A 118,759-nucleotide genomic window follows, 5' to 3' on the forward strand; every position below is an offset into this window, starting at 1 on the left:
GATCTCTAAAACTTTACAGTACCCTCCCTTGCAAACTTTTGGTTTCTCTGTGTTCTGAAACCTCAGCGGTCAATACAGGAAGGGAGTGGTAACAGTAAGTGCAATGCAGAAGGATAAGAATTGAATGTTACTTTAAATGTGATGCGAGTCATAATGTGATCACCACATGTCTTCAACCATATACAAAGATTTGGTATAGCCTACCCTGCAAAATGTAGTACTTGTACTTAACTTGAAAAATTCCGTTATATACTTTATACCTTTTCTCTACTAGCTATTTGCTCACTTTAACCAATTTCTTTAACTAATCCAAAATATAAAAACTAAGATCAAATGCATGGTTAATCTAACCAGGAATATACAGTATAAAGTGATTTCAATCAGCCCCACCTTTTTCATCTACATTAAAGAAATGTCTCCAAGTATAAAATCATTTTTAATTCAGTGAAATAATGAATAAATCTGAAATGGGCCATTCAGCATAATGTGTTATTTTACTTTTACCACACCAAAATACTGTTTTTAGGATCTTTACTTAAATACTCAATAACAGTAACTCTTTCCTCTTGTACTAAATCTGAGTATGTCTGAGCTACTGCATGTAGCTGCGTATCTGTAAATATCTGCCAATAAAGGTCAGCAATTTGTTCTATCACTGCCATATGATAAACGATTTTGTATATTTAGGCTATACAAATATGATAGTTCCCTAAAAATCAAATCAAAACTAAAGTTGTATTTGTGTCGATGATTCAAGGTTGAACCCCATATTTAGGAAATCTCGTGCCAATGTTCTTGTGATCTCTAAAACTTCACAGGACATGAAACTTCCCCTGCACATGTTTGGTTCTGTTCTGGAAACCTCAGAGGAAAAGCCATTGTGACCTCTCATCCAGTAAAGTTTAAATGTAAACCATATGCCCAAAAGGAATTTGTGATTGTTTTTTGTGATAACAGTCAAAAGCATTGTCTCAGCAGAATGGCAATGAGACAACATGTAATAATTTCAGTTCTTCAGAAGTGCCAGCTAACCAGTGTGGATGACTAGACAGTGTGGATGACTAAAGTTTCCATTGCCCTTTGTGTGATTTGGCAGGAGATCATGATGATGTCAAGCAGTGAATGATATAGGACATGATCATTACTAGAGAAAACCGATGATACATATCTAAAGCCATCCCCTGTCTTCATGGTAAAATGGTCACATCATACCAGCTGAGATTTAAAGAAACTCTGTGAGGCTATAGGTACGCTATGTTAGGATAACAAGATTTGTGGCACCATGGCTAAACAGCATTTTACACAGACTTCCTGCAGTTTATTATTTGCATAAATGTGAAGTTTAATCAGTTAATCTGTACTATTATTCATTACATATAACAATATATATCCATTAAATATGTTACTTAACATTGCTCATAAAAAAAAAAGTGGTCCCTTTCAGAAATAGTTTAGGAACCACTGCTTAGTGCTTGGCTGCTTGAGTTACAGATCGTGCATTCATGAAAGTTAATGTCTTGTATAATCTATTAGAAACAAGAATTTGTGTTATCTACTACTGGAGCTGGAGCACAGCCATCGTAAAAGTTATTAGTTATACCTGTGCTCTTCCTGCTATGACAAGTCAAATTGTCTACAATAAATGTGGACAAACCCCTTCATAAGGAAAATGTATTAAGGTTTCCCCAAGGAATTTTTTTATACATTTTCCACAGTGGTATTTGTAAAAATGACATTTTCTATAAGAATTGCAGTTCACAGCCATGCATTACACTTTTGTCATGACTATTTGTATTTTGAAAAATGCGTACTATTTACCAGTCTTATTGTTCATCTTGGTGCTTTGACACCGGTGTGATTAATGGCACAGACAACCTTTTGCTGCTTCTGCAGAGGAGTGGGCGTGTGAGGAAACACAAAGGTGACCTGGGTTCGCTGACTATCTGAGCATAACAGATGGGCCTGGGTTCTGGCACTTACACTGTACATGGGAAACCAAACAGCAAGTAGCAGGCCAAAGGAAACTTCCTGGCTATGGTAGACATGTTTGGAGAAATGTGTTTTTTGTTTCTAACTTTTTTGTATAGAGAATGGACGAAAAAGTGCCGTTGTTCTTTGTAAGTGGAAATATATGCTCCACTGCACTGCAAACATATACAGCAGGCCCCTGTGTCAAGGAGCGTCAGTGAGAATATTTCTGGTATCCTATTGACACGTCTCTGTTAAATAATAACCAAGTTCCTCTGACCTTTTCTGAACCTAGCACAATCGAAAAATAGCCACAACACACACAACGTAATGATCCTTCGTAGAAATGGCCAGAAAAAAGGAACAAAGACAATTGAATGTCTATATGGTTGAAGGAATAGTTCACTATTTTGCTAAACAAACCTTCTTGACAAGAGTTATGAGAAGATCGATGACATTCTCACGAACCAAAGATACGTGTATTGATAAGATATAGCCAGCCGCTGATTAGCGTAGCTTGACAAAAGTATTGGCAGCAGGAGAAAAAAGCTAGCTTGTACAAAAAAACTAAATTCATATTAAAAGTATAGTCAGGCTTTGTTATAATAGTCTGTGTAATTTGACATGTTACGTGCACAAATTAGATTGATTCTGATAATCTCATCTAATTCTTGTTAGCAAAACTAACAACAAATAAACATAGTTCAACAAGAATAATGAAACCTCTCCCCCTATTTCACAGAAATAAACGATTACATCTTGATAGGCAGCTAAACTACAGGCAGATAAGGATTTGACAACTCTTACGTGTGCTGAAGAATTCCTACAAACTTAAGAATTGCTGAATCCTTTAATGGGAAGATGTAATTTATGTTGTTGATGATTCACCAAGGGTTCAGCCTGTGACATCAAGAGCTGTGTGTGTTTTGCGAGGCTGTGATGAAATGTGTCTGCGCACGTCTCCCAGACTCTTAATCAATTGCAGGTCTCATTCACAGTTTGCCGTGCTGGGGCTGATTCATGCTCTGCAGTTGCTCTGGAGATGAACCCACACAGACCAGGCAAACAGAGCCTCTGCTGTTGATTAAATGATTTATATTTTGCTCTGCCTCTCTGATTTAGACCGCTTCTGCTTTTAAAACAAACACAGAGCATGTCAGGTGTAGTTTCTCCTCTGTTTTAAAGGCAGACGTGTGTTTTCTGAACACATTTTAGATAGGAAATGGAGTGGTGCAGGAATGACTCCTATACCCTGAGATGAGTTAGCATCTTAGCACTTCCGTAGTACCTTGTCTCAAGTCAATAAATATGTTTAATTCGCTTTTGGTTAGATGCCTGAAATAAGACCTATGGTTAATGCTTAAAAGATTTTCACGTTTTATTTCTACAAACTAATATGTGAGTAAATACTCCACTGGTGAATGTCTGAATCTTTAACTTGTCTTAAAAAAGGGGTTTGCTCTTAGTGTTTAAATGAGAAAACTAAACGTCATCACTCCCAACATTAGCCGCCTTTAGCTTAGCGGTGTAACTTGAAGTTTGTTTGTAGCCCAACGTTAGTTATTTTCTTCTGGCGATTGCATTTATGCTTCAACTATTAAAAAAGTGGTGTTAATATGTGGAAATTATCTTAACAAAACGTGTAAGTATCATTAAGTTAGTTTTCTGCACATTTCTAAAATCAAAAGAAAATCTGACTGCTTTTTGTAGAGGGACCCCTTATGATGCTAACTGTTGGGTTGGCCTAAACATCATCACTGCTTGAGTCTATTTATTTGATATGTTTAAGTCTGGACAAAGTAATGGATCAAACAACAGAGTGTAATCGCCGTCTTAGAAAACTTAAAATCCCTGAAGTATACTCTATCTCCATTGTTGTTTGTGATTAGTGTAAATCTCAAAAATATTATTTTTTTCTATATTTCTTCTGCTTTGCAATTTAAATGTGGAAATTTGGGCTTTGACTTGTTTTCCATTCTGTTTAATAATGACAACATTTAAACTTGCCGCACCCCTGATTCATTGAACTAATGCCTAAAGGTATGACTGTATGCCCTTTTAAGAGGAAGTTTAAGGGTGTCATTATGTTCACATAGAGGGCAATTGTGCCATTATTTCGCAAGTCAAGAGCAAGTCAGCAGACTCTTTCCCTTTTGACCTAATTTTACATTTGTTTTGAAATGTCAATAGCAACAGAGCATATACATACTATGTAGTAGCAGAATATCAATACAAGTTTTTTACATTATTGTTTGCGTAGATTATTTAATATTTATTATTTACTTTATGGTAGGGGTATACTCTTTTATATGAAAAGCAACAACATTGTGTTCAACTGAATATTTAACAATAGATGGGCATGTAACCCTTTTAAAATAAAGAGAACAATTATCGAGCACTCTAGTTGACTCCGGGCAAACTAATTTTTTACTGTCATATATCGATTAACCATTATTAAACATGTTTCCATACACTAAGGCTATACCAACACACTGTCATTCAAAATTGCTCTTCTTTTTAACATACTAAATAATATACAATCATTGTCAAATTCAATGCTAATGACCTTCAAATGGTCCTACAAATGTAAAAAATGTCTACTTTCTTTTGAAAATACAGCTGCCCCCCACCAAGGTTCTAGGCTAATTTAAAAGGACTTTCACACATTGGAGAAAGCAACAGAGAAAGTGAATTAGGTGAGCATGTAATCCCTTCATCGAGTAACCATGCTGCCCTCTGGTGGTTAGAGCAAAAAGATCACTTTACATTATGACATTACAAAGATATAGTTTTAGCATGTCTCAAAGCTAATGTGCAGTGAATTGAAAGTTAAGCAACACAAAACATCCAGACTTGTGTTTTTCTTCCCTTTCCCTTATAAAATAAGAACAATAAAAGGAGAGATGTTTGGCTACGTGCCGTCCAAAGCGAGGACTATCAACATTAACAGGGAAAAACGTCATCACGGTTACATTATGATGCTAGTGAGACTAACGGCAATCGTTGTGGTGTGAAATCCTCATCTCTCTCATCATCTGAGAGGTCAAAATCTTAATCTCCCTTAACTATCTGGTACAGAAAATGTCTGCTTCAGTTCCGTCTCCTGCAACTATATTGAGTCATTAAGTCCATGAAGATGGTCCTGACCCTTATAAAAGAGCTGTTATTTGAAAACTTGAATTATTTAATTGCTTTCAGAACTAACTATATAGTTCCTCACATGTTAATAAACAAGAACATATATGATTTTCATGGTAAAAATTACAATTATTCAACAATATTTGACTTCTCCTGCTTCTATACAATTTTGTTTTTGGTATGCCAGCCATTTTGGATGAAAAGAAAGAGGAACTTCCCAGCATGCAATTTTAACCAATGACATATCACTGGAAAGACCAGGATGTCCTCTGTACAGTACATCAGAGTAGCTCAAAAGAGTAAAAGGAGATGCATGTTAACAAAATGTCCACTACAGTGGACATTTTCAATGGGCTGGGTCCCAGGAGGATATAGCCTACTAATGCCTACTCAACTTTACTGTTTTCTAAATGCTGTTTAGCCAAGCTGAGCGCAATTACAGACTATTAAAAAAGTGCAGTAGCAGCTGAGACTAAACTAAGTGATATGAGGAATCTAATTACAGCTTTATCACGTCAACTGTTTGACAAACACTATACTGCACGGGTGAGTTTTAATTAGACACCAGATGTTTCCACAGAGACTGGGTTAGAAGTGTCAGAAATATGAGCATTGTGATGTTGTCAGTGAGGCAGAGGGGTCACGGGACACTAAGGAAGTGTGCTTGCTTATAGAGCAGCAGGCTAAGACAACATATTGTATTCTCCTCAATCCTGTATGAGCCCTGCAAGCAATGATGTTCCGAAAACCAGATCTATGTGTGTGTGTGTGTGTGTGTGCGTGTGCATGTGTGTGTGTGTGTGTGTGTGTGTGTGTGTGTGTGTGCGTGTGTGTGCGTGCGTGTGCGTGTGTGTGTGTGTGTGTGTGTGTGTGTGTGTGTGTGTGTGCGTGTGTGTGCGTGCGTGTGCGTGTGTGTGTGTGTGTGTGTGTGTGTGTGTGTGTGCGTGTGCGTGTGCGTACTTGAAGGAGGCTTCATGAGTTGTCTAGTACTTAGCAAGCGTAAACAGCAGTTTGTCATCATCACACACTCACACACAGACTTCACACAAACTTATTTTATGCCTGAATGTTAATTGATTTTTTAATTGTTCTCATCAGATAATAAAGTACATACTTAATCTTTGCTGCCCTCCACTAAAGTGTAATTGTGTCTGCTCAGTGAATACTGATCATAGATCTCATGGGTATCGTGCCATGTGATTCAATTTGTAATGTTTCACTCAAAAATATATGAACTCACCAATTCAGTGTCAATGGGCCATTTCCCAAAAATGAATTAATTCAGCGTTCGATAAAAAAATCTAGATCCTTATAGAGTTGTACCTGATATTTTCTTCATAACAGACAGCAAAATATTGTATTTTGTAAATAAAAGGGTTGAAGGATAGGCTACCTAAATCTTTTACCTAAGTAAAAGTAGCAACACTACAGTACAATATACTTAGTGACTAGAAAAAGTCCTTAATTCTGAAGTGTTAAAAATACAAAAGTATATAAGTATCAAAATATACTTAAACTACTCATTATGTATGGGACATTTCAGAATCATATCTAATGATTGCATTATAACTATTGATGTATTCATGTGTTAATTACGTCAATGTTCCTCTTAAGGTATGGTTTATTTTGTATAATCAAAATCTAAAAAGTAGCTTGTCCCAATTGCTAATACATTTAGAGGGGTTGAAGAGTACAACATTGACGACACAAACTGACTCTCCCCGTGGGGGCGTTTATGTGCGTTCGTCTAGTTTTCTTATTTCCGACATCACTCAAACGCACCACGACTGTAACCATTTATGACGACGGAGGAAGTGAATGTATCAGCTAACTAGCATTTTGCTCTGAACGACAGCCAAGTTACATAACGTACACGCAGTGAGCAAGGTAATGTTTAAGATTTAAGGTTTGACTATATTTCCGTCCATTTCGGGTCCTTCCTCGTGGTCAAAGCCGCGGCCTGTCTCCAACATTAGTAGTTAATTAAGGTTAAAGCGACACCTGCTGTCGCAGTTAGCATAGCTGATGCTAATTCAGGCACTGCCAATAAATGTAACCGAACGTTACTTAACGGTTAGCTGCTAGCTATGATGTGATTTAAAAGGTATTCCGAGCTTGGTGAGAGGTTATAACCGATGTTAATGCGATGATAAAGATTTCCCTGTCTCTTGTAATGATTATACCATGATGATTGATATGATTTATTTTGTGTAATATTGACTTGGTTAATAACTTACTATCATGTTTACATTTTATATTCAGGACCAACTAACAGATGACGTAATATGATGTAAGATTAGTTGACTACGCAGCAACAAGTCAATTACTTAAGATGTGCTTCATTTTCTAAAGATGCATTTAAGATTTAAATTTTTTTCCTGTTATTTGTACTACTATTCTTTGTGTGTATGTAACATAGCTTGACAGAAAGTTATTTATATTGTCTCATGCTTGAATGGCAGCACTCATACTGTTAGCTTTTTATCTTTCTCAGAGACAGTTTCTTTAAGGAGCCATATGGATTCTCCTCGGCAACCGATGAACCAGAATCGAGAGCCAAAGCGCACCCAGAATCACTCGAGCACTCCTCCACAGAAAGATGCCTACGCCAGGCTTCTCGGCCAGCACAGCAGCAGCAAGTTCAGCCTTTATCTAGAGCAATGTGCAAAGGACACAGTCTTTCAAAGGGAAGGAAATGGGCCGAGCACACAGCTCAAAGCCCAGAGTGACCGACAGAACATACCCCAGCGGAGAAGGGACCAAGTGACCAACGATTTATCCGATTCAAGTGACTTCTCCCCCTCTTCCATGAAAAGTAAAGGCGAGGAGAGTTCACTGTCTTTGTACATGGAAAAACTAAGCACCCGCAGTGCTCAGCAGGACTCTGAGAGGAAGCAGGGTGTGTCTGACAGACAGCGGTGGGGACAGAGAAGAGACACCGCCACCAGCCAAGATGGGGACGTTGAGTCTGGGGAGGAACTTGGTTCTTTACAACCCAATGACATGAAGAAAAACCAGAAGCAGCAGAAGAAAAACAAGGACTCTCACAGAGACGTCACCTCCAAAGAGATTGAGTCCTCTGTTGCATGTCCCCAGTCCCCAAATAAAGCCAGTACAGGTGAACTTGAGCTAGAGAAGACGAAGAAGGCAAAGAAAAAAACCAATACAAGGCACCCAGAAGAGGAGAAAAGCGCAGAGGGGGCATTAACGTCTGGGGTTGACAGTCAAGTGACCAGGCCCAAGTCTCCTCATGGTAGAGACAAAAAAGTGCAGCAAGGTAAATTATAGGTTAGATTTTTCATCTCAATAATAGTGAATTTTGATACATTGGTTCATCATGGAATCAATAATTTTTCAGGGACAGGTGCCAATTCTCCTGCTGACAGGAGTAAGAACAGGGGAGGCAGAGGATCAAGGAAACAGGTCTTTGAATCCTACATGACATTTGAAGAGGTTTCCCATGGCCTTAAAAGAGAGGAACTCCTTCAGGTACAAACCCATAGTTACAGTACTATTCCTAATACTTTGACAACCTTCATGAGTATGGATGACTTTTACTCGATGGTCAAACTACTCACAGTAATCTGGTGGATTTATTCCTAAATTCTCCATGTTTTCTCTGCAGGGGCCGATAAGAATCAACCCAAAGAAGTTCCACGAAGCTTTCATTCCATCTCCTGTAAGTTCATCCCAGATTGAATTCGACACATAATGTTTTGCTACATCAACTAAAAGTACCTATAAAAGCACTGTATAGTTTTACTACTGTCTAAATCACAAAATGGCAGGAGACGAGTAATCACCTTCTTTTTTTCTTTTTTGTGGCAGGATGAGAAACGGGATATATTCCTGGATGGGATCGTATCTCGCAACAGAGCACTGAATGGAGACGTGGTGGTGGTGCAACTCCTTCCTCGGGAGCAGTGGAAGGTAGACTACACTTACCCGTCTATGGATACTTTTGGTGTGAAGGTGCCATGTCTTTGTTCAATCAAAGTTTGATTATTATTTCAGGCTCTATGTTAACTCGGCAGGACATCAAAATAAATGTTTCCTTACAACTTTTCCTTGACCTCATTAGAAAACCTAACATTGTTAAAGCCCCTGTCACACTGTCCCGAAATTGACACCAGATGGACACACGATAAAGGAAATGTTCAAATTCGGCTCTGATCGTAACAACATCGGGCCATTCGTGAGGGCATCTTAAGCCATCGTATGACCGCCGGTGGAGTTTCTCAGGCTACGGCAGCAACTTCGTGAGCGGTGGCAAAATCTTTGGCATGCCAAAAAATTGCCGAAGGACCTTGCGAAGGTTCATTTTCGTGTTGAATTCGTGTGTCCATTTTGCCCTTCGTAAGGCACTCGTGAGGGCATCTTGTCAAATCGTGTCATCTTCGTCTTTACTTCGTGTGACCATCGGTGCCATCGGGCATTTTTCGCCTCACGAAGACAATACGAAGGAAACAAGAAGCTGCCCGATTGTCTTAGGATTGCCTCGCAATGCCGTCGTGTAGCCATCGTATTATAGTACGATGACATCGAGATTGCATTTATTGCGCAACAAAATCATGTAAACATATGATGTAAATAACCCAATTTGTGTTCTGTGAAACTGAAAAGGATATTACATTGTTTTTGTTACTTTCGTTGCAGTTGTATGTCTTAAATGTAATTTAGGTTAACTTCCTGTTTTATTTAGATGCTTTTATTTTGAAGGCGAGTTTACGCTGTTGACAGGAAGTTGTTGTTGCTATGGAAACAACATGACGGAGATAAGTAATATCTTCTAATCTACATATAAAGACGGAGAAAGTAAAGAATAAAGTGTATGTTTAAATGTTAGCACCCCCCGAAGAGCCACAAGCTCTTACGTTGAGTCTGGATACATTCTAAATCATCAGTAAAGTCTACGACCATATTTTCGTGTGTGGTTCGGGTGCCATCGTGTGGCCTTCTGTAGGCATCGCACTTGCTTCGGCTGTTGCTTGGCTGTTGACCAATTTCGTTGCCATCTTCGTGCGAAATTCACAATTCCATATTCGTGTGTCCATCTGGTGTCAATTTCGGGACAGTGACAGGGGCTTAACTAATGTGTGAAGGAGAATTTATAAGAATAGAATCCCACTGCTCTTTCACTATGCTACCAACATTGTTTTAAGCAACTTTATAACAAATTGAAAATATTACAGTGACATACTCAATGGGTTTAAATCCAAGTAGAGATACACACTCAAATTTAAGATTTGTTCACATTATCCATGATAAACAATTACACTGCGACAATATTTGTTATTTCTGTTAATACGTTGTGTTGCCCTCAATGCTGCTGCTGCTGCAGAGAATTGTAGGACAGCATCCTCTCCTTTCCTTTGTCATAAGATGTTGTAATGTACCCTATGTCAAAGGAAATAGGGCTAACTTTCCATAGCATTTAGTACAACACCACCAGCTCTTTTCATGGCTGCCACCTAAATACTTCTGGGTCACTTTCTAAGTGAAAAATACTTTTCTACCGCAGCCCATTTTTGAGTGTCCCCAAATGATTATGAATGTATGTATCTATCTAGGTTGTAAGGTCAGATACTGACTGTGATGGTGCCAGTGAGTCAGACACCCAGAAAGATAACGTGGTTCAAAGAGCACAGAAGAAGACTGAGCGTAAACCCAGGCCCAATGTGAATGTGGAAGACCGGTGTAGCGACCAGGATGAACTCATCCGCAAAGTGGAACCTCTGGAAGAACCCTCAACCCCACGGCCCAATGGGGAAATACTCCAAAAAACTGCTAAAGTGAGCATCCCGCCTTTCAGTTCAACACTTTCCCATACAAAATTAACCAACTCTTCTTTTTCCCAAAAAGAAGCAATAGCAGGGGCTTGTTTTAAAGTTCTGTTTGAGTTGATTGTACAGTATGTGCTGGAAGATTAATATCTATTTACACTCCACTGAAGGAAATATCATTAACATATGAAAACTGCTGATGTTAAAACAATCATTGAAGTGATAGTAACTATTTGACTAATTGCAGATGTATTACTGTTGTAAACCAGCCAAGTCATGCTATAGTTAATCTTGCTATTTCAAAACAAAAGTTAGACCTTTCCAAAATGCTTTTACTTTGAAAAGAAACGTATTGTATCTGCGATACCTTAAGATCGTAACATTTCTGCTTTTTACGCTTGGCCTTCATGAACCAGTTACTCTTTTTCTCAGGATACAGTTTTTGTTATAACATGTCTATTTATTTGTATTTATGAATTATTATTATTTAATCTTTCTTTACTATGTTATCCTTTGATTTATTATAGTTATCATTACCATTATTTGTATGTATTATTAGTATTAACTGTATTCACTTTAATTCAATTAATGTCTATTGATGTTTTTTGTATTTAGATATCCATCTCAGAATTGTTGTCATGGAATACTAATAAAGTATTTTTAGAATACTTAAAATAAAACACTGAAGCCTTAGATTTCAAACACTATGCCTCCCCTATCAATCGTCCTCCAGGTGGTTTACATTGTTGAGAAGAAACACTCGAGGGCGGTGACGGGCTTCCTGAAGTTCCTACCAGATAAGCCTTTTGCCATGTTCTCCCCCGTGGACCACCGGGTGCCACGGATAAACGTTCCCCTCGCTGAATGTCCCGAAAACTTTACTTCCCGCCCGGGCGACTATACCAACACCTTGTTCATATGCCGGATCATCGACTGGCCGGTAGACAGCAACTTTGCAGAAGGGTGAGTCATGAATTCCAAAAACGTTATGTGGGCAACGATTTTAACAGAATAGCCACCAGCCTGACGCTCCTAATGTGTCCTCCAGTCAACTTGCTAAGACCCTGGGTCAGGCAGGAGAAATCGAGCCGGAGACGGAGGGCATCCTGATCGAGTACGAGGTGGATTTTACTGAGTTCTCAACTGAGGTGTTGGACTGCCTGCCGAAGAACCTGCCCTGGACCATCCCACCAGAGGAGATGAGCAAGAGAAAAGACTTAAGGTAAAGACTACTGTTCATGTATTTTTTTATTTTGACTGATATTGTGATAAGATTCACAATATTAGAGGAAATCCTCTTCAGAATACCTTTTGTATGCCGAGACTTCTCTACAGCAACACAATATATCTTTCAGCACTCAGATATTTTCACATATTTTGCAATGACCAAAAAGTGCCCTTACTGCAATTTTTTAAATATTGCACATTCCATATTGTGATTTCGATAAAACACCAATGAATTGTGCAGCCCTAGTGGGAACATGCCAGCCGAAGCACATCCAGCTTTGCACACAAGTAGCATTGTGTTTTCTAACACATGACTGCTGTTGTTGCTGATAACTGGGTTACTGTCTGAGAATTTCAACGACAGAAAACAAGTATTTTAAAGGCATAGACACTAAATACAGACAGGACAAATCTTGAGACAACGGAGCTGTTGCATTAATTTAAGTCTCCTGGATCTTGGTCTTAAAGTCATGTTAAAAACATCTCAAAGTATAGAGCCAACTAGCAAGCATATTCTGTGCTTAAATGAGAGGAAATGACATTTATAACAGCAGGCTTTGGTGGGCCGTATTGCCATTCATAAAGGAAAACCCGAAGACTGTAAATATAATGTCTTTGTTGTTAAAAATTCGGAGATGTAGTTGAAAGCAAGAAGTTCCTCTGTGTACTCCCTCTTGACTTAAGACGTTTGTTGGATTTCTGGAAGTCTGTTTTAGCTGAACAGCCAATCAGAGGGAATATTTTCTTCTTGTGCGAAAAATACATATGATGCGGAACTGCCTGCAAAAACTAGATCCTCATTGACCTCGCCAACATTGTCCGACGGCCGATGATATGCTTAGTGTGTCTGGGCCTTAAGACGTCATTTATATGACTTTACTTATATGACTCACAAAGCCCTTTTTGATCATACAGGAAGGAGTGTATTTTCACCATCGACCCCGCTACTGCCAGAGACCTGGACGATGCTCTCTCCTGTAAACTACTCCCTGATGGTAAATCACCTTAATCAGGCAACATGTACAATTTCATTTTTTCTGTTTTTCGGGAAGTGGTGTCATAAACTGTATTTTTAACCAAGGTAACTTTGAGTTGGGAGTCCACATTGCTGACGTGAGTTACTTTGTGGGTGAGGACAACGCTCTGGATTCTATCGCCAGCCGAAGAGCAACTAGTGTGTACATGGTTCAAAAGGTGAGTGTTTCTTGGCTCTTCAATCAATCTCAGTCCCTTTTTCTCAGTGGTAGTTTAATAAACAAATCCTTTAGACTTCACTAAATGAGTTTGGTCTCTCTCCAGGTGATCCCCATGTTGCCCAGGCTGCTGTGTGAGGAGCTGTGCAGTCTCAATCCTCTCATTGACAGGCTCACTTTCTCCGTCATTTGGAAAATCACACCGGAGGGGAAGGTAAGACCATTTATGACCAAACAATAGAAAGTTAGTTTATTAGGTAAAGATGATTTAAAAAGTCTCACCGCTTTTGATTAAGCTAACGGCATTTAGTCTGGGTGTTTGTCTGTTTTAATGACATTGGTCCTCCACCCCTCCTCCAGATCCTGAGCGAGTGGTTTGGCCGCTCTGTCATCCGCTCCTGCGTGAAGCTGAGCTACGACCACGCTCAGAGCATGATCGACGCCCCCGACAGGATGTTCTCCGCGGAGGAGCTGCCACCCACAGACCCCAAGCACCCCATCGACGAGATCCATCAGGCTGTGCTCCACCTGCACTCCATTGCCAAGAACCTCCGAGCTCAGCGCTTCTCAGGAGGAGCCCTCAGACTGGACCAGGTTAGTCCTCACTTTCTCAGGCTTTACTCTATGGTAGGGTTTCCTTTCATAGTTAAAACGAAAAGACAGGGCGTGGTTAAGTCTGTGTAGCTGCTGATCGTGCTTTCAGCCTTCCTAGTATTATATTAATATACATAATATTACATTTTTTGCAGATTTAACAGGAATATTTGAGCTGGCTAATATGATGTTACCCAACAGTACTTTTATAAAAAGTCTACATAAGGAATGGATGGCAACTAAACCCATATTATTTAATTTGTCATGGCCCCGCCCCTTTTTGGGTGAAAATATCTGCTGTTATTGGACTGGGGGTAAATAAAAGTTCCGAAGTGTTTGCCAATCCGATCACTGATTTAAGGAAACCATGCATTTTGATTTGCTTGGAGCCCAAATATGTTGGTCAGTCAGCAAACAATTACACAATGTCTTTGGGTTGATATATGGTGAAATTAAAGCAATAGGGAATCAATCCTTTAAATCCAACTGTGGATGACTGGCTAACACTGAAACTGGGATTTCTGAGGCTTGTGTTTAATATTTTAATGCAGCTTCTACAATTATTACCTTCACGTTTAAATGTACAACCGTTTACTTGGACGATTGACGTTTTTGCATCTTAATGTAGCTGTGATGAAGTGTTTTCCTCAGACGTACAGTATTGACTGACCTGGTCCCATTGCTTACACTGTTAGTCACACTAACCCTTCAGGCTCTGACATTATTTTCATGTGCATGGCTTGTTTTTTTGTTTCAGTTGAAACTGGCTTTTACCCTGGACAAAGAGACCATGATGCCTCAAGGCTGCTACGTTTACCAGTACAGAGACAGCAACAAGTGAGTATCAAACCCTCGTCAGATGAATCTCTGTTGCCCCTTTCACACCAACGCGGTTCCAGGGCCGGTTCGGAGCTAGAGACTGATAAGCACCGTTTTTTCCTGTTCACACCGCAGCGGAGCCAGCTCTTTTCCCCGAAAACCGGTTCTTACCAAGCTCCAAAGAAATGTCGGTCTAGAAGCAAGAACCGCATACGTCACGCTTACGTCGGAGCGGGGGGCAGGGGCAAGAGCGGGATCAACCTGAGCAATAACAGTTTATGGCGAGTACGGCAATTCAAAGTTGTAACAAGCAGTAGCGCTGAGCAAAGTGACTAGAACGCAACCACACACTTACTGTATTTAAAAAACACACTTTATAAAGTCAGGCAACACTAACGTGTGATTCTGTTTATTTGTAGGCTACCTTACTTTGACCATCCGTTCGCTGTTATTGATCATTGTGGAGAGCAGATAGACGTTTTGTTTGTTATTATAGCAGCTATCGGATGGAATCAATACATGGGCTGCACAGGTTGTCATGTCCGACTATCACAAGTAGAATCATAATGAAAAATACGCCGGTAAAATGTGCCTGTAGAAAACGGCTTATGCCACAATAGGATAGCAACAACAAGTAGTCAAGATAGTCAGTTTAGCTTCGGTTGCTATGCTAACATCACCCATTTTATACCAGAGAAACTTTCATAACAGCGTTGTGATGCCAAACAGCGGCAGCACTGCAGCGGTCGGTAAATGCCGCTGAAACACATTAATAAACAATGAACCACGGCACTCTGGAGAAAAGTATAAGGTTGGAGAAGTAGTTATTTAATTTAATCTGGCTTTGTACGATTAAAAGCAACACGATCATCGACCCGACGCAGTTGGGGAGAAAATCAGCGATGTAAACGGTGACGTCATGACGCAGCAGCGGACAAAACGAACAGCGAACAAAACGGGGGCTGAAAAGAAAATCCGGTTCCGAACCAGAAAAGCTCTAGCACGGAGCGAGAACGGGAATTGCGATGGTGTGAAAGGGGCATGTGTCCTTCTCTTCCAAAAGGAGCCTTTACTTGATGTGACACATGTAAACTTTAGTAAAATACCTTTCTGCATCAGTCTGGAATGCTTAAATATCAGTCCCTCTTTGTTTTGTCTGGTTTTTTTCGACATTCTGGCTGCTCTTCAAGTTTTTTGACATCCTTCTTGATATTTGGATTTTCTATATTGTCATTTTGTTTAGTTTTTTTTATGTACACACAACATGGATTGCACGTTTTCGTCTGTCCTGGCAGAGGGATCCCTCCTTTGTCGATCTCCATGAGTTTTCTCCTTTTCGGATTTCTTTGGAACGTTTCTTCCTTTAAAGACAGTGTACACACTTTAACGCCCCCTGATGCAAATGTGTAATCGTGATATTTAGCTTTTATAAAATAAATAGATTCATTGATTTAACCATCATGCATAACTTTGTTCTCCAGGTTGGTGGAGGAGTTCATGTTGCTGGCTAACATCGCCACAGCCCACCACATCCACTCCAAATTCCCTCAGCTGGCCCTGCTCAGGCGCCACCCCCCACCTAAGGCCAAAATGGCGGAGGAGCTGCAGGAGCTTTGTGACCAGCTGGGAATCGACATAGATCTGTCCTCTGCAGGAGCGCTGCATGTAAGTACTCGCAATACAACGGCCCAGTGTCTAATTTCTCAGAACAATATTTAAAGTTCAATATCTCTGATCAACCTATTCTAACTGACATCACTATTTTTGCAAATCGTGATAGGGTTGCAAATGAAATCGTCAAGAACCAAACTACTGCATTGCCGAAACATGCTTACCTATCTAGTTGTTGTTATATTAAGTCTTATAATCAGACATTTAAAAAAATAACGCCATACTTTGTATTAAATGTCCTAAATCAATCTTTCAAAAGTTCCTTTAGACGTAAAATGTTGTCTTGAATATCTAGATATTGAAATCTCAAAATAATTGTAAAAATAAATGTCATTAAAACTCTTACATTTCCCTTGTCTTAAGCATTAAGATCACCTTCTTTTGGAGTGTTGAGAGGTGTTCATTATTGAAGTAATGCATATAAACAGATGTACTATCATCTCAATATGAATCGCCTACCCGTATTTCCAGCAATACCTTTCTTTTCCATTTCATAATTTTACTTGGATGCTCAATACATGATTGACAAAGCTTTTGAGTCCTCACACCTTCTGTAAATGATGTTGAGTAATAACGGTGTTGATGATTCAATTCTCTTTTCTGCCTTTCCAACCTGCAGAAGAGTCTCCACACCACTCTCGGAGATGATGAGTATACCGCTGCCAGAAAAGAAGTCCTCACCCACATGTGCTCCAGACCCATGCAGGTGAGAGCTCGGCCCCAACCATTGTATTTCTATTGTAGATGTGTTCAGTTTTTCTAAATTGTGTTATTGTGTAATAGTTGTTGGCATCAAAGAAAACGGGTCATCTTAAAATATTACATAAATAATTTCAAGTAATATTTCTGTGAGTTTCTGTATTTATTGTTTGTCTTTTCCCGCAGATGGCGCTGTACTTCTGTTCAGGAACTCTTAAGACGGAGGACCTCTTTAAGCACTACGCCCTGAACGTTCCTCTCTACACCCACTTCACATCCCCCATCAGGCGCTACGCCGACATCATCGTCCACCGGCTGCTGGCCTACTCACTGAGTGCGTACTTCAACTAATTCATAATTATCTATTGAATTATTATTTATTTTATTAAACAAGGGCCATGCGTAAATATACATTAATCTCAAAAAGAGAAGAACATTTTTTGGAACATGTTTGTGGAAAGAGGCCTGAAAAAGGATCTGTGGTAACACAAGCTGACGTCAGTAAATACGTCACGATATACATGTCTTTAACGTTTCTATGTGTCATAAAAACAGCGACTGCCAACAAGTGCTTGTATGAGACTGCTGAATGGCATTAGCCAAACATTAGCAGCCTTTAGCTTAGCTACTGAGACATGCAAGTTGATGTAGTTATTGTACAGCCTGCTGAGGGAGCCCTTGCCTTGATAACTTTCAGGTTGGCCTACAAAACAAATAGGTCATCGGTGCACCACTCTATATCAGTGATGTTGTTTTCTCTTCCATTCTCATTATGCTGGTGTCTGTCTGCTGAATGTTTGGATGCAGAGTGTGGACCCAGTTTGGGGCTCTCGACACAGGATGTGGAAAAGCAGGCGTCCCACTGCAACGAAAGGAAGACTCTGTCCAAGAGAGTCCAGGAGCTCAGCTCTGAGCTCTTCTTCGCAGTGTTTGTAAAGGTGGGTAGCCTAATGGAAAAACACACCTTTTTATTATTGTTCTCTTTGCTACAGTGCCTATAATTATTATTATTATTACTTTTTTGCTATAAATACTTTAAATACAACCATAACATAAAAAACAAATTATTTCATAGTTCTGACATTAGATCTTTCATATAAAGTTTCTCAAAAACGTTATTTTTAATTTGACCTATGTTACAACATTTCCATTCGCATTTCATATATGTAAATATTGTCGTGGTCTCTGGGGGAGGGGCGAGTTTAAGCTTATTTCAGAATCTGTTTAAACCAATGTCTGTCGGTATTAAACTGTGTAAGACCTAGTCGGTGTACTGAAGTCTTTTCTTTGTCCGTGCCCCACAGGATTGTGGCCCTCTGGACTCTGAGGCCATGGTGATGGGGGTCCTGGATCAGTCCTTTGATGTGCTGGTTCTCCGATACGGAGTACAGAAACGCGTCTACTGCAAGGTCAGCTCCAAAACACTCCAGTTACAGAGATCAGTTTTTTTAATATGTTATTATTTACAGCCTTCAATTAAGTCCTTTTGTACACATTTGATTAACATTGTTGGTCAAGTGTTTTTATTTTGTGTTTTTAATTATTACTTTGTATCTTTTAAAACCTCTTTGGTCTTAATTGTTGGTGACATCGGTCTCATATTTAGAGATATTCTATTGACCGTTTATTTGACACTTCCACTGCATGGAACGGCTGTACATTCTACTCGACTCACTTTTTGGATCAATTACTTTCTTTATTTCCGTTTCTAACTCCAGATGTTACCCCCTCGGTGTAGGCGGGATTCTCAGCTGATTGCTGTACCCACGCTATGTGAAACCGCCTGGAATCTCTTTATCAAAAACCAGAGGAGCTTCTTTGTACATTTTTCATTGTGGTTTTTATTTTGAGTAAATCTAATATTCCGCTCGCTATTGACGATATCTTGGCTATACAATATCAGCGGGTTCGTGCAAGATGTCTTGTTCGCGCTAGTGAAGTTTCTCTCTGAAATTGTCTCCAGTTTCTAGCTGTGGCTGACCTCCCTTGAAACATCGACAAAGGTGGTACTGAAAAAGTTACCAGGTAATATCCACAACGTTTCACAAACGGAAAAAAAAGAGTGAACCAAATTCAACAAAGCCGTACCATGCAGTGAAAATGCAGCATATTATTTAGTACTGTAAAAACCTACTCAGGAGTGGAAAATGAGTGTCAGTGTGGTACGAAAACACAAGTCATCATAGGGCTGCTCCATTATGGCAAAAATCATAATCTCGATTATTTGAGTCAATAATTGATATCACGATTGTTAAAAACATCCATTTATTGAAAAAAAAAATGTGAACAGTATGTTTTTAACAGTTGATTACCCTGAACTTTAAGTATAATTCAACTGAAAAACCAATACAAAAAAAATACAAAGATAATCGTTTTATTTCGATTATGTTGTTTTCATAATCGTTGCAAGCCAAAATCGTAATTGCGATTAAAATACGATTAATTGAGCAGCCCTAAGTCATCATCACATGCCCGTTTAATCTGATACTATATGAAACCGTTTGTTTCCACATTCAGTCGATTACGGGCCTGAGCTCTTTCCGCCATCATAAGGTGGGGAAGAAATCCGAGCTGACGCTGCTCTGGATACCAGAGGACCTGAACAAAGCTCCAGTAGAGCAGGTGAGGACCTACCTGTCAATTGAAAAATAGAGGTATTGTTTAATACAAATAGAATGGGGGAGTTTGTGATTGTATTTTTGAAGTGGCTTCGACAGTAATGTGATAGTAATGCGAGACAGAGAAATACCAAACTTCTTTTTGCACATCATATCAGGTATTGTGGTTTTTATGCACATTTCCCAAACAAATTATTGATTTAATTGATTTAATTTGAAATAACCAGGAGAAAACAAGACGACTCACTTGTTCCCTAAAGATTTGGACCAGCCGTAAACATGTTTAAAAAAAGTGTCCTGAGCAAAAACCGAATTGTAAAAATCATAATTTCTTGTTTCCACTTCCAGGTCATTTCAATCTTCACGTTAGTGGAGGTGCAGCTGAAAGCGGACGGTGCGCCCATGAAATACAGTGCAGTGCTGAAGAGGCCCGAGGAGAAGGAAGAGTAAACACCTAAATGTGCTGTAGAGCACACAAACACTTGGATGGAAATTTGGAATTGCACATTTTCTTTTGTTGATTAGAAGAACAAGTAGTATTTTAGGAGCAGTATTAGCAGTAGGCTAGGTGGTTAGCAGGGAAATCACCGTCAATCAGATTTCAATTGAAGTTCCCCATCTTCCCCATCTTCTTAAGTCCCAATCCAGGTGTTTTTCATTTTTAATATTAGCCCACTTACTGCAAATAACCCACAGTTATGTTCTGGATGATTGCCAATTTTCCAAAGTCTGTTATTGTGTTCAATAGTTCTCATTTTGCTATCATAGTTACTTATCTTTCTTTTTTTTGCGTAATACATGGAAGGCCACATTTATAGACATGAAACCGGTTCCCATTCACAAGGCATTAAAGGCTTTCAGTCTTTAAAAGGAACAGAAATAAAAGTAGAATACGTTTTAAACGTCTACCAAGGTATGCATTGGAATAGTGTTGACTCTGTGACGTGTGTGATTTACAGTCATTGGTTTAAAACATGTAAACACTGTTTGTTTTTTTAAGCCTCAGTGATTTACTTTAGGGAACTATTTTATGTAATTCAGTGGATGGACTTCAATTTAAAATGTGACGCAAGTCTGACGGTGAAATAACCTATGCAGCAATTACTTTTATGTTGCTGCGGATTTATTGACCTTTATGAGGACCGTTGTGATATAACTGTTGTACACAGTGTAATGCGCGAAAGCTGATTTTCAGTTTAATATCAATGACTAGTTTTAGATTCTAGATTGAGTTAAGAGCCTTATTTGTGTTTGCAGAGCAAAAGAGTATACCACACTACTGACGTTTACTTGGTTGTCTGTCTATGGTTGTTGTTATATAACTTGTTGTGAAGATACATACATAAAACAGTGAAACATGTAGCAGTAAAAGCAAGTTTATAATCTACATTATAACAACAGAACAGGTGGATTAACGCCTGCTTAGACAAAATAACAGCTTCTGCCATCCATGACTTTTTATATTGTTGTATGTATTTAAAGGTTTTATACTGAAGAGTTTTCAGATTCTTCTGGGGGCCAGAAGGTACAGATCATAGGAGTTTTGGTTTGATTTCAATTCTTAAAGGAGGATGTATCCAACATATTGTTTTAGAATTTCTTGAAATGCTGCCGAAAAAGGTTGGTGGCCTTGAGATCTTATTGAATTCCAATTGTAATTTGTGGGGATTTCATTCTCAGAATTTATTTCTGTAGCACACATTCTAAATGAACCTCATTAATATCAACTGTGAATTTCAGCCTTAATTTAATCAAGAGAAGATAAAAGATCATTTTAGTGAAGCGGCACATTTTTTTAAAGATTGCGGGCCTTCGATTTTGCTTTAATTGAGTCAATGTGCCTCTTTTTTACTCGGTGCCATGTAGTATCATAAAGTCCGCTGCTATGTCTGCACAACTTTCTTTTATTTTTGGATTTCAAGCCTCTTGTTTGATTGTTTGTAGGCTTGTGCCATATGTTTTGAAGAACATTAACTCACTTTAATTTTTAATGTTTTGTTTTTCACAGACTTTAAACATTTTAAAAGTTAAGTTATGGTGCAAAACAACTGTACTGACTCATTGGGATGATCTGCAATTGGTTGAAAAAAAAATCTATTTAATTGGAAACCTTACATACATCTAAGTAAAAAAAAAAAAAAATCAAAAGTACAATTTCTGTGTATTTAGCAATGTTATATTGTAAGATGTTACTTTGAATTATGTCAGTATTTGAAGTGCATTTGTACTGTGCTTAAACCATCCAGAGCAATATATACTGTAGTTGTGCTTGTCTATTGGGAAATAAAAGACCTACATGAATGACTAAAACTGTTTGGTTTTTTCCCTGAACACAAGTTTAAACATAATTACATTCTGGTGTCGATGGTACAGTCAGTGAGGATGAGGAGGAACAGAAATGAGTAAGTGATCCGTGCTGACAGTGACACACTGATGACTCAATGGGCACTGCCCTGCTGTTTATTTTATATTCCAAAAAAACAGAGATAATCTGCGTTCTTTGTTACCAGGGAGTGTTTGCAATGAAACCACATTCTGATCCAGCTGGTAGAAGATTGTTATGGAGATCCAGTACTCACACAACAGGAAAGAATGAAACGGAGAGGAATCAATGAAACACAAACACAGAAATAGTTGAGATTAATCATTATTTAGTTGCGCACCACCAAACAACAATGGGGAAACATTACCTTGCTTCAACAGCAACCAATCGCAGAAATGCTCCCACGAACACAAGAAAACACAGGCCAAATATACGTTTCCTAAATGACACACGAACATGTTCCCTAATCATGTTTAACGCACACACATTGTCAGGTCTCCTAAACTTGGACGCACCAACATCAGAGCAACATGTAAGTTCCAGATGTCACACACCAACATCCTTATCGTTTCTTAGCTAATGCATGCTGGATATGAACCACTAACTAACAAGACTTTAACTGTATTATATCTGAGGAAGACCTCTCTTGGAGTTCCTCTGACCTTTGCCAATTTACTTAACATGGGTACATCTGCTGTTAATTGCAAAGACCATTGATAATTAGCAAAGAGACTCATGGGCCTCTTCCAATATCTGGAAACTGTAATTAAATTATAGTTATATTGAGAAGGTCCCAGACTTGACATAACAAGATAGTAAGTGAAGAGATATGTGTAATGGTTAATAATTTATATTAGGTTATCAGGTTCACCTGACTTCCTGTAAAGGGTCTGATATACAGTAGGCCTACACCTGAACTCCAGCTTTGTACCATAGTTTTAATCATTACCGGCTACTCAACAGTTTATGTTTACTGTTACTGCTGTCGTAGCATCTTTTTGTTGCACTTTGCCATGAACACAACGTTAAACCTGCTGTTCACTACCTGTACAGAACGACAGTAGCCTACCCTAACTTAGTGACTAGCTAGTAAAACAAAAGGAGCATTTAGCTTTTTAACAGGGCAGAGAAAAGTTAATATTTGGTAATTGGTAATTAACAGCTTTAAATATTTTTAAAATATATTTGTTTTGGGTAGTGGGTTATTTTTTAGACAGAGAAAGTTGCATAGCTCATCTCTTTGTAACCTTTGTTAATAGCAAACGCATTAGCCACACTACGTTAAGGAAAAATGCTAAAGGTTTGCTAACATTAGCCACCATTTGCTACCGGTCATAGCACACCATAAGTCAGTAGCAGTCAAACACTTAAATACATTCAGTCAAGCATGTAGTATTTTATTGGTTACTAAACCAATTTATATTTGTGTCTTTCTTATGCTACTTAGTGTCACTTGGAGAAAAAAACGGACTGCTGTTATCGTCTTAAGACGTCATAACGCAGGTTACTGTACGTCATTACAAAGTTAGTGAAAGATAGCTGTTGGGAGAGTCAGAAAGATTATCTTTTTGTATCACAAACAGTCACGTATTATGAAAATGTTATCGTCACCACTTATTTACTTCAAGCAGGGTTGAAATGACTCTCATTCAAAACAGTAGCTTAGCTACTGCAATTGTTTGTTTAAGTTTCAATCTTTCTGCTCCGACTTCCCTCACAGACATTTCCTTATCGAAGATGAACACCCTCCTGACGCCAGTGAGTGCCTCCAATCTCAGGCGAGTGATCCTTTTGACTTTTGAAACCCACATGACCTTATGACATTTTATAGTAGTGCAGATAACTTACTTTTGCCCATTCGAGGGAGGTTTCCCTTAAGGGTTGAAGTCCATGTCTAACATGGGAAATGTTCAGTTTATTGCCATTCATAATGGACAGTGACTAATCAACAACCACAGAGTCCCTACAGTATGTTAGGCAGAATATGAAACATATTAAAGCTGGTCCTCTGTCAATTTAAGATATAGTTTCAATCTCATATTTGAATCTTTATTGCAGGGCGAGTGCGTGAGACGACTACTCTGATCAACACAGATAGAGTCCAAAGGCTGCACATAAATGTTATGACACTGAATGTTTGACCATAGCCAATCGGCATCAAGGCCATTTAAAGGACAAATGAGTTCTTTAATATTGATGAATGAATGTGCTGTTATTGCTATAAAATAGCATTAGAATTGTATGTCATTTTATTTCCATTAATGGACAATAAGAGAAGGGACTGTATAGAAATAGATGAACTGTCAATTACACTTACTTAACAACCAGAACTTACAGTTACATGAGAAAAATAAAAAATCAAGAGATATACACACAAATTCACAATTAACTATGCAAAACAAATTAAATAAAAATATATAATTATTGCTGATACCGTCAGAAAATAAACAATTAAATGGGGTAACGCTGGCCAGGTCATGACAAGACAGATATGATATATCCGTAAGATCAGTTTCTCTTCCCCTTCCTTTTTCAGCAACAGCTGGTTCAAAGTCAAAGTGCCATAAAAATCAGTTCGTCAGTCAAAGGAGAGCCGAGTCACCTCCTACATACTGAGACAGATTCAGCAGGGCTTCGGGACAAACAGCAACTCTACGGCACACTGAAAGGGTGGAAATTAATGAAGATCGCTCCTTAAAGGACTGTTAGGTAGACCTCTTCATATATTTCAGTCATACTGATTTTTTGTTATTACTATTTTGCTGCCTATGTGCATATTAACCGATGGCATTGAGAACAACAGGGGATTTGTAATAAATACTTTTTAAACCCTACCTTGGGTTTTTTGTAATGCATGATGACCTACGGATATCCAAACTAAATTCAAAGGAGACACTTTTCTTTGAAACTGCAACTCATCATATGGATTTCTTTGTGTTTAGGGAGTAGGAACGCTGAAAATCTGTGATGCTGAGAAAGGTAGGACTGAGAAATTCAGAATGGGTTTTATTGCTATGAATGCTACTTACTAGAAATCATGCTTGTTCCTTGATGTAGTGTAAACATTTCCTGCAGTCATTCCTTCAAGGAAATAATGTAAGCTTATAAAGGCGGTCCCATCATAAATGTGGTATTCTTAAGAACATTAAAGGAATGCTTCACCCTTACAGTGATTCTTTGATTATCAATTATTCACCCTGGTACCTTGAATTCTCGATGTATTTTCTCTAATGCCTCCACAGAGATCAAAGAATAAAAAACAGAGCAAAGTGTTAATGAATTAAAATAAATTAGGGCAAGGTTTAACGTCATCGAAACTATAACCCAAGTCTCATTCATCCAGTTGAATGCTCAATACTTCCCAAACACAAAAACCCAGATTCTACTTCATCTCACCAAGAAATGTCTCAGGTTGAATTATTTGTTTGCCATGGAGGTAAGCCAATTAAAAAATGATCATATTGTGGGTGAAGTGTTGCTTTAAACAGAAAATCTGCTGGTGAATATTATCATTGTATGTATCGTGCTGTGTATTTTCAGGGGGAGTGGGTGTGGGTGGACTCCGACATCGGGGTGCCCATTGGAGCTAGGGTCACAGTAACACCATCTGGTCAGCGGTTACTAGTCGACGATGAAGGAAAGGTAAATATCCCCTTGTTTAAATAAAAAGCCAAATCAATATGTTAAAGTGTGTTGGTTTAAATAAAAAGCTAAATCAATATGTTAAAGTGTGTTGGTTTAAATAAAAAGCCAAATCAATATGTTAAAGTGTGTTGGTTTAATTAAAAAGCCAAATCAATATGTTAAAGTGTGTTGGTTTAAATAAAAAGCTAAATCAATACTGTATGTATTGCTTACATAAAGCATCATAAAAAACATTTACAGCCTGCGGTTTGACCTTATTTCTTTCTTTGACCTCTCGCAGCAGCGGAGTCTGTCCCAGGAGCAGGAAGCCTCGCTCAGGATCATGCACCCCACCTCTGTGGAGGGGGTGGATGACATGATCAAGCTGGGAGACATGACGGAGGCCGGCCTCCTCAGGAACCTGCTGCTGCGACACAAACGAGGCCTTATCTATGTAAGGCAAAGTGCTATGCAGCTCAAAGATTTTCAAACAATAAGAAAGTAAAGAATTCCAGACATTTTAATGAGAGTAAATAAACAATTAAACTACACAATAGAAAATGAAATCAAATAGTGCCAATAATGAATAAGAAATCTGAACATTTACAATAATTCCTGATCATTTGACATTTTTCAATGCTTTGTTTATCTCGAATTAAATTGAATGTACCTTCTTTGTATGATTAAATATCACTATAGTGTCATGTATACATAATATGCCCAACCCTTACGGCAATACAAATCTGCAAATATTTAGAAGAATACCAAAAACCAGAGTAGGAACGCACAAATAATATTAAACAATTAGACAATCATGTTTGTTTTCACCATGCTTTAGGAACAATGGTAGCAAATGTATGAGAATAAAATTGAATTAACCATACAGTTCTGCCATCATAAGTGCACTTGAATATTACTCTATCCTAAACATCTCACACAGCACCATTTGTCTTTTACAGACCTACACAGGCTCTGTGCTGGTGGCAGTGAACCCATACAAGGATTTCCCTTTTTATTCAGGTGACCAGGTGAGGCTGGTTTTAAAATTCATCACAGACGTACTACAGTTGCAAATCATTTCCCCTTCATCATCTAACCCCGTTATCCTTCAGGTGGGGTTGTACCACGGTCGAAAGCTGGGGGAACTCCCTCCGCACATCTTCGCCATCGCTGAGTCATGCTACTGTAACATGATGCGGCATCTCAGGAACCAGTGCTGCATCATCAGGTCACCATGAATCATTTGACAGTCTTCAATAGCATACATCTTGTTAGGGTTTGCTTTTTGTTTACACTTCGTCTTCTCTTCTATATTTTCCTCAGTGGGGAATCAGGTGCGGGGAAGACAGAGAGCACAAAGTTGATCCTGCAGTATTTGGCGGCGGTCAGCGGTGAGCTTTCTGAGCAGCAGATCGAGCAGCAGATCCTCGAGTCCAACCCCATCCTCGAAGGTACTACGCCAACAGACTGTCAAAACAATTGACATTCAAAATCGATTCTTGTCTTAGTACATAGGTGACTAATTTCAGGATTAACAGCTGTGACCTGTGAGTTAATGAATGCGGCTTAGCAAAATATTACACGAAAGCAGAGTAAAGTGTGTATAAGGTTATATTTGAACAAGTTATATCGAATGATAGCAATAAGGCTAACACATAAAGACAAACCTTCAACAAATCTTACATTTATTTATGCTTATCATACACAAATGCAAACCTTTTACAACAACTTTTTAGTGACATCCAGAGTAAAAAGTGAAATGTATCCCAAACAATTTATATGCTGCCTGCTACATTAAAATACTGGTTTTAGTTGGCTTCTGAAAACTCTGAAACATGTTCAATTAAAATATAAATTGCACACCAAAAAAAAACTTTAAAAACCCTTTCAAGCTTTTATTTTGTGGGATTTTCTCAACTTGTACAATTCGTGACACAGCTTTGCCATGTGATACAGTACATCAGTAGCAATATATTACTCCTTTTGAGGAAAACACGTTAACAGGTCTTAGGAGATAAGAATCTCCACAAACAACTTCCTGTTGAGACACACCCATACACAGAAAAAGTACAAAAATAATAATAAACCCTCCTTGTTCTGTCCCATGCAGCGTTTGGAAATGCAAAAACGATCCGCAATGACAACTCCAGTCGCTTTGGGAAATATTTGGAGATCTTCTTCAATAAGAACGGAGTGATTGAAGGAGCTCGAGTGGAGCAGTATCTCCTGGAGAAGTCCCGTGTCTGCCATCAGGTGAGTTGTCTCAGTCCAAACACCTGCTCCTTCTTATCATATCCCCAATGAGGGGAGGGGGGGCAATAAAAACAGGGCTGGTTAGATAAACACGGTGTTATCATGGACAGTGAACCCTCAGAGAATTGCACGTTGAAGTCATGGAAAATATTAGCAGGTCATTCACAGCCACAATGAGTGTCCTTTTAAACACCTTTTCTTTTACTGGTACACGTCCTATAATTATAAAGCATTAAAAGCACACTTATTGAGCAATTCCTCTCTTCTTATTTCTTTTTCACTTTTTCTTTCTTATGTTTTCCTGATTTGTGGATTGTTATGTAGTATTTAATGTAATTAACAGTTCATTTTGTTATTCATGCCATTCATTCTCAAAAGGCTTATGGCTCGGTTAAACTCTATTTATAAGCACTTATAAGAATTCCTAATGCTATTTAATAACATTCAGAGTATAATCATTCTAATAATCGTAATACAGTATATATTGCTTTTTTATGCATTATAATCACAGTTATAATGCTTTATAATTTGATATAAAGTTACTTTAAGTGCTTAATGTGAAGTAATTATATACCTGAGGTATATGGAGATAAAATAAATTAAAAGGTGGTTATAAGTCACTTTAAACGGGCATTATTTACATTAAGTTAAGTGAAAAATACATAATTTAATCCAATCAAATCTATGAATAACTAGCAAAAATGTGGTGTTATGACACTTGACCTTAAATGTAATTAAAGGGGCCCTATATTGCTCATTTTATGGTTCATATTTGTATTTTGTCTGGCTCTGTTGTGATTGGTCAACTGCTTTAGAGATATCCCCCGTTCCATTTTACGTACAATGTGTTGCAGCGCCAGCCAATAGAAACACGAGTGTTACATAGTGATGTCACTATGTTTTGGAAGTAAACAAAGGACAACAATAGAGGTGTATCAGACAAGGGAGTGGGGGGGAGTGAGTGGGAGAGAAACCCCCTTGGAGCCAACTTTGAGATTTTAGCCTTTGCAAACCATTTACATGCACACAAACCGTTATAATACACTCCAGGAAAAGGAAAACCCCAAAAAGCATAATAAATGATAATTGTTATATTTTAAAGCATTATAAATAGTACATAGAACTAGTTATACTTCTAAGTAATCAGACTATAATGCATTTTAGACATGGAAAGTGTTACTGTTTATCTTCTTGTAACAATAGTGGTTTCTTTTTGCTCCACACTACCTTTAGGCCCTGGAGGAGAGAAACTACCACGTGTTTTACTGTATGCTGGCAGGAGCCACGGCAGAGGAGAAGAAAACGTTGAACCTCGGTGATGCTAAGGAGTACAAATTCCTTTCCAAGGTATAACATTGGCTGCCACCCCGAACATCTGACATCTTGTCGATTTACTGTAAACAATGTGAACCTTCCTTCTCATGTGCTACAGGGCGGCTGTATCCAGTGTGACAGCAGGGATGATGCTAAAGACTACCAGCGTATTCTCTCCGCCATGAAGATCCTCACCTTCTCAGAACTCCAGTGTCAGGAAATCCTCAAGCTGCTCGCAGCCATGTTACACCTGGGAAACGTCTGCTTCCAGGGTGAGTCAACACATGTGACATATTATAGTTTTTTTCTATAAATTGCTGGTTATATTTAATGTCAGGAACAATAAAAAGGTAAATAAAACAGATTTACTATAATCCTAGCATTAATGGTTGCTACACCGAAAGCATTTAAACACACTGTAGTAATACCAAAATGTTACAACACTCCACTACAAGATAAAGTCAGATTATTACTTGTGGTGTCAATCGATAAAAAAAACGTAATTGCGTTTAATCACAACATTCATTTTTTAAATGTGAAGCTTAAGTTTAAAATACTTAGAAATCAGAGCTTTTATTTCATTTAATTATAATATATTTTATGATTTCTGATTTATTTTTCATGAATTCCAACATTTTTACAAATGTTTTTCTTTGTTTATATTGTTTTTTTGTTACACATTTAAGTTTACAGATTCATTGCGCGTTCAAATTGACAGTGCTTATATAACGCATTTTAAGTACATTTATAATGCAATGCAATTGTAGACATGGGCATCATAGAAAATGTGATTACCCAAAAGGGGTACTTTTTTTGTGGTGTTGTTGTTACATTTGATTTCATGTTCCCACCAGCCAACACACAAAATAACTTGGAAACCAGTGACGTCAGCAAATCCCAACACTTCAGCATGGCAGCATCACTCCTGGAGGTGAGCGCAGAGATCGAGTGATGGTAAACCATTAACTTATTATCTGTATCAGCACGAAATGATTGAAAAAGTTACGTCTTTTCCCTTCAGGTGAAGAGGTCTGCCCTGGCAAAGAGTTTGACCGAACGCTCCTTTATGACCAACAGAGAGAGTGTGATCAAACCCCTCAGCGCCGATCAGGCGTCTGACTGTAGGGACGCCTTCGTGAAGGTAATAAATCTGACCCAATGACTGGCAATCAGAAGGCTGCCAACTTCCTTATTGGATCCTTTCATATAGAAAAAATGTTGCGTACTGTAATTGATAAAGATAACAGCATGACGTCTTTTAAACCTTTGATTGCAGAGGGATTCATTGAAAACTCAAACTAGAACTTCAACACAATTTAAAAGAGGAGCGTGCAGGCAGGGGTTTTCAGATACAGCAGTTGTCATGAGAGGGGGGGATGCAGGGATTATTACAAATAACCATCCAGTCACTGAAGAACTAAACTCTACTTGAACCCCATGTATGCTCTTTCCTATGCCACTAAACTACTTTGACAAAAAAGGTAATGTTACCTTGCAGAACACAGGGGTTGCTGGTCTACCTCTGCCTCTATTCGTTTGTTGGTTTGTGTTGTTATGTGACTTTGGTTAGGTCAGAATCTTCAAAGTCACAAAAAAACACAAAAAACTAGCCGATCAAGGCAGCGATAGATTTCCTTGTTCTGCAAGATAAAATTACTTTTGTCAATGGAGTGGATATTGCGAGAGCTTATATAACAGCTTCAGTTCCTTATGCATTGTATAATTGTCTGACGGGAAAGTTAAGCATCAAAAATATTCTAAGTATAGCGTACACTTAAATCGATGTTGACCCTTTGTGTGGGTCTTTATTTTAGGTGGTTAAACTGAATTTGCTACTCCTGTTCACAGCAGTGCGTTTCTTGACAAACTATTACTTTAATATTCCTTCGTGAGTTGGACTGATTCCTCTTGATAAGAAGATACAATTATATTTTTAACACATTTTGTATCGATCGCTCAGGCAATCTACAACAAGCTGTTCATATGGATCGTTGAGAAAATCAACAATGTCATCTATAAGAAGTTGACCAAAAGCCCCAAATCCTCCTTCCTGTCCATCGGCCTGCTCGATATCTTTGGTTTTGAGAACTTCAAAACAAACAGGTAAGGACTTGGTTTTTTTTCTCATGTTGAGCACAGCACTGTTTTACACTTAGTTGCAGCTGCTCAAATGTAACCCTGTCGTCCTACAGCTTCGAGCAGCTGTGCATAAACTTTGCCAATGAGAAGCTGCAGCAGTTCTTCGTGGGCCACATCTTCAAGCTGGAGCAGAAGGAGTACCTGAAGGAGGACATTGTTTGGAATAGCATCGAATTCAGTGACAATCAGAGCATCCTGGACGTTCTGGCTGTGAAACCCTGTAACCTTCTGGCTCTGATCGATGAAGAAAGCCACTTTCCAAAGGTTGGTTGCGCTATACAAGGGTTGCTTTTAAGACAAATCACACAGCAAGTATTATTAAAGTCTTTACTTTGGAATCTGCCAGTTCAGTAATATATGTTCTGGTTTTAAAGTCAAAGTATTGTTTGGTGTGCCACAGGGCTCTGACGCCACTATGCTGAACAAGATGAACCAACAACATCGTAGGAACAAGAACTACCTCTCCTCCAGAAGTGAATACGACACAGACTTTGGCGTTCGCCACTATGCTGGCATCGTATACTACGACTCCAAAGGTACAAAAACAACATTTACAAAAAGTCCAACTGAAGACTAATGATCTGTTGCATGGTGATAGTATTGTTCTTTTTCCCCCCTGAAGGCTTCCTGGAAAAGAACAGAGATGCGGTCAGTTCTGACATGATCAACATGGTGAAAAAGACCAAGAATATGCTGCTTCAACAGATATTTGAGGAAGAGCTTTCAACCAATAATTTAAAGATCAGTAACAACAAGAAGATCGTCATGACGCCCAACAACTCTCTACGGGTATGGAAATGTACTCCCATATGCACGTCATTTACTTTTACAATGCTACATAAATCTTCTACTTATTTGGTTGGACAATGGTGCTAAAAGGTTGACCATTTTTGTTTTGGGAACAACCCAAAGTAAAATCCTGGTTCCCTTGACAAAAGTCCCATTGGATTTTGTATTATTGCTGAAAATGTGCTCTGTGGTTAACAAAAGCTTCACAACTAAAGACCCTGATAGGATTTTTGAATCATAACTGCAACAGCTAACATTAGCTAACATTAGCTAAAAAGCTAACGTTAAGCTATAAAGTAGCTACACCACTGTCACATGACTTCAACATCACCACAGCTAAGCTTAATGGGGACTTGTTTGTCGCTGTGATTTTGAATGTATAAAGGAAACTGGATACAGCTTTCTACTGTAGGTGGGCTTCCATGACGGACCAGGAAGTTGTAATTCCACGATTTAGCCACAACCAAAATTAGCTTCAAGTGCTCTTCCTCATTCCTTGGGCGTGAGGACGTTAAGTAGTCTCATTTTGCCACTTGATAGCATCCGCCTTTTTTGAGACCAGTAAAATCATAGTTTATAATGTAAAACAAAGTTTAAAATATTGATATTTTAGACTATAAGTAAAACCCATGACTTTGAGACGAGGGACCAGAAGTTGCAAAAATGCTAACTCATTTCCATGTTTTAGGACTCATTCCTGCAGCACTCCATTGATAACATGACTTTAGTATTTTTCTTTCATCCATGCAGGCCCAGACTGACAACCGTAAGCAAGTGGCGACGCTGAGTGCTCAGTTCCGTCAGTCTCTGGACTCCTTGATGAAGGCTCTGTCCACGTGCCAGCCTTCCTTCATCCGCTGCTTCAAACCCAACAACGAAAAGCAGTCTGAGGCGAGTCACACATGAGCAACTACTGTATATTGTGGTCAAAATAACACGCAACGAGTGCTATGTTTAGCATTTTGAAACATGACTGTATCATTAAGCAGTTATGTATTATAAGCACATTAGATGAAGGTTGAGAGAAGTGTCAGTGATGTTTGTCATAGGAAATGTCACTAAATCCTGTATCCTGGGAGTCTACCTTTATTGAAGGGGATAAGATTAATTTTCCAATCTACCTTTCAGCTACTCTACCCATGCACCCCTACCATCTGCCCTTTTACTGGATAAACAATGGCCTCTTCCTGCTTGGTGCCATAAAGCAATTTAGAACATTTTGATATATAACCTGCTATTGTACAGTAGTAACTGGGAAGCTTTCCCAATCCCTTTTAAATTAATATCATCTATCTTCCCTCACCGTTATTTTTCTGGCCATGTTAGGGCAAGCTATAGAAGAGCAGGTCCACAACCTTCGTCCTGAATGTATTATCAACAACTACTGGACGGATTGACATGACATTTTGTACAGAGATTCATGATCCCCAGAGGATGATCTCCCTACTACTTTGGCCATCCCCTGAGTTTTCTTTTTGTGCCACAAAGTTTGAACTTATCCTGTAAAATATCTTAACATCCACATGATAGAGAACACAACGTTTTGTACAGATATTCCTGGTTCCCAGATGATGAATCCTAATGACTTTGGCCAACCTCTGACTTTTTTTTCTAAAGCCACCACGTCATTTTGAGTGAACTATCACACCAACTATTGGATAGATTGCCATGCAATATGTAGGTCTAGTTGTTTCGGTCCTGGCCATTTACTTTTTTGTCAAATAGTTATTTTTTAATAACATTTTCATGTTCATGTTTAAAGTGGTGCTTTGGCATGATTCTCTCTGGAGAAATTGATTGGTCATCAAAATCATATGAGTGTTAGTGGACTAAGAACTTCTTCAGTTGAGGACAGTCGGTACTCACATTAATGTTCCCCCAAGATGAATTGTATTAACTTTGATGAGCCCTTTTGGTCTTAATCTGGTCATTTTTTGTAATTTTGCAGTTAACGGTTTATTACATATAACATAAAAATGAAGAAAGAAATGATAGTATTCTCACACTAAGATGGTGAACATGGTAACCATTATCCCTGCTTAAAATCAGCATGTTAGAATGGACAAGTAATGTTTCTGTTGCTGTGATGGTAAAGGCAAGAATAAATGCAACTCAGACCCACATAGAAATAATATTCACATAATGCTTTAATGTGCTCTCCTTTTAGACGTTTGACAGAGAGCTGTGTATGCGTCAGCTGAGATACTCCGGCATGTTGGACACCATCCGCATCCGGAAACTGGGATTCCCAATTCGCCACACCTTTGTGGACTTCCTGAAGCGCTACAGGGTGCTGCTGAAGACGACCGTCTGTGACCCAAAAACTGTACGTTGTGATGTAGTGTTGTTGACGATCATATGTTACAAAGTTGATTTAATAAATTGTCATAAGTCTTATTCGTTGAATCTTAACTGTAACTGCTAACATGTCCTTATGAGATGGTTGTCTTCTCCCCCCCAGAGAGATTTGGGCTGTTTTTAGCCTCTTTTCAGCATTTTTCTTTCTCACCAGGAGACAGCTGCTGCCTGTTGTGAAGCCATCTGCAAGACGGAGATTCAAGGAGAGGACGAGTGGAAAATAGGAAGGACCAAGATCTTCCTGAGGGTGAAAAAAACGTTTCATTCAAACCATGTTGTTCCACAGCTTTCTAAATCGTTTCAGCACAGTAGAACATCACTGCAGATTAACAGTTAACTGGTGAAGTAGTATCAGTGTTATGAACTAGCATGTATAGTCATTTCTACGGGAAGTACTGTATTGTATGCTGTATATAATTTATAATTTATAATTTAGTTTCTTTAAAAAATAAATTGAATATCTTGGAACCTTATCGCATCTGATTGCAATTTATCCACTTCATTTTAGGATGCCCATGACGCCATCCTGGAACGCCTCAGGGAAGAGAAACTCAGCAAAATAGCTCTGGTGATCCAGAGGGTCATGATGGGACACAAAGACAGGTGCAGCTTCTAAGAAAAGTACAAAGAGGAAATCCCCAAAAGATGTGTCCTATACTGCAGCTACAGATAATGTTTATGTAGTATTGATATACATGCTGCCATATAAGATAAGATAAGATTAACCTTTTTACGTATACAGGAGTCAAAGCAGTAACATCAATGATAAAGAAACACAGGATAGGACAAATAAAAGCACATCTCCTAAGGATAAAAATAATTATGAATTCAATAAATTAAAGTTTAAGTAAGAATGAAATAAAACACTGAGTAAATGGCCTTAGATATCCGGATTTAGAAGCAAACTGAATCTACTTAATATAAATATGTACAGTAAGGGTGTATATTTACAAACTAATATGAATTAATATATTTATGAATATGAAAGATTAATTTCAAAGTTTACAGGGTAAGTTTTAAAGCTTTTTCAGTTATAAGGTTGGGATCAAGCCTTAGTTGTTGAGCCTGAGGGCATAAATAATCAGTCAAATATCAAATAGGGTGTCACAAAACAGTAATTAAGAGACAGTGGGTGATTGAGGAGTGTGTTTCTTCTTATTTTTACAGAAAGTGTTTCCTGAGGAAGCGGAGGGCAGCTGTGGTTTTGCAGAAGAACTGGAGAGCTTACAGACAGGAGAAATTGCGAAGAAAGGTCCGATGCTTCATAAGCTTTTATACAACTCAGAGCTTGCAGCTGTTATAATGCTCTCTTTCTCTTTGGCGTTAGCTTGAACTTATTTCCAGTCCACTGACCTTGTCCTTTGTTTCCACTCTTGCTCCGAACAGCTCCAGCACGGCTTTGATCGTCTAAAGTCGAAGATCCGCAGTCGGAAGATGCAGCAACAGTTCCAAAGGCAGCGCGAAGCAGCACTCACCATACAGAACCAGGCATGTGCTGTGGAAACTGTAGATTAGCTTTATTTAGTTTTCAATGTCCCAGGTTGAAAGATTAAGTATCTTTACACCTTTAAAGAAAGATACCATATTTTATTTACAGAGGAATGTGAAGATGTATTGTCTAAAAACCCTCAAAATGTGTAATTTTCTAGAGTAATGTAAAATACATTACATGTATGTCTCTATCAATTATTTTAAACATAACACAAAACTAATATAGTTTAGTACTTGACAAAGTAAACACTGATCTGTTACACATAGAAAATGGATCAGTCATCATAAGACACACACACACACACACACACACACACACACACACACACACACACACACACACACACACACACACACACACACACACACACACCTACCCATTCTTATATTTACTTAAATATCCTGTATAAACTGTATATTATTTATATAGAAACGTTATTTAAAAATATTATACAATATTCAGATTTATATACTTTTACACATCTTTGTTCATTTTAAAGTGGATAAATGAAATATATTTAAAATATATTGCAGTGCATCAGGATTGCACTGAGACTGAGATTATTTTTTTTTAAATCTAAATTTATAAATAGGATTTGGGAATTTATTAAAATGCATTCCACAAATGAGCTTCAGAGTTTATACACATCTTTAGCTTTTTGGGGGGGGTAAATGGAAATCAATTTAACTTCACTAGTATTTTATCAGTAAGTATATACATTAATGCATTGATTATTTTGAAAGATTATTAATTATTTCTAATTACCTCTAGGTTCGAGGCTACCGGGCTAAGAAGGTCTATAAGCAGAAGAGAGAGGCCATCATTCTGCTGCAGGCTTACACGAGAGGAACCATGGCCAGAAGAGAAACTTCAAAGCTGAGGGACAATGTGAGACCTTACAATACAAATAACATAATAGATGTCAAGATGTGGTGTGTTGTATTCTAAAACCTTCCACCCCTACCTTTCTCTCTCCTCTCTCTAACCCACCCGTCACAGGCCTCCATTGTACGTCAGCAGAAGGAGGCCCAACAGCGAATTGCTGTGGAGCTTCAGCAGCGACTGAACGTTATCGCCAAGTCGCAGCAAGCACTTCGGGAGCCTGAGCCAATCGTAGAGCAGGATTCAGAGCAGGAAGCTATTGACCTCATGCCCCCGCCTCCTGTGAAAGAGGTATCAGAGGTAAAGAAAGCAGCAGATGAAATTGAGGTGAGTTGACGTAATCTGATAATGTAACATTTGTATCATATATAATAAAATGACTGACTTAACCAATGGTTTTAATTCTATTTTGACCAATAAGAAGAAGGAGAGGAGTGTCGTGCTAGAGTCTTTGGAGGAACCCTCTATAATCATCACTCCATCCTCCATCTCAACAACCCCCACCCCGTCTCTTGAAGAGGAAGAAGACGATGATTTTGATGACGCCAGTGAGGAGTTTTCCTTCTACAAGTTTAGCATCCTTAACTTCCAGAGCAACCACGGTCACACACACCTCAACCAGAGACTCAAGCAGCCTCTTCTGCCCCACGACGACGAGGCCGATGTGCTGGTGAGGGGCACATCTCCTACTGTCATGTTCTGACTCTTGGTTTCCTGATTAATGTTGTCTGTCTTTACTTCCTGTCTTTGTGTTTTCCCTGCTGTGAGATTGTCTTCCCAAACTCAGGTCTAAAACCACCAGACTCAGGGACAGTTTTATTCCAAAGGCCATAAGACTATTAAACACCTGACCTTTTTAAAGAACATCCATAAACATTCATCTGTTTGCATCTTGCTAATTATGTATCTAATATATAATTCCATTTACTTGTATATAGATTCTTCTTGCACTCTTTCTATTTTATTTGTATTTACTTGCACATCTCAAAACATTCTCTTGCACTATTTTATCTGTTTTATTTGTTCTATGTCCTATATATATTTGTTGCGCTGTTGGAGGAGCCTGTGACCTAAGCTTTTCATTGCCACATCTACTGTACACTGTAGCTAATGAGTCTTTGTCAGATCCTTGTTGGTTCTCCTTTCTGACAGTCTGTTTGGTTTAGTCTTGTCTTGCCCCGCCCCGTAAGTCTTCTTGAGTCCAGATTTCTGTTTTTTGCCCAAGTTTACTCCTAAATCCTTGTCTCATTATTTTCCTCCAGGCTTGTCTGACTGTATGGTGGGTTATACTGCGTTACATGGAGGACATACCTGAACCAAAGTCTGCGGACGCTTTTTCTCAAGCGTCCAGCACCATCAGCTCACGTGTGCTGCCTCACAAGCAGGGCAGGAGGCTGAGCAGCCTGGTTGGACTGGACCAGGTAAAACATATCAAACATGTTCTTTTTCTATATATCTGTTATTAAGAGCTCCAATTTGTTGACCTTTCGGCCTCTTAGATATGGGGGTTTCCTTATTTTCTCTGTTTAATATCATATATAAGTAGATATCACCTTGGACTTTAAGAAACTGGGATGGATTATTTTCAATATTTTCTTAGGTTTTATTAAAAAGACTGATCGGGGCGCCAAATAGCTCTGTTTAAAACTGGCAGCCCATATAGAGTGACCGCTGCCTAGTAAGCCGGTTCGAATCCCGAGCAGCATGAACATTACAGGCAATTTCCTCCCCTCTGTCTCCCCCTTTCATTCTATTTCTCAAATAAAGGCAAAAAAAAGATTGATCAATTCAAGTTGAAGCACTGCAGTCTAATCTTCATGTGTTTTTTCATAGATAATACTGAGGAAGAACAAGAAAAAGCTTGGCGGTGGAAACAGAAAAGCTTCTGTTATTACTGAGGAGGTCGGCACTTTCATCATCACTTCATCATGACTTCTGCTCGTTGTGTGCATTGTTTGCTAAATTTGTGTTTTTGTTGTCATCCTTATCAGCCAGAAGACTTTACTGAGGACGAGGACATTTTGATCGGAGAGGGTCCGACACTGGACCGGCCACTAACATCCATGGAAAAACTCAACATTATCATCGGATACGCTCTAGCGAGAAGAGACATCAGGTAAAGATTGGATATTTGTTCATCTGATACGGGAAAAACAACGATAAATATGCAAATATAACATCTTTAAATAATGTAGATACATTGTGCAGCCTTACAATATAATCATATACCATCCTTGTAGTAACTCATCGTTTTTTAAGCTTATAATTATTCAGTTATTTTTCTGTAGCCGTAGAATCTTTACGTAACTATGTGCAACAATAATTAGATTTTACTACTGTTATACATCACACTTCATGCTACACTTGTTGTATTTTATAAATACTGCTACTTACCTATCTACCTGAATTTGTACTTCTTTTAAATTCTATTAATGTGTATCTTAAATGTCTTTTTCTATAATAGTGTCTTCGTCTCTAGCTGTACTTTGCTGTAACAACGTAAATGTCCCCTTTGTGGGACATAAAGGAATTGTGATTGTGATTCTGATTGGGATGTTGCTCTGTCTGAGTAGGGATGAGATTTACTGCCAGATCTGTAAGCAGCTGGTGAACAACAGGAACAGGAAGAGCCGTATGCATGGCTGGACCCTTCTTTCCGTCTGCCTTGGTATCTTCCCCCCATCAGAGCTCTTCATAAAGGTCAGTCAGCAGAAAGTCATTCATTATCGCAGCTTCCTGTTTATTTTGTGTGTTGTCATGCCTCTTGTTTTAAAGCATATTCCTCCTCTCTGCTTTTATCACCAATATGTGTTAAAGGATGAAAAACAATAACAGATACAATTCCTAGAATTTCAGGCCCGCCCGCTATGTTGATACGGGCAAAGTATTGAGATAAGATAAGATCAAAGCACTTGATTAACATTGTAAAATACAGATAAAGAGTTCATTACTGAAAGTGAACACCTTTACTCGTGGGTTATCCTCGTTGTCTTCTACAACCTGAACACATTTAACACAATGGTCAAATGTCCTTGGTTACGGTCAAGGTTGAATATTTTATTTCCATTTCTACCATCTAAATAAATGTTATTATATCCGATATAATAGGTAAACATTTATTTTTAATCAAGCTTCCTTTTAAAAGTTGACATAATTTCTGTGATCATTACAGGTTTTTTTTTTTCTACTCCTAGTTACATTTTACAGCATTTCCAATATCCAAGAAACCCACAATCTCTTATTCATTTTATTACATTTTTGATATAAATCTGTTCTCTTCTTCTCTGTTCCACAGTATTTGGAGAGTTTCATCCTCAGAGGGCCAAATGACTACAAAGAATACTGTGCTAAGCGCCTGCAGCGTATCATAGCCAACGGAGAGAGAAAAGAGTTGCCCTGTGTGATAGAGCAACAGGTAGAAACACTGAATCACCTTTGTGTCTTCTTGTTGTTCTGCGGTATATTTTTGTAAATCAAATACTTTTTGAGCAGCATACCTCACATCAATCAGCTTTGCAGTACTGAATTATTTGAACCTATATCTATTATCATGATTCTTCTCCTTACTGACAGGCTGCGAAGTCCAAGGAGCCCATTGAGGTGTCTGTGACTCTGCTGGACGACAGCACCGTCAGTCTTCAGCTGGACTCCATCTCCACCTCTGCAGAGGTCTGTCAAGCTGTGGCCAACAAGATTGATCTCCGGGACACATACGGATTCTCCCTGTACATCACTCTCTTTGAAAAGGTGGGCTTTACTTCGTTGTCTCATGTATCGTCATATCCACTCTGACCTTCCTGGGCCTGTCATGGTAAATGATTTTGGTGTAGCATATATTGTCCCAGACATAATTCCAAATGGACCTTTTATGCCGTTAATGTATTGATCAAATAAGAGCATAATATTGCAAGTGCACCCCCTTCAAAGAGCAATTGAACTTGTATTTGTATGAATATATAAACATTGGGATTGGAATGTGAAAGAAATCCTCTTAACTAATAAAAGTAATTAAAAAAAATTACAAATATGAGCAATGTCCGTACAATGCCATAGACTTACAGTGTAATAGTAGGGCGTACCATAATGTTCATTTTGGCATCATGTTGCCTATAATGTTTGTGACAAGTAAACAAACATGCATGTAAACACAACTGGTCATTTTCTTAGGTCACTAAAAACGATTGAGCTTATGTCCATATGTTGCACGATAACTCTCGCAAAACTGGTTAGGGTCATATTTTCGACATAAAGTCAATTGCGTAAAAGGGATCAAGGTCATGTCTGTATTTACTACGAGAAGTTGATATCGGTAAAATGAGCACCGTCATGTTCGCATTTACCCCGATAATTGGCTAGCTTAAAAAAAACAAGGTCATAAAAACGTAACGTAAAAATGTTCATGTCGGTATTGTCTGGTATTTGGATGACATGAAAATAATCGAGGTTATATTGTAGGATAAGTCGATAAGGTGAAAATCGTCGCTGTCATGTCCATGATCATACAATAATTTAAACAATTTTTAAATGATTGAGGTCATGTCCATATGGTGTACGATAAGTTGAAAACCTTTTTGATATTCTTCGTCTCCAGATGTGGTCTCTGGGCAGCTGTGGGAATCACGTGTTTGACGCAGTTTCCCAGTGCGAGCAGGAGATGAGGAGGCAGGGCAAGCCAGAGAAGGACGCCCTCTGGATGCTGTCCATCCGGAAGGAACTGTTCACACCCTGGCATGACTGCTCAACAGACCCGGTCAGCTCGGATCTGATCTACAGACAAGTTATCAAGGGAATCAAGATAGGAGATTACATGAGTGATAAGGTGAGGCTCGGGACCCAGAGGACTTTGTTTACTTTAAGATTCTGATCATAACTTGACTCCTGATGTGAAGCTTAAAGAAGCTCAAGTTGGTGTTGACAACATTTTGTATAAAAATAACTAATACAAATGTGTGTGCATCTTTCAGGAGGATGAATACGTCCAGATGGCCGCACAGCACTATTACATCAAGTTTGGCTCTGCATACAGCAGAGAAAATGTCCAAGAGGTGGTTGGGGAATGCATCGCAACCACACTCATTGAGAGCAAATCTATGTCAAAGTGGATCCAACTCATCAGCACAGTCATCCTGCAGGTAATGTGCACACAGTCACACAAATGGAGCTACAGTTATATAATAAACAGGACTAGAGCCTGATACAAATCTGCATGTGCACTTTTCTAAATGATAGCTTTTTTTGTATTATCTATGAGACGAGCCAGGTAACTGTTCATTCTTATTCATACTGATCACACAGGATCCTTATGCCAAGGGGAAGCTGAAAACAGACATCGTAAAAGGAGATCTGGTCAAGAACGCCCAACGTGCATGGCCCCTGCACTTCTCCAAGTTCTTTGAAGTTATAATGATGTCAGGTCAGTCAACATACAGACCGTCAATGAATTTCTGTAGATAAAAAAATCCCTTAAACAATTAATCATCTCAGGAGTTAACACATTCACTATATCATACATTTAAAAAAACTGACATACAGTATTGAAATAAATGATTAGTTGCGACCCTACTAGACTGTATTTTTATATACTTTTAACATTCTTGATATAATTCCAAACCATCTTAATGCTTTGGATTTGTTTATTTAAAACAAGAATCAAGGTAAAAAAAAAGGTAAATCATTTTTTGATACTGCAACTGAGTTTATTCCGAAAGGTGGTGACCATTTAATGTGCCTGATTAGTGAAATAATCTCGCCTATATCCCAGTAAATTACTCATTGTGCATGCCCACCATTTGTATTCCCCCATCCGTCCACAGGGCCTCCTTTGCCTAAAAGCAGGTTTGTTGTGGCTGTAAACTGGAGCGGCATCTTCTTCATGGACGGAAGCGACAAAAGACTCCTTGAGCTTCCTTACCTCGAGGTAAAGGAAGTGCACATTATCAGGTATGGACAACTTTTTGGTTCTGCATACATCCTTTGGTTTTATGTACTCCCTTGCACACCAATTGAATTGAAACATTGAAAAAGTATCAAAGTAATTTAACTTGTTATATAATTTCAGTGAAAGCCATTTAAATACTCGGTCAGTGAGTTTGGCCACAATCAGAGGAGAGTTCGTCCTGAAGTCTGGGGAATGCGCAGAAATGACCGCACTCATCGAGAAACACCTGGTGGGGCTGAAGCAGCGCTCTGTGTATGCCCTGGTTAGGCAGGATGTTAACAAACCAGGTAAGAGTCTAGGCATGTATCTTATACGATAGTAAGATCAAACACAAATTGACATAGTAGTCTATTTTATCCAACACAGAAACATTACATGCTTCTTTTTTATCGCATGTTCTACAGATGACCCCATGTTCCTGGTTTGTAAACGAGGAGACCTGCTGCTGGCAGAGGAAGACGAAAAAGATTCACCCGAAAGGAACTGGTTCAAAGCGACCAACCAGCGGACGGACGCCAGCGGAGCGGTCTACAGGGACAGAGTGATGTTCCTGCCCACTCTAGACAAGCCCACTGACGAAATGCTGGTAGAGTTCCCTTCACCTTTTTATACTTTTTAGTTATTTTTCTATTGCATGGCTAATACATTTCAGCAGAATTAACCCTAAACAGAACGTCTATTCAAAAGGGACATCAAAAGAGAGTGAATGTAAACAGGGTGAAATCAGAATAAAGAAATATGTTAGGTAGTTCATATGTTCATGTGACCGTTATATTAATATAGCCTATAAATACAACATGGAGACTGTGGTTGCTTGGCTCAAAGCTATCTTCTGATCTTTTGAAGCTTACAGAAACAAAAAGTGAACATCAAAATATTATCTTTTTTTTATCCTTGGCTCATCTGCTATGTCAAAAATGTCACACATTTTTTAGGTAAGGGAAAAATTTGAGTAAATCGTATTGCAAGTAACACATTTCTATGGAGTATGCGTATTATAAAAGTGTTGGAGATATTCAGATGTAAAAAATGTGAAAACGGCTACATGTTTAAATAAGATGTGAAAGTCTGTGAGCAGCGATAGAAGCTGGCTAACATCCTTTTAACATGTTGATATCATTTATGAAATATTTAAAACATTTCCATTGCTAGGTAAATACTGTTATCATGGATAGCAATTAGTACAATTAACTACTAGTGATTAATCACTCAAAAGTGTTGCAGTTTTGAAAATGGGCAGACTTTCTTTTTTTATTCGTGCCTCTGGTTCTTAAATTGACCTTGTATGCCAAGTAGCCCCAGTCTCCACTAACATTTGTATTAAGTATTAGTATTTATGCAATAACACTATTTGCAGTCTGCATCAGCAGTCATTAGGTTAAATATATTGCATAGTGAGTTTTCAGCCAAATGGATGCAGTAGTATATCCCTGACGGTTCACATGAGTCCCCTCTTGTGGTGTAACTGATGAACTGCGTCTGGCCCCTCAGGAACTTCTCACTCCAGGCCAGCATAAGACAGCAGCAAAAAACGCCCCTGAGAGGGAAGTGACCGTGGCTCCTGTTTCCTTAAAAGAGTTTGCGATTGACAACTTCAGGTATCGATATTAGTCTCTTTATATATCATCATCACAACTTAAAAAACTGTATTTCTTTCCCCCTGATGTGCTCACACTGTGTCCTCCCTGTCGCAGGCCTGCGGTGCGGCTGGGTGCGTCTAAAGGGGCCGTCAGGGAGAAGCTGTGGGCTTGTTCCAGGGAGCCCCTCAAACAGCCGCTGATGAAGCACCTGGTGGGGGACTCTGACCTCAGCAGCCTGGCCTGCAACGCCTACACTGATATCCTTTAAGTGATGGACATGAGGGCAAGTAACGTGTGTGACAGTAGAGAATGTTTAAATGCTTTACTGCGTGAAACCTGGTTCAGGAGATGTTCCAAAATGTAATTTGTTCTCTAGTAACATGAGTTTTTGATGGAGAAAAATGGCTATAAATTAAAATGTCTAATAATAATAATGTTATTTTGGTAAATGCCTTATAATCATCCTAGTAATGAGTTATGATCTTCTTATGGTTTTAATTATAGATACAAGCACTAGTACATAGTCAAAATGCATTATAATAACAAATAAATATATATGAAATAATGAATATAAAGCATTTTACAAGGACTTAAATGGTCAAGTATCATAATACTTCATAATTGCTGTTCACTGACTGACATTTGTTTTTTGCAAGGGAACAAATATATAATTAAGTCTATGCCACAACAATTCTGAACCAAATGTAAATGTATTTATTTATTAACAGGTCCCAACATGAATTGTGTAGTCTAACACAACCTAATTATGAAGAACAACTGAATTATGGACATTTATATTTCACTAACCCCCAAAAAGGCATTTTATTGTTATAAAGCATTATGAATATTTACGAGTGCTTATACCTGTAATTATGCAGTGCTATTAGCAGATGATAACGCGTAAGAACTATTTTTCTAATGCATTATAGATATGGGTGTCAACACATTTCTTTACCATTATTTGTATTGTTCGTTTCACACAATTAACTGTGGGTAATCTGTAACTTTTTAAGAAAATATATATTATAATAATAAACTTTATTTAGATAGCAGCTTTTAAACTAAATTACAAAGTGTTTTTTTTATAAAAACTGAAACTTTTACAAACAGAAAATAAAAGAAACCTAAAAACACCAGCTTAACATATTTTAAAACAAAGACAGCAAAACTAATGGAAAGTAATAAAACAAATTATATAAAAGCCATTCTTGAAAAAACACGTTTTTGAAAGTCCCCTCTGTTTAGAACACAAGGATTGTTTGGTGATACAGACCCTAGTTTAGTTTAGTTTCTTTATAGTCCGTGTGAATCCTTAACATATGCCGGCACCTATCCTGAAGTACATGGGCGACTACCCCATCAAACATGCCCGCAGCCCCATGGAGCTGACGGACCAGATCTTCGGTCCAGCCACGCAGTACGAGGCTCTGCAGGACGAGATCTACTGCCAGATCATGAGACAGATGACCAACAACAACAACAGGTGCTGCCTCAGTGTGTTCTTCTGTGTGATAAAGCATTCACACACGATCCAGAGCCAACATATCCAATCCCTTTTCCTTTTTCTCTCCCTCACTCTCAGGCTGAGTATGGAGCGTGGGTGGCAGCTCATGTGGCTGTGTTCAGGCCTGTTCACGCCCAATAGGAATTTATTGGGATACACTCAGCGCTTCCTGGAGTCGCGGTGCAGAGAACAGCTGGCTCCGGACTGCCTGCAGAGGCTGAACGGGATGCGCAGGTCAGACAGACATGAGAAACAAGATGATGGAGATGTGCTGTATAAAGTGCTTGGTAGTTTATTAATGTACTGTGCTGCGGAAATAAGGCATTTGGGCCACCGTATAGAAGCACAGCTGCTTGCCCGTGTGCTGGGGTGCAGCTGTAAAGGACTGGGGTTTGAATCCCACCTGGGACCATTTACTCCTTTTTACCCCTTTCAACTCTATCTCTACAATAAAGGCACCGGTGGCCCAGAATATAATCTCTGAGAAAAAAGAAGGCACTTATTGCACAGCAAAAAAAGATGCAAAACAACAAACTGAATGTTATATTCTACAAATTCAAATTTTACAGAAAATTATTTATTTGTAAGCAAGTTTTTCAATATTAACAGTCATTTTGTTACGTGTCTTTTTCCTTTAGTGAATTTCAATGACATGTATTTTGTATTAAATAAGTAACGCTGTTGCATGAAATGAAAATAAAATGACACGAAACAAGAGAGAGACATCCTATACAAAGTTTATCAATTTACTTAACTACAGAAACAAGGGACATCATTTCTGCACGGCAACAATATACAAAGCAACAGAATAACTGTAATATTTCTAAGCTAGTTACTACTCAAGCAGGTTCTGTAACAGAACAATGGTTTTATAGTAAATGCAATATAATTAAGCTATGTTTCATTCTTGCTATGTATATTTGTGAGTGAACAACATATTAACCTAATGACTTCTGCTCTTAGTAAGGAGCCCAGGAACCTTCCTCCCCATCATGTAGAAGTGGAAGCCATCCAACAGAACAGCACCCAGATCTTCCATAAAATCCACTTCCCAAATGAAACCAGTGATGTAAGACACATGTTCATGATATAAATCAGATTAATGGAGGAAAGCTTAAACATTCCTTTATTTCTGTCAGTTTGTGGATTCCATGACCATCGGTATCCCTTGTTCATGTCGAAATTAGGTTTAAAAATGACTTCCAGATACATTTAAATATACACGACACAGCCCATTTTGGTTATCAGCTAACGTTTCTAAACTCACTTTCATAATGTTTGCAGATATTTGAGGTGCAGTCGACGACAACAATTGAAGACCTGTGCCGTAGCATCGCCTATCAGCTCAAACTGACCTCAGCCGACGGATACGGCCTGAGCCTGAAGACTACAAACAAGGTGAGGTTGGGTCGTACTAGTTTGTTTAAGATTCATGATTTTTAAGTAGGGCTGTTTCAAAAAGTTCAAAGACTCATTTAGTGCCGAGAAGCTTTAATTTCTTTCTTTTTTTGAATGCTTATTTATTGTCAATATTGCTACACAAATTGGGCTATACTGATATTATTAGCATAGCCCAATTTGTAGAGCAACTTTTCAGTGTTGGCCACGTAGGGTTGTTTTAGTTCTCATGCAATCATTTTCTAAAAATCACAACATGTCCTGCTTCAGTTCCTAGTTGTTGGCAGTGAGGCTTTCAAAAACAACCTTTTCATTGCTGTTGTAAACAATTTGCTACTCCACTTTCCACAATCATGGCACATTGGCGATTTACATTCATTAAAGAAATTTGATTTAATACTTTTTTTTAAATGTAATCCCTGTAATCACTTCAAATTCAGGATTTTGTTGGAGGATGTATTTTTATTTCTTAATGATGACATGATGTCATTTGTTACAAACCGCCAGTTTTAAGATGACGTAAAAGCTTCAAAATGAACAATTAACGAACGTAACGTGAGCAGATATCTCTTAAGCTTTTTGTAAAAAAAAAAAACTTATTTCAGGCATCTCACTAAAAACATATAAAAAAAACATGAACTAAAAGGGAACAGGAACTTGTTAAATGCTAACTAATTTCTGTGTTTTAGGACTCATTCCTGCAGCACTCTATTCATTTCTATAAAGTCATGGACATTTGTTGTTTGGTCTGCATTCATATATAATACATGTTGATGTTCAAATGTTGTGATAATGATACATTTTAATCTCTGTTGAATGCAAAATCCTCTTCTTAAATACTGACGTTGTTTCTTCCCTATTTAACATACTTATCCTATTCTGTTTTTAAATCTTAGATGGTCAACCTGCAGGACCAGAAATACTTATTTGACAGCTTAAGACAGACTGCAGAGCCTTCTAAGAAAGGAAAAAGAGTGAAAGAAGGTAACACTTCATACCGACACCTTCAGGTTTTACAGTCACTCATTCTGCTTATTTATAATTGGGGTCTTGTGTTCCAGTAAACCAAGCCAGCATGCCCTACCTGGTGATCTTCAAGAGGAAGCTGTGGTTCAACGTGAGCCCGGGGAAAGACCTGGTGGCAGACCTCATGTTCCATTACCCACAGGTATCCAACCAAAATACTCATTACATTACAATAAATTACATATCATTACATTACAGATCATTTAGCTCACTCTTTTATCCAAAGTGTCTTACAATAAGCACATTCAACCATGAAGATAGATACTCAAATAGCAGAAATTCTGTTATTAGCTCTCAAGGTTTTCAGTCCTCAACAGTAATATGTCTGCTATCCTGATATCAATATGTAGCTCTTCTTGTGCTGACTCTTCCTCTCAGAGTTGCCAGGTCACATTACCTTTTTATTAACCTCCATATAGGAGCTGCCGAGGTACCTTCGTGGATACCACAACTGCACCAAAGAGGAGATGACTAACATCGGCGGCCTGCTCTTCAGAGCCGAAGTGGATTCAGACCGGTCGCAGTTTGTCATGATCCCCAGAATGCTGAGGGAGCTGGTTCCTGCGGACCAGATCAATCTCATGTCTCCTGAGGAATGGAAGAAGGTAACCCAAATAATGAACAGAGGCAGGGCGGACACTTAAGACGCATTAATACCTCATCTAAAAAAGATGTTTTGGAGATATACCATGAGAGAAGTGGATTTTACATGACTGTGTCCAGCAATCCATATCCATTGAGTTTTTGCTCTTTATTATTTGCCCATTCATTATTTTCACTGTTTACCAATAAATGTAGTGTCCAGAATTCAGATTCTAGCTCAGGGGTGTCCAAACCTTTTTCACTGAGGGCCACATGCAGAAAAATATGGAAGTGAGGTATATTGCCTCATAAGTTAAGTTATAAATTAGCAAAATCAATCAATTGTAGGTAAATGATGCTTGATACTTGAATATGCTAGCTCTCCAGATGGTTTCATTTATTGTGTTTGCAGCTCATTCCTTAAAACAGGAGCCTCAGATTGATTATTATAAGAGGAAATAGGAAGGGTTTATTTCAAGCGTGTTATGCAAATAAGTTATTAGGCTTTTTTTTATCAACTAAGATTTGTTAGAATGTTTTCTACTTTAGAATTTATTTGGAAAGTGGGTTTATTAACACATGAATACTAGGTAATATATGTTTACATATATATTTAAGAAGTACAATAAGACAAGCAAAATGTTCATTTGTGGGCCGTATTTCATTGTACTTTTTTTAATTTGCTGAGGGCCGATTCAAAATGGCCTGCGGGCCGCATTTGGCCCCTGGGCCGTAGTTTGGACACCCCTGTTCTAGCTTATCCTTGTATTAGTGACGAGGACACTACATTTAACCAGGGCATGGGCCATATAAAGAAAAGAAAATATCCCGATCTTTCAGATATGTATGAATACCTCAATATCCACGTTGCAAGGATATTTTAGGGGTTGACTATTGGTGCTTTCGCCAAATATTTTCAAAGTGACATTTGATAAATAATCCCTTGTTATGTGGATTTAACAGCTAAGTATGGAACAACCTCGAAAAGTTCACAAAACAATATCTATCAAATGTAATACTGCCGTTAAAACCAGGAAAATACACTTTTGCAATATTACATATCAGGAAATCTTAAAAGATCTCTAGTCTCATATCACATTATAGACTTAATATAGATTTGGTGCCAGCCTGACATGTATCGTCCCCCCTAGAACTGGTGTCCGTCATGTTGTCACATCAAGTTAACATTACATTCCAGACATTACAACCCCATCCATCTGAGGGAACACTGTTGAAATGGGGAGCTGTTTTAAATGGCAAGGAATAAATAAATATCAATACTTCACTTTTCATGGAGACCAGATCATGTTTTTTCTTAGGAAAAAAAGCTATGCAGAGATTACACCTTATCAGTAAAACATTTTTCTACAGAGAAACTGTCAAGAGTGGTAAACTTGGACAGTAACATAATAGTGAAACCAAATATGCTCCTTTGTGACAGGCATGCAATGGAAACCAAAAGGAAAGCTCTTGATATAACAAGAAAATTGTATCCCACAATTTGGATCGCTCCGCTCAGGGAAGTCGCTATAGACTGCCACCAAAAAAGTATCTTCTTCTAAGTGCAGTTAGATAAACACATAATACTAAGCTGAATTTTACTAATTCCTTTTGTCTTTTTGTGTAATTCCTGTTCATTTTGTTGGAGCTAAAGACATTGTTTCACATCATAAATAATAAATATTCTATCCTAACCTAATGTAACCTGTATTTGCAGCACATAATCCAGGCCTACAGCAAGCAGAGCGGCATCACGGTGCAGGAGGCTAAGATCGAGTTTCTGAAAGCCATTTGCAGCTGGCCAACATTCGGCTGTGCCTTCTTCGAAGTGAAAGTGAGTCACCAGGATAGATTGTCATGAAATCAGCATTCAGCAATTTGTGGAACAGTGTTTTGACATATTATGATTTCCTTTGACTTCGCAGCAAACATGTGAATCAAGCTACCCAAATATAGTTTTGATCGCCATCAGCAAGATTGGTATCAGCTTAATAGACCCACAAACAAAGGTAAGCCTAATGATGCTTATTAATACATATGTGTTTCCTTTCCTTTTCATGTTTGATTGCACTGTCACTTTTTATGTGAGTTTTGACATTTCTAGCTAACTGTTTGGTCTTTATTGGTCACAAACGTGATGTAGAAGAAGTACCGAGATCTTTTTCTTAAGTAAAAGTAATGTGGAATACTTGAATACAAGTAAGTCTGGCATTTAAAATGTTACTTAAGTAAAAGTACGAAAGTATAGTAGCATCAAAACATCCTCAAAGTACCAACAATAAAAGTACTTATGGTGGTCATTTTTTGAATAATATATATTGTATGACTGGTTTAATGATCCATTTATGGAAACTATTTTAATTTTGCAAATGGTGGAGATGCTTTTAATTACTTGTTATACTCCCAGGTATCTTGATTCATAATAGCATGTCATAATTCATTAGCGATTTACATTTATGTAACAGAAATATCAACCTGCAAAATAACTAAAATGGCAACAAAAAAAATGTAAAAAGGGCCGCCGGATAGATGAGTGGTTAGAGCTCTCATGCAGTGTCCGCTGCCAAGTAAGTGGGTTCGACTCTCGAGCCCACCGAACAATCTCATCCCCTCTATCTCCCCCTTTCAACTCTGCATCTCAAATAAAGGCACTCTCTGGCCCAAAACATATCTTTTGATCAATATTTTGAAGTTGAATGTCAGTATAAAGTAGCATCAAATGGAAATACTAGCCAAATGTTTCTCGAAGATGTACTTAAACTATCACATGTTAATGTCAATCCCCTTCAGGAGGTGCTGGTCATGCATCCGTTCAGCCGCATCAAAGAGTTCCAAAGCGAGGGGAACTACTTCGAGATGTCCATCGGCACGCTGTTGAGGGCCGTCGTCTTCGTCTGTGAAACCACACAGGTGAGCAACTGCCTTTTTAATGTCATTTTGCAATGTCTATATACGGCAATCATCACATTATTATATTATCATGAGAAACCATTTTTCAATCAAAGTTTTCTGACCTTTTTCCTGTTTTTTTAGGCCAACACAATGGAGGACCTTCTCAGGTCGTACATCACCATGTATGAGAGGCAAAGGACGGCCTTACGACCCAAACACAACATTTTCTCTTGAGGGCAAAAGAAAAGCCTCATGTGCATTCTTGATCAATACAATTAAATACAACCAGAAATAGGGTTCATGTTAATTTACTGGTATTGACCTGTGATGCCTACATTTAGTCATTTATCCTAAGACATTGCACAGTGATTTATCAATAAAGTTTGCAGTTACAGAGAAGCAAATACTTTTTCGTGCTCCTCCAGTTTGCCAGTAGATTAAGCCCTTGTTTTGCCATAATTTGATATTTAATGGTACTGAATTACCTCTGATTTCACTAATACTGGTTTCTAATAAAGTCACTAATCCCACAGTGCATTTTCCCTCTAGCTTGGTGAACTTTTAATAAATACTTTACACTCAATTTAAACTATGTTAGCTATTTAAGTTAAATTATGTTATTGTTAGGATGGCATGGTAGTTTTGTGTTTAGCACTTTCTCCTCACAATGTTGAGGTCCTACTTTTTCTTAGAAAAAAGGTGCAGGTTTGACTTAAATTGAAAGGGGCACCACTGCATGTGCCTTAAAATAAACGATGCAACATATACATCTATGTAAAATTGAAAGTTGTTGTCTTGGCTTATTGTTTTCAGGTGCTTCCTGGGCATTAACCCTGAGAAGGCCTCGAAAGCCAAGAAGAAGCGTGGCGTTATAAACCCCCATGTCAGCACATTCTTTAGAAAACTCCTTGACTTCGAGTGGATGTCTATGTAGACATGTCCAGGACTAATGTAAGACACTCACAGTCTGTAGAAGGTTTCATGTGAAATGTACTTTGCACTTGAATGGAGGAATAAAAAGTTAAAATGGGTATTTTCTTTGTTTTTCTTTGTTGATTGAGCAGATTCAATTGTGTATGGTAAAATCCCATTTAACTATAGTCAAATTTACAATATATTATAGTAGTATTTACATTTTTATATTTATAGTAAATTACTGGCTACTGTGTTGCATTACTTTTACAGTAAAAGTGTGAAAATACAGGTAATTACTGTAATTTATGTACAGCAAGGTACCATAATACCACAGCTGCTATATCACAGTACTTCCATGGGCATGGCAACTGTAAAGTCACAGTATGTAGTTGTACTTTTATTCTAATTTACTGTAAAATATCTACAGGAAATTACTGTGAAATATTTACGGTAAATTACTGTGAAATCCATGCAACTAGTAGTCAGTAATTTACAGCCAAAATGTTTACAGTGTACCACAGACTCCCCCCCCCCCCCCCCCCCCCCCCCCTGCCTGAAAAGCCTCCTTGTCTGCTTCTGTAACATAGTGACATCGTTATATAACACTCACTCTTGTAGTGCTAAGGGGCGGGACATTTACGGTTGACCAATCACAACAGAGTCTAAAACCTTAATATATTTAGTTTAATAGGATATTACCAAAACAACATTTCCACATTTGAGAGCATGAAAACAGCATGTTCTGCTATTTTTGCATTAAAATTGCAATGAATATCTAGCCTAATAAATCAGTAATAATTGTTTAAAGATAGTTGACAATTATAATTTTTTGATCTTTTATGTCCCCTAAAGCCTAACATAATATATATTGCTACTATAATAATAGAATACAACATGTATGTTATATACACTTCATTTACATATTATTTAAGGAGACTTTTGGAACATTTGGAGAATTTTGTAATTTCAGTCAAATCAGCCCTGTGTCTTGCATCATCTCTTTCCCAAAACGTTTTTTCACCTGCAAAATTTAATAGAACAATTTCAACAAAAAACAGTGTTTTATTTTTGTCTTTAGTTTAGGAAAGTGGGCTGTTCTAAGGTTAATACGACTGGATGCTTATTGTCACAAAAAGCTGTTTATACAGTTTTGAAATATCCTGTGTAAATGAAAACCCTTTATTCTCCTCTTGACTGTGTTTTTTAACTGTTATTATTATTTAGCATTATTGTTAGACATCTGTCTCATACAAATTCTGTGAACAGTTTCCAAAATGTCAGTCAACATTCCCAGTTTTCCCTCAGACATTCTATGCTCCTGGAATGTCCCCACTGCTACACGACACTGTTTTCCTCATAACACAACTCACAAACAGTATGTGTTTTTGTGTGTACAAGTAGTAGTGTAAGACAGTAGACTGCTTATACAACCCTCCTCATTGCCTGTCAAGACTATTGCTCTGTTACCATGGAAACCATGTGACCAAAAAATCAGGTTACCATGGGCAGGTGCATAAGGTGCAGTATTATGGTTTGTGCCTCAGACTATATCTTGATGAAATCTCACTGCAATTGGAGCAGAAGTTTGACATACGCAAAAACCCTCGAAAGTGTATACTGTCTTTTTTAATATCTCACATGAATCCAGGAAATGTACTTTGAATTTACTTTTCAATTATTAGGGGTTACATATTTGTTTCTGTATCAGGAAAGACTTGCATTGTCTGACTTGCACTAGGAGTTACAGTTATTTCATTTTCATGCAAAAAGTGGTGTAAGAATAAGATATAGGCCAAGAGTGTTAAAGGTTTAAGAATATGTGTGTGTATTTGTGCATGCTACCCTACAAGAGGGCATTTTGATGCACTGCACCAAATTTGGAACAAAAGACCTTATAGCCCAGACCACATCACTATCCTCCCACCTGCACACCCCCCAACCCCCCCCCCCCCCCCCCGAACCCCCAAACGCAACTTGTAATTCAACACTAAAATACAGCATATCAAGACCAGCCCTATCTACTTAATTATACACACAACAACTTTGCATCTTTACCAATATTTATATATCAATGGGTAGGCCTACACAAAAACACCAAGATATAGATAAATATCATACAATATATTGCCTATAATGTGTATGTGCACGTGCATGTGTGTGAGAAAAGTCTATATAGCTATTGCCTATTATCCATATATGCATTATATACACTATACAGTACATGTAATGTATATAATATAACCTAGGTGTGTGTGTGTGTGTGTGTGTGTGTGTGTGTGTGTGTGTGTGTGTGTGTGTGTGTGTGTGTGTTTTCGCGCATTTTCCCCTATTTTCTGTCGTTCTCCACAAGCAGACAAAAACTTTCGGCCATTTTTTCGGGGTGTTTGTTGTTTTCTCCCAAACAGCAGGCTGTTCTCAGGTCGACGCTGAGAGCAGCCTACCAGTCACCTTATGGCCAGTGTGCAGGAGGGTGAAATGATCCCAGATCAGTGTCTGTTCCGATGTCATTCCATCCCCCCCATCGCGGTACTAGGTGCGCGCCAGCCTCGCGATAGCCTCGCCTACTAGAATCAAAGCTCCGCTCGCGAACTGGATGCTGACAGGCGCGCGGTGCGGTCATCATGCAAAGGTTACACTGGATCCGTTTCAGCGAGTCTCTAAAGAAGCCGCTTCTCCGCAGCACAATGCGAGGCGGGTAGCAACACAAACTCACGCTCGGACTCACGTTTACTGGCCTGTTTTGGCCACAGCAGGTGTCTAACGATGGACGCAAGTTTGGGATTTCCGCAAACGGCAGTGTGTACGCTGGCTCCTCTCGGCGGTAAAGTGGCTTCATGAGTGTCCAAAGTAACAGTGGAAGTGGTGGTGGAAGTTTGGAGGCGACGCCATCTTGGTCGCAGCTCTCCTCGTCCCCAACGATTTCTCAACAACCTATAACGGCGACGGCAAAGAGCAAGGAAGGTATATTAGCTCGCCAAGTGCTCGTCTAACTCGTATTCTCCTTAAAGTGTTTGCTTTGTGGGAGAAGTGGAGTGTTTTGACCGTGTGGAGCTAACGTTTGTTGAAGTAAAAATGGATGTCAAGTTCACTGATGCCGTGAATGGGAAGCCAAACGTCAGCTGTCAGTTCAGTTGATGGCCAGTTTAAGTAGCAGCAAGCTATCATGTTTGCACAAAGGAAGTGCTAGCTTGTTTGTTTTGTCAGCTTACATGATTTCTTGTTACTCGTAGCTGTTGAGGCGATCACAGTGTTGTTGTGGCAGTTTGTAACATTCGCCCCCTATCAGCAGCATTTAGTTGATATTAAACAACATAGCTGTGCATGCATCCATTAATGCATTAAAATGCATGCTCCTGCTGCTGTAAACTTGAGCACAGGCCCTGCTTTTCACCTTTTTCGGCCAGTTTGGCTGTCTCTGTTTTCCTCATTGTTTTCAACATGTTCCTGAGACTTTATTTACTCGATACTGCTAAGTTGCTGGATGTAATGTGACAAAACAGTGATCACAAGTCGCAAAAATAAGTTATAACCTTACAGCTAAGTATTTTAGTTACAGCAAATGCTTTTAAAAACGACAAGGAAGGTGTGTAAGATATGCTGCATAATTACTTTACTATTACTACTGTGGTTATGTTTTTAGGATTATTTCCAACCAGGGACATATTCCTAAAGATATAAAATATTGCTGTAATATGAAACTCCTGGCTCTATAGAACAATTAAGCCTAATCACTCATCCCTGTCCTTAAATAACCTCGCACAGGCCTTGTTGTGTGCTCTCTGTTTAACTTGTTCAGGGGTTTCATAATGTCCGTTATGCCTTTTTAGGACTTGCCCCTCTGGGAGAAGCTATGTAAAGATGACAGCCAGGAAATATCCAATAAGGAAACAAACACTTGCAGCAGTATTCAGCAGGGAGCAGAGGGCCTGTGTGTCTCTTCCTGGAAACCAGTTGTCCAAGAACAAGGCCCAGTTGCAGGGCTGCATACACTGTAACCTTTAGCTTGTTTAAAACTCATTTTATCATGACACTGGTTTAGATCTACAGCGGTGAGGTCTACCACTAAGATAACTGGCTATATAATGATGAAATGTAAGTGTAAACTAGGCAAAAGTCTGTTTGTCTGTGTCCTGTATCAACAGCATAAAGAATATGTATGCACACGTGTAGTAGGGTTTGCAAAATATAAATATTTGCTATTATTTTGACTGAAATTACATTGCTATGTGATTCACCACATTACAGGATAATTACCATTTTAGAAACTTCACATCAACATTAGAAAGTATATTCAAATGTTCATTGTAGGAGACTTTTAAGACGATGCGTACCATACAAAGATGTTTTCTTAAGCCAGTAGATCTGTGAATAAACACAATTTAATTCAGAATGGTATGTTAACACATATTTAGCATTTAAAAAAACACTGTCCTTCCTGCGATTTGAATACTGCCCTAGTCCATATTGCGATTAACGTGAAGCATTTGGATTAGCGGCATAAAGCCCAGATATACATTGCCCGTGCGGCTCTGAAAACGATGTGAATTCGGAAAAAAAATCCCAGTTTTCCTTATCTCGGCTGCTCTATCTGCAGGGCTTATGAGGTTTTGGGATCCCTAAATATCACAGACTAGTTTAGCACAGTGCAATGAGGCCATTGTGACGGTCTGAGATAATAGAGGGGCTGGTTGAAGGTTTTTTTGCTGACAAACTAATAGCATCGCTCTGCTCGGCCTCGACTTTTCTCCCTCCTCACTTCCCTGTGGCAGAATGACCTTCCCCGCTTAAGTTAGAACTGCACTGTCACTCATCCGCAGTATCTTCCACCCTAGCATGAACCTTTTACCTCTACTGCCAAGTCGATTAAATCCATATTTCTATTTTTATCCTCTAATCACTCTCAATTTCTCTCTAATCCTCCCCTAAAATACTGTCCTCTGTTCCTTCTCTTTGTGCCCATTTTAATGTATTTCTAGTCCCAGATAAATGTCTGAATTACTCCAATTGGTTGTTCTTCTACTGTTCTTGTCACCACTGTTTGTTTGTAATGATGGTAATATGACCCCACTCTGTTGTTTCCCTTACGTCAAGCCCCAATGGAGGAGCTGCACAGCCTGGACCCCAGGAGGCAGGAGCTGCTGGAGGCCAGGTTCACAGGAGCCGTCAGTGGCAACACCGGAGGCAGCACCGGGAGCACCAGCGGGGGTGCTAAGGTAACCGCAGCATACACACACTAAAGCCTTAGGGTCTACGTCCACATATCTACGCCTTTTTTGTCAGAAAGGTGCCACCTGGGAGCTGGGGAGAGTTTCCTCCTAGTGTTTCCTCAAAAAAAGCTGTTGTTTCTACGACAATGTTACTTCGACAAAGTATCATGGTTGTTGTATAACTGGCTAGCATCGCCCCCCTTGGAATTTATTATCTGTTTGTGTTGTCCTACATTTTGAGATTAACTATTACAACCAACCGAAAGATGCTTGCTCTAAAGCTTTGTATAAATGAGCTTCACTGCTAAATCTGAGGAGAATATTCTGCGTACGGTATAAGAAAGTAATCGGCTGCAACATCCAGTGTTATCCTGTCCGATCCACTTAAAGGAATTAGCTTTTCGGTCCTGTTAGGATAGTTTTCCTTCTGAAAGTCACGTTCAAAAACAAGCTTCTCCCATTTCTACAGATCCGTCACCATCGCTTTTCTGAAAAAGGTGATATATTTCTCGTAGCGGGCGAACAAAAAGCCTCATGAGCTAAAGTTTATTTTGTGCATTCCTGTTTCCTCTCTGATAAAGGTCTAAGAAAACACCTTTTTTTAGACAACTCCTATGATTGATCTGCATTGTTTGAATGCTTGCTAGAAAGAAGGCCGACAGTCTTCAGGCTTGTGTTCAGTGACTAACTCCACCATGTCAGTCTGAAATACTACATTTGCAACAGGGATTTTTTGAAGTTAGGAAATAAACACAACACCAAAGGTTTCTGTGGAGGAAAGAAAAAGGTCTGGGTATGTTCATGCGTTGGATATAAACCAAGAGACACACCTCAGAGCAGAAGATCTAGATTCCTGTCAGAGAAGGGGCCTGCCCTCTTGCTTTGTTCTGCTTTGTTTACATTACATCAGGTTGCAGAAATAGCACCCGTGGAGACTATTTTCATACTGAATGTGATCACTTATTTGTTTGAATTGTCACTGTGTGCAGGGCCTGGCCAATGAGTCCTCCAACCACAGCTATGGCAGCCTGGGCTCCTCCAGTGACAAGGAGTCGGAGGTAAAACACACAGACATTTGTGTTTGTTTTGCCGGAGCAAAAGAGATAGAAATTAAACATGACTTAAAACAAATGCCAATAATGAAGCTAGACACAATTCTACGAACAGCCTTGCTTTGCCCACTCCACTTTTTTTTTACTGTCTCTCCTACTACCTCCACCTCTTCTTGTCTTCTCTTCCTAGAGCTCTGATTTGAAAAGAGGGAGCTCCCCTGCCTACTCAGTATGTACTCTTTCTTCCTACTCTTCTCCTTCTTGCTGAACACCACCTCTCGAATCCAGCTCTGTTAGGTCAAACTCGAGAGATTTATGCCTTCTCCTCTCTCATTTCATATCGATTCACAGACCCCGGAGAAGAAGCACTCGGAATCGTCCAGGGGGAGGAAAAGGAAAGCGGACACCTTTTCAGAGAGTAGTCAAGGTACGAGTGAAACTTGCAAGAAATCGCTATAATGTAGGCATTACTGACGAATGCATTAAATGTTTCTGTTGGTTTTATTGCAGGGAAGACGTCCACACGTGGGCCCAAGATCAGCGACTACTTTGATGTGAGTATTACAAAACCTCCAGTCAGTACCTCCGCCAATGTGCTTTCTTTGAGCTTTTCTTTCTGTGTATTTGTTTGTTTTTCTGACCTTTTGGGCATGTTAACAGTGAAAATACTACCAATTGGTATACAGATTAATTACAAACTCTAGCTTGAGCTAAGGAAGAACCCATTCTATTTCTGAGAGGATCCAAAACAAGGAGTGGAGACAACCTTTATTTGTGTTGCTTTCATATGATGTTGAAATAACCCGAAAAATATGTTGCCAACTGGGGAAATTCATGTGAAAGCCCTCAAGCATTGTAAAAAAAACAACTTCAGAAACAGATACTAACATGCTAACATGACCGTCCCATGAGCACTTGAATGCACCATTTTCCAGGTCTGCTCTCCCCATTTTTTCCTTTCATTTTCTCTTAAAATAGTTTTAAGGCCAGAGAGTGTCTTTATTGAGAGAGAGCCAGTGTTGAAAGGGAGGCCACAAAGTGGTCGACAATGCTTGAAGGGTCTGTGAGCCGGACTCAAACTCGCCATTTCTAAAGCCGATTTCTAAGTTTGCTCTTTTTCTTTGCAAAGTTTCAGGGTGGAAATGGTTCCAGTCCTGTCAGAGGCCTCCCATCAGCCCGCCGCTCTCCACAGAACTCACACTCTGCCCCGGGCTCACTCGTGAGTACTTGACAAGCAGTAGAACGCCTCAAACAAAGATCCTCGCTCAGTCATTTGGACATGAGGTGCTGGATTCAGTCTCTGTGTCTCTTTGTCTTTAGGTCCGGCAGAATAGCTCTTCTCCTACAAGTCTGTGTTTTGTGGAACAGAATAAAGCTTCCTCTACCAAGTGTGTCCAGGTAATACATGGCATACATGAAACACTCACATGACACATGTTTTAGATGTTTTGACCACACCTTTGACTAACTCCTTGTGTTATAGACGGACTTAACGGGCCTGAAACTCGCTGCTCTGGAGAGCAACAAGAGTCTGGACCTGGAAAAGAAAGAGGGGCGGATAGATGACCTTCTCAGGGTGAGTTCAGCCTCCATGAACTGAGTTTTAATCGAGGAACTGTATACTGTACTAACAGCTTATGGGGGGTTGGTATCATGTTTTTAATAACCACACAATACAAACTTGATGCAGTCCTCGCTGTCTTTCCTCAACAGGCTAACTGTGACCTGCGGAGACAGATAGACGAACAGCAAAAACTCTTGGAGAAATACAAGGAGAGGCTCAACAAGTGCATCACCATGAGCAAGAAACTGCTGATAGAGAAGGTACCTGTCTCTGCATGCACGCACTGTGTCTTCACTGTAGAGGTTAGAAAAGAAAAATGGCTGTTATTTATATGTTTTTGATCCTTTTTTGGGAAGGAAGGAAGAGCTCATCGTATAAAAGCCTAGAGGGAAGTGCACATGGCGCGTTTTAGGCCACCTCGTTTCTACATGCTCAAATGCCCAGAGTTGAAAGTTGATCAACTTTTGGCGCTCAGCAGCGTGCCCCTTGTCATGTGACGAGAAACAACCAATTACAGACGAGGGATAACTTTAGTTCGGAAAATATCAGCATACCGCACATATATTGAAGTACTTTGTTTAGTGCTATTCTATTGATCACCAGTGTTGGGCAAGTTACTTTTAAAAAGTAACTAGTAATAGTTAAAGTTACTGCTCTCAAAAAAGTAACTAGTTACTTTATTAGTTACTAAATTATAAAAGTAACTAGTAACAAGTTACTTTACTTTAAAAATAATAACAATAAAAATACAAGTTTTTGTGTTGTTGGAAAAGGTCTTTCTGCACTGTGGCCCTGCTTTCACTGCTTTCACTGGTATTTTGCTGACTAGTTCTCTGAAGGCAACAGACTCGACCGTTGCGATGGGCAGCATGTCCTCAACAACATACCTGGCAATCAATCTGTTTAGTTGACTCTGGGTGACATGTGGCGATTTAAAAAAATCGTTTTTTGGCTGTTTAGATGGTGTTGCTCCATCTGGGTCACTGCCGGTGGTTGAGACGGTGGGGTCTTTGGCGACTAGTTTTATAGCTCCATGTACATTAGTTAGGTGCTTCAGGAGATTGGCATTGCTGTTATTCGATGTGGATAATGCTTTCTGTCCTGCACACAGTTTACATTTGACCGTAATATTTTTTGCGTCCTTTATCCCCACAAATTGAAAATAGTGGTTATATCTCCAAGTTGTAAATGCGCTGCTGCTCTCGTTGATACTTGCATCTGCCATTGTGTGTGTGTGTGCTGGTGGTGGGCGTTGCCGTGTATGTGTGTGTGTTAGCAAGTGTTTGTGTGTCTGTGTATTTTCCCCATAAGGCAAGACCCGCCCAACTCTGTCTCTGATTGGCTTACCCTGAAATGTTACCCCGCGTTAACCAATCATCACTCCTCTCTGGTCACTTTCACTTTTCCATGGTACTGTGAGAGGACATCACTGTATTGCCTGTAAGTTACATCCGCAGGGAGATTCGGTTCAGTTGGATCACATAATGTAACGCAGCCATTTAAATCACAGTAACTATAACGGCGTTACTGAATGGGAATAGGTAACTAGTAACGTTATTAGTTACCGCAAAAGGTAGTTGCGTTACAGTAACGCGTTAGTTTGTAACGTGTTAGTCTCAACACTGTTGATCACCCTGATGTAAACATCTGTCCTGTGTTTCACCTATATTCCTTTTAAGAGCACTAAAACTTCTCAAGGTTGCTAATATCCTAAATGTTTGTGTCTCGGTTGCCTGACAAACACACACACACAGGAAGCTGCTGTCCCATGGACAATATTTTAAATCACACCTAAAAAAAACGTGAAGAAGTTCAGAAGGTATCGTTAGCTGGTTATGGTCTCTTTGCAACATAAAGACAACTTATCTTAGCGACATCAACACAAGACCAGGGAGCCAAATGTCCATCTGATGTGCCTTGTGTTTTTGATCTGGTTAAAAAGGCTGTATGTGTGGCCCCTGACAGAGACTCTGTCACCTAATGTGTTTTGTGAAGATTTACAATGTATCGTTGGCAAGAACATTTAGTAGATAACAGAAATGAAGCAACAGCTTTTCTGAGAACAAGTCCAATATTCTTTGGTGTTTTAGCTCTGCTTTGGTCCAACTCCTGAGGGGGAGATCCTGTCTGTGGATTAGAATCTCTTGACCCTCCACCTCTTTCCCTCAGGGATCCACCATTCTGGGCTGGATTTGATAAAGCTGCTGCACAGGGTTGCTGTGGGGTTTAATGAGCAAACACACCTGGGTGGAGGTTATGGGTGAGGCATGATCACATTAAGTTGGCCTAATGTTTTCCCTGTTCCTGTGATCAGAGCACCCAGGAGAAGCAGTCGTGTCGTGAGAAGAGCATGCAGGACCGACTCCGTCTCGGCCACTTCACCACCGTCAGACACGGAGCGTCCTACACGGAGCAGTGGACGGACGGATACGCATTCCAGAACCTGATCAAGTAAGAAATGGCAAACGCATGCATAGATTTTCATCCAATTACATGATATTCTTCTTTTAGATGTTGCATTCTACATGGCGTTGAAGGGTCAGAAATACTGTGATTCTTTTTTTTTTGTGCAAGGTTTATTTTCTGCTACGTTTCCCAATTGAGCCGTTCCCTTCACCCCCCTGTCCTCCCCCCTCTGCAGGCAGCAGGAGGGCATCAACCAGCAGCGGGAGGACATCGAGCGCCAGAGGAAGCTGCTGGTCAAGAGGAAGCCTCCAAACCCCGCCTCCCCCTCGCTCTCCGTGGCCTCCACCTCTGAACCCAAGCAGCGCAAAACTAAGGTGGTCAACGGCAACGACTCCGACCCCTTCCTCAAGCCCTCCTTGCCCCAGCTGTGAGTACACTGAAGCAGCCACTTCCTGTAGGATGTTGGACCTTAAAGAATGAGAGGGTTGCCATACCTCATAAGCCTTCTTTAGACACACTTTTTCACAGTTGCTCTTCGATGAAGGCTTAACAATTATTCCAATATGATTTGGAGTTAAATAATAAAAATAAATCTCAAAGGTTTCCTGTTCTGAGATTTTTACCTTTCCTTTTTTCTTTTGTCAGACTGACCCTCGCTGAGTACCACGAGCAGGAAGAGATCTTCAAGCTTCGCCTTGGACATCTAAAGAAGGTCAGTAGCAAAGATAACATACAATTGATTACAAACTAGTGCAACCGTAAGGAATTTTTATCTAGTGAAAGTTGCCAAAAATATAGAGATGCAAATACAGTCAGCTTCAGTTGCTACTAGAGTCGTTAAAGCTGCACAAATGTTAAAATAGGAAAAGAATGTCCCGGTGTGTTTACACAGGAGGAGGCTGAGATCCAGGCGGAGCTGGAGCGCTTGGAGCGGGTGAGGAACCTCCACATCAGAGAGCTGAAGAGGATCAACAACGAGGACAGCTCGGCGTAAGTCCGCTCTACATGCAGCACCGTCACATGAAGTAGCCCAACTGTTGAGACCAGGACTCAAATTGTGCCGAATTGATGTAAAACATCAATTCAGTTTTGACTTTCAAGACAAACATGCACATTAATAATCCCATATGTTCTAGTTGCATACAGCACAACAAGTGTTGCAGGAATGAGTGCTAAAACCCAGAGTTAGCATTTCAACACTTCCGGTTCCCTCTCAAAGTCGATGCTTTTTTTTTTTTTTAATAATGATTGGTGTGATACCTGAAATAAGATCTGTGGTTAACACAATATATTTTCCTTGAGAGATTTACAGTAAATACGTTAATATCCCACACGTGAATGTCCTAATTAAAATGTTCTTTGTGTCTTAAAAAAGTCGGTTGTTAACACCGTTAGCTAAAATAAGACTTAATCACCCAGATCTTTAGCCGCCTTTAGCTTAGCGGTGGTTTTGTGAAATCCTGTGACTGTGATGTCGTTTTCTTAAATGTTGACTATTTACTTTTGGCGATATTATTAACGCTTTAAAAAAAACAGTAGAGAGGTGTTAATATGTGGACATTATCCAGCTGCACAGCATGTTTGAGTATCGTACATGTCTTCGCCACAGATCTCTTTTTCTCCAACTCTTATACATCAAATAAAGACATTCCATTAGCTTTTTATCGAAGGAACCCTTGCGTTGCTTCCAGGTCAGGCTTAAAAAAGATGTCCTCACTGCACCAAAGTTATAGGTACAAGCAGTAAGTCTTTTGCCTTCTCCTCTCAGGTTTAAAGACCATCCCACCCTGAACGAGAGGTACCTGCTGCTGCACTTGCTGGGCAGGGGCGGCTTCAGTGAAGTCTACAAGGTAATGTGTGTGTGTGTGTGTGTGTGTGTGTGTGGTTGGACATGTTTTGTTTCCTATTCCTTCTCTCTGTAAAGTATGCTAAAAGTCAAATGTGTGTGTCTTTGTCCCACACAGGCTTTTGACCTGTTTGAGCAGCGCTACGCAGCTGTTAAAATCCACCAGCTCAACAAGAACTGGAGGGAGGAGAAGAAGGAGAACTACCACAAGTAGGTCTCACACACACACACACACACTCACACACACCTACACAAACAGTGTCCGATACACAAAGACAACATGTTTCAGAAAACTCACCACACTACATCTATTTCCTTCCCAGGCATGCATGCAGGGAGTACCGGATACACAAGCAGCTGGACCATCCTAGGATAGTCAAACTCTACGACTATTTCTCCCTGGATACTGACACGTGAGTGACCTCTGACCTCTGCCTGCTGGGCGACACATCCTGATGTTGCTTATCCTACTGGGTTTAAAAAAACGATCACTTTAAAGGGATATTTGGGATGTTTTGAAGTGGGGTTGAATGAGGTACTTCTCCATAGTCGCTTTATAAGCTAAGATAAATGAGATAAGTTGTACTTTATTGATCCCAAATTGGGAATTCTATTGCATAAAAAACCAAGGCATTGCATATAAGTAGAAATTAAAAGAGTAGAAATAAACAATTCTAAAATGTAAAAATAAAACAGCATTAAAAAGTAGAAAATATACAAGTTAAATGAAATATAAAATGTACAGTGCACGCCCCCTGTTTGGAGAAACAGACAGGAACATCAGAGTGGATGCAAAACATATTTTCAAACTTTTTTCAATCATGTACCCCATTTGAAAAAACAATTCAGCCAAGTACCCCCTGATCAGCGCAAAAACAATTTGTTAGGGACAAAAAGCCTATATAAAGAGGTACAGTACAGCGCTGCACCATCAGTGTCTGATTTATTAAAACAACAACATTGTAACTGAGAAACACTTAAATGCTACATTTCAAATGTTTACAATCCATCACTAAATTCATGGCAAACCAATTTTAACATCATGCAATATCATGCACTAAGACGACATTAGTTGCATTGAACTGATCTTTTTAATAAGTTGTACTTACAATGTAGTGAGAAACATGGGCTTGTGCTTCACTGAGGATCTTTGTCATTCTGACAGGGAGCAAACCGCAGTTATTACACTTTGCGTTTTGAAATATGTGTAACTCTGTTCATATAAAACCCACACTGCTCAAACTTCGTTACTTTTCCTAAAATTGGTATATTTATTTATTTTGGGGCGTGGGGAATGAATAGAAAAAAATATGAGCATTTTATGAGCATGGGATTTTGACCCCTCGTATAAACATATGCATAATGCTGCGCTATACTTTGCAGCCACAAGCCGTTGCCAAGCAACGCTTATTGTTTAGGTCCTTTGATAAGCAGGCAGTCATATCATTAGCTAGAACTAGCTGGATCTGATAGATTTGGACATAAACGCGATATAAGTATAACCGGACGCGAGAGAGAGATCAGAGATCAGATCAGCTGCTGCTGACGGAGAACACGCAGCTCTGCATGATCACAGCTCCGCCCGCTGTGACGGACCGTTGAGCGGAGCCAAATTAAATACACTAAGAGTTATACCTAACACACTTAGCTAGTTTATCTACTCTGGAACTAGCTAAACTAGTTATAAATATGTGTATTCTTTACTGTCGGGTCACTTATTACAGGTTCAGCGAGCTGCACGAGAGTGACGGGCTGTCAGGAGAAAGCAGCTGAAGTATTCTAAATGCAACATACAGTGCACTTGAAGTCCTCTGTGGGCCTTTTCTTTAAGGTGGTCCAAAGACAGGCCCAGTACATCGGTTAGACTCCATGCCGTAAATCCTGTGTTCACCAGAAGAACCTCATACAACCCCACTGTTCCTTTAAAACCATATCAGTGACTTTGAAACCTTTTGGAAAAGCCCTGCCCAGGAATTATGGGCTGCTCCACGTAAGAGCAAACATGGAAGGGCGTTATCAGATTAGGAACGTGTAAATAGTCAAAGCAATTAAAGAAAAAAAGCATAATTCAGCCCCAACATGCCCGGACAATGCTAAGGTTTAATTGTAACCTAAGTCGTGTGTAAAGGGAGTTAAAACAACTGGTAGTTAGGATACCAAATATGTGTCCAGATAGGTAAAGCTAACCCTTGCTGTGTTGAGTACAAAGGTTCAGCGTAGCCCCTGCTCATGTTGTACAATGCTAGCATAGCTGTAGAAGCTCATATTTACAGCTGGTAACTTAAGAAAGGCTCCTGGCTCTGACCTCTGACCTCTGTGTGGAGGAGGGGAAGTGAAAGCCTTCAGTCTTCTCAGCTTTTAAAATAAACTGCTTTGGTAGAAATCCAATCTCCTGAGGATAGTATTATATCATTTTGTGCCAATAAATTCAGTTCAAGTGCCTCGATGTGTTCACATTCAGCTGTTGATCCTCTTCTCCTGTGTGTATCCGTTGTGTATCCGTGTGTGTATCCGTGTGTGTATCCGTGTGTGTAACTGTGTAACCGTGTGTGTGTGTCTCTCGCAGGTTCTGTACAGTTCTGGAGTTCTGTGAAGGCAACGACCTGGACTTCTACCTGAAGCAGAACAAGCTGATGTCGGAGAAGGAGGCCCGCTCCATCGTCATGCAGATCGTGAGCGCCCTGCGCTACCTCAACGAAATCAAACCCCCCATCATCCACTACGACCTCAAACCTGGTGAGTCCCATAAATATAAAAGATATTCAATGAATCATAAGAGTCATTAAAAGGGGCCTACTCTGTTTGTCATAGTGTAGTATGTCATCAAGGTTGTAGCAAAGTAGGCCATACAAAGGTCATAAAGAAACTCACAGTATAGTGACAAAAAGCTTTAAAATGTGTATGTCATAAAAAAAGGATTTAAAAAGTAAATGGTTTTCAAAAAAGCTAGAATTTGATGAAAAATATCATTCAAAGTTTGTATTATATTTATTTGCAAAATAACTACACCAAGTCGTTTTTATGTGATATTTTCGACATATATGAATTCTGATCTTTTTTTGTAATAAGATTATACAAAAATATATATTTGATACATTAGTGAGTAAAGTATGTTTTGGTATAAAAGGCAAGTGATAACATCGTCTGCTTTGAGTGTTAAACCCATACACGTCTCTTGTTCTGAAACCTGATAGTTGTTGTTCAAAAGTGTTGTAACAGTAATCCGTCATACACTGTGTTGTGTCCTTCACACCGCTGTACTCCAGTGCACTCCTTCCCTGTATTTGAGCCTGAGTCTCTGTCTCTCTGCAGGTAACATCTTATTGGTGGATGGCACTGCGTGTGGAGAAATCAAAATCACAGACTTTGGCCTGTCTAAGATCATGGACGATGATAACTACGGCGTGGACGGGATGGACCTCACATCACAGGGAGCAGGCACCTACTGGTAACACACACACCCATACCACACACACACTGACACACACTGTCACAGACGGACACATGAAACATTATCTGTCTTGTGTTATCAACCATACTCGTGATACATAACTATTGAAATAATCAACGTAATATCTAGGAGTCCTGGTTTGAGAAAAACATGTATGAGCTCTCTGTGATATTATATGATGTGTGTGTGTGTGTGTGTGTCAGGTATCTTCCTCCAGAGTGTTTTGTGGTGGGGAAGGAGCCCCCTAAAATCTCCAACAAGGTGGACGTCTGGTCTGTGGGAGTGATCTTCTTCCAGTGCCTCTACGGACGCAAGGTACAACACCACCTGCTACAGAAATGTAGCCCAATCAGGTCCATTCTCATGCTTTTAAATGTTATTTTCCGTATCACTGATGATCTCTCCTTGCTTTGTTTCCCCAGCCGTTTGGTCACAACCAGTCCCAGCAGGACATCCTCCAGGAGAACACCATCCTCAAAGCCACCGAGGTCCAGTTCCCCGCTAAACCCCAGGCTACCACAGAGGCCAAGGTAACACAGGAAATGTCTTAAAAAAACCTGTGTATGCCATTTAAATATACAAAGCGTTTTTAAAAATTAATAGTCGAGCATAAGTTTCAATTTCACTATTTGATGTATTGATGTCCACCAAGTGCTTTCATACATAAGGCTGTTTACACATGCTGTAACATATGAATAATGTCCAATGTGCAGCTATAAATAGGTACAATATCTCCTATTATGATTATGAAGTGTACACAAACATACACACACACACACACACGTTTACTAATAATTGTCCCCTGCAGGCGTTTATCCGCCGCTGTCTGGCCTACCGTAAGGAGGACCGCTTCGACGTCCACCAGCTGTGCTCAGACTCCTACCTCCTCCCACACATGAGACGCTCCACCTCCTCTGGCACCCTGCAGCCCTCCTCATCCCTCGCCACCTACTGACTGTCACATGACTAACTCTGGCCTATCACAGGGCAGGAATCTATCTTTTTTGTTCGTTTACCTGAGCTGTTTCCAAATGGATGAATAAATAAGCAACAGAAATGGACAAAAGTAAGAGAGAAGGATGCTCCGTTTGCATATGTCCTTGAACTCAACGTGTGAGGTAAGAAGAGGGGCTCGGCTTTGTTTGGAGCCACGATGATGGATTCTTTATGGACTTTAATAAATAACCCCGTAAGAGACATTTCAGAACCTATAGGAGCTCATTGATGCCCTTTCCATGCCGCTGTTCCAGATGTTCTCTCGTCACTGATTGGACGTTGGCTTTGAGCAGCGGGTAGCAGAAGACAGGGCTGAAGAGGTGCACGTTTCCATCAAATACAAGCTCAGATGAACACTGCAATCCATCTTTCCGAGGCACAGAATGACTCATAAATGGCAATTACTTCTACCCTTATAGTCCCTCTGCACTTAAAAGTGATGTTACCTTGATGGGACTTGAGAAAAATTGAGAAAAAAGTTCCAGATTAAACTTCTGGTGTTTATTTGCACTTCCGATTCAGATCACGGTGATCTGGTGTCAACACATTTGGCATGAAGTACTTCAGCGTGGGCTCCATCAGTTCTACTTTTTTTTCAGATCTACTGCCAAGTTTACAGGAAGTGGATCTGAGCATCTGTCTTAATCCATTTTTGTTGTTCAGATGAGATGTTTTTGAAACCGCTGACCCGAGGGACTGGATCAGCCGTTACTGCTGAACACTCGGTGACACTCAGCGTGCATTTCATGTGCTGGAGACATTACTCATTAGCAAATACATAAAACTGAGGCTTCTCTGTTGCTTCCCTGCGTCTCACTGCGTTTATTTCCCAAAAGCTGTTCTCAGTTTGCTGCTATTAATGTTGCTTTTTTTTGTTTTGAATTGTGTGAATGCCTCGCATATGTGCATACTTGAACTGAACACTGCAGACACCCTGCTGTGCTATTTGGTGCGGGGGTGCAACACATTTGCAACACATTTGCAACCAACATGTCCACATTTGTTTTTGGAGCAGTATGCTGCATAGCGAGGGACGGTCATGCCAGAAGAAGAAGAAGCTCTGGGCTGTTGCGGCGTGGTTTACTCAGAATAGAGAGAATATATCCAAATGTTGTCGTCCTGTAAATAAAACACTTACCTGTTTGTGTTGTGACATCATAAAACCCCTTTTTAAAATGTAGGCAACCTGCCTTAAAGCGGGCCTGTGGTGAGAAATCTGATTCTGGTTAGAATCTGACCTGTGGACACTTTCTGCATGTTTACCCCCTTCAAATCTATCATTCTAAAAAGGTCTTAACATGCCCAAAAATAATCTTTAAAACAAACTGTCAGATAAAATTCAAGTCTTAATTGATTTTATTTTTACTAGAGCTGCCTGTTAGATGAACAGAGAAGCCAAAGAGAGATGTCCTTTTAGTCACATGACAGAGAGATACAGGAAGTACCTGCTCACGGTTTGCTGCTCACAAATAAATAAAAAGTGACGAAAGCTTTTTTTTCTCAGAATTCTGAATTTAGTTTCAGAACTCAACAAAAAAATCACTTTTGGTCAAAAAGAATTGGCACATATGCCCTTGTCATCTTCCGTAGACACGAGTTAGGTGTCGAGTTTGATCAATTGTAATTATATCCAGTTCCTCTCCACTACTGTCTTAATTTCTCCCTTTTCTCATCTACTTGACATGAAAACAATAAAAATGGGTGCTGGTATTAAACCAAATGATTGACATTCATAAAGAGATTAATGTAAGTGCAGACATTTGTAAGCTACATGTGTGGGATCATATTTGTGGCGGGGTTGGGGGGGTCAACGCTAGGCCATGTTCATATGCAATAAAGATTGCCTTACAAGTCTTAATTCCTGCAGTGTGACCGTATATTTACTGTCCAGGGTTTAGCACCGTCACTAGAAGAAGACTGAGCACAGGGAGTGACACAGTTGAATCATGGATGTATAATCAGAGTTGAATGAGGAAGCGCTTTGTTCATTCTTAATACAGATTCACGATTTTTGAAGGCATTTTTAAGGTGGATTTTCTCAAGAATTATACTTTAAACTGAAAAATTCACGTTGAAATATATTTAGTGTGCACAAAGATGCTATTTTATTTCCTTTTTATCTCAATATTCAATAATTACGACAAACATACGAACTATTATGTTTTTGGTTTCTTTATTTGTTACAGAGTATGCAAAAGAAACCCTGACTGTATAAAGACACAGGAAGCATCATGTAAAATTAATTTGGCTTTATTGCTCGCGCTGTACAGTGGATGTTTTCAGTTAGCTGTTACAGTGACACCTGGTGGTCGTACTGCATCACTGCACCTGCCTATCAGTTCAGCCATGCCAGGAGGAGACGTACAGTACTGCAAAAATAAACACCTCCTCACCCATGTCCCACCCTCCTGATCACACACAAAATGCAGCATGCTTTATAAGTGTACACCCCCCCCTCTGGCACGGCCTTTAAGTTGTTACCTCCCGGTGTGGTCAAAACGGAACCTATAGAGTTCTGGTTATACATACAAAGGGACAGACTAATAATTTCAGAACATAAAAGGTGGTGCAAAATAATGCAGATTCATTCATTGGGTGGAGACACTCATACAGCAATTTCCAACAGAAATGTATACATGTCAATCAAATCGATCTATTGGTCAGGGGTCCTATTAACTAATAAAAGGTTACATGTCAGGGCTGGATGATGAGATCAAAAAAGTAATGGTTTACCTGTTTTCATACAGCAGTGCGTTTTTCCTGTAGACCCACTTTTGTCCAGTTTCATTTAAGTGTGGCAGGTTCATTTATAATGTAGATACAGTAAATCTATCGTCCAGCCCCGTTAACATACACTGTTTATATATAAAAAAAACAAGAGTGAAACAGAGAGGCTTGCCAGATCAGAAAGGGGGAAGTCCTTGTGTGTGAGTGTTGTTAGAGTCCTCCTCTAGGGCGCGTGGACGAGCTCCGTGACGATCTGGTCATAAAGACATGTCCGTCCTCCATTCTTCATATCCACTCATCCTTCATCGCTTCCTCACCCAAACCTGGAGGGTGCCCACCTGTGTGTGTCCCTCTTGGCCAAATAAATAGAAAAATACAGAGAAAGACAGACAGAGGGGGAAGAGAGAGAAACCGGGTGTGTGTTTTGGTTTGATGGCAAGCGGGATGTTTCTCCCCCAGGTTATGAGGTTAGCGTTGTTTCCGTCGGAGGCGCTGATTCCGTGGTGTTCGAGGAGGCTGTTTCCGTGGGGACGGCGGCAGGCTCGGGGGCGGGCGCTGCCGTGACTGTGACGGAGGCTGTGGGATGGGGGGGCAGGAGGGGGAGAATCGCCTGGGGGAGGAGAGGGGGTAAGGTGGCCAGGCCGGGGAAGTTGAAGGAAGGGAGCGAAGCCAGAGAGGGGACTGATGGAGAAAGAAGAGAAAACAAGAGAGAAGGTGAGCGCATCGCTGCTAGGTTTTGTATGTATAATGTTCACATTAAGCGTCAGTGAGGGTGACCAGTAATACATACTACATAAAACAACATGGTATTTATATACTACATCTTTTTGGCAAAGATTGATGCCTGTTTTGTTTTGTGGGATAGCGATGCTGTATTTACCGGTTCCTACTGGTAAGGTGCCTGCTAGGGTCATGGCACTGAGGTCTGGCAGTGTCAGGTTGAGGTTGGGCAGGTGAGGGAGCGGAGGTAAGCCAGCTGGGAGGGGCATCAGACCTACACACACACACACACACAATGCTGTTATACATTCATTCATTTTGAATGATATTTACACTACAGTTAGTCGACTCTAGTATTGTAATGAAGCCACTATGAAAAATAAATTAGAGAAGTTTTAATATTCCACAAGAGTGAATGTGATTTAACCCGATTTGGACAATCTCTTATTAAAAAAAAATGGATGGTGGGAATTCCGACAGCTGACAGTTCATGGTACCAAAATCAATAACTAGAATCAAAACAGAAATATTGCAAGGCACCTGATAGAAACTCACACAAAGGCTATGTTTAGACATTTGAAGCTGTTGAGACCTAGTATTGTCTAATACAGTTGAGGCAGACATTTCTATGTTTTCTGGAAAGGTATGTACACACTCATGTAAAAGAGAGAGAGAGAGAGAGAGCTGTTATGTGTCTGCCTCTGCTTTCCCAAACATTTGCTATGCAAGGTTTGCTGACTCAGCAGACTGATGGCGTGTGTTTGGAATGAAAACGTCTGGGAAATCACCCACCTGGTAGCGTGGTGGCGGGGTTGAAGCCGGAGGCGGGGTTGAAGCCAGAGGGGGGGTTGAAGCCGGAGGCGGGGTTGAAGCCGGAGGCGGGGTTGAAGCCGATGGCGGCGGGATTCAGTGGAGTGAGTGGGCTGAGGGCGGGGCTGGTGGAGGTGGGGAGCAGAGGCACTGTAGGCAACCCTGAGGGGGGGTACAAATAACACATTAGATTGAAATATGTGGAGTAAATACACCGTCATATAACCGATTTCTTGGGTGAAAAAAGAGAAATACCTGTCTGCAGCTCCCGGGGCATGGTGGGCGGGGCCGTGCTGATTGACAGGCCAGACAGTGAATCTCCAAGGCCTGTGGGGGCAGAAGGGGCTGCAGGAGGGGGGGTCACTGCTGAGAGCTGCACCTGAAGGAGGCAGTGGAGGGAAAAAAAGATGGTGTCAGACAGAAAAGGTCACACTCATCCCAATGTACCACCACAGCTCTCTGTCCTCCTGCCAGCTCTGCTGCTTACATACTGAGGGAACCTGCATCTTTACAGTGTGAGCAGAGTCTAAAAAACACACAACTTCACACGTAATAAAACAAAAAAAAAAGGACTTCATGTTTTATTCCCTTTTTTTTTTTTAAAGACCACATTTTTCAGAAAATCACTTAATTCTTTCCAAAAACACCAAATTCCTTTAAAATTACTTAATAGAAAAAGTCCCCTTATTTTCCATAAATAATAATTACATTTATAAAATGGCTTCAGTTATCTGTAAATCAAATGTTTAAATGACTAGATGATGTTCATGTCATAGACGTAGGTACATTCAAATGGTGAATAAATGAGGTATTACATTAATACTTAAGATCTTTGCTTTGAGCATGTTTCCTATCCAAACTGAGGGTTTGAGTTAGATTGTTAAGTTCAACCCTGATTATGTATTGCGTGTGTGTGTGCGTGTGCGCGTGTGTGTTCTGACCTCAGTGAATCCGTCCTTCAGCGGACTGAGGGGCTCACTGGGGGGGTTTCCAGGAAAGCTGATCTTCTTCCCCTCCTCAAAAGGCCTTGTAGGAATTCTGTGCAGGTAACCGTAGCCGATCCCACATCCAAGGCTGGAAAATGGAGGAACAAAAGTTAAGAATTGATCTAACAAACCTCAAAACATTTTTTTAAAACACTTTAGATTAGCCTGTTTCCAGACCACAGAATATAGCTCTGAATTGTTCTGAGATTGAAATAGGATTGCTCCATCTTCTCCTGCTTCATGCTCTTGTATCCGACCAGCCAGTATCCTGACCAATCAGCAAATGTTTAGGTACCTGCAGCTATTGGGGGGGGGTTAAGGTGTGTGTGAAGAGACACAGAGATATCCACTCTTCGACTGGCTTCTGCAAGAGTTTCATTGACAGGTGGTTCATCCAATCAGCTGCCCAGTATTTTCTTTTTAAAGTGGCTTCACTTTCCAGAACCCCTTCCAATGGCAGCTTCTTCTCAGATGGTTTTGTGTAAGCAAACTGTCAGGTTACAATTCCCCCCCGAGTGTGTTGGGAAATCAGAACTATGTGGGTGGGGTTCAAATGGGGTGGCCATGTGTCTGTGCCAAACCACAGACTGTTTATAAAGACTCCAAAAATAATTACATCCAGAGAATTGGCCAGATAAACTGACAGAAATATTGAATCCTCAACCTGCAATAACAATCTTTATGACCACTTGGGGGCAGTGTAAACAATACTGTCATATCATCACCTTTTAACAAGTGACCCTGTTGAGTTGTCTAATAAACAAATAAGATATCTGTTACTCTAAGAAATATGCTGTGTATATCCCTGTGCTCCATCAAATGTGTTGCGATGCATTTACTTCCTTACAAAATGTTGGCAAAGTAGTTTTCTTTGTATTATTAAAAATACATCACAAAACCAGGGTTTACTAGCATACTACTTCTTCTTCTGTATCTTAGCATGTTACTGCTGAATGAAATAGCGCAGTAATGTAAAACAATTGGCAGAAATGTGTATCCTGTCACCTTATTGAGTGTTTGTGTACTACACATGATAAACAAACAACTCAAGGAACCTTTAAGTTGATGTGGGTAAATCTTAAAGCAACATTATAATTAACTTTGAGCAATATTGACTCTGTTTTTGGTCTCTACCAACTGCTTGAGGGAAATATCTGTCTCTTTAGCTGCTAAATGCTCCATTATGTTCCCCAGCTAGTCTCTTCTTATATCCATTTACTGTTCGATACTGAGCAGGTGGCTTATAGTAGATTTGGTAGCATCTACCCATAATGCAATGACAATAAAGTTAAATACAATGTAATCATTATAGAGCTTTTTCCATTGAAAACCACCCTCGACCGAAAAAGTGAAAGTTGAAAACCAGTGAAAGTGGAAGTGAAGTTGCGAATCAGAGAGCTAAACAATGAACTATTAAGAACCTATAACTTCATTTTAAACCTGTAGGTCCAACAATGATTGGTAAAGTGTGTAACGTCTGTTACCTGCCCTCTCCTCCCCAGGCACTGTTCGGTGTGATGATGACCTCTCTGCAGTTATCGGTGTCCGTGTTGTACACGTAGAGCTTCAGGCCTTTCCCCTCATGGCTTTCTATCAGCGAGAACAAGTCCTCTGACTGCAGATAGAGTCACAGAGGGGCGGAGGAGGTGGATAACGTTAGGGAGACACACATTCACTATCATTATCAGGTGGAGAATGTGCAGTAGTGACAGTTGCCTGATAAAATACCTCGTTCATAACAGTGTCGGCTCCAATGATGTAGTCAGTGTGCGGCCGCAAGCCGGCGAGGGCCGCCGGGGAGTTAGGCTCTACATCCTGTTAGACAGGTGGAGAATAAGTTAACAAACTAGCATTCTACCAAAAAACTATATTATAGAGTGGTGCAGGAATGAGCCTTAAACCAGGTAATGACTTTCGGGTTCGCTTGTCTCAAAGTCAATGTTTATTGACCGAGGTATGTGGTAAACACAAGCTTAAGAGATGTTGCCGTTTTGTTTCCACAACATAAAATACTTGGGTAGATATTACAATCATAATATTACATAAATGTCTAAAGTTTATAACATGTCTTAAAAATGGCGATTGCTAACAAGTGACTAAATAAGACTACTTATGTTATCACGTCCGAAATTAGCTGCCTTTAGCTTAGCGGTGTTTTTTGCATTACGTTACATATTTACATCTGTCGATTGCAATTATACTTTTATAAAAATGGTGTTAATATTTAGAGATTATCCTGCTGAACAAAAAATCTAAGTATCCTAAAAGTGAGCCTGCTCTAGATCTTATTTTTTGCAATATTCCAAAAAACAATTCAAAGAAAGCCTGTTGCTTTTGTTGAGGTAGCCCTTGTGATGCTAATTTCCAGGTCATCCTAAGAAAAATACGTTATCATGGCACCACTCTATAGACTTTGAGGTTGCTTACCAGCACATGCCAAACATTTTCATTGGCTCCCTCAAAGCTGCAGAATCTAATGGAGACACCAAGCAAGCCCTGGCCCCCCCACAGGTTGCTGGGGGTGACTGTCGACTCCCGCAGCTCCAGAGTCTTCGAAGAGTAAACCAGCATCTTAACTGGTTTCTCCACACTGGCTTTCAGAAGGTCTTTCAAGGTATCATTGTCCTTGTTCTGTAGACAAAGGGGTGAGGAAGAGCACAGGGGCATGACACATGCTGTTCACTATCATAAGACTTGTATCTTCTCATGTTAAGATACAGTTTGCAGGTTTTCCCTACCAGTCTGGTGTCGTTGATGGAGACGATGAAGTCAAAGAAAGGCTCCAGTCCGGCGCGGTGTCCAGGAGAGTTCTCTTGAACCTGAATAAAAGTGAAAGAAAATTAGCTGCTGCTTTACAGTCACTTTCTGCATTTCATTTCTTGAACATGAAGAGTATTCAATAACTCTGTAAATACAAAATAAACATGTAAAACCTGAGCTGGAAAACAAATATATCAGGCTTTGGTTTGGTTTGAATTGAAACTCATGAGTATCATTGGCTCAATGTGCATTACAGTATATAGCAGCTAAACCGGTTTATTTGATCTTGGCTCCTTTCAGGATGGGACCAATTCCGCTATGACTATTGTGCATCTAGCTACTAATGTTATCATTAAAATTAGCTGATTGTTACTGGAATAGGAGTAGGACAACTGACAGTAGCTAGCTTCACGATTCTTCGTAGTTTACATTTTGCAAAACAAGGGAGACAAATCACTGTACACAGGGTGGGACATGTCCGATATTGGATGCACCAACAAAACCAGCTTGGCAGCTGTCATTCAGTGCAGATACGTAGCTTTGGCTAGCCCCCCTCCATCAGTTAGCTTCTGTTAAGCATATTTAACTAGCGAACAAGCAGCTATTCGTACAAACACAACTATACAAAATATATGACTCTGACACAACTCTAACGAAGAATGCATTGTTTCTAACACTGTGTTTGTGTTTCACGACGGAGGCCCCTGCAGTCATCCTTGGCCTCTCGTCAACACACAGACCAGGGAGTCCTCCGCCTCTGAGCCGAGGCTAAGCTAACAGCTAACTGGTAACTGCTAACAGCAGGGTGTAGAAGCTAAAAACTCACCCTGAGGACGTGGTATCCCTCGGAGCCTCCTCCCGGTATCTCCACACTCTGCGCGCCTCCCATGTTATGCTCTTTTAAGGCTTTTTAGGTTCAAATGGCTGCTTGTAACCTAGCAGAGGTGATATGCCTGAATACTTGTACACACCGGGTACACGTCGTCAAATGGTTAGCTGAGCGATGCGCATGCGCCGTTACGTGGCAGGAAATAACGCCTTTCGGCAGTTACGATTCAATTGCAGTTGAATTCAATTTGTCGATTGACAAACACATAGAAGATGTAAAATGTAAGATGTTCTATGGAATATTTGTTGTATGTACTTTATTTTTCACGTTTAAACCTTTCTCTCAAATCTCTCGGTTCACTTGTCATACTTATTGAATCAACATTTATAAATTACTCACTGAAACTGTGTTGAACTGTCTGTTTGTCTGTTTTTTTGAAAAAAAATAATTTCAATTAAAATGTCCAAATGTTCTTAAAGGTTTATTTGTAATTCCAAAGAGTGTTGAGTCGACACACAAAGCGTAGAAAAAGCACCTGCTTACAAAACACAGAACTTTTTTATTTAATATTTATCTCAGGTTTAAATATTTGTATAATATAGTAATCATCTTGGCATCATTTTTTTTTTTTTGGGATCACCATTCACTACTTACTGTAAACCACTATAATTTATAAATGTAGGCCTATACTACAATTAAAATGATAAACAAATATTATGCCACATGAAATAAAAGACAAAGCTGCAAACTCACTTGATTTTATTTAACAACAGTCTCCAACTTTATTATTCAATGCAAAGCTTTGTGAAAGTTTGCCTATTCTTTTAAGATATCTGGCCTCATTGACCATTTACCAGTCTAATTTAAACATACAATAGCCTTATAAAGTGCATTGTATCAATTATCCTGCTCTGTTGTCTCAGTTGACCTACTGTCTCTAAGAAAGGTTCATTAAACTGTAAATGCACTTGAAACAAATGGCCTAATCAAATGTTTTAATGGCAACCATTAAACATTTTTTAATGGTTGGCCTGAATGAGCCTTTTACCGGTCTTTATGGAGCAAAGATTTAAGTTTTAGAAAATTCCAGCTGTACTTTGCCAGAAAGCTTGTGTGTCACAATTTCAACATGCTGTTATCATGTTACCTACGACAGTGTCTAGAATCACATATTTGACCTTTGACATATATTTAGGATCAGTTCTTACAGTTTTCAGCCCTACTTTGTTGTGAGAGCGAGCTGCAATGGTCTTTCTATTTTCAAATGCTAGCAGTTCTTGACTGAACGCCAAATACATCTTGCTGGACTCTTAAAACCTTGTGCATCCCTTTAGCTTTTCTGTTGTACTTAGAGGACAACAATTTACGAGTCACGAAGAGTTAGATCTTAAAACAAACTTTGGGCCTTACAGTATTACAATAACCAAGTATTTTTATACCGTTTTAGATAAGGGTCTCCCCTTATGTCCAAAAATACATTTTAAATCAGGCCCCCCCTTATCTGGAGGTCGACTTTTTAGATAAGGGGGTCTTCCTTTATGTCCGGAACTAACTTTTTAGATAAGATTCCACCCTGGTGTCCGAAAATAACTTTTTTAGGATTTGCAGGGGGCGCTATAGAGAAACCGATTATGAGACCCCAAAAATAACCCCTTTTTTCACCAATCCTGCCAGTGTGCAACACATCTCCAGGATTTAAGCATGCTAAGGCCATCAGGCAGCATCGAGCAATTTCAATAGGTTCTTCGCTCCAACTCTGTCGGTAACCCTAATAAAAGAAAATCAAAAATATATATCTGTTACAATGATTATTGTGGTTTTATTCTAAGCTATAAAAACCCTTGTAGCACATTGAGAGCACGATGGTTGAGAAAGAGTGGCCACCAGAGGGCGATGGCAGCACATCACATCCTCATTGCTGATCTTGAACCTCACAGCACCACCACCCTTCTCTTCAAATCATTAAGCATGTTTAGGTAACCAATGTCTTTGATTCTCCTTAAATCATGGCTTAGTGAGGCTGCATCACATATTTCTGATAGGTGAATAAAGGCAAGACGAGATGGGAGGAAATTCAAAAAGTAAAGGAGGAAAAACGAGGAACGAGATGGAGAGGAAAGGGAAGAATAAAGGAGAGAAGGAACTGATAAGAGGCTACACGCTGGAGAACAGCCAATCCGACACTCAGCGGGGGGCCAACAAAAGCCTCCTCGAGGATGATTAGGCAGAGGCAATAATGTGTGTGTGTGTGTGTGTGTGTGTGCGTGCGTGCGTGCGTGCGTGTGTGTGTGTGTTGGCTACTGGCTGTTCAGTGGGAAACATTAGTATACACAAAAAAGGAATGTGTGTAAAAAGAACTCAGCGTGTGGAGCCCTACAGAAGAAAATGGTTGTGTGAGACATTTGTGTGTGTGTGTGAGAGTGTTTCAATAAGTCCGACTCATGTTTCCCTTTAATAGACTTTATTAAAGATATTTTGAAGATGGTATGATTCTGTCAAAGTGCCCCCTGCGTTCCCTTACAGCTGGCTTCATCAAAAAACCAGATTGGTCACAAACAGGAGTCATTGGCCACATACAGCACAAACACATTACTGTAAATATGATTTATGCAAGTGTGCCATTCACATAATATGGTCCCTAGATACCATAAATACTTTGTTAACATAAACTCTATATAATACTGCCATAATACACATCCATTTACAATGGAAGAAAGAAAGGTGAACATTGTGCAAAGACATAAACAGGAACTTCTTATACCAGATATTCCATCGAGTTCCCATTACACTGAGAATATGTTTTACAATTAATATATACTATATTACAGTAAATGCATTAGGATTAAGACAACAATACTTTCTTCCCAGTCTCCAGAGGAGAGTACATTCTCACACCCTTGTGCTATTCTCTAAAATAAAAGACCGACAGGGAAATATATATATTTATATATATAGACTTCATTCTTAATCTCATCAGAAGGCCAGTCATCTCAAGACATTCAAAAAGACTCACAATCACAGAAAAACACACACTATAGAAATTGCATCGCAGTGGAGGGTCAATAATACTGTAGGTAACATTTTACAAACACCTATAATCTATATAAGAAGGACGATGGATTGCTCTGTTCCCGATTCGCTTTCTTTGGCTGACAATATCACTATAAATAAACTTTACTCAAGTTCCCGTGTTTACATTTACAAATGTATAACTGCGTAATACACATAAAGATACATTTACAATAAAATACCTGAATGTGAAAAACAGTGGGAATGCAATAAAGATGAGTTCTTATATAATCAAATATTTTAACAGTGTTATATAAACACATATCACGTGATTGCATGAAACAAGAGACAACGAGCCAGCGTTTTACGAGTTAAAGTGGTCACAGACTTTTAAGGGTAGCTTTTTTAATCTTAAATTAATATATTAATATTGCAGCTTGGTACTTATGGTGTGCACATTATGTTATAATAAGCTTATTTTTAACACAGCTTCAAATACATGACAGGGTGTCAAACGCACACCTGCGCAGACACACACACACGCACACACACACACACACTCCTTCACATATCTTTAGGTTGGAGATGACATATATGTACAGCTGAAAGCACCCATGAATCTAGCAAATGTATGATAGAGCAGAATAAATGTATGATAGGTTATTATATTTTCATCTGTGCTTTTCTCCCTTTCATTGTTAAAACACACACACACTCAGACACACAAGACGACAACAAACAAGAAACACAATACTTTATCCACGGCACACACACATACATTAGATGTTAGCATGTACCCGGAGCCTTCACAATATACTTAAATATTTTGTCTAGAGGAACTATGCTACTCAAAGTGTCTCTAGAGAGCCGGTCAGAGTGCTTCAGACAGAGACAGCCTGGATAGAAAGAACCTAAAACATGTGCTCTCATTATTCTGTCCGCAGCACGGTGAGCGTCTCGCTCTACAGGTCCACTCCCATCCGCTCGATCTCATCGATGAGGAAGTCGATGTCGGACTGTGTGACCGCCAGATTGGACACCACCATGCGGAAGAAGTTGACTTTGTTGCCCTGAGGCTGGTAGCCCACCATGGTGGTCCCTGACTCCATCATCATGGCCTTGATCTTCGGTGCCACCTGGTGGAGTAAAGAAAAGGCCGTTCTGAGTCTGTTCTGAGTCAGTTCTAAGAGGCCCTGTGATGCATTTTGGCCATTCCCTTTCCTGTAGTTTGTTATATAGGTTTTTGTGCAATGGTCTGCACAGGCTTAAATCCCAAAGTTCCTTCCGGAAGGTATTTGGCGATATTAACCATAACTTTGATATTTAAAAAGGGAACTATTGAAACCATGTTAATAATACCCATATGATAATATCATCTAAATAATCAAGCTCCTCTTAAACCATTTCTGTTCCCTTTTTGTCTATGTTTTGAGTATAATTCATTTGCCAAAAAAGCCCAACAAGGAAAACTGCAAGAATATTGTTATCATGAATTCTTGTATGAATAACTGTGTAGTGAAAATGTGATAGCGGGAGAACCTTTTGTTCATCGAACATAATTCAATGGTTGAATAAATAAAAATGAAGGGTAAATCTGTGTCTGATACAACAAAATCAATGCTTTAAAATAATGTTTTTATTTAACAGGGATAATACATGATACATGTATTGCAGCTTAAAGCAATTGTCCGTCTGTAGTCCAGTGTTGTAGGGTGATGAAATAAACTATAACTTAAAGGTCTTACCTTATGGAGTTTCTCTCTCCGCTCCTCACCCTCAGGCATGCCTCTCAGGCTCGGTGGGATGTACCAGAAGCAGACATTGGTGTGCTGGGGCTACAAACAGAAATATACACAGTTAATACACTCGTAAAGATGAAGGAAGAGTACATGACATAACGTCAATTACAGTTTGTAAAAATGTATATTGACGTTGTTTTTTGTTGGTTAACCCCATCAAAAGATCATGCCCGTTTATCTCATTAAACATTATTGTGATACATATCATGAAATAACTGAAAACTCACCTCTCCATCAAACACCATCTGATAACCCTCCCTGTTCTTGATCTTGTTGTACAGGTACTGAGAGAGATCCAAACACCTGTCGATGTGCTGCTCAAACCCGATGGTGCCCTGCAGGTCAGAAAAAGTATGTCAGGTGTTTATAACAACAACAACAACATCGCAGAAAACCGGGACGATTACTATTTTATTGACCTTGGCCTTCCACATGAGCCAGAACTTAAAGATGTCGACGTGTCGGCCACACTGGATGGCTTTGTCCCCCGTGTCGTAGGTGACGTCGTACTGTTTGTCGGGTTGGAACAGGTAGCCGGCGCACATGGAGTTACATCCTGCCAGGATCCCCTACACACACACACACACACACACACACACATTTAACCTCTTTATTCACAGTTCCAAACCTCCATGATGTTTCAATAGCGTGTGTGTTTTCTGTACCTTCTCTCTGACCAGGATGGCAGAGCACTGCAGAGGCACGCCCATCATCTTGTGAGGGTTCCATGTGACAGAGTTGGCCCTGCAGAGTTTCATAAAAGTCTTAATAAACTGAGGTAGACTCACTGAAAATGATCCTTTGCATTACAATAAAGGCAGAAGAAACCGTCTGTTCCCATGTACTTACCGCTCCACTCCACTGAGCTTATGGCGATGCTTCCTGGACATCAGAAGTCCACCACCCCACGCTCCCTAAAGGAGAGAGTTGTTTTATAGAGGGTATGCAGGCGAAGACAAAAGTTCAAATTGCAAACTTCTGTATGTATATCTGTATTTATGTCAGTCTCGGGATGCCATTGAGCCCAAAAATATGTTTTCCCATTGACTTACATTCAAAGAGCTGTCTGTTAATCAGCGTATCATTTTGTGGGAGGAAATCAACTACCCAGTAGGAACACCTGAACAGCCCTTTCGGTCCTAAAAGTTCAAAAATATGCTAAAAGCTGTAACGATAGTTTTTCGTTGCTTCGGTAAACACAGCACTATACAAATAACATTTAGAAATGTCGATTTTCTTTTCACTATTTAAGTAACATACCATTGTTCTGGTGTCGAAAAGAAGCCACCATTAGTTGTATTGGGTTAAATGAGCTGTTTGTTATTATTTGGTGGCGTGAACGATCATTGTTAGCTAGCTAACAGCTGTGTCCGTCACTTCAGGTGAGGGCAGAGCAGCTGTGTGTGATTTGAGACAACACTACAAGGTCGAAATCCACCCATTGTATAAGTGTATGACATGTAGCATAGGAGAGTATCCCCATTGAGACACGGCAACAGTATTACTACTTTTATCCAAATACTATGGCGCCACTACTCACGTCAACGTGGAGCCACAGGTTGTACTTCTCACAGATGTCAGCGATCTCGTTGATGGGGTCAAACGCGCCGTACACTGTGGAACCAGCGGTGGCATTCACAAACAGTGGCACGTAACCCTGCAGAATTCATACAAATAGAGGGGGAAAGTGTTTGTTAAAAATTGAAAACAAAAAAATGAATTAACTAAAAGGAATAAAAAGAAACAATGACACTAACCTTCTGTTTAGCCTCAAGGATCTTGGCCTCCAGATCTGCAGGAATGACTCTCCCCCTGTAAAAAAGGGTTGAACATTATATTATCATCACATGAAACTTGTTGTATGAGAATCATGGAGTCGTCTCCTCTCTTTTCCCGTACAGATTTGACACATTTACTGTAATAATTGTGGATTTAAATGGATTCCCCACCTCTCGTCTGTGCTCAGCAGGATCACATTCTCAGAGCCGAAACCCAGAGCAGCTCCAGCCTTCTTTATGGAGTAATGGCTCTGTAGGGACAAACAATATAACTCCATAGTAATGATAGAGAGGAACAGTGTGCAGTTTCTTTTCTACAGACGCAGGATACTTTATTTATCAATTTAGAAATTGAGTTTTGTGACAGTTGCTCCATTTTAGAATAAAATAAAATATGAATACAAAAATCTGAAAAATATATTAATGTAAACATGAGAAGTGAAGTAACAATGTAAATTAATAGGATAAAATAAATGAATGTGTATAAACATAAAAAGTTATAGCTAATAAAATCAAATACATTTCTACAAAATAGAAAAACAATGTTTGTATAAACATAAGAACTTAAAGTAAAAATCGGAAATAAAAGAACCATTAAACAATACTTTTATAAAAACATAAAATATAATCTGTAATTAAATATGATATAAAAAATAAATAAAAAATGCAAGTAAGTTTAAGTAAAAATATGCACATTCACTAGAAAATATATCATTGATATTACAATATAAACAGTGGTAAAATAGTATTAATAAGATAAATAATGCTGAATTGCACAGTTTGAAAGGGTTTGGCTGCTGACTGTGAAGGTTTGTATAGTATGGCATTGTATTCATAATGCTTGGCCACTATTTTGTAGTAACCTGCCCAGGCACTACGGATACAAATGTGTTCATTAACTAACTCACATTTGCATTGAGATGGAAACTGAAATGTTGATTAATGTGCACTGTCAATAGTAAATACTAACTAGCTTTGGCCTGCTTTCTACGAGCTGTGAAATTATTTATAGAAAAGGGTGCATGTGATAAAAGCAGAATGAATCTATAAAACTAGCTATAGCTTTGATTCAAATAGGCCTACTGATTATTATCGGACATATTCAATGGCACCATCTACAGCCGATGAAGCGTGGCGCCTGCTTTATTAGGATGGAGTGTGTGTGTGTGTGTGTGTGTGTGTGTGTGTGTGTGTGTGTGTGTGTGTGTGTGTGTGTGTGTGTGTGTGTGTGTGTGTGTGTGTGTGTGTGTTACATACGTGTTCAGATGTGAAGAGCACGAGGCGAGGAGCAGCAGACATGCCCTTGGTCTTGACCTCGGGGTAGTACTTGTAACGTGCGATCATCACACTGTACATGTTAGAGATAGCGCCCCCTGTTGAGCAGTGACACATCATTAGCTCCACAGCAGCTCCCACACATGGGGCAATAAAGGCTCATTAGACTCTTTCAACACTAAATAGTCACACTGAATTGGTTTATTAATGACCAACCTGGAGAAAATATCCCATCCCCCTCTCCACTGGGCCATCCAACCATCTCTATCATCTTCTTCAGAGTCAGCTGCTCCATCAACACAAACACCGGGGCGATCTCATAGGTGAACCTGTCAATCAAATCACGACATGTGTGAATATAACACGTCGCTCAATGTTACTATAACGGTGGAGGCTTTAGCATCTGCCAGAAGGAGGGTTCTTCACACTTGCAGAGAGGAAAGCCTTAATACAAACACACACACACACACACACACACACACACACACACACACACACACACACACACACACACACACACACACACACACACACACACACACACACACACACACACCTTACACAAGCTTTACTATAATTCCGTCCACAGAGCACAAACTGGAGCTGGTGCTGACGGGTCTAATTAAAAAGTGTCTGATAGGAGTCGGGCAGCAAACATTCATATTCAAAGGCTTTCAAAAAAATCACTCAGTAGTTTAATTAAAGCCCACAAAGCTCTGATGGCTATCTGTCAATCTCAGCTGGGGCGACTCTGAATGGGACTCATGGCTGAGTCAATGTGTGTGTGTGTGTGTGTGTGTGTGTGTGTGTGTGTGTGTGTGTGTGTGTGTGTGTGTGTGTGTGTGTGTGTGTGTGTGTGTGTGTGTGTGTGTGTGTGTGTGTGTGTGTGTGTGTGTGTGTGTGTGTGTGTGCGTCAGGGAGAGTGTTTCAAAGAGATAACAGCCTCTGATTAAGGCTGAAGAATTAATTGAACTTGTTAACAAATTCCAATATGGACTAGTGCAATATCCAAATCACAGTAAATGCAATATTTCGTACAGAGAATAAATTGAAAATATCATTCGGAATAAAGAAAATGATGGTCCTGGTGCAGAACGGTATACAAAAGACTTCATTCAAAAAAACACTGTGATCATTTTATTACATTTTTCCATGATAATAATGGTACGGAAATGATCCCCCCCATCTTATAACGCAAATGATATCGCAATTGCAATATGAGTAATACTAATCTCATTTAGTTATTTGAACCCAATCGTGCAGCCCTACCTCTGATGATCCCTCGGAATTCAGAAAATTGAGGAAGACACCATCAGAAAAATACTCAAATGTAATGTTTCCAACTCAGAAAGAGTTGTTACAGACATAATTCAGCTTTAATATTATGCGTCTATGATGTCTCTGTCCTCTAACAAGAGTTCAAATGACTTTCAGCTCCATGGACAACAAATGAAAAGCACTTCTGATTAGCTTAAATGTGTCACAGTAACACTAAGGGCGGGCTCTCTTTGCTAACTGACAGCTCATCTCACCACCGCCTCCCACACACCACACACACACACAACCACACACACACACACCACACACACACACACACACACACACACACACACACACACACACACACACACACACACACACACACACACACACACACACACACACACACACACACACACACACACACTCACACACACACACATCCTAGTGGGGGCTGTAGGGAAACAATGCACTGAAGGAAGCTGTGACAGAGGACAACAAAGGGAGAGGAGGGGATGATATGGAGGAAGAGATAGAAAAGCTTACAGAAATAAAACAGGACAGAAATGCAAAAAGTAGAAGCAGAAAATAGGAGAAAGAAAACAGTGAGGGTGAGGATAGATGAAAATTAAATTAAATGTTGTGTAAATATTCCAAGGGATAGAGTTGGAAATGAGCCTATGGTCAATACACCAGATCACGCTGTGACATCAGGGCTGAAAAGACAAAATGACTCCTTTTGCAGCCTCTCTCTGCCCTAATTGCGAAAAATATGGCGTTCTTTCATGTTTTGGAATAATGGCGTACATAAGGACGACAAAAATACCCTGAATGCTTCACTTTCATTTCTCCTTATAATGTATCCACAGCATGAGGGGGACAAAACGGGCGCACCTTTTTTAAATTCTCCTTCCCTCTGTAAGTCATTTCACGCTGTAATGACAATAATGGTGATCATTATCACAATCAGAGCCAATCATTGGTCTTTTCAGGGTGAAAATTACCCCTCAGTCACAAGCCCGTCTCCAGGGACGGCCCCTAAATGCCCTTATTATCATCATCAAGGGCACTCAACGTGTACGAGTCTGTGTGTGTCTCTATGTGACTAACCCCCTGACCCCCTACCATACTCTCCTCTCAGCCTCTCAAAGGAGTCGGTCTGTATCCACGGGGACAAAAGAGCCGGAGTGAGCCCTCCGCAGGGAGCGGCAGCAGCCAGTTTCCTCCGTGTGACGGGGTTTTCTGTGCAGCCGGAGGACATTGTGTGTCAGTGTGGGGCCCAGCTGGCCTATCTGCTAAGACCAGCTCACAATGAGCCCGCAGTCAATGGACTGGAAACCCTTGCTGATGTATCTGGGACAACCAGAGCTGGCGTGTGTGCGTGTGCGTGTGTGTGTGTGTGTGTGTGTGTGTGTGTGTGTGTGTGTGTGTGTGTGTGTGTGTGTGTGTGTGTGTGTGTGTGTGTGTGTGTGTGTGTGTGTGTGTGTGTGTGTGTGTGTGTGTGTGTGTGTGTGTGTGTGTGTGTGTGTCACTATGAAAGTGTGCGCCAGTGTGTGAATCCAATGGCCCTGTCTCCTGGGGCAGTCTTCCAAGTAGGAGATGAGATGGGAAAGTTATTTTTCCTAAGACGGTGTGATTTCCTAAGCTAATGTTTTGAGAAATGGGATCAATTAAGTGTCTCAAGTGTATTAAGCATTTGGTTTATTATCCTTGCAGTTATCTCAGCATCCAGGCCACAGTAGTGAGAGGATACTGAATGCTCATTTTTCAGTGTGCAGGTTGTCATTGTGTGCCATGTTTATGGCTCTATGTCTTGTCACTAAGGCCATATTTCTTCTGATTTGTTTTTCTAATATTATAATTCAAAGTGACTGGTTCTACTTGGAAAATCAGCTTTTTAATTACTGTTAAATTCTGTCTGTTGTCGTGCTTTCTGCCTGTAGCTCAATAGTTGCTGTTTGTTGTTGTTTTGTGTTGTCATACACTGATTTGTCTTTCACATAAACAAGATAAAATTGTTTTGAAAATTCATTAGATCCAGCTTCCAGATGGCCTACAAACAATATTCAACAGACTTTATAAAAAAGTCCTTGTTTGGTACAGAACCTGATCATTTCCTCTAGAATCGCGAAATATATTACATTTTTAAGGAGTTTATGTCTATTTTATCCAGTGTGAATTGAAATGCAAAGCTATGCTTGTCTCGTATGCGTAACTATGTTCAACATTCTGACATCGTACAGCTTGAATGATGTCCCTCATTCTTTTCCAATGATCATAACACAGAGTTACAGCTCATTGACAGCATGTGTGTGTGTGAATGAGAGTGTGTGTGTATGAGTGTGTGCCTGTGTTAATCGTGTGATGTTGATGTGGTTCATGCCCTCTATCAGCCGGGGCCACCATGTAACTGTGACCTGAGATCAATATGCAATCTAAACACCCCTGGGGCTCGCCTGCCTTGGATATACAGTACAGTGCAGTGGCAGCCCCCCCCCCCATCTGTCAATACAGTCTCAACAGGACAAACCAAAAACTTTATATAACTGCCCTCAGAGGCTGTTGTTGTGACCAATTGTGGCGTGAGTTGAGGGAACCTAAAAAAAGCATCACCATCGCACCATGACTTTATATGGTAACGACTGGGGGCTATTTCCAGTGGCCTACAAACTGGAAATCTTTAGTTGTCCTGTTATGACTTTTAGAGGTGTTTCCCCCATAGATAATAAGTATGTCATGCAAGCAAATAGAGCAGCACTACTTACATGTTGGTGTTAGCGGTGGAGGTGAGCCACTCTCCGGCCAGACCGATGATATCGAGACCACTGGAAAGCTGGTTGAAGAATCGAGGGTGACCTAAATATAGAAAAAATATCTAAATGTCTTTCCTATCAACAGGCCTTCATGATGCTTTATATTAAGGAGAAATCATTAAGAAAGACAGCAACCGATTTATCTGCTTTGTCTGAGTAAAGCTTTAAGAGAGTTATGCTGCATTTTTGTATTAGACATTTTTATCTTTATTTATCATTTTGCCTTTTATCTGCAATTTCCTTTGCTGTTGTTGCTACACTGTAAATGTCCCTACTGTGTGAAAATTAAAGGATTTTTGATACTGATGAAACAGTATCCTTCAGGCTAAAACTGACCTCCTACAACTTATTTTGGAAATATATAAATAACAATAAAGAAACATAAAAAACAGTTTTTCATTTGAATGTTCATCCATGAAACCAAAATGATCTGACAAAGCATTGTTCAGTATTTATAATTACATTGGTAACAAGGCTATATGACAGCCATTTAGACTCTAACATGCTTGCACACAGTCTCCGTCAATAGGCCCAGAGCTGAAATGCAGTCATGGATATAAGCACCTTGTGGAGGTGTATGGCTTACATAATAACAAAAGTGAGTCACATACTCTGAATAAAAATACAAAATGTGGAATGTAAATCAGTGCTGCTTAATAGCAAGAGGAGAGAAAGGTCTGCTTTATATTTCAGCACCAGGGACAGCTCCTCCTGTTCATGAAATCCAGCACAAAAAACAAGCAGCGTGTCTCCGATTGAAAAGTGGTGTTGAGTTGTAGACACAGTAGACCCTGCCTGTGATATATTAAACCCGGGGGACAGTTTGAGCGCTGTCGTTTTTAACAGCTTGAAACAGCCCGTGTTAGGATCCCCTCAGGCGACACTTGCTTTAATAAGTCAAGGGGGAGAGAAAAGGAGGATGTCAACCGAACGACCAGGGGGACAATAAATAAGGCAGTCATTGTAAAGGGCTGTACATTATCTGCCAAACAGCTTGTGTTGAATTCACCAGTTTACATGAAAGTGATAAAATGGACACACTCATCATAAAATTCATGTAAAATTCTAATAATATAGCCTATTATGCTTTGTGTAATGACGTATATGACTTTATCTTGGTCTGCAGATAAAAATACTATTCTTTAAACTGACAGAAGGTTAATCGCTTTTGCCTCCACACATGTCCTTTTGCTATTTAAACTAACATATGCCACCTCATGAATTACTAATTTTCTTTCAACCTTGAAGGTGTCTCGGCTAGCCTACCTGTCCGGACGCCATATTTGAGCGTGTCTCTGCAGTCCACCAGGATCTGCTCCAGGGATTCGGGCTGGTCGGACAGCTCCAGGTTGAAGCCCTCCATGCCCTCCAGGAGCTGGTGAGGGTGGTGGAAGTCCAGCACCTTGGTGGAGCGGTCGAAAGTCTTCTTGATGTAGTTGGTGAGGATGTCCACCAACTCCAACAAAAACTGTATTGTGGCCTCCTCTCCATTTTTGGCTGGCAGCAAGTCTGTGAGGTGAGGAGAAAGACAGTAATTTAGCGTGGGAGATCATTTTAGCTTAATGTTGGGTTTATTTTTCAAGGCCCCCCTATTGTCAAGATAAATGTTGACCTGAGCATGTTAATGACTGCCATATAATTGAATAACTTTAACAAAGATTAGGACTCATATACATTTTTTTTAAAGTCAAATTGTTTTTGTTGGTAATCTATGTCTATTACACATACATATATACCATTTATAATAGGTTTTAGGCATTATTACATTACTTTAGCCTAGCCTAATTAGGCTACCATAGCCTACTCATGTTCCAACATTTTGGCTAGAGTTCTTTAAAAGTACTTAATTGTTAGCAAAGCAGCTAGGCTACAACATGCTGTAGAGCGAAAACACCTTACAAAAAAACATAAGGATATATTATTTTATTTTTGTAATGGTGTTTCTGTAACTATTTCTCATTTTACTGAGTTGACATGCTTGGTTTTAATATGCCTCTAAATGTAGTCGTCGTCCTCTAGAGAGTTTCATATAATGCTACCAATAACGTAGCAAAAAGATAAAAGCCACCAAAGGCATGCTGGGAGGCCTTTTGAACAGAGTTACGTTGACAGCGTCACCAATAGCAGCATTTGAAGCTTATGAGGCTACAGCAATAGCTTATTTTTTGTGAATATTTAGCCGAAAAAAGTTGTCACCTCTGGCGAACAGGTTGGAGAAGTCGGTCTCGGTGAGGCGGAAGCGAGCGTCCCGGTCACTGTTGTCGCAGGAGAGCAGGTTCTTCTGCCCCGCGAGCCTCCCCTTCTCATCCAGGCTGTTGTTCTTCTGCAGGAACCCTAGGGTGTTACATGGCGGAGAGCAGGAGTTATCACCAAACACCTCCATCCCAAACACGAGGGAAAAGATAATAATAATTTACGAAAAAAATATCAAAGAAATAATAATAATTGTTTAAAAAAAATTGTCCAATAATTGGGTTTCAAGTAGGCCTATAGTATAAACAAGTACGTGGTCAGCTCCTGAAAAAAATATGTGTTGTCTTGATCAAGTCTTCCATAACAAATGCTTTTCTGGTGAAGACAAACACAGGGAAGAGGGACCACCAGTACGTATGGTGTCCGCCCCACCCATGTGACATCACAAACACACCCCAGTGAGGGAGCACCCAGTCCATAGACTGATGTGGAGGAGGGGGGGGCATATGCAGCTAATCAATGCACACCAAAGAGGGGTTAATGACGGATGCATGCATACCCCTAAAGCAGTCTGCCCCTGCAGGACCTATATGTTCTGAACTCATTATTGATATTTTTTATTATATATTTATATCTGCAGGGTAGTGTGGGCCTAATTGTGCAGAAACACTTGGAAGTCAGACACATGAGCGTATAAAATATTGTCTCATATTTTTCTATGGAAAAATGTTAAATCCATATATAGGCTACTCGAAATCAATATGTGAGACCATCTTACTGCCACCATAAATACATATTTCCATTTAATGTCCACTCCAGTCCATTCAAATGTAATTTAGGCCAATCAAAATCTATTGGTAATTTTCTCATTTGCAGAAATGGCAATATCAAACGTATTCAATTCTCTGGTTTTAATTGATTTCCTGCCATAAGAAACAGAACATAATATCTTGAATTGAACACATCTACGTGACATTAATTCCTCAAACAAAAAACACCAGAATACATTTTCATTTTTGAGTCACTGAAAGAACCAATTCCTCCAAATGCTGGAATAATAAACACGCCTTCCTTGCAGCATCACTTTTAAAAAGGCCATCAGTGAAATTGACAGTAAGATATTTTTGTATTCTTTGTTGCAAAGAACTGCCTGCCTGCGAAATGAAAATAGTTCTCTTTTTTTACAGGTTATTGTATGGGTTGCTCAGGGCTTAATAACCTGGGCCTGTCTCGAAGAATTTTCTCTTGGTGGCGAAATGGAAAAGACATGGGGGGGCGTTCAGAAGCGGTCAGGGGGTTTGCACCGGGGCTCTTATCATCAGACCTACAGGCTAATGTCCACTGACCTTTGGAAGATGGAAACGCACTGTGACAGTCGTGTACAGCCTTTATTGTGGCCTGTTCCAGGCCTCTAAGGGGTTTATTTTTTATTATTTTTTTAAAGCCACCCTATTATGACCCTTTTAAATGAACAGAGGCAAAAATGTACATCACTGCAATACTGCAAAATTAATAATCACACATTCATAGGCCAAAAAGACATTATATGAAAAGAGTTGACGTGGAACGTTTTGTGTGCCAAATAACTTACCACAAATCTTCATCCCCAGTTTCCGTGTGCATCCGTGCATCCACGCATATTCGTTGGCTAAAACAGAATGTCAACGTTTGAGTTTGTGCACTGCAGGCCGCTGAGAGAGCGTGGATGGTGCGGATGGTGCGGATGATGGATATAAAGCTGGTGGAGCACAGTGAGCACAGTGGAAGCGTGATGCGCACGGCTCCTGGCCGGGTGTGTGACTCTGAACACTTGTGTTGGTTTTTCAAGCGTTAAAGAGTATTTTTTCTCATTGTTTGGCTGAGAAGGTATCCACTTTTTTATTTACCACAACCCATGCTAATTATAAAGGGATGAGTCTTATAACATTTCCGATTTAAGTTCAATCAATAGGCACCGGACGCACGGCACATCCGCGCCGGCTCACACACCCAGCCAAGGGGCGGACTGGAATTAACGCCCGTGAAATGAGCTCACGGAGGAGGGCAGGAATTAATTGAGTGAAACACAGTATGTGACTGGAGCGAGCTGGTAATGTCTGTGGCCGGAGAGTCTATAACTGGCTTGATGCAGAAACGTATAATACAGTGCGCGTCATGCATACACACCCACAACCGATATGCGTGGTTGGACATGCGTGAGCAGACATGGAGCAGAAGCCAGGGGGAATAAAATGCAGAGCGCGCGGCGGCGAATACACCTGATGGAAAACTTTCACAACAAAAACAAGTATTTAAATTCACTGAAGCAACTTCACTGTGAGAGAAAGTACAGCTCGAGGTGTTGAGGCCAAGGCACCAACAGATAAGCAGACATGCGCGCGCACAGACACGCGCGCAGACACTACTAGCCGGAAGGCGTGAGATGGAGCGTGGAAAAGAGATAATGGCAACATCCAGCAGCAGTATACCACAGACAATACAAACATCTTTTTTTTAAAGGAACGAATTCACATTTGTAATACATTTTAGCTTTTTTTTGTAATGTGTTTATTGATAAAATGTTAAAAAATTATATCTTATTCGAGAAAATATGGATTTGAATGCTCCCCAGGAAATGCACCTTGCTTATTTCCTTTTACATTTGGCCAAAGACAAAAACACTGTAATTATCTCCCAGCGTTGCATTGCAGATGGCTGCTCAAGTGCACTATGGGGTCGATTTTTTTGCATGCGACAACGGCTTAAAATGGCTAATTAACCCATGGGTTAATGTACAGGCTAATGTATCTGAATAGGTCCAGACACTTAAAAAAAAAAGGGGGGAAAAAAGAATAGCATTTCTCCAAGAGCAATTAATATATGCAGCCTTAAGGGCCTAAAACATCTTGTGAAACGAGATAAGATTTACTATGATAAAATAAATCCTAAATAAAAATCGTTTGCTTTTTTGAAGAATCCTACAAAATAAACTGGGAATAAATACATAATTAAAAAAAAACAGGAAACGAAGGCGTTAATTCAAGAAAGGGGAGGATTGTTAGGAATATATTCGTTCGGAAAATGCATTTATTTATTTTTAATGTTTGGACTAAATGCTCTTGGATCATTATAAATAGCCTACCAAAGCTTTAATAGAGCATTATTTCCATCGCCAGGTCCAGGGCTCGGCGCGCACCGCTGCTCCGCCAGACAGAGACAGGCAGCTGATGGCTCTGTTTTTAACCGTTATGATTAACGACGGAGCCCACACAGCAAATGGCCCGGGCGAGACTCGCTTTTATCAGACAGAGAAGGAGGGGAGGAAGGGGCAGGGAGGCAGAAATAAAGAGAGAGAGAGAGGAGTGTGTGTGGGGAGGGGGGGTTCGCTTTAAGCCTTCGTCTTGGCACTACATCGCACTGTATGAGTGTCTTTGAGCAAGGCACCGAGTCCCCTGTTGTTTCGGAGAGGGACAGCCTTAACGATAGTGTGCTCCCGGGGATCGATACGAGATCACGGTGTTATTAGCAGAGAAAGGACCTTACTTGTGGACGGTGGTATTAAATTGGCGGAGTTGGGGTCCTGCTCCCCGCCGGTGGCTCTTGGTTCAGACGATGCCATCAGTCCTCTGTTATCTCCAGCTGGGAAATAATTCAACTGCAAACAAAACGGTCCAAGGTTAGGAGCAATTCACACCTAACATATACATTATTTATCTGAATAACTACAGTGTATTTTATTTGTAGACCAGGATTAAACCAGAAAAATGCGATGAATCCCCAAATGACAACTGGTTCGGCTACAAAGTCGCGCAATTTGGAGAGAAATTGCGCACGACGCGCAGCAATACGCACGTCTGGATAAATCGGTGATATAACACAATGCCTTTGTGGGTTTATTCATTTTGGAGATAGCCTGCTATTTATTGCATTCGAATGGCCATTAAATACTAATTCCGTTTCATACATTAATAACATTTTAAAGATAAAATCCAAAAGTTATCAGCTACACATATAAGATACGTTGTAATAGCTCGTAAGCAAAGTCATATTTTTCCATTAGATATCAGTGGGGTATCAGACCGTTATGATGCATACCTTGCCATATGATATATTGAGGACAATTTGACGAATGGATGCCATGATAGATTGACGAAGTTCTTTTTAAACAGCCTGATTTATTAAGCAAATATTGATAGGATGCAACTATTAATAACCCACGTCATTTAGGCTACCTATTGACTGAGCGATCGACATTTCAATTAAGTTGCGCTTTGAACAAGCGCATCCCATGCCATCATCACTCAATGTCACCATGGCATGAGAGACAGACAACTAACTAATTCCTTCTGCCACTCATCTGGCACGGCGAATTATAACATATTTTTCTTTTGTTGGTATATTTCTAACCCCTAAAACTACGATAAAAAAACACCTGTGTGAATTTTTTTTCAAAGTCCTATCAAATTTCAAATGAAAGGAGGAGACATCTTACCGGCTCACAGGTTGTCGATTCCAGAGAAACTAAAGGTGTTTCAATCGCCTCCAAAAGGCACGACAAGCAACAGTCCAGTTATGGCGGAATACCAACAGAAAGCGCGCTAATAAATTCCCATCCAGCGGCGCGCAAATGACCCTTTCTCCCTCAAGAATATATCTTTTTTTGTTTATTCGTTATTTATATCTCAGGCTGTCGGCTGCCCATTGGTCTCTTCACGCAAGCATGAGTCACAGCCTTGCCTCCCTCTGACGACTAATGAAGCTTCCCTGAGTGCCTGTGACAGCCACAATCCACTTGAAGAAGCCTAAAAAGCAAAAAGGAAAAGCACCAGTGACGTATGTGTGTGGGTGTGTGTGTGTGTCTCCAGGTGTGGGTGGGTGTCACATGATGGTAAAAAGACATAGCAATTGACCTTGAGATGAGAAACACACTTGGGTTTAAGATACAATACAATGGAAATCAGATTGAATGGGCTTCTTATAAAAAGCACCCAGAGAGAGCCATGAGCCATCCATCCACTGTAATACTTACCTTCATGAGATGACAGCCCTGCATGCATCATCATTTTTGACCTGCACCTTACACTTTTTATAACCTTGACATGGACAATAAAACTGAGACATCAAAGTGAATCCAGCCTGGCTTTGACTTATTGTCATCCTCATGCTGTGTCCTGGCACTGAATGGGCAGCCATTATGTTCATTCACTCACTGCAAATTACACAGGCTTTATCAGATGGCACTCACACTTTCTCTTTTCACGAGTCATGCGTGGAGACCACTCATAAAGATACGCCCTGACATGTGATAATAACTCAGAACATACCGGCTGATAGCACGCTACACTGTAGGATGCTGATGGTGTAACCTTTGATGATATTACAGAGTGCGGAGAATTATAAAAAAGATGCTTTATTGTCAGCATCCTCATCCAAAGAAATGCCTTCACTGCAGGCACGTGCAAAGATATTTTGAGGGGCTGAAACACTTAAAATAGGGTACCCCCATTTGATTTTAGGTGTCACACAAGAGCAACTAGAGAATGCAATTCCTGAAGAAATTGCTAGTGGGAATGCTTTATGCTGAAAATCTGACGCTAAACTGCTATGCTGAAATGTAATGTGTAAGAAGAAAGTGAATAATTTAGATTGAAATGATACATGAACACATGTTCGAGTGGTCTGTCGCCATGGCAACGGCATTTGATGGCACCCCATAATACGCTTAGATGCGTTGATGGCTGCATCGTTACCAAACCTGTGAAGTTTTGGGCCGTTTGGAGCATTTTCACTGAAGTTATGAGAAAACCGTGTTTCATGGCGAGCATTGTGTTGCCATGGCAACGGCATTTGAAGAAATCTCAAAACTGTCCCGTAGATGTCTTCACGGCTGGACTGTTAGCACACATGTGAAGTTTGAGCACTTTTTGAACATTTTCATAGGAGTTATAGCGACATCGTCTTTTATGGCGATGCTGTTTCCATGGAAAACGGCATATGGTGAGATCTCAGATTTGGCATAGAGCTGTTGAGGCATGGACCGGTGATATACAAGTGAAGATTGGGGGACGATTGGACCGTGTCCATTGGACTTACAGCGACATCGTGTTTCATGGCGAGTGGTCTGTCGCCATGGCAACAGCATTTGATGACACCCCATAATACGCTTAGATGCGTTGATGGCTGCATCGTTACCAAACCTGTGAAGTTTTGGGCCGTTTGGAACATTGTGTGAGAGAGAGAGAGAGAGAGAGAGAGAGAGAGAGAGAGAGAGAGAGAGAGAGAGAGAGAGAGAGAGAGAGAGAGAGAGAGAGAGAGAGAGAGAGAACGTGAAGCATGTCAAGGAAGTTGGGTATCTGAAGTGTAATTTTTGTGTACTTTCGGGGTTAATAATGTGGCCTTTTTGGCAGTTTAACTAAAGGTGTGCGGCTGCTGCTGTGAGGAAATATCAGCCTGAAATTACAATGGGTTTTAATGTTAATGTTGAACGTTTTTGTCACTTCATGCCCTCAAGAGGCATTTTGTTTAATTAATTTTGCTTAATTATTTGTCATTTTTCAAGCTACGAGATGTTTTCCTACGTTTGTCATGAAAAATGATGTCTCAGGAATGTAGGGTTTGGGAATTATGGCAGTTTTAAAAAAATATATGAAGGCAAATTTCAAGATTTGCACTCTAGTTAATGTTAAAATCTGAAGAAAACCTCTTTAACAAGGTCTGAACAATGTTTAATATCTCTAAAAGTAAGAGTCAGATTTAAAAGTTGTGTTACACGAATAATGTCAGAAAGATGTGTAACATTTTAAAGTTGGAATGAGGTTTCTGAGTCAAAGTATGAATGAACAGTTAGCAGTTGAAGTCGCATGAAGATTGTTCAAGTCTGAAGATTTTCTCCATCGACTTCAATGGTTAAAAATGTGATGAATTATGGGATGTATCTCTGGAATTATGAAAGTTATGAATGATAAAAGTAATAGCCTGCGATTCCCGACCGAGCTGAACGTTTTGATGTTTGAACGGAGTTTCTGCAATGTTGAATGTGGGAGGAGAAGAGGGCCAAAATAAGTCGGCGGAATAATAAAAATGTTGTCCGTAGCATAACATATAGTTGGAATGCTGTATCAGCATTCCCACTAAATAACTACAAATCAATACAAAAAGTGTATGAAATAATACAAATCTGCACACTTATCATGGTCAAGCAGATGTCCAAAGTAGTCCAAAATAGCTACAGTTAACTAAAATCTGTATAAATGTTATTGATAATTACTAAATGACCAGTAAATATGTAATCTCTGAGGCAGAACACCTATTCCTATACCTTGTGTCCGTCCACATTAAGCATTTTTCTCCCTGCATGTGATGTATGATATATAAACCAATATCGCACAATGTGATTGCAAGCTGTGCTGCATTGTTTGGGAGCAAATGTGAAGATTTTTATTCACAGGGCACTGCACTCGTCATTTGATGTTAATCATTCCCACAAATTACAAATACTCACCTGGAGCCTTCAAAGGCAAAAATACCCAATTTCTGCTACAGTGAGGTGAGGCATATGGCTTCACTTCTTTTTTTGGGTCACCCTATATGTGTTGCACACTTATCAATAAGTTAGAAAAGTTTGGATTGTATGATGATTACATTTGGTTTAACTTTAGCTATCATGGGCTACTCATAGTTATGCAACCACAACATCTAAATAAAACAATTATTTGTTTAGCAGCGAACCAAAGAGGGTCAATGCAGTGTCGCTCAGTGTACTGGAGCCTGGACTTGTTCACGCCCCTTCTTTTCAAGGACTGTTAATGCCTACAGTTAAAATGTAGACTTGTTAAAATAAATTAACTATACTTTTATATGAGAATATAGAGAATTCGGGGTTTTCCTGAAGAGACATTTCTTATTTGTTGATGGGGCTCAGTTGGAAAAGTAATGTTCAGCTTGTGCAAGATTATAGGTTGTCCACTTCAAATATTTTATTTGCAGTTAAAATGTGAAAATACAAACCTAATTGTCACAACTTTTACAAAATGCACAAAGAAAAGGTTGCTTGGATTTAAATATATACAATTGTCCAGAAGTAACAAGATTGACAGTGACTCACATTCAGTTGTATTGGTACAATGACTAAGGATGAATGTGAGAAGGAGGACAAGACTTGTGTCTGTTTACTTGCTTTTCTTCAAGCTCATCCTCATCTGATGATGAGCCTGAGCTTGGAGATGTTTCCTCATCTTCATTATCCCCGTCAGCATCTTCCTTCTCAGTGCCCTGCCCTGTCTCTTGCTCTGATAGAAAAGGCATGACAAAAGCTCATGGTGAAAAGCAATGATTTTGAATATGCTGTGTAGGTTTTTGTACAAAAAGATTTAAAAAAAAACCTTACCCTGTGACAGCTTCTTCTGGATCAGCGGGAGAAACTCAGAGGCCTCAGGATTGTCTGGTTCATAGATTAGAACTGAAACATGGAATGAAAGAAGAGGCAGCGTTGGCTAACATCACCGGTGGCTGATTTATTGACTGACAGACTTCAGTGGATGGATGCAGGATACTTACTCATCCGACACAGTTTGCTGGCCAGCTGCAAGTCTCTGTCCATCACAGCTCTGAGGAACTGAAATCAACATTTTAGTTTGAGTCTCAATCTCACTTAATTATAACAAAGTTGACGCAAAACATAATTTGCTAAAACAAATGATAAAATGATTTTTAACCTATCAGAATCAGAATGCTTGTGTTTATATAAACAGGAGAAGTTGTAGTGAGAGTGTCCAATGAAATAAAAAATAATAAAATAGAATTAAAATATCTTTATAAACATTAAAACATGTTGCATAGAATGTCCAAAATACAATAATAATATGTAATACAAGAAGTTTAAGTAACGTGTATTCCAATATATACAGTTGTGTGATAGTATTAAAATAAATATTAAAAATATGAATGCCGAATTGCAGTTTAAGAGGGTTTTGTTGCGGATGGTCCTAGTGTCAGTCTTCTGAGGCATCTGAAATGAAACAGCCCAAGTGTGTGGAGTCATTGATGGACATCATTCACTTTACCTTCATTATCAGCTCCAATGGTGCCTTAATGTCTTCATCCTCCTCTTCCTCGCACTGTGCTTCCACCATATTTGGCTCATGTGTGGGGAGAGGTACTGTACCTAAGTCTGCATGGCACTTCTTCAAGTCTTTCATTTTCAGATCTTTTCCAGGCACTGCATTGGCCTGTGTGTGTTTTTGAACCCTGAAATCATAATCGTTTGTTTATCAATTCAATACCCACCTCTTGTCACATTGAATGTAAACAAAAACGTTATATATTTTTGCCATTTTCCACACAGTACAAGACAAAAAAAATGAAGAAACTTTTGAATGGAAGTAAATGGGGCCTTGTTTCACAACACCTAACCTTTATCATAACATCTTGAGCAGGATAATCCAAGTTTCATTTATCCAGCTGTATGCTGACTACTTCCCAACATGCATTTTACCCAAAACTTTGCTATTTATTTAACAAAAGCTGAAGCATTCCGGTACTGAAATAAATGACTACGTCATTATAGCATGTTCATTTACAAGCGTAGCCAGTTAAGTGCTAGCCATCTTAAGGTAGCATGTGGCTAACATCATTATTTGTAACCATTATTTATTAACTGTACTGTTAATTAACGTTCGCATATGTAATGTCTGTAAGCCAGTTGCTCACCTGCTCATTGAGGAAGATACCTCGACTGCAACTCAATATACTTATTCTTTAAATTGTGAAACGTTCATGTAAAGTTAATTAAGGGTTCCTCATGTTATGGCTAACCTGGCTAGCTAGCTAAGTTATTTCAAGCAGGACAGACGCAACAGCGTAGCAAACAGTCGTTACCATAGTAATAGAGTGCTGCCTTCATGGCTGCTGGAAATATGGCAATTCTAAAGAAATATGCAGACTACAAATAAATATTGTCGTGCCATGACTTTTGGAGACTGAAGAAGCAGTTGTGCACCACTGTACGTAGTTGTTTTAAAAAAAATCTATTTTAAATAGATAATTATGCGCTTTTTATTGTATTAGTTGTTCAACTTTAAATAAGCCCATTATTATCAGGTGTTTTAGAAATATGTATAAAATGTTACTGTAGTCTTCATTACATATCTTTTTGGGCTAAAACATCACTATGCTACTATTTATTATTCTGCTGTATATATTTATAGGCCTACCCCCTTATTTTGCACCAGAAGTGCAAAGCTAATATGGCTGATTTGTGGAATTTTTTGACTAAAAACCTCACCAAAAATACATTTGAATGCAAATTAAGTCAAATATAAAATATCTAAGCCTCAGAAAAAATATATCTTGAAGGCTTTTCTCCCTTGCCAATCTTACACAGCCTAGCTGTCTCTGAACACCCCCCATGTCAGCCATTTGTCATCCAATAAGTAGCTGTAACTGCTACATTAGCTGCCCATGCATCGAAAAAAGCTGCCCTCAGTCTTGAATCTGTGTGTCTGTGTTGTGAGGATCGAGCTGGAGGTATTGTGTGTGTGGTTAAAAGATTCAGGTCACGTCAGCACTTGGCTGTACTGTTTCACGGTTGTTTTATAATCTCAGGAAGATACAAACTGTCATATTGACAGGCTGAAGACTTCCCACAGAGACTAAATTTGCACTTGACTGACAGGCTTGCTCATGTTGTGCCAGAGTTTAGAGCAGTGTTTAGAGAAAGGTGAGGTTAGTTTGGACTGTTAAATGTGCATGCTTTCTCTTCACCTCCTACTCCATCACACACACACACACACACACACACACACACACACACACACACACACACACACACACACACACACACACACACACACACACACACACACACACACACACACACACACACACACACACACACACACACACACACACCAATTAGGCAGTGCAGTGAAGTTGCTCGGACTGAGCTCTCCCTTGGGTTCCCTCTCATGCACAGCGACATGCCACTGAACCATGTGCGTGTGTTTATAAGTGAGTGTGTAAATGCTTCTGTGTAGGCTGTGTGTGTTCTAGAGTGCAGAGGAGGGAATAAGTAGCATTTAATGTGCTTTGTCAATGCATTAGTGGAAGAAACTCAGCAAAGAAATGGGCAACAACACATCCACTAGTCACAGTCTATTTCTCATAGAATGTTGTGGAATTCTTAATCATTTAGATTCGATTTTTAAAAGGTCAAGGATTCATTCAGACTTGTCGATTTTGCTTCATCCGGACTCTCTGTGGTGTGTTTTGATTGGATTAGATCTACAAAGCAGGCTACATAAGCAAACAACCCAACAACTGTAATCAAAGAATGTTCGAGAAAACAGGTTTACAGGGATTTAAACGGGCCAAATTATGCTCATTTTCAGGTTTCATAATTGTATGTTGTTCCTCTACTTGGAGATGTTTACATGCTTTAATGTTCAAAATGGTCTTTATTTTGTACATACTGCCTGTGCTGCAGCACCTCTTTTCACCCTCTGTCTGAAACCAGGGCCCAGTCTGCTCTGATTGGTTAGCTGGCCGGCCCACATCGACCGGCCCACATCGTCCAACTGGCCCACTTCAGTACCGGCCCATCGGGATTCGTCCCGAACGTCCCGATGGCCAGTCCGCCCCTGCATACAATGTTTCAAAGCGCTAGCCAATAGAAGTGCGAGTGTTAAATAGTGATGTCACTAAGTAACTGAAGTAAACAAAGGAGTCCAATTGAGGGTTAAGTATAATAACTATAGCTCCACAACTCAAGAAGTTGTAAAGGATTAAAAAAAAAAAAAAGGGAAAAAACGAATTGGTGTCCATAACTTGTAGACACCATCAGTTCATTTTTTTATAGATTCCCTTGATGGTGTACAGATGTCGGTCAAAAAGTTGAGTATTGAATGAAGGACAATTGCAACCCTCAATGGCTTCCATCTTGCCTACGGTTCTCACAAAATAGTTATTTGGAGGTTTAATAACTCTTTTGCAATTGCCTATCATTCAATACTAAACTTTTTGACAAACAAGGTTCAAGGTTCAAGGTTCAAGGTTCTTTATTGTCAATCTGACATAGCTACAGAGTAATTATGCAGTTGAAAATCTTATGTCACAGGCTTCTCCAACAATGCAACATAATAACATAACATAATAACAATAAGAGCATGAGCAATACAAAAATAATAATAGTTATAAAAATGAAATAAAGTTATGATGTGGAATAGTGCAGTATGAGTCTATATACAAGTTATTGGAATGATATATATATATTAGGTATTAGATACATACTACTGAGTAGCAGATGAATGTTTGATGTTGTTTCAACAGTTCAATTTTTTAACAGTCTCACTGCCCGCGGGAAGAAACTGTCTCCGAATCTTCTTGTCCTTGCCAGGATGCTGCGGTAACGTCTACCAGACGGCAACAGAAAGAACAGTTTGTGGCTGGGGTGATGGGGGTCTTTGATAATCCGTAGTGATTTCTTCGTGAGCCGCTGGGAGTAAAGGTCCTCCATGGATGGCAGCTCCGTCCTGGTGATGTGCTGTGCAGTTTTCACCACCCTCTGTAAAGCCTTACGATCGAGGTCGGTGCAGCTGCCGTACCAGGCCGTCATGCTGCCAGTGAGGATACTCTCTATCGTGCACCTGTAGAAGTTGCAGAGTATCCTGGAATCCATTTTGAACCTCCTCAACCTGCGGAGGAAGAAGAGCCGCTGTCGAGCTTTCTTGGTGATGGTGGTGGTGTGAAGAGACCATGTCAGGTCCTCAGTGATGTGGACCCCAAGGAACCTGAAGCTGCTGACTCTCTCCACCGTAGTCCCATTGATGGCGATGGGGGCGTGTCCCTCTCCCTGCTGCTTCCTGTAGTCCACAATCAGCTCCTTTGTTTTGCTGACGTTGAGATGGAGGTTGTTATCCTGGCACCAAGATGTCAGGTTTTCGACCTCCTCTCTGTACGCCGTCTCGTCATCGTCTGTGATCTGGCCGATGACGGTCGTGTCATCAGCAAACATCTCTACATCTGTACACCATCAGGGTACTCAACAGTCAAAATAGTGACCTCCATTAAGCCATTCCTGTCCATATGCACTCAAAATAGCAAGTGTAAGCAAGGTGTGGAAGCCATATGTAAAGTTATTGTGAGCCGCAAAATCAGTTTTGACAATTTCAGCTAGATTTATGGAGACCTCCCTCAACCTTCCTCCCAGAGAACAGACATACGGACACAGAGAAGCACAAAACACACACACACACACACACACACCACACACACACACACACACACACACACACACACACACACACACACACACACACACACACACACACACACACACACACACACACACACACACACACACCACTACACACACACACACACACTCACTCACTCACTCACACTCATGCACAAACAGTACCAGCAGCCCATCAGGAACACCTGCCATAGAGGGTTGATGGGAAAATATATTCCGCACAGACGACATGATAACAGAATCATTTCACACTTCAGTGATCCTGGGCACATTCCCTTTTGTGTGCATGTATGAGGTTGTGGTTGTGTATGTGTGTGTGTGTGTGTGTGTGTGTGTGTGTGTGTGTGTGTGTGTGTGTGTGTGTGTGTGTGTGTGTGTGTGTGTGTGTGTGTTTGAGAAAGCCCCAGCATGCTCATCTATTAGTGTGCTGGCGGGTTGTATGTACTGTATGTGCCTTGAGAGACTCTGCTCCTCACAAATTTCCATAAGATGAGCCCCGGGGCCGACTGCAAGAGAGAACACAGAGCAGGGAAAGGGCCTCGTCACAGTCCTGCAGGATGTCACAGTGTGGAACGTGAAGCATGTTCTTCTGTGATGGAACGCCACTGAACACACTGTTCCCAACATTAACAGGGATCAGCATTAACAAAACGAAACCACATCACGCTGTCACAATGGCTTCATCTGTGTAACGTTGTCTGTGTATGTGGCACGTTGACGCTACTGTGTCCTCCAGCACGTGTGTTTATGAAGCATCTGTGCAGGTCTATCAGTGTGATGTGGTGTATGACCATCTATCCTCACGCCTCACAGCCCCTGGCAGGCTGAAGGCTAATAATAAATGCAAATTACAATCAGAGAAGCAGATCGGAGCTGTAGAGGATAATTGCTCCATTATGGCTGTGTGTGTGTGTGTGTGTGTTTCTTGTATAACAGAGACAGGGGGGGGGGGGGGGGGGGGGGGGGGGGGGGGGGTTACCGAATGCCAGGTGCTGACGTAACAAACAGACTACATAACAGGACAAGTGAGGTGTTACCTTATTGATTTATTTGTTGGACAAAATTCTACTTTTCCAGTACGAGTGCCATGTAAAGCTAATTAAAGTGTATGATGCAAGAGAAAGAAACACCGTCCTATTGATCACACGCTACCCCTGAATGCCACATGTTTAAAATCAGTGTTTGAAAAGCTGTGTGAGTTTTGTGTGATTTCAACGTCATTGACAGATAAGGCCTGTGGCGGGTCTGTCTCAGTGACATTCTTCATTTTCCATTTCATTTCATTTATTGGGATTCTCATTAGCTTCATCAACACAGAGGGTGGTTTGTTCATCCTGGGGCGTGCACGCACATACACACACAAAATGTTGTTTCAACAATAAAATATAATATAATAAAATATAGCATTGCTAACAACCTCTAATATGACTCATGGACAACTAAAAATCTACTTATTTTTGGAAATGAACTTATTTTCCTTTTCCAGAGAGTTAGATGAGAAGACTGATACCTTTCTGCTCTGTTACAAGTTAACATACTGTAACCTACCATGTTGAATTGTTAAGCTTAAAAGTGTAAATATGACACATTGGGGATTTGCTTAGCTAAACTTATTTGCTGCTGCCTGGTTATAGCCTCATATTAAGTTTACAAACTGTCTGTTATAGTCACCCATGAGACCTATAGATATGACATGAACCAAAGTGGAAAAACTTTACCTTTCTGTGTTAATCGGTGAGATCAATTCTGGAAGGTGACTTGTGTTACTTTTGGAGAGAACCAGGCTAGTTATTAACACAATTTCTTGAGGCAAGCTGCAACCTCCTGATCTGAAAAAGGAAGCAGAACTGCCATAAACCTGCATTCTCTCTAAGGCCAGCATAGGCAATTCCACTGGAGAAATACGATTGCATAGAAGTCTTTGGAAAACTTCTTAATTGATTTACTACCAAAGTAAACATTTTCCTAACAAGTTTATGGTGTCAAGTGCTAGGTTCAAGTCTTCCTCAATAAAAACTAAGGTTAATTTAGTAAAAGGATGGTCCCATTTAGAGAAAAATAGAAGATCAAGGGGTCAGATTAAGGACGTGGCTACCATGTGATAGAAAGGTCCTGAGTGGTTGTTGTTCGTGTTATCGCCTTTAAATCTTTTACTCACTGAGCAAATACACTTTTATGCATTTCACCAACATTTGCCTTTCAAAAAGTTAACAGTCTGGAACTCGTTTAAAAGGTCCCCTTTCTGCGAAATCTTGATTCTTGATTCATGTGTATCAGTTCAGTTTATAATTTCTGCAAAAAGGCATCGCCTCTGTCCGCTTTCCTTCATTCAAATTACATTGCGTGCGTGCACACACACGTACAGTAGAAACACATGCTGAAGTGACACATCAGATTATTATGTTTGCTCTATTAAATCACTCACTTGTTTCTGTCCTCGTAACATGAGCCAAGGGGTTTTACCGCTAATATTCATGTTATTAGCCATGCTTTGCTTTTAATGTGAAATCTATTTAAGAGGATGACTCCTGCCTCTGGGCACTTTATTATCCGTCTGTATGTCATCATCACAATCATCATCATCTCTGACTTGGTAAGCACTCTTTCACTCACTCTTTCCCTTTCTCGGCCACACCGCTCACTGATGGAGCCGGCCCATCTGTGTCCCTTTCAGCCCATTCATCATTTTACTCACTCATCAACTCTGTATTTCTTCATTTTCTTTCCTCACTCCATCTCTGTCTCTGCCTCACTCATCACCCATTTCAGGGGGCTTTGCGTTCCACCCCTTCCTTCCTTCCGCTCCATCCATCTGCCTCCCACTTTCCACAGTAGCTTTTTCCCTGCTTCATTTTCTGCTGGCCACCCATCCATAAAGGAAGATGTTCCCATAACGGAGCCTACAGAAACTCACTTTATAAGGGGACTTGAATAGCATATTCAAAAAGCCATATCAATATGTAACGATGATTGCGCAAAAATGTGTCCAGGCAAATATGCTCTGTATTGAAAAGATATACAGAAGCAGCGTTCAAAATTATCATAGCAAAAAGGTATTAGCCATAAAAGGCACACATGCTTACTCCCACAACCTGGAAGTGCGAGAGAACTCTTTTTCAACATTTATTTTAAGGATATAAAGGTGCAGTGGAATGGTAAAGATGGTACAAGAGGGTGTATGCTTCATGAACCACATTTAACAGAGATCCATAAGGCTGGTTTAAACCTCTCTGAGAGAAACAGGGAAGCATATGAACCTCCATGTATCTCTTTCACACAGACAACCTTAAAGGTCCTTCAACTTCTTATCAAAAGTGATGGGCCCCCTACCCCACTTCCTGCTGTTACTCACTCGTGCCTATTTTCAAACTCAACCACACCTGCAAAGAAGCCGAAAACATTGACAAACTAGAGGTGTTCTTGAGATGAATGAACCCTTTAAACCCTTACTTCCTACCACCTACTTCATGCGCCCTTGCTCTTGACCACATTTATGTCCGTGACTCAGACATACAGAAATACAAACCCATGGCAAATTAGTTACTCATAACAGCTTTGTTGGTTGTTTCTGCTGCTATTGATGTCTCCTGTGGCACATATTGTAATTAAAACACAAAAACAGACTCACAAGCTGAGCGATACCAGCAATGCTTTCAATCAAAGTCTGTTCTGGCCACTTGTTCTGTTTTGTCTCCACCAACTCCTGAGGGAAACATCTGACCGTTTAGCTGCTAAATGCTCCATGGACAACTTAAAGGTCCCATGTCATGGCCATTTCTACTGATCATAATTCCATTGTTGAGGTCTACTAAAATAGATTTATACTGTGCAATTTTCCAAACTCACATTGGTTTCTCATACAGCATCTCTGTATAGTATGTGTATTCACCGGTATTCACTCTCTGTCCTAAACGGCTTGTTGGTGCTCCTGCCCCCCCCTCCCTGTGAGCCCAGTGTGCTCTGATTGGTCGGGAAGTTGCGAGGCTCGTTGCTGCGATCTGCTGCGAGGAGCGGACAGGCTTCCGGGTCGGCGATACAGCGAGAACAAGCGAAACTCATCCTGAGCACACACAAACACTCACAGCCGAAGTAAAAACAATAAGTGTGGCTTGATATTGAGTAAGAAAAAGGTTTATAACGCTGTGAGCATGGGTCTGCGGAAGCATGGGTCTGCGTAAGCATTTCTCCGCGATCCCAACTTAGCAGCCCGAAAAACGTTTACCTATTTAAACAGTCGTGGTATATACCTTGTTTGTTTTAAACATCATAAATACACAAACAACAATGAGTACTTACAGGTTGTGTACCCGAATCTCCCGCTGGTCCAAACAAAGTAGGAACAGCATCGTTCTTCAGTGCCCTACGCTGTACATATTCGGCATGAATCGCTGAAAGGTTTGTGAAGCTTTGTTTCGTGAAATGCTGGCAGAGGGTGTGGCCTGTGGGTATTCACACGTCACAGTACCCAGGAAGTAAACAATGGAAAATGAGAAATCTCCAACGAGGCGTTTTGGGGCAGCATAAGCCGCGTTCACACCAAGTACTTTCCTGTACTTAGTTCCGGCACTAAGAGCCCTGGCGCTTTTAACCCCAGGGTACTTAGTACAGATCGCGTTCACACCGGAGTACTTTTCCCTGAGGGAAGATTACAAGTACAGTAGGTGGCGGTAAGCACCTTAAAGTTGTTTGCAACCCGCTACAAAACAAGAGAAGAAGAAAAACTGATACAGGATCTGTTTAATCGCCATGTCGGTTTTCTTTATTGCACTCTCAAGACATAACATTAAATAGAAATATTTAAATGTAACTAAAGTGTCAGTTGTACATGTCAGTAAACATTGTCAATATAAAATAAAGTGTCAGTTGTACTATATAATAACAGTAATAACAATATAAAATAAACTCCCAGGTGTAGGGAGTCTCAGCAGCAAACCCACCTTTATTATATATCTTCCTGAGACCCACTGCATCCGTCTGCCATAAACACTATGCAAACATACATGTTAGTTTTGGCCCATAGTGGACTCCATGTTGTGTTGTGTGAAATGGGGGGAATTAAAAGTTTAGGTCAAATAATATTTAAAATTATATAAATTGTCATATTTGTGTATGTGCCCCTGCCATTCCCCCACAAGGTTGCAACATTGATGATAAATAAATGACAAATAAAGCTTTGCCAGTTTATAACCGATGAAACATGATGGTATCAGAATAATCACTTACATGTGATGTATAGGATGCTACACAGGTCACAAAAGATAAAGTGTCAGGAGAAATAAGCTTAATCGCCATGTCGGTTTTCTTTATTGCACTCTCAAGACATAACATTAAATAGAACAATTTTAAATGTAAATAAAGTGTCAGTTGTACATGTCAGTAAACATTATATATAAAATAAAGTCATAACAGTAATAACAATATAAAATAAACTGTCCCAGGTGTAGGGATATTCCCAGCAGCATGCACACCTTAGTGCAACGTTGTGTGTCGTGTGTCAGTATTTACAAAAACTATACCAAATAAACTGTTATTAAATGCAGTTTGTCGCTCATCCTGCCGCTGCGCCGACGCTTCCTCATGGCGCAGCGCCCACACTTCATCCTGGTGCTGCTGGCGCTCCATCTGCTGCTTGAACACTTCTGCCTGGCGCTCCATCGAGGTGAGCATCTTGTCCTCCGTTTCCTGGGCCTTGGTGAACAGCACCATCTGATCTCCACGCAGCGACTCATTCACCACGGCACGCCGGTCCTCCAACGCCTGGGCGGTGTCAAAGAAATTCGCATCCCGTGTCCGCTTTCCTAAGAGGGGAAAATAAGCAATATACAATATACAAGTTTAGTCGCCATGTAGTTTTACAACATACTAGGAATGTGTTTTTTGTATTTTCACAAATAGAATTAAGGTTTCACAAATCTGAAACTGTGTTATAAAGAATGTTTGGCCTCTCTGGGATAATCCAGTCCAAATAAATCGGCTATGCAGCGATTTAAGAGGTTCAAACACGGAGGATTGTTCCTTTTTGAAGAGTGCTTCATGTATGCTTGAACTTTGTTTAATGTTGTTGAGGCAAGTTAAACATAAAATATGATGAATATTATGAAATAAACATGATTGTGAAGATCAGTTCGATGCGTAACGTTCTTTCAAGACAAAGTTACAGTGTGTGTACCTTTGCGTTTGGTTGCTGGTAAGGAGGACGACAAAGCGCTGTGATCTAGAATGCAAAGCTCGCTTGTTTCCAATCCCGAGAGTTGTCCATCCTCGCCTGAAACAGACGATTAGTGCCATGAGTTAGTGAAGCAAATTACAGAAACACTGCACAGTTATTCACAAGTCAAAACGTTTTCATACAGCGGAGAATATCTAGCTAGCTAGATGTAGCTAGCCGGGGCCGGTGTTAGCCTATTATGGCTAGCATGGCTAGCTTGATCTACTGAGCAAATAAAAGTACATCTGAGACCATTATTGTGCAGATTAAAACCCCAGTGCATGTAGTTGATTTTACCTTCATCGTGGTAGTCATCGTTGGCCACTGAATCCGCCGTTTGTAGTCCTGAGTTTCTTTATATTTAGCCGGCTGTGCACAATTCCCAGGTCGAGTGAAAGCTACCGAACTGGCTTCAGTAGCATTCCCTGGGTCGCCTCCTCGGCGTAGATCTCCAGAAGCGCCGACACCTCCTCATCATTTCTTGATGCTTGCCATAACTGCTTTCAAAAACAAACACAACGCACGGAGCGTTGTGTTTTTGTAGCGAGGAAAAACAATGGCGTCTCCACACAACATTTTCAGAGTTGTACGGGCGTGGTTTGCAATTCACCCAGCCAATCAGCACTGGGGAACTTTTGGAGCACTTTTCACCCACAGAAAAGTACGCTCTCTGAGCTGGCTCTAAAAATGGGGGTAAAAGTACCCGAGATTAAGTACGATTTTTGGTGTGAACGCGACATAAGGGGTACTCACGGAACTAAAACGCGAAAAGTACGGTGAAAGTACTCCGGTGTGAACGCGGCTATAGACTGTGTTAGAGTTTTACTCGCTACAGGGTGTACTTTGAGGGTTTTTACTCTGCAGACCGTTTACATGCATAAAAACCTTCATAACACACAAGGGGACGGGTAATAACCGGAAAAGCATGACATGGGACCTTTAAGTTCTTAACAAACACATTACTTTTACACAAGCCTACTGGTGGTGTCCAGTTTGAAACCACAAGTCAACAAGTAGTTACGTAGAATACTTACTTAACGTACTAACAACCATGCAGCTTCCTTGCCCACTTTTTACAGGTATGGTGGTCCTTTACCTTCTACTCTGTAGCCAAGATGGCACCCATTGAGGGTTATAATTGTCCATCATTCAATACTCAACTTTTTGACCAACATCATTACACCATCACTCAAAATAGTGACCGCCATTTTGCCATCCATATGCACTCACAATAGTAAGTGTAAGCAAGGTGTAGAAGCCATATGTAGGGTCCCTTTATGTTTATTTATGATGTGGTATTTTTCACTTATTTGAACTGAAGCTTGGGGCGGGGTTAGTGGTTGTTTAACCGTGCTGCATTAACCTGCTCCCTTGGATGTTTTGGGAGGCAACATTTTCTGTTGACCACAATTTTTCACTGCAGTTTCTACAGCACTTTCCAGCACAATTTCCATTGCAATATGTTTCATAATCTCACATCCATTGCTGGTACTGGATTTGTATTTTTTGCCTGTGTTTTGAAAAAATGGTCAAACGAACGGAAGGAATGGGGCAATTGTTACCATACGGCGTACTTTTGGACTGCCTACAGCCACATTACAAGGAGTAAGACATTGACACGCAGCAGTGGTTATTTCATCCATTGTATATATAAAAATATTGATAACTGCAGCATTAAAGAATTGAAATGCTTCAATATGTTTACATTTGTCCTCAGAAAGCCATCACTCACCAGTTTCTGTAGGCTGACAGGTAAGATTGCAAGGTGGCACCTGAGGAGAAACACATCCCCCATCTTTCTCTCCTCCTCCTCTGTGTGCTTTCACTCTGTTTCTCTCCCCCCATCATGCAGTTGAACGATGAGGTAATTTGAGTGACAGCCAAAGCGGCCATTTGAAACGGCAAGAAGAGGACAGAAAGGCCCCCGAGCAGCATCAACAGCTCATGTGGTGGAATGGGGGGGGGGATTATAAAGATTTATTCCTGGGGCGCTCCAATGGCACTGGCATGATTATGATACCATAACACAAGGTGCCATAAAGAAAATGCTGTCAGCTAAATGAAGAGCAGAGTGCCGAAATGTGCTCGCCATTATGTGATCAATCACACCTGTCAAGCTCGTAGCCCTCGATCAAGAAAAGCTGTCACTGTCAGCTGTTGCCCATTTCTCCCTTTCCCCCTGAATTTCATTCTTTTTGTGTTTGTTTACTGCATCTGTATGTGTGTGAGTGTGTTTCTGGGTCATTTCGCCTCTTTTCCCAGGCAGCCACAAGTCTCCCATCTACAATACCTCATGTGAGCGCTGATAAGAGGTGAAGAATTACCAAACACGTTGGCCGCATGCTGCACGAGATCACACACACTGAGCCCCCTGTAATATTTCACAGGGTGGAAGAAAGGGATGCATACATCATCCTGACAGAGCCAGAATGCAGAGAGACGTCCCTCTGTTATCTCCACACACACACGCACTGTCAGAGATTTATTGTACAAGGCTTTAATGGTGCCCTCACACACACCTCTCTCTCTCTATCTTCACACAAACACACATCCATCCATCATTCACCTTCTTCTTCCTCTGTTTTCCTCCCTCTTCCCTGTGTCCATCTCACATCTCCCTTTGCTTCTTATTCCTCTTCCCCATTTCCCCCTCCTCTCCTCTAAACACTGCTCCCGATTCCTGTTTTTTTTAGCGCAGGTAATTGAAATACAGTAAATATAAAGATGTCAAAATCATCAAAAGTGGGAAGCAAGATTTCTGTCATCCTAGGGGTGAAGAGGAGTGTAAACAGACTGTAATGTGTTTTGATAAATAGCTAAATGTTCCCAATAAACACCATGCTGACAGCCATATACATGACTCTTTAATAGGAAGTGGTTAAACCTTAAACATAGACCATTTACCTTTGTGATTTATAGAGCAATGCTTGCAGCCACTAGCAGAGGCTGGTCTCCTGTTTACTCCCTGTCAAATGCTTGTTGCCTGGCTCTTACTGTATATTGCATTTGTGAACGTTTGAGGTTTGCAGGTATTGTGTTGGAGTTTAAAGAGTTACAGATGCATTCGGTCCACTTAAGAACATCTGGTCTAAAGTGTATTTTTAAAGGAGAGACATTAGATGCAAGAACATGGTCAACACAAGTCTTTTTGAGAATAGGCTTTTGTTTGCTTCCATAACATTACTTATTTTAGACTAATGGAAAGAAAACATCCATAACACACATCATGGTGTTTATTTTTAACATATTCTGTCGCCTATACGTTAATGGTAGGTACACAAAACGTTAATATTAGATAATGCCTAATTTGCATATTCAATCCAAACATTTCACATTGATTTTGCAAAATGAATGTATGAAATTTGAAAATACATACCTTTAACGGCCTTTTTCTACGTTGGCCGACCCGTGCAACAGGCCACAAGGGCCAAAAACACTTTTTATTAGGAGAAACACGCAATTTAAGAATGAAATGTCAATATAAAAACACAAATGTGCCAAAACAAATGCAAATGAATTCATTTCATTTCATTTCAAACCTTTATTTAACCAGATGGTCCCATTGAGATCATAGATCTCTTTTTCAAGGCAGACCTGCAGCATATAGGTTCCACATGAAACATAAAACAATAAAGGACATCATACATTAGGATTAGGGCTGTCAAGTTAACGCGTTAATAACGCGTTAACGCAAAAAAAAATTAACGCCACTAATTATTTTAACGCGATTAACGCATGTGTATTTTTTGTCCTCGGCCGCCGTAGTTTCAGTTTCATCGAGTTTAAAATACCATCGACAAGCTGATGCTGACAGCCCCGCTCCTACCGCCCGCTTGTGGCAGACCACACTTCCACGCTCACTGGCAGGCCCGGACTGGCCATCGGGAGGACCGGGAGGGAGTGTGTATGTGTGGCGCGACTCGCGCAAGCGAGGCACACCTTACGTGTTGTTGTTGTTAGCATCTGGTGCTAGCTAGCTGCGCTAACGGATATAAGGAGCTGTTTCAATGACATTTCGCCGACAACTGCGCCGAGCTCTTGACTTTATGCAGTAGCCAGACAGTGGGACATTGTACGAAAAGTCAGCACACTCAGCACGGATAGTACCCGCTACATGATTGCAGCGTCCAGGCAGCTCCCATTCGAGCATATATGCCTTGAGCTGCACATAGCTCCAACGACCCATCACAGTGTCTCCACACACACACACACACACACACACACACACACACACACACACACACACACACACACACACACACACACACACACACACACACACACACACACACACACACACACACACACACACACACACACACACACACTGTATGAGAGAGGTTCCAGGTTGAATTGAGGCGAATATTTGTAATGTTCAGGTTGTTGTGTTTAATATTCATGAGAATATTTGTCATTGTTCAAATGATAATAAACAAACATATAAAGCATATTTGTCCACTCATATGTTGATAAGAGTATTAAAAACTTGAAAGATATCCCTCTAAGGTACATTTAGAACAGATAAAAAATTTGCGATTAATCGCGATTAACTATGGACAATCATGCGATTAATCGCGATTAAATATTTTAATCGACTGACAGCCCTAATTAGGATACATTTACATAGTTATAGACATTTACAAGTACCCAGTATCAACAAGCAATAAACATGAATAAACATCTTCACTAACACATGCGCAGCATTAAGAGATTCACCAACTTCACTAAACATGTGCATCGTTTACTAAAAGCGCTGCATAAATTAACCGCTGCAAATAAAATTATTGCTGCAGAATTGCATCAAAACACAATTGAAACGGGGACATTAAAAAGTGATGCACCGGACCATTTTAGTAAATAGTCTGCATGTTTTGTCAAGTTGGTGAAGATGTTTCTTCATTTGCATGTTTTGGCACGTTTGTGATTCTTTACATGCATTATTTTTGAGTCTGCAGCGTGTTCCTCACAATGGAAGTTATTTGGGCCGATGTAGCGTGTTTGCACTTGTCGGCCACCGTAGTTTTCAGTAGCTTTTACATTCACTAGACTTTACAGTTTCGTTATTCATTTTTTCAAGTTTAAATTTTTTTACAGAGGGGCTTAATCATTCATAGCTTGATTTATAGAAGATTCTTTTTCTAAAAACATGGCAGAATTATGTTTAGACTGGCTTTATCAAATGTTTAGATTTCTGTTTTGAAATGATAGGCAATTTGGCACATTTTTTAACAAGACAATGCCTCATTTGCTTATTTAAACATACAATTTTAGAAACCTGTAATCCAAAAGATATCTACCATATTGTATATAATTAACAATTCAAGTTTCATGGTGATATCTGTTTTAGTTTTTTTTTTACTGAATTCACCTAGTGTCTCCTTTTAAATATATAGTTAAATAGGCCAGACACCACCAGCAGAGAAGCAGACATGCTTTAGGAACACAGAAGAGAGCCATACTGAGAGGTTATCATGTGGAACAGCAGAGTGAGGTAGGAGTCACACCCACACTCCTGAGAAGAGGCCTAATTAGGCAGAAAGGGGAAACACCTGTGAGTGGGGCTGCAGGCCTACATGTCCTTTAAGGGACATTTTTGAAGCAAAAGTTGAATCTGTAATGCAGTTGTTTTAAATGTTATGCATGCAGGAGTGATTTTACACTGTAAAATATTGTGATTACTAAATACTTGTTAACCTCTGGTTGATCTTCTTGGAAAACGTAATTACCGACAATGTGATTGAAGGTTAAAAATAGCGATCATCTTAAAGGGATAGTTCAAATGTTTTAAGTGGGGTCGTATGAGCTGCTAAATCATGGTCAGTGGCCATTTCTCAATGTCGAGTATACCTGCTGCAGAGCCACTATTTCAAGTGTACTACGTCATCGAGTGGCGCCGAATGCTGGGCATTTAACATGCATTTAAACAGTCCTTCGGCGCCACTCGATGACGTAGTATACTTGAAATAGTGGCTCTGCAGCAGGTATACTCAACATTGAGAAACGGCCAGTGTGTCCTTACAGTAGATTGTGGTCTGCACGCAAAGAGGTTATCTATGCTGAGTTGCTGATCTGCCGTTGCCTTGATCACTTAGTTTTTTCATGTTATTGAGTGACTTTGTTGAATACGAAACTAACCCTTTAAAACACCATAGTCACACAATAACACAAACTAAATAACAAATCAAAGTAGTAAACTTCCCAACTTACATTTTGTGCAAGTTAAAATGGTTGTTTTTGTCAAAGGAGTCTGGCCTGTTTATTAAGGAGACAGTACATTGAAATAACGCCATCAGTTTCCCATCAGAAATGTCTGTCGGACAGCAAGGTAAAGCAATGAATATATTCTAAATATAGTGTACACTTAAATTAATATATAGGTGGGCCCAGTGCCGTATAGATAGAAGAGTTGCGACAGCGGAAGTCCAAAATGCTTGATCGTCACGTGGTTCAGAGAGACACAGAAAGTTCCCGGAAGTTCGTGGCGGGCCATTTGAATGCATTAATAACAGGAGATAGAACTGTGCTTTTTGGTAATGAGTGGTCAATAAAGGTTTTGATTTGCAATATTTATAAAACATATCGATATGTGTATGTAGTTACATCAATATGTTTAAAACAAAAGTAACATTCGCTAATATTTGAGGACTAAGATAAGAAGTACTTTATTGATACCAATTGGGGAAATGTTTGCATTTTAGCAGCAAAAGACAAGGCATTGTACATTAGACAGTTAAAAGACTATAATTAAACAATCGAAAACATCTTAAATAGAAATAAGATAGCATTAAAAAAAGGAGAAAATATACATAGATAGTATGAACAGCTATCTTACCTGCCTTGTTAACATACATGTAGGCTAACGTTGCCTTGGTTAAAGAGCCTATTGTTTATTGCTTTGAATTCTTTAAAACAAATATTATCTTCTTAAACTTGTATGGTAGTCAGGAGCATCACATCCTAATGTTTATTGATATATTTAGAGGGAGGGGATGGGAAGGAAGGTTTCAAAATTCTGATTAGATTCATTTCTACCATTTCTTTAATTCATGGTGGTTTCAGTAATCCCATGGTAATTGAGGACATAAGTAATCTAAATGACTAATGTAATCTTTATGACTTCCAG

The 118,759-nt window shown here is 39.9% G+C and overlaps 6 protein-coding genes across 11 annotated transcripts; 3 read left to right on the forward strand and 3 right to left on the reverse strand.

Moving 5' to 3' along the window:
• The first annotated feature begins 6,891 nt into the window (after positions 1–6,891).
• dis3l2 (DIS3 like 3'-5' exoribonuclease 2) lies at positions 6,892–22,020 on the forward strand. The gene is made up of 20 exons (XM_034137327.1): positions 6,892–6,993; positions 7,601–8,383; positions 8,465–8,595; positions 8,732–8,785; positions 8,935–9,036; positions 10,677–10,898; positions 11,623–11,852; positions 11,938–12,111; positions 13,032–13,111; positions 13,198–13,310; positions 13,416–13,523; positions 13,670–13,903; positions 14,661–14,740; positions 16,204–16,387; positions 17,013–17,099; positions 17,279–17,426; positions 17,900–18,030; positions 18,397–18,501; positions 19,610–19,714; positions 20,059–22,020. The coding sequence occupies exons 2-20, from the start codon at positions 7,624–7,626 to the stop codon at positions 20,158–20,160; spliced, it is 3,150 nt and encodes a 1,049-aa protein (XP_033993218.1). The 5' UTR covers positions 6,892–6,993; positions 7,601–7,623; the 3' UTR covers positions 20,161–22,020.
• A 2,615-nt stretch (positions 22,021–24,635) lies between these two features.
• Positions 24,636–52,834, forward strand: LOC117488438 (unconventional myosin-VIIa-like). Of its 2 annotated transcripts, none has more exons than XM_034137325.1 (50): positions 24,636–24,742; positions 24,976–25,012; positions 25,574–25,675; positions 25,959–26,111; positions 26,617–26,685; positions 26,770–26,885; positions 26,981–27,108; positions 27,768–27,910; positions 29,144–29,257; positions 29,343–29,496; positions 30,079–30,155; positions 30,246–30,365; positions 31,185–31,327; positions 31,417–31,627; positions 31,764–31,899; positions 31,986–32,152; positions 32,903–33,043; positions 34,320–34,478; positions 34,665–34,757; positions 35,019–35,113; positions 35,678–35,762; positions 35,897–35,998; positions 36,774–36,890; positions 37,002–37,211; positions 37,306–37,554; positions 38,147–38,305; positions 38,718–38,786; positions 38,876–39,000; positions 39,458–39,584; positions 40,180–40,299; positions 40,458–40,631; positions 41,476–41,703; positions 41,849–42,016; positions 42,180–42,297; positions 42,698–42,824; positions 42,943–43,109; positions 43,227–43,408; positions 44,314–44,420; positions 44,517–44,659; positions 45,732–45,885; positions 45,985–46,140; positions 46,870–46,975; positions 47,191–47,304; positions 48,201–48,288; positions 48,366–48,472; positions 48,750–48,935; positions 50,630–50,746; positions 50,838–50,921; positions 51,703–51,822; positions 51,946–52,834. In XM_034137325.1, exons 2-50 carry the CDS (start codon positions 25,001–25,003, stop codon positions 52,036–52,038), a joined length of 6,435 nt encoding a protein of 2,144 aa, XP_033993216.1. In that variant the 5' UTR covers positions 24,636–24,742; positions 24,976–25,000; the 3' UTR covers positions 52,039–52,834. The 2 variants fall into 2 exon arrangements, with proteins under 2 accessions (XP_033993216.1, XP_033993217.1); XM_034137326.1 differs by having other exon boundaries at positions 37,309–37,554.
• A 2,358-nt stretch (positions 52,835–55,192) lies between these two features.
• Positions 55,193–70,384, forward strand: LOC117488424 (serine/threonine-protein kinase tousled-like 1-B). 4 transcript variants are annotated; one of them, XM_034137304.1, is made up of 22 exons: positions 55,193–55,680; positions 57,811–57,932; positions 58,916–58,984; positions 59,169–59,207; positions 59,330–59,405; positions 59,489–59,532; positions 60,108–60,197; positions 60,299–60,376; positions 60,462–60,554; positions 60,692–60,802; positions 62,857–62,993; positions 63,184–63,375; positions 63,594–63,660; positions 63,841–63,938; positions 64,717–64,798; positions 64,913–65,004; positions 65,118–65,207; positions 67,361–67,530; positions 68,107–68,242; positions 68,449–68,560; positions 68,668–68,775; positions 69,054–70,384. In XM_034137304.1, the coding sequence occupies exons 1-22, from the start codon at positions 55,554–55,556 to the stop codon at positions 69,198–69,200; spliced, it is 2,280 nt and encodes a 759-aa protein (XP_033993195.1). In that variant the 5' UTR covers positions 55,193–55,553; the 3' UTR covers positions 69,201–70,384. The 4 variants fall into 4 exon arrangements, with proteins under 4 accessions (XP_033993195.1, XP_033993196.1, XP_033993197.1 ...); XM_034137305.1 differs by having other exon boundaries at positions 55,194–55,680; positions 60,114–60,197; XM_034137306.1 differs by lacking the exon at positions 59,169–59,207 and having other exon boundaries at positions 55,195–55,680.
• Positions 70,385–71,395: 1,011 nt separating this feature from the next.
• Positions 71,396–78,232, reverse strand: gorasp2 (golgi reassembly stacking protein 2). Its single transcript, XM_034137308.1, has 10 exons — positions 78,071–78,232; positions 77,223–77,303; positions 76,912–77,115; positions 76,213–76,299; positions 75,969–76,099; positions 74,440–74,572; positions 73,754–73,877; positions 73,481–73,660; positions 72,849–72,962; positions 71,396–72,649 (listed from the first exon to the last, which is right to left on the reverse strand). The coding sequence occupies exons 1-10, from the start codon at positions 78,131–78,133 to the stop codon at positions 72,429–72,431; spliced, it is 1,338 nt and encodes a 445-aa protein (XP_033993199.1). The 5' UTR covers positions 78,134–78,232; the 3' UTR covers positions 71,396–72,428.
• A 2,285-nt stretch (positions 78,233–80,517) lies between these two features.
• Positions 80,518–96,916, reverse strand: LOC117488989 (glutamate decarboxylase 1-like). Of its 2 annotated transcripts, XM_034138199.1 has the most exons (17): positions 96,672–96,916; positions 95,723–95,834; positions 93,792–93,848; positions 92,204–92,341; positions 91,274–91,516; positions 89,960–90,050; positions 86,151–86,263; positions 85,917–86,032; positions 84,831–84,910; positions 84,639–84,693; positions 84,422–84,538; positions 83,731–83,795; positions 83,547–83,625; positions 83,301–83,450; positions 83,109–83,216; positions 82,828–82,917; positions 80,518–82,218 (listed from the first exon to the last, which is right to left on the reverse strand). In XM_034138199.1, the coding sequence occupies exons 2-17, from the start codon at positions 95,796–95,798 to the stop codon at positions 82,045–82,047; spliced, it is 1,752 nt and encodes a 583-aa protein (XP_033994090.1). In that variant the 5' UTR covers positions 95,799–95,834; positions 96,672–96,916; the 3' UTR covers positions 80,518–82,044. The 2 variants fall into 2 exon arrangements, with proteins under 2 accessions (XP_033994090.1, XP_033994091.1); XM_034138200.1 differs by lacking the exon at positions 93,792–93,848.
• Positions 96,917–100,170: 3,254 nt separating this feature from the next.
• Positions 100,171–102,015, reverse strand: erich2 (glutamate-rich 2). Its single transcript, XM_034138244.1, has 5 exons — positions 101,888–102,015; positions 101,242–101,425; positions 100,736–100,793; positions 100,566–100,637; positions 100,171–100,467 (listed from the first exon to the last, which is right to left on the reverse strand). The coding sequence occupies exons 1-5, from the start codon at positions 101,893–101,895 to the stop codon at positions 100,307–100,309; spliced, it is 483 nt and encodes a 160-aa protein (XP_033994135.1). The 5' UTR covers positions 101,896–102,015; the 3' UTR covers positions 100,171–100,306.
• Positions 102,016–118,759: the final 16,744 nt, after the last annotated feature.

This window comes from Trematomus bernacchii, unplaced genomic scaffold (assembly GCF_902827165.1).
Source record: "Trematomus bernacchii unplaced genomic scaffold, fTreBer1.1, whole genome shotgun sequence".
Taxonomy (NCBI): Eukaryota; Metazoa; Chordata; class Actinopteri; order Perciformes; family Nototheniidae; genus Trematomus; species Trematomus bernacchii.

Excerpts from the sequence above, each read along its gene's own strand:
- dis3l2 (XM_034137327.1), top strand. The coding sequence starts at position 7,624 with ATGGATTCTCCTCGGCAACCGATGAACCAGAATCGAGAGCCAAAGCGC. Across the intron at positions 9,037-10,676 it reads TTCCTCGGGAGCAGTGGAAG|GTTGTAAGGTCAGATACTGA; the intron begins GTAGACTACACT and ends GTATCTATCTAG. Across the intron at positions 13,112-13,197 it reads CTGTAAACTACTCCCTGATG|GTAACTTTGAGTTGGGAGTC; the intron begins GTAAATCACCTT and ends TTTTTAACCAAG.
- LOC117488424 (XM_034137304.1), top strand. The coding sequence starts at position 55,554 with ATGAGTGTCCAAAGTAACAGTGGAAGTGGTGGTGGAAGTTTGGAGGCG. Across the intron at positions 59,208-59,329 it reads GGAGCTCCCCTGCCTACTCA|ACCCCGGAGAAGAAGCACTC; the intron begins GTATGTACTCTT and ends ATCGATTCACAG. Across the intron at positions 65,208-67,360 it reads TTCTCCCTGGATACTGACAC|GTTCTGTACAGTTCTGGAGT; the intron begins GTGAGTGACCTC and ends TGTCTCTCGCAG.
- erich2 (XM_034138244.1), bottom strand. Across the intron at positions 100,638-100,735 it reads CAGCAAACTGTGTCGGATGA|TTCTAATCTATGAACCAGAC; the intron begins GTAAGTATCCTG and ends TCCATGTTTCAG. Across the intron at positions 100,468-100,565 it reads CCAGAAGAAGCTGTCACAGG|AGCAAGAGACAGGGCAGGGC; the intron begins GTAAGGTTTTTT and ends CTTTTCTATCAG.
- LOC117488989 (XM_034138199.1), bottom strand. The coding sequence starts at position 95,798 with ATGGCATCGTCTGAACCAAGAGCCACCGGCGGGGAGCAGGACCCCAAC. Across the intron at positions 90,051-91,273 it reads CAAATATGGCGTCCGGACAG|GTCACCCTCGATTCTTCAAC; the intron begins GTAGGCTAGCCG and ends TTCTATATTTAG. Across the intron at positions 83,217-83,300 it reads GGCTCATGTGGAAGGCCAAG|GGCACCATCGGGTTTGAGCA; the intron begins GTCAATAAAATA and ends TCTGACCTGCAG.
- LOC117488438 (XM_034137325.1), top strand. Across the intron at positions 40,300-40,457 it reads CCTGTGTGATAGAGCAACAG|GCTGCGAAGTCCAAGGAGCC; the intron begins GTAGAAACACTG and ends CCTTACTGACAG. Across the intron at positions 42,017-42,179 it reads TCAGCACAGTCATCCTGCAG|GATCCTTATGCCAAGGGGAA; the intron begins GTAATGTGCACA and ends CTGATCACACAG.
- gorasp2 (XM_034137308.1), bottom strand. The coding sequence starts at position 78,133 with ATGGGAGGCGCGCAGAGTGTGGAGATACCGGGAGGAGGCTCCGAGGGA. Across the intron at positions 77,304-78,070 it reads AGGGATACCACGTCCTCAGG|GTTCAAGAGAACTCTCCTGG; the intron begins GTGAGTTTTTAG and ends ACTTTTATTCAG. Across the intron at positions 76,100-76,212 it reads CCGACACTGTTATGAACGAG|TCAGAGGACTTGTTCTCGCT; the intron begins GTATTTTATCAG and ends CTCTATCTGCAG.